Consider the following 144,179-nt stretch of genomic DNA (forward strand, 5'->3'; position numbering starts at 1 on the left):
GAAATGGAACGATAGATTTGGATTTATTAGGTTGTGATTTATGGACTGAGGAGTGATGTTATCTTTTCTGACACTTTGGTAAAAGGTTAACTGTGTTCTTCACGTGTTTGAATGAAGGGTGAAGGTGCTGCTGGGGTGGTGATGCATACCGTTGCTTATGTCAGTCCCATTAATGAAAAACACTTGTGCTCCTTATCTAAAACCACATTGCCATACTGCAAGAATATACAAGCTACAAATGATTTCAGTACATTCATATTTAAGTAAAGACACCCAGTGTGATGTGGGGTGCTTAACGAGATCTGTTACTCTGATTGAATAGTTTGTAATGGAAAAAAAAGTTTCAAAAAAGTTTTCATTAGTGGCCATAAACTTTTGGTCCCTGCAATCCTGTTATTCACAAAGAGAAACAACCTCCTGTTCAGCTTTTATTTACAGCTTTATGTTTGCATCTCTTATTTCTTCTCTTGCCCTATTTTCTGAAAGGTGGTCTGTCAAATGTCTCTGCTTTTTTTCTGTAAATGTAAAATTGGGAAGTAATTTTGAATATTAAAATTATTTTCTAGATTGAATAACCGCTATAGCCTGTTCATACAGAAAACTAAAAATGAAAATGGGTGCCCCTGTGTGTGTGTGTGTGTGTGTGTGTGTGTGTGTGTGTGTGTATGCGTGCTCGCTCTAATGTCAGTATAGCTAGATGTGTGTGTGCACAGATGTTTTTGGTACCAGTCAGAAACATCAAGTTAAAACTTTGTTTTTTTTGAGAGCCGTGTGATTCTGATAATGGCGAATGGACAGAAGAAACCTTTCTCTCTAATGGATCTTTACTTTAAAATACCTCACCAGAACAATCTCACTAAAATAATCATGATCCTCCAGTAACACCAGCTAATAAAAAAATAAGAGGATTTCTCCCTCTTAGAGCAATGCAGCCTGTTGTTTATTAATTCTGAACAGTGTTCTGATTTTAACAATTCGTGTAATAAAATATTCCTACATTGAGTTGAGTGCAAACCCTTGTCTGATGAGTGATGTACAGAGAGATGAGAGGAGAGGATATTAATATTAACACACAGGTGAGGAGTGGATTGACTTTCTAATGCGTCTGATTTCATACCAACCTAACAGCACCTGCAACGCCTTTGTTTTAACAGGTTGTAAATGGAGTTGTTTATTCTTGTACGTTTTTTCTCTCAATATTGTCATTTTCCATTAGGCGGATTATATCAGCCTACCGAAAGGTTATGACCTGTCACTTGCGGTTATGAAAGGTTATGGCCTGTCGTTTGTTTCTGATGGCTGTGCATGTTCTCTGTGACAGGTAGTGTGTGGTTATGATTATGGTGACGTCTCACCTAATATGTTGCCATAAAAACCAACGTGTCTTAGATGTTCAACATGTCAGTTGGACATCCTTTGCACATAATCTTCAATTTCAAAACACAGATTAAGGAATTTAAGCACAAGCTTTCATTTTTGGAAAAACTTCTTTTCATCCCTGAGTGTCTTTCAGTGTGCCAGCCAGTAATTCTCCATTAGGGGCATTTAACCAGAGACCATCTCTTTGCAAGAAGAGCTGTCTGTAAATTTGCTCGGATTAAGGTTTTAATACAGCTTTTAAAAATGCTAATGTATGTTTTATGCCAATTAAATCTCAGTGTGTGTTTTCTTTCATGTAAGCAACAGCTATCAATTAAGCACAGTGGTCTGAAATCGGCATGAGGGAGATTAGTTCGTTTTGCTCACAGACTAAATTTATTCCTCTTCGCAGTTTCTTTAATTCATTTATTTAAATTGTGAAGGGTGTTTTGAAAAAATAACACGCTACTTCTTGTGTATTAGGCAGATCGTTTATTGATTTAATAGACCGCTTATGATAGCTTTGAATGAAGAATACCAAATTTGACTGCGGGATTTTACCAAATAAGCCAGGTCTATTTCAGTCAGTCTGATTTATTGTAAGTTTATTTGGTTTAAAATAGATCAGGTTAACTGAAGTAAGACTGCTTTATTTGGTAAACTCGTTTTAGGAAACAGACCCCAGATGTACAGTAGAGTTGATTTAGTTTAACAAAGTCAGTGAAAATGTGCTAGTTTTTCAATAAATTAAAACAGTCAGCAGTGTCTTAGTTAGACATATTCTTGAGGGGGGAAAAAAACAACAGCTTTTGTTTGACTTCAGAAGACTTGAATATATAGCACAGAATGGACTGCTGCAATAAATTTTATGGTGCTTTTGTAATTTAATTTGTATTTAAGAGAATAAACATTGGGCCTAAGTAAAAAGTAAAGGGGTTTGGCTTTAGAAGACATATTAACTACATTGTGCTTTAGCAATTTCTCAAGAAAGAAAGTTTAAATCAATCCTCTTTAAGAAAAAATCAAGAGTCTACTTTCATTTGATGGAAAAGCATCCCAGACATTTGGTGGGGGGTCTAAATTATACCGGTTTAGCCTTGGTTAAAGTAATGGAAAGCTATGAAATGAGGCAAATGCTGAATCACAGTGTAGTCATGCAGCACAAGAATGATAAGTCTCTAGAGTGATGTTTCCTTATAAGAGTGTGTCGACAAGATCGTCATTCAAGAGCACTTTGAATTTATGATCAGGCGAGCAGCTTTCAAAGGACAGTTGTCCAGACTAAGACAAAAGAAAAGCCGGACGCAAAGTGCTTCCAGACCTACCACACAAACACACTCCCACTCAAACACACTGCTGCATTGTTCACAGTCAGAGTTATTCCCGTAAACTCACATTTTTCATGTGCGGACTGGTTTGAGGTAAAACGTCATGATTTATGGAGGATTTTCATCTCTGTATCTATCCTTTCCTTTTTTCCTCCGCTCTTTCTTTTCTCTCCAGTCATTCTGTTGCTAAAAACAGCCTTGGTTTTCCAGTTCAGAAGACGCACATTTTATTTCGCACACCTTTCCTCTATTAAAACTTCCATCCTTGCAGCATATGTGGAGCATTCATTTGGATCTGTGCTTTATTAATATTGACCTAATTTTGCATGATATATTAAAGCTGTGGCTCGTGGCACATCTGACTTGGCGCGTTAAGTGAGAGGCGTGCGGTGTGAGCACAGATCTGGAAAATGAGGCTATACCGCTCATATTAGCTTATGCTTCCAGACAACTAATGTCCAGGGGATGGGATAGATTAGCTGACAATTCATTATAGCCGGTGTGAGGGGTGGAGGGTCAGGCGTTTTGCACTAATTGGGCTTATTGGAAAACTTCGTCTTTGTAGGCTGGGAAAAAATTAACACGTTATGGCTTTTTTTAAATGTATGAAATACTGTTTTTCTGCTGGAGAGCAACTGGGACATAATGTACAAGAGGCTCTCTCTCTCACACACACACACACACACACACACACACACAGTCTGCAGCTCTTAGCCACAGAAATGTAGTATTTGTGCTGTGTTTAGGTCAAATTTGTTGTACTGCAGGGGAATCTTAGGGACAGTACTACAAAGAGTGATTTGCATTGGCTTAGTGTAATTATGTCATTTGTAGCTGCTGTTCGCAGCACACAGGATGTTCCCAGTTGAAAGTTCTCTTGCGGTGAGAACCAGTCAAGTCTGTCTGCCACACTGGTGAGCTCTGATAGAGAGAGACACATCCAACAGTGCGGTTATCTGATGACTGGCCTCTTTTCTGCTTTTTGTTTCGCTCTTCCCTTCTCATAATTGTCTGTTGGAAATTTTCAATGGTAATTGGCTGATCATTCCGCCAGTGGTTCACCAGAGCTGTTGTGAGGTCCTTCAATGTGTACAGAAAAATACAAACTAGAAAAACCTTTGCTTGTAATGCAGGAAAAAAAAAATATGTTAGGGTTTTAAGTATGCTTAGGATTTAGAATTTTTGACTGCACAACCGGCCAGTGAGCAATAATATATTGATGATTATATAAGCATCCACATCAAGAAATGATAATGTCTTGTGTTATGTCTCACGCTAAATTAAATGCTCGATCTATTTAAAGCCAGGTGGATTCTGATTGTTGTTGTTGTTTTTCTCCTTTCATTATCGATTAAAATTAGAAAATTAAAGAACTATTAGTAAAAGTATAGGTATCGTCATTGTGTGAATAGGCCTTAAGTTTACAAAGATGTTTTGTTTTGTTTTTTATCGCATTTCAGTATGCAAATAGGTACATTTCTAATTTTAGCATGTGACCATTACTGTTTGTTAGATTCTGAATGGTGATTTTATCAGTGTCGGTCAATTTACCAACTTTTAAAAAAGTATTTTTAATATTCAAACTGTTTTTTTATCTTTTTGAAATCATAATCTTAACATTTAATCAATTTGGTTAAAATGAAAAAGAAAAATGATCAAACAAATCAAGCCAAATGCTCTCTCACGCGCACAGGGAAGTCGCTGTTAACCTGAAAACCTTTTGTAAAGCTTAATGAGATTTGAAGTTAATTTGCTTATAAGCACTTTCTGATTTCTTTTTGATTTTCAAATCTAATAATGTTGTGATTCGTCTCAGATCTGGCTTGCTCCTGTGGAGAAAATGAAAAGGGAAACACACCGCAAGCAGCCCAGGACAGCGAGAAAGCGGACGCCCACTGCTGCGCTCTGTTCCAGGAGCCGAAAAAGCTTGGTTCCTTGACAAAAAGCTCTACAGGAGGTTCATCTGCTCCGTGTTCAGTATTCAGGTGCGCGGTGTCCAGGTGTGCATTTCTTTCTGCCCAAGTGTCTGATCTCACTGTAACGAAGGATGCTCTCATTAATATTCTGCGGGAGGCACGACAAGCCATCAGGTGCGATTCTCTATTTGTTTCAGCACATTTGAGACACAGCCACATCAATACAGTACATTTCAACCCTAACAAGAACAACTGTACTCCTTTCATCCCTCTCCTCGGGTTCCCATTGTCTGCTCAATAATGAAAAGCAATTAGGTAGGTATACAAAGCCCATCGGCCATGCTGCCTTTTGTCTCATTTCCGTCCACATAATCCACAGGCAAATTTTTCTGTGTTTATGGAAGACGATGAGATTCTTACAGATCCTCTGGGTCACAATCAGGACAAAGTCCGCCAGCCCCGTATTTCCCATTTTGTCGGTGCTTATTTCCATCTAAATGAACGTGTTAGCGGTAACAGGTTTGTGCGCGGGTGTGCGCGTAGCCGGCAGTCTGAAAGCTGAAGGATATGAGAGAGGGCAGCTCAGATTGTATCTGCGGATAAATTATTCAGAGTTCAGCTTCTCTATCCAATGACCCCACTAACAGAGCACAAATTATTTAGCAAGCTGCCAGAGCGACAGCGATGCTACACACGTGAAGCGCAGGACTCCCTGAGCAAAACCGCGGGTGTGCGAGGCCACCGGGGAAGGAGACGGTGAGAGAAAGAGCCTTATACATATTCATCCCTTGCATCAGCTCGCAGATGCTCTGATTTCCCATTGTCACTAATGTCCTCGTCTCCCCAAGCAGCGGGTTAGAGTTAGGCCTTCGCAATCACACCGATCCAAGAACACTTTCTTTGTTTTTCTTTCGTCGACTGCCTCTCCCTGTCTTTGAAAGATGAGATGTACGGAGAGATTCCCGTAGCAGGTGATGAGATGATAGCAGGAGGACCTGAACTTGTTCAGGGTTGTTTGGGGACACATGCAACACCGCTGATGTCTCGGGTGTCTGTTCTGTACCCAGCATTCAACACCAGCACCTGAAAGCTGAGACATGCTGCGGATGGGTTTGGTGGCAGACCGCCTCATAGTTGCCACTTTAGTCTAATTATATCTTTGAATATAATAAAGTCTGAATTTAATAGACTAGGTAGTGATGAAGTAGACTCTAAAGGCAATTTTTAACAAAGGATGCATACTTTTTTTAATACCGAGATCATTTTAATAATAAAAGTAAAAATATGTGTGGCTATTTCATTAAAGTTTACATTTTTTTAAATGCCACTGACAAAACTTACATTGTATATTTTTATATAATACAGTATCCATTCTTTTGGTTCAGTAAGCTCTCCGATACTACTCCAACAGAAATGTATATGTGTTTTTGATTCACTAAAAAGAGCTGGCTCATAAGAGCCTTTCTCTCAAGAATCAGACTTCACGCCGTATGATGTTGTTTCGCTAGGCCCAGAGAATCATACTTCACTTGACACGCTGTTTTCAAATAACTACCAAAATCAGCTCATAAAAGTCATTTGCTTTACAGTCTGAATTCACTGGTCGCTCTGTATGTTTTTGATTCACTGTAATCAACTGAAAGAGGTGCTGATTCACTAAAACGAACCAGCTCGTAAAAGTCTTTCGCTCAGGAATCAGACTTCCCTAATCGCTCTGCTTTCAATTCGCTAAAAAGAACCAGCTTTAAAGTTTTGTTTTTTTTCACTTAAGAATCTGACTTCACTGTTCGCACTGTATGTTTCTGACTCGCATTAAAGAATCAAACTAGAAAGCGGCACTTGACCGGTCGCGCTGTGCGGTGTTGATCCACCAAAACTAACCAAAAGAGTGAAGCTCGGGAAATGTACTTCACTTATTGTGCTGCGTGTTTTTGATTCACTGAAATAAAAGTCTCTTGGGAGTAATTAACTGGAAATCAAGCTTCATCTGTATTAGATGACATGTGATGTCTGCATAACCTGTCTCATAGCATTTGCTAACCTGAATCAAAATAAAAAGATGTACCATCTGAACTCAGGGTGTAAAGTGGAGAGACTGTTGGTGATAGCCCAACGATAGCGTAACCAGATACATAAGTTTTATATAGACGGCAAATGTAGAGTTAAAAAAGCTCTTTGTTACCCTCAAGTGTGTTAAATAGCAATGAGCTGTTGTTTAAAGCTCAGGCGTGACCAACACACCAGAGGAGTAAAGAAAGAAATGTGGGAGAGAGAGAGAGAGAGAGAGAGGTGTTGGAGGGTGGTATGGCATTAGGTCTTGATCTTATTAGCAGTGATTGGTTCTCTCAGACCTCACACTTGGTTAGGGCTGTAATTGCCTCTGGCAGGATTGGGGCTGTAACCGTGGCGATCGGGGAGGAAAGTGCCATGCCTTTGTTTGCGGCAGCCGCCACATGCTGTTGTGTGTGGCACCAGCTTTTGGGAGATGATGGTTATAACCGTGGTGCTGCCTTTTAAAATCATTTTAATAGGCAGCGCGTTTCACAGGCACAGGCTCCGAGGCTTGGGAAAGCAACATCACAAGAGGGGTTTAGAAGTTCAGCCCAGCAGACGAACGCGGAGGCAATGGTGGAGAAAGGCTGCCACCTGCTGTTTATGTGCTGAATTACCGCTGACCGGAAACACGCCTGTTTCCGCCTGTGATTATGAAACGGCTTTGAATTCGTTAAGAACTTGATTTTGTTTTCTGGTTTGCTAAACTACGCAGGGTTCAAAGACATTTCATCAGTAACTATTTTTGATAGAAAATCACTTCAGTAGCTCGCATTGCCTTGAAGTGCCGTAAATGCTCTGCTGCAAAACGTATTTATACTGATTCATTTAATTTTCGCTAATCCAGTCTCGGATTTTCTTCTTATTAATAACGTGTAGGCTAAATACGCGACTGCGTAACAAAAATAATCGCGCCACCCTCGGACGCATCTTCACTTCATCCCGCTACATGTCAAGCGAACATCTTTGAGATCGATTTAGGCAAAAGCAGTTGAATTCAGATTTCCCTTTGCCTAGATCACACTTAAGTTCAGCTTTAAGTAGACGGGCTCGCCGCGCCTGCGTTAAGTGTCTAGTTTAATTTAATTCAATAATCCCGATAAATGAAATAAATCCCTTCTGGGACACCCATCTTTGGTTAGCGAGATAATGCGAAATGAGGTTCGGAGAGAAAAATTAGGACATTATGGTTGATTGAGCTTTAACAAAAAGAGGAAATATTAATACCGAGATATCCTTTATGTTTATAATTTTAGTTTAATGAATGGGCGCATCCGTGTGGAAAAAATAATCAGAGGGAAAAAATGGAAGAGAGTAGATTGTTAGGGGCTTAGTTTGGGAACGAATTAACATTTAATCCAATCCCAATGCAAATTGTTTCACTTAAACTTTTCATTTCATTTTGTGTTATGACTTATGCTTTTGCTTGTGTTTTAACAGCTTGCGGGTGAAGCTAATAGAAGTAGGCTAAGTACATGTACTTGTTGCAGAGCATCTAACTTTAACTAGAAGTGCTTAACAAAGTAAAAATATAGCCTACCATAATTTAATAACCTAGGCTATATTCGTATATATTCGCATTAGCATACTTAACTGTTTTAGTCTAAATAATCTGTATTTTCTGGCAAAATCTGCTTTTATTTCCCTATCGCCCCGCCCTTTACAAATGTACATAATCCTATGTAGGCTACAGAGCCATTTACCTTGCATATTACGAGCTGAAATAATAATAATGATGATGTTAACATTGATGGGTTATGTCATACTAGAAAATCCACAATAAAACTGCAAGCGAACGAGTCCGAAAAATCTTTAAATGTGCGACTCTGGAAAATCAGCCTTCATCGCATAGGCTATTTGACCACATGAAGAAAAAGCGGTTATTAAAAGAAGCTTATATAATATGGTATGTGCAGATTTATAATAATGTAATGTACAGTAAAGCACATGTAGCCTCCCATCCACGAATGATAATCTTTGAACTGGCCTACCCCAGGAGCCTAACAACATAAAATGATGCATACCGACTACGGCATAGCCCATATGGTTTTAAACAGTTTTTACAATAGCGATGCTTCTCGTGCGGTATCTGACAATCGTGGCCGTGTTCGGAGCCGGAGCCATAACCTCACACGAGGACGAAATATGAAAATGATAAATGCTCTGCAAGCGCCCTCTTGTGTCCAGACGCGTTTCCTTCAAGTCAAACTTGTTCAACATTCGGTTTATACGCAAGATTTCCCTTCTTTAATTCTCTTGCTAGAGTACGTCACTCGCGACATTTAGCTATTGATCCATACCGGCGAATATTAACGACAAATAAATGGAAGTGCTTTGTTGTTTAGGCATCTCATCTCTTGCTCCGCTAAGTGTGGACAGGTGCTCCCGCTAAGTAATATTGAATGAGCTGTCCTTGAGCAGCTGTTGTTCCACCGACTCTCGAAGGTAATCACAGTAATGGACGTCTAAGTTATCTGCATACACACGTAAATAAATATGTTTCCGAAGAGACTCGCTCGCTAATCAATCGTCTGTTGATGGAGGTTTGGGGAGTGCAGCGGAAGATGGACGCGCTGATCGATGCCTGCAGCCAATCAGCGGCAGCCGCGGGACACGCTCATTATACCCGGATCCTCTAGCCTTGTCTGGAAGAAGACAACTGACACCAGTGTACAACCTAATGAAAATGATTGTTCAGAGTCATTGATAGATAGATAGATAGATAGATAGATAGATAGATAGATAGATAGATAGATAGATAGATAGATAGATAGATAGATAGATAGCTATCTATACCAAAAACATACATTATGTACCAAACTCCGTGTAAAATGCAATATTTATCATTAAAATAAACATCATTCCATACATATCAAAATAAATAGGCCTACAATTACAAACCAAACACTGACCTGCAGTTATTGCACTTACATAAAACATAAACCTTTATCATGTCAACATACAGTTAAAATATAAATATCGGATAAACGCAAATAGGCTACATATTTTGTTCGTATAAAAATACATGTATAACTTCAGTTGTGGATTGAGGCCTGTATTTCAGTCGGTAATATAAAAGTAGTAAATGTCGGGAATATAAATAGTGGTGATAGTAAAGTCAGTAATATATCTGGCCATGCATGAGTTGATAAGCACAAAAGATGGATCAACCTACAGCTGAATGCGCGCGTAATAGTAATATAGACTATGATGATTTGTATCATTACATTATCTGGAATATATTTATCAGTATCTTTCTGTTTTTTGTTGTAGTAAAACGCTTTCTGCTAAAGAAATGCGCCGTAGAGTCTGTCGTATACAGACATAAATAAAGCTTAACATGACATATGAAATGATCTATCCACTAGCATACATAGAATTTTGTGAATTTACACAGGGAGCATATGTTCAGATGTCTAATTCAGTCCTGTTTAATATGGTGACTCGGAGACCTCCGATAAGTCACAGTGCTTTCTCTGTTCCTGCTTTTGAAGGTTGTGCCAGAGTGTCTCCCAGTTTCTCCAGAAGCCCGTCTGAACCTCATAAGAACGCATCTGCTTCAAGACTGACAGCTCAAGCCTCCCTTTTTGAGCTAACCCCTGCTGCTGAGCAATATTCATAAATTTAATTTCCAATCTTCTCTGCCTTTTATTAGTTTGGGTGTTATTAAATGAGATTGCTTCATCTTAATATATATCCAGCGCCAGAGAACGTGTCTGGGAGTCGGTACTCAAATCCAATAACATGGCCTGTACTTAGTGCACGGCTCTAATAAATGGTGGCGTGTGTGATGCATATGCGGACATAGAGCCCACATCACTTACTCGCTCATTCACATACTGCAGACAATAATGTGTGCACTGTCTTTCAAAGCAACTCTGCCCGAGTCTAAAAAAAGAACGATCAGAGCATCCAGCCTAAAGAGAATTCTTCATATCATCTGTGAACTGGTTATTAAAAGTGAGTTTGCCTATGTTTTTGATTAAAACTGTCGTGCGGATGCTAGTTTCTTAGTTAAAATTAAGTTCTATTATTCTACGTGCAGATCAGTTAAGATTAGCATGACATACCCAAGCAACAATAGCGAATTATGACACCTATCAGTCATGCTGACTGAACGCAATCTGATTATATTTCATCGGATTATCAGTTAGATAGGGCTGTCATAGATTTCAGTTTATAAACTATGCAATTCTTGACAAAATCCTAATTCTCGAATATTTTCACGGGAGCATCTTATTTTTCTGACGTGATTAAGGCATTATCTGATTGTGGTTATAATGTCACTGTTGTCTTTTTGGAGCTTCTTTATTGCAGAATCTGAATCATCTTCATAGTCGAGTTTCCATAATTGATTCTGTTATTTTCGTTGTTTATCACAGTGAAGCTGCTCTGACACATTCTACATTGTGTAAAGTGCTTTAAAAGCCATCTTTTTGCACTGCCTGCGGTTTACTCAATTTGGCAGTGTCTGAAAGCTGAAAAATGCTGCCTTTGGAGGATGCATTCCAGGATAGGACATTCAAATCCATTGTTAGCTTTACTTCCTGTCTCCAAATATACCTTAATCTTATTTTATGCTGCCCCAATTGCACCAAGCAATTTTGGATAAAAAATTTGGCACCTGAAATTTGTGTAAATGGAGGTTTTTGACTTAACTTTTAACTTTTTCTACTTTTGTTTCACCAAAGCTCTCAATAATTTGTTAAAGTGTCTTTGCACGCACGCACACACACACTGCCTGTGAAGTCATTACCTGATAAGGCAGCGGGGCATCAAGTCAGCTGTCTAAGCTTTCAAACACAGCGAACATAAATATACAAACTATTGACAATGTATTTTTGTACGCCAGTCCGTAAGTTTGCATCACCCTGGTTCCAAAAACCCAATAGTCTTTTTCCATCAGCTTTTCGATTATTGCAGAAAGTACGATCTGGTTAATCCATGTTTGGTCCAACAGAAGCCTTTAGATAATATACTTTTTTAACCATTTCAAACTGTATTTAACAAGCCAGAATAATGCTCATTATCTCAAAATATATCCTCATCCCTTACAGCAGGTTTTAGTTGTGCATAAACACAGCTGATGATCAGTGCATTGTCTCCCCCCTTTGTACAGACTAAGAAACAGCACTCTCGTTCGCTTTCTCTTTTCCTCTCATTCCTCTTTCCTCCTCATCTGCATCACAGGTTGTCTTTTCCTGTAAAGGTTGCAGCTTAGGAAAGCTTAGCCTACTCTGTGAATGACCTTTGCTTTTAATATGAATATTTCTCTTTCATTATTACTATCATATAGTAAAATCTGCGCATACGATCGGGCACAATAGATCTCCTTTTCATTAGTGCAGTAAAATGCCAGCCCGGGCAAGTGTAGGGGACTTCCAGCCCAGCCAGACTATTCGCTCCTCCGTCTGCCCTTGCTCCCTTAACCACCTCTTGACAATGAGAATTAATATGCGTGCAGTTCTGCTCTCTCTTCTCGCTGGAGTTCAATAGGCAACTTTATCAGGGGGAACATTATTGAGAGCTTTGCCGAGAGCTTCTTCATCACACTCACATCTGAGCCGGTCCAACACTTGTCACTGTCAATCACAAGGTGATAATACACTGAAGATTTCCTCATTTGGTTTAATAAAATCTCTGGGCTTATTTGAACTGCAGTCATTATAGCAAATAATTGCTGCATTGAGGTGCTAGCCAGGCCATAGCCTAAGGGATAAGACAAGACTATTGCTGTGTGTGGGACTCAGTTGATGCTTTTTTTCCTCCTCTTTCCTCTCCCCAGTCGTGCATATTCCAACAATGAATATTGCATCTGAATCCGGCTCTGGCTTTTCTTATTCAAACTAACATTGTTATTACTTATTATGTAGACGTGAAGTCATTCGTTCTGCCTGCTTTATGGCTTTTGCTGTCGTGGCATATTTCACTGGGGGGCTGCCAATTGCAATTTTTAACTGTCATTTAAACCAAATTGCAGATCAGAATAAGCAGGCCCTTGGTGTCTCAGAGGAGACACAGAGTGATGGAGAGGATGAGCACAGGATATTTTTCATCTGCGGTTTCAAACACAATGGCCTACTGAGTGTCTGCTTTTTAGAAAGTTTGGTACATTAATCAGTACTAACAAAAAAGGACAAAACAACACCCCAGCCAACCCACATATATTGCTTTTTTCACTTTAAACAATGGACTAAGCAAAGTGAAAAGCTTCTGGAAATCCATTATTTTAAAGTCTTCTCAAAAAAGGCTTTTTAAGTAGACTAAATGAGAGCACAAAAAACACTTCCTCTTAGGTAAGACCTCATTAGGTGAACTCATAGGCTACGTTACAATCCCTATATAAGAGACAGTACCACTGTTGCCTAGAGAAAACTATATACAAATATTGTTACTACTATTTCACAGCAAAACATATACAAGCTTCAGTGCTGACTTGTTCTTACAGAAAGACATTAAAAATATCAGGCTGAAACCAGACTGTGCCACATTATTTTATTTGCTGAACAAAGCAAACATTAATTTTCTTTGCTGGCAACATGCTTAACTCATCCAGCTCAGGTAGGCCAGAGGGTATTTGCATTTCAGGCCGAGTGCAATCACCTTTCTCGTGTCCAACATTTACATTTTGGAAATGCCACTAAAATCCAGTCAAATTCACTTTGTCAGCGAGTCAGTGACCTTGCTTTGTTTACTGGCTGCATCAAGAAACTACAGGCCAATTACTTTTATTAGCAGACTGCGTTGAAAAACAAAATGGAATTAGATAATTAAACAATAATTAAGTCAATAATTAGCTTCCACTTTCAGTTCTGGACAATGTCATTTTCCTCAATTAGGTAAATCAGTGAAGCAGTAAATTAGCTTTTTCTTTTTCTCTCTGTTCCTCATAAATTATTATTAGGCATATCCCTCAAGAAATCAATCAATCAATCAAATGTCAGGTACCAAATTTTACAGTAGGAAGAACACCGATGCTACTGTAGGCCACTATGAAGCTGTCTATATGTAATCTATTATTGTGACTATGTAATGAAATCATCATTGACAGTTTTGATAATGACACTACTGACTTCCGAAGCAAAAGCCTATGTGATTAAATTTAAATTTAAAGATGAAATTAGGCAGTCACTAGAGGAGAGTAACACTGATTCCTAGCATTTGACTCCCTCTGTTGTCCTAAAGGGGACATTGCAAAATCACTCAATGCACTTACCAACAACTGTGTACGCTGAAAATATATTTGCTTCTTAACCTTTTTTTTCTTTTCTAGAAATCCATATCACCAAACATTTCTTATAATGCCTCAAAACGCAGAACTTTTTATTGTTTAATATATGAAGAGAACTGATAGTCCACTCTTTTTATTCTCCAACGGTGTTAATATTTGATGTTTTGGTTTTATAAAGGCTGACATAAAATGTAAGAAATATTTTATAATCAAATTGCTATAGCGAGTGATTTGCCTTAAATTAAAACAATGGTTGACGCTAGGTACACTAAAGCTCGTAATAAATTGACCTCATTATGTATGAATAGCTTCCAATGAATCTGTTTAATGAATTGACACAAAAGCATGATTAAAAAGGCCAATCGGAATTTACTACCTTGGTCTGACATGATTGACAGGGAAATGCACCAATAGAGTGCACCGTGAGTCTCTTTAAGCCAATGACAGAGCGCGAGCACATTCCGTGCCGTCCGTCAGCGGTGAGGGTGGATACTACATGTTTTAAAAGCGCGTGAAATGCCCTGAGTTTAGCACGGTAAGTTTATTAAAGTCCAGTCTGATTTACAAATGTTTATGAACGTTTAAGGTAGATATGCCCGTGTGTATCGTACTGTGAGCTCAAATCCACAACTCACGTCCGTTAAAACGCTCAGCTTCTAATTTGAGATGACAACATAATAAGCAAGTCTTTTATCAGCTGATTTAAATCCATTTTCGCTGTACACTTTGCGGCTGATGTCATTCACGCATTATTTTCCATCTAAAATGATCGGTATGTGCCAAATATTTGCTCTCTAGACGTTAACCTGGAGACATTTAACCTTGCGTATTGCTGTATTGAACGTTTGATAGGGCAAATGACTTGCCACTCACGATCACAGCCAATCACGGACTCTCACTTGTGTTTATGTCCCGCCTTTTCCTGTCAAGTTAGTTAGAGGTGTGTTCGGTATTTGCGTGAGATTATTCGGATAACAGGGTCGAACGGTGGTTTAGTCAACTGTATAGAATAAAAAAATAGCTTCAAACTGTTTCCTATTTAAACAAAGTACCGTATAACATGTCTTCAGCCAGGTGACATTATTTGTCTCAGGTAAGTGGAACCCGTTAGTTACTGAGGTTTTGCTAAATAAATGCTAGCCTAGTCCAATTACAAATACCGTGACAGTAACGCGAACTCTGCTTTAAAAACTGTTTTCACCCAGAGAACACTTCACTAAATGTTATCGGTTACCTTCCTGCAGTGGGTGTCAGGAAGAAATAAAGGCAATATTTTTGTCTTACGGTGAGTCAGAGTTCTGGTTTCTAGTAGATGTGGGTTCGTCCAGTGTCTCAGGCGTTGACATCTGTCACTGTATAATATTACAGCTAGATTTTCCCTCACCCGGTTTATAATTTTATGAGCTACTTGGACAATTCGTGGGCTTGAGGTTAGTGTCTGCTAGATCTGGTCAAAGAAATGCAATACATTTTAATAAATCAATAACGTATGTAACTTCTCGTGAAAATTGGAAATGTGTGTATATACAGATGTATAAGAAAAAAACCCCTGCCTTTTAAAGTTCTAGAGTAGGAGTCTCTTAGGATGATAATGTGCTCTGTAACATAGACTGTAGCTCACTGAAGTTTTCACTAGTGCTGACAACAACATGGTTAGTTGGGATTGGATTGCCACCAGCTGCCATAAAGCATCAGGTTGCCCATTGTGTTCTTCAAATGTCCAAGCTCTCATCAGCACTTTTTTTTTCTCTTTCTCTCTCTGTCTGTCTCTTTCTCTCACAGTGAATTCTTCGGATGCCACCAAACAGTGAGCAAGCATACACCCAACGAGAGCTCAATGAGTAATGAACCCATTTTGGAGCATGTCGACAAACGCTGGTCGTAAGGTGAATTATGAACAAATCAAACTCTTTATCCTATCACTTATTTCTGGCCTATTAAACTAGCTGGTTGATCAGTTTGTGAGGTTAACAAGATTTCTTGTGACAGACAATGTGCTATTAAATCAGTATTTGATTATGATATTGATTATGAAGAATATTTTATTGTTGTTGTTGTTGTTATTAATTTTAAAATTGAGATCTAGTCTGACATTAACGCATAAACAATACCGGTGTACTTTAACTGAAGTCTAAATGACTGTTCTCTGTAAGTTTTACAACTGGTGACTTCCCTGAGAAATCACGTGGAAGGCTCGGGTCTAAAGGTGATTTTGTACAGTGTAGCCTCTCTAAAGTCACAAACTGGAGGAGGACTGCAGAGCAATGGAGGCTAGTCAATTCTGATTTGTTGAGGAATTATTGTTTTTAATTGCTTGCTAAAGTCTGAAAGTCAGGTTGTTTGAAAAAAAAAAAACTACAAAGGTGTAGTCCTGACTTGAGTGTTGCAGGTCATCTCAGCTGTCATAAATGCATTAAAATCAGCTTTTTCTTATTAAATGCTGACTCATGACCCAACTGCTCTTTGTGTGGTTTGAGACACTTGAACTAGCTGTTACTAACTTATTTGAAGGGTGTATTTGACTGTATTTTTGATTTATATTGTTGTCATTGGCGTTATTATAGGCTGTGTGCTGAATAGCTGAATCAGTTTGCTGTATTAGTTTTTCTTTTCAGTAAGCCCTAGGCATGAATTTCTGGGGAATGTTGTTGTTTTTTTTTTTTTTTTTTTTTTTTCTTTTCCCCCCAAGTCTCTTGAATTGTAGTCAGGCCAAGATTCTCTCTCTGCTTATTTATGGAGAAAATGTGGAATTCTGTGTAATGAATTAAAATGTTAAAATGCATTAACAGTGCTAGATATGTATTGGTGGATGAAGGCATAATCAGTAACAAATGTGTAAGAAAGAAGCTTGTAGTTGATTTCCAGTATAACATCACATTTCACTTATGTTCAAAATAAAAGTGAGATTTATGTTTTGCATTTGTAGCATATCACCCTTTTTTTTTTTTTTTTTTTTATTTTATTTTTTTTAATTCCAAGAACTGATTCAAATTAAAACAATTAAAACATCATAAAAAAAAATTAGAACAATAAAATTTAATTTCAAATATAATTTGTTTACCCAGAGATCTGATGGTGAGGAGCAGGGTGGTCCAGGGGAGCAGAAATCCAGTCCAGCTCGTCCACCGTTTGGTAAAAAGCAGCTTCCCTCCATCCCGAAGAATGCCGTCCCCATCACTAAAGCCGCCTCGCCAGCCTCCTCTACACAGTCAGCCAATGGCACACATGCCTCATATGGCCCTTTTTACCTGGAGTACTCGCTGCTTGCTGAGTTGTAAGTTGTGCTGTTTTTATTTTATGAATAACTTAACAAAAAATCAGGGGCCTCATTCATAAAATGTTGTCCAGAAACCATCCTAAATTTGATCTTGTAATAATTTCACCAATATGCATACTTATGATTCATATAATGAACGTATGAACAGAAATCGTGCATCTCTTGCATGTGAAATCTGTGAATCACAAGTAATCTTGAACTTGTGCACAAATTAATGGTTTCAACTCTCTGCTTGTAAACGGCTCCTAATAAATTTAATTAACACAAAATATCCCTAGTCATCATAATTTGGTGCAGCGTGCTGGAAGAGCAGCTTACATTTTCTAAAATCTGCAATACTCTGACAATAAAAATGCGTACATCTGCTCAGACCCTGATGTTAAGCTAAGCACGTTTCCGTGTTTTTATAAAAATGAGCGCTGTTGTGGATTTAAGCGTATGCACTCTACGACCAAATCTGAGTGTATGCATTATAAATGAGGCCCCAGGTTCCACAGACTTTGACTACAGTTTGGATAAAATGTTAAAAAAGTTAAATAAGTAAAGTTGATTTCTAAAACGATAATATATAAATCATTTACTCACCCTGAAATTGTTCCAAATCTGTATGAATTTCTTTGTTTTGCTGAACACAAAGGAAGATATTTGGAGAAAAGTTTTGTTGCCAGGCTGTTTTGGGTCACTATTAAGTTCCATAACAGGAAAAAAAATTAAATGCATAAAAAAAATGCTTTGGAAGTCAGTGGTGACCCAAAACAGCCTGGGTTTTGTGTTCGGCGGAACAAAGAAATTTATAGATCACTATTTCAGGGTGAATAAATGACCACTTTTATTTCTGGGTGAACTATTACTTTAAGTTTGGCAGCATATTTTAAGGTGTATGTTTGAAATGTACAATTATGACCGTGTGTCCGTTGCAGCACGTTGGTGATCAAGCAGAAGCTCCCTGGCATTTACGTACAGCCTTCATACAGATCAGCACTAAGTAAGCACGTCTTTCTCTGTTCTCTCTGAGATACTTTCATACAGAATGTTCTTATGCTGCATTCCATTCAACTCCAAAAGAATTTTCAACTTCCTGCTTGGAAAAGTGCAACAGAATGTGCAGTTGATTTAACTTGCAACCTTGTATAGAGTTCTGTGTCTGTCAAAATGGTGTTGCAGTGTCATGTGACGATGTTGGTGTCCAGGAAGATGTGCATGATTAATGAAATGGAATATAACATGTTCTCACACATGCAAAACATACTAGGATTGGCATTTTATCTCTTTATGCATCTGCCAAACAGAAAGAAATCAGACCACAGAAATCAATAAAGACGTTTAGAAAAGTCCCACAGCTGTTTTTGCAGGGCTCCAGACAAGGTACCTTCGTTTGATGCTTTCAGATGCAAGTCCAGTTTTTTTTGTTTTGCACAGACTGATCATTTTGTGTCTTAACACCTCAGCGTATTGTCACAAGCCGTAGGGTTTAATTTGATTTCATCTGTGGTTTTTTTAATTTATATATATTTTTTTATTTTCTGGAGCCCTGTTTTGAATGGAGCACAGCAGTAGTAAAAGTGTTTTAGTGCTCATTTTGGATGATCAGTTAACTTACCTGTGAAATGATCAATGTTTTAATAACGAAGTTGAAGAGTTAAGTTGATTTGCTAGATTGCTGATTTGCTCCGTTAAGTATCCATCAATGTCTTGTCTTTATTACAGTGTGGTTTGGTGTGATTTTTATTCGACATGGCTTGTACCAAGATGGTGTGTTTAAGTTCACCGTCTACATTCCTGATAACTACCCCGATGGAGACTGCCCTGTAAGTGTACTATACAATTTCCACACATTTTTCCACTGGATTTTCTGCTGAACAATGACTGAGGTTTTGCTACATGTTCATTAATTGAACACCACTGAATCAATGTCCTTGAATAGTATCTGTGCAGTCAAAGACATCTAAGAAAGCAACATCTAAGAAAGCCAAGTTTGATATTGGAGAGGAATGGAGAAAGGCACCTTGGGATAAACCAGGCATATTTAGGAGGCCAGTTCTACTCTCTACCAAAAAATATACAACTATATTATATATATATATATATATATATATATATATATATATATATATATATATATATATATATATATATATATATATATAGAATTTGAAGACTACAATTTTTTTTATTTTTTTTTATCCCTCACTTGCTAATCTCTTGCTTAAATTGGTCATAGTAAAGTGAAACTTTGCGATTAGTCTCTTTTACAAGTACAAATGGAATGTGGAAATACTTCAGTCTGAATTCTGTAACTGTATGATGTAACGACATCAGGGTGTGTTAAGGAACCGATAATTACTGGACACATTATCAAGTCAATAGAGATTTTTATTTACATCTATCAGTTTCTTACATGCATGCTGGTTTTCTTAAGCCATAGAAATTAACAAACAACTGAGAGTAGTTTACCTCAAATTACAATTCTATAATTAATTACTCATTCTTGTGTTTGCAAACCTGTAAAACCTTTGTTCATCTTGGAACACAAATATTTTTAATGAAATTCAAGAGCAGTCCTGCATCGATAGCAGCAAGATCGAAATGGTCCCAGTCCCAAAAAGTAGTGAGGACATCGTTGAAATAGTCCGTGTGACATCAGTGGCTCAACTTTAAATTTTGCGACTCTACGAAAATACTTTTTGTTTACCAAAAAAAATCATTTATTCAACATTTCATCTACTGCCATGAGGGTGAGTGATTAATGGCAGAGTTTCATTTTTGGATGTTTAAGTCATGGTACCGTCTACTGATGATAATGATAATAATAACTGCTTATCTGACAAGCAACAATTTGTTCAAAATCTTCAGGAATATGCTGCCACCAAGGAGCTAATATATTCCTTTGTTACATTTGTGCGTGTTTATTTTCAGAGGGTTGTTTTCGACACCCCGGTTTTCCACCCACTAGTGGACCCAGTCTCTGGGGAGCTGGATGTGAGGAGAGCTTTCACCAAATGGAGGTCTGTTTAGATACAAATTTGCTGTATTGACACTTGTCATAAGGTTTCGTAAATAATCATTTTTTTATGTACTATGTGACTATTGGAAAAGCATTGCATTTTTATTTATGTATATAAATTTTCAGGCGAAACCACAATCACATCTGGCAGGTCCTTATGTACGCCCGCACAATCTTCTATAAGATCAACACCATGGATCCACTCAACCCAGAGGCTGCAGTGCTGTGAGTAATAGTTTGTGTTCTTTATTTTCAGTCTCCACAGTTTGAACATACACCAAACAAGTGTCAGCCACTGAAGTTGCTTCTGTTTTGGTGAAATGAAGTAACCACAATATCTTTCTCATGTGCTTGTCTGTTGCCTGCGTTAGAATACGCTTGTTTTTTGACTTCCTGTGTCTGAAGTCCTGTAGTGCTTACAGGCTTATTCCAACCTCAGGCTTGATTTCACGCATCAAGATGAAAGCTTGTTTAACACACACACACACACACACACACACACACACACACTTCCTCTTAGCTGTGCCTTTCTGTAGTAATATACTGTACTGCTATTGCTTACTAATATTGGTTCTTTCTGTGCAGGTATGACAAAGACATCCAGCTTTTCAAATGCAAGGTGGTAGACAGTGTCAAGCTATGCAATAGTCACCTGTTTGATCAGCCCAAGATAGATGACCCTTATGCAATAAGGCAAGTACTACACTCGGATGTTGTGTTTTGAAGATATTGAAGTTTTCCTCTACAATTACAGTCTTTGGCTTTATTTACACTGGGGCAATAAACTAAATCTTACACGGATTGCATATTGTGACACAAGTAATCACAAATCATTATTTTCTTGGATCTGCTCTGTTTTAAATTATGTGTATATATCTATCTACTATCTGGGTGTCTGATATAGATCCAAGTGTGAACTCCAAGCCACCATAACTCACAGCTTCTTTTAAGATGGAAACCTAAAATATAAATAAGCGTGTGCACATTTGGGAGCACAAAAACCTTTGAGCCACTGCCCTGTGAATATTATCAATAAAATATCTAATGTTATATTTTTCATCAATTATGTGATTTAAAATGTACTACTTTTTAGTAATTAGTAAACTCACAGCTTGGCTATATAGAGATGCTGCACAGATCTCTTAACCAAATCCATCTATATAATTTTGCTGTAGAGTTCTATATTTTACAATTCACAGATTAAATAACTGGCAAAAAAAGCATAGTTAGTTATTTTTATTAGTTTAGTCATATTTTGTGCCGCAAATAAATGAGTGCTTCAGTGTGTCAGTGTTGGCAAGTAAATGTGTTCTAAGCAGGGTTAATCGCAGCTGTTGTGCATTTGTCATGTTATATGAATAATTTTATGTACAGGCATTGAAAAGAATGGTTCAGTGGAATCATTCTAGTTTTGGCAGGCAGAAATGTGTACGCAGCTATTAGTTACAGGCTAGATATAATAAAAATCAGTCAGAAGATCAGATTTGTGCACGAAGCTTTGCGGCGTGAATATAACCTAACTTTCTGAAACTTGGATTTATTTGTGAAAATGAAAGCAGGAGTTTTAGTGCAGTGGGGTTAAAAGTTCAGTGTTGAATCATCCGACTGGACTTTGGCTCATTTGTTTTTCCGCATCTGATGTTTGTTTTCTCTTTGCAGCTTCTCTCCGTGGAATCCAGCGGTGCATGAAGAGGCAAAAGAGAAGATGTTTGCACATAAAGTGAGTGTGTGACGCTCCCCTGACTGCTCCCCGCGACCAAGTAAAAACTGGCTTCTTCCTGCTATCTGATGCATGTCTTGATTTAAAGCATGAGCTCGTGTTTGTGGAACACCGTTTCCTTTTCTATTTCCTGTTGTCTCTTTCTGCTATCTGTACTTGTGGGTTGGTTAGAATGTGAGTTGTGAAAAGGTAATTAAACCCCTGGTGTTTGTGACCGATAGCCTTCTCTTGTTGTAGCGGCGGCCAGAGGATTATAACAAAGGACTGCCGGTGTCTGGGCTGTCTTGGGTGAAGCCTGGTTCCACTCAGCCCTTCAGCAAAGAGGACAACCCACTTCAGACGTGAACATTCAGCGTTTCTGTCTGTCCACCAGAAGGGGCGTTACGCTACTGTGGCTGCGTCAAACCACACATATAGAATTCTGATGCAGTTCTATGAACTTCATCTTCATTCGCAAAACCCTCGCTCAGCTTTAAAAGAAAACGTTTTTAAACTTCTATAATGGCTTATAGACATGTTCCCAGTATAGATCTAAAGACCCCACTCGTTAATTTCAGTGCTGAGGCGTGAACGCACAGACGACATGGTTGTAGTCAGTACTGTTACTTGCACATGTTAATGTTTTCAGGCACAACGAACAACCTCACTTATTTGGTCATGCTCTTCTAATTGATCTTCTAATTCTCTTAATTTGATGGATTTAATACATTTTCCCCATTATTTTCCTTTCCCTGCAAACTTGTTTTTTTTTTTTTTTTTTTTTTTTTCTTATTTTTTAAACATACATTTGCAGACTGGGACAGAATGCTTTGATTTTGTGTCTTGATGTATTTGGGTTGAGGTTGTTGTTTTTGTGTAATATCCTGCGTATGATATAGTTTTAATGTAAAATACAGAGCAAGACAAATACTGTTCATTAAGACACTTAAGTTAATCCTTATTGTTCGGTAATGTTATTCACTTTATTTTATTTTTTTTTGTCCAAACGGTTTGATCTAAATGGGTTTGATGTGTAAATAGTGGAGCGGTTCAATGAAATGAATGGCCTCTGTAGAGTCCATAGCTCTCATTTATTTATCTAGAAATTTACGATGGTTTAAATTTTAGAAATTTTGCTGTTTTACAATGCATTTTTTTTTTTTTGTTTGTTTTAAGTTTATTTTGGACAGCTTCAGTAAGAATACTGATGTGAGCTCAGCTGTGTAAGTAATGTATTTTTTTTTAAACTGTTATAAGCAAATAAATGCATAAACAATAAAACTGGTCTGATTTTTGTATTTACTGGTTGGATATTCACAATAAAATGTTTTTGTTTGTATGCAGTATATGTTGACCCTATTTGGGAATGTGTGGTTTTTTTTTTTTTTTTTTTTTTTCTCCATAAAGTCATTAGGATATAAAGTAAAGCCCATATTCCATGAAGGTAATTCATTTCCTTTCTATCAAAACTTGTAATATGCATTGCCTAGGGACTTAATTTGGACAATTATAAAGGCGATTTTTCTTAATATTAAAGTTTTTGTTTTGCACCCTCAGATTCCAGATGTTCAAATAGTTGTATCTCAGCCAAATATTCTCTTGTCCTAACAAACCATACATCAATGCAAAGGTTGATTATTCAGCTTTCAGATTATGATAAATCTCATTTAAAGCAAAAAAGACCCGTATTACTGGTTTTGTGGTTCAAGGTCCCTTTAATTGTGTCCTCGCATACACACACTTTCAGCACTTCTAATATTGTACTCTTATTGTAAATGGGTGCAAGATAAAACAAGCAATTTTGGTTATATGTATCGATACATTTTCTGTTTGACATGTTCCAATTTCTGTTGGATTTGTCCTGCCAGTGTTTACAAGAAGCAGTTCCCTAAAGGTCCACCAGAGGTGCTCAAATATCAGAGGCGCCGACAGGAACTTTTCCCCATTTCTCTCCTCCCACTGCTTCCACTACCATAGGCTGATTCACCGTCGATGTAAAACCCTCGCCGATTGGCCGACGCCCCGGCGCGGCCATCTTGTTCGCTGAACCCTCTAACTCACGTTTTGCGTTCAGTACGCTCGTGTTGCAGGTTACGACGAACATTTCCGCGACACGATAAGTACATTTGCTGAAACTCGACTCGAAGACTCGAACGCGCGTCTCGGTTGTTCCGAACGCGTCGATTCAACTTCGACCAATCACAGAGGACGTTACACATATGCAAATGTGCTTTTATCATCATCCTACGTCAGCAGCGCTGGAACCGCTGAGGTCGCCCAGCCGCGATATTAACTACGCCAAAAACTTCGCTATATTATCTCTCCCTAAATGATCGCGATTTCACCGCGGGATTTGGCTTCGTTTGGGTAAGTTCTTTTACGTGTTTCCTCTCCTGGGCTAAAGATAATGTAGATGGTTAGAGAGTGCGACAGTGCTGAAACTCAGGTGGCTGTCAGTCCTGATGAGAGAGAGAGGGGGAGAGAGGGAGGGAGAGAGAGAGAGAGAGAGAGAGAGAGAGAGAGAGAGAGGGAGAGGGAGAGAGACTGAAGGGAATCCCAGTCTGGATGAAACAAACACTCGTAGCACCTGAGCTCAGGTAGACTGTCACGATATGAGCTCCACGTGAAAGGCACGACATGGAAAACACCGCGTTTCCAGCAAACGGTGGTTCTGAACTAACAGCGACCGAGCGCACCTCAGAAAGTAGACCAGATTACCGTCTTCGAACGACCGTAACCGGAACACAACAGTGGTATTTCAAGGATTACCGTGTTCCTTCGCCGAATTGGCCAAATATGAGGAGGACGCAGGTTTAAAGTTGGGAATGCTGTGCTCGCGAGGCTGAAGCGCGCGTGCCAGGTGATGTTCTGGAAGGTACAGTGATTCCGTCTGTACTGGTGTGTGCTTCATACAGGTAATCCTTGAAGACAGGTGGGATGACACGCTTGACCACTGGAAGATGGTGTTGAGTAATATTAAGACATAAAGAGGCTGAGGTTTCTGACCCGCTCACAGAGTACTGTGGTAATACCATGGTGCCATGATACTCGGGTGATTCTTCAATTAGGCACTTTTGGGTACTTTGAGAGCCTGTTAACCTTTAAAAATTATATTTTGAAACATTTATCACATTCACTGGACCGCAGATTTGATTATGGCCTTGTTTAACCTTGAAGTGGTATTCTGTATAGTAAGGATTGCTACCATCGGCAGTGTTTTGGAGGTGTAGTGGAATAGTGTATTTTTCAATTAAAAAAAAAAATGTTCATGAATTCAAATGTTGAAATGATCACATGTCGTCAACTTTCATCAGGATGGAACAACTGTAAATTGCTTTCAGCCTGAATGTAAATACAATTTGCTCTCCTTTTATTAAAAAAACACTTTTAATAATATACAAAACAAGTTTTAAAGGAAAACCTACAAAGTAGTTTTTTAAAAGAGAGACTAAAGGGTCTAGATAGGCAACAGGTCCAAAATAAAAAACAAAGGTCCTTGAAGTTTATTATAGAACGTTATTATGTTTAAATTCCAACAATGCATCGTGTAAAATTATTAAACAGAATAAATCCTTGAATTTATTTTTTTCAGAATGAACCCCGGTGACAGAAAACATCTCCTAATTAAAGATTCGCCCTCCTATGTATTTGTGTTAAATGTTACCATATTCACGTACATATACAGAAAACCTGCTAGCACCATTGCACTTGATTGTTTGTAGGACCACCAGAGCTCAGTTTAGATATTCTTCAGTTTAACAGTGTGTTTATTTCTGCCATGTGTATAGTTAAACCTACATATGGCAAACCTACTTATCTTATATGCAACTCACCTTAGTTATATAGACTGCAGGGATCATGTGCTCCAGTGCTCTGCTTTCCTGGGGAACCCAACAGGTTTTCTTTGGAAACGCACGGTATCTATGTTTCACTGGACCACTAGTTTGTAATCTGCAAATATTAATTTTTAGTTACGGCTCTGTATGCAGATCTGTATGTGATAGACTGTACAGTTCTGCACGACTGTGTGTATATTAGTCCTGCCCGTGGTTTCAAACTACAGGTTGAGTATGTAGAGACTGGGAAGATGCTGGGACTTCAGAGAGTGTCGCTTGCGTTTAGCATTCAAAATGTGCAGATAGACCACCTTGAGTTGAAACGGGCCGTTCACACAGACCATGTACAACAACTTTCCTACTCGTCAAATGCAGTGCCTGTGACGTCTGTGTGCTGCTGTTTACATAAAAACAAGTAAAAAAACAGATGGACACAAGAAAGCATCCTGTGTGAATGACCCCTAAGTCACTTTGGATAAAATCGCTCACATAAAGAAAACATTCAACACTGAATCAATATATATTACCAGTCAAAAGTTTGGAAACAGTACGATTGTTAAATAGTTTGTTTTTAAAGATGTCTCTTATGTTTGTCAAAGCGGCATTAATTTTATCAAACATACAGGGAAAATCTTTCTATTACATTGTGATGTAAAAAAAATATACATTTTCTGTTTTAATATACATTAAAATGTAATTTATTCAGAGCTTAATTTTCAGCAGTCATTACAGTCTTCGGTGTCAAATGATCTTTCAGAAATCATTGTTCAGAAATCATCAACAAGAGCAGTTATTTTCAGTAAAAAAAATCCTTTCTAACAATATACACTACCATTCAAACGTTTGTGGTCAGTTAATTTTTATTTTATTTTATTTTTTGAAAGATTAAAGCTTTTATTGAGCTAGGATGCATTAAATTGATAATAAATGATGGTAAAGACTTATATTTTTAATATATACTGTTCTTTTTAACTTTTTTTATTTATTAAGTATCCTGAAAAGAAGTATTGTAGTTTCCAAAGAAATATTCACCATCACAACATTGATAATTCTAATAATAAATCAGCATATTAGAATGATTTCTGAAGGATCATGTGACATTTAGACTGGAATAAAATGAAATATATTAAAATAGAAACCCATTATTTTAAATGGTAAAAATATTTCACAATATTACTTTTTTCCTATTTTTTTGTTTAAATAAATGCAGCCTTGATGAAACATCTTTAAAAAAATATTTGTTGGCACCATTTTGTTTCCAAACGTTTGACTGGTTCAATTGAATGAACTGCTGTGAGCAGGAAGTGTTGGAATTTAGAGATGCACTTCAGCTCCAAAAACAATAAATACCTCAGCGCCCATCTCCATCTGAAGTGCTGCTGTACTTATATCAGGACGCAAAATGTCGTTCAGTGATGAGTCAATGGAAGCTCCAGCAGGGACAAGATAATTTGAGCCCACATACATTTTCCTCTGCTTGAAAAAAAAAAAAAATCATCTATGAGCAACATGAGTCATGATGAGATAGAAGATAATTGAGGTTCTTTTCCATTAGATCAAGAGAAAATCTTGTTCAGCCAGCTTTACATTAATTCATTTGTACATTATCTTAGAACTGAAACTGGTACATTGTCAGTGTCTGCTACAGAATGTGTTTGTGTAGGCCTAATGTATTTTCTGACTCTTTTTATTATTGTGGTGTGCCATGTGCCTTTTTGTGCACCAGCAAGCAGCTGTTTTTTCGGCTTCTCTTTGTAAGGAGTGGCTTTCGTCATTTCTCAATGGAAGCAGGTTCATTATTTGTCCGCTGTTATGTAATATCTTATGTACGATCCACCTTTATGTTTAGAAGTATGCTAAGAATAGATAAAGGTTTGTTGAACAGGACCGTGCTCAACTTAAATTGCATCTACAAGACCTGAATAGCTATGAACTTTTAATTACCAGTATGAAATTGTTGTGCATGCAGATAATGGTTAATTCTTTTTATAAAAGTTATTCTAACGCTTGTTCTTATATACGAGTGCAGTCTTATTGTTGGGGGATGGGCTGTTTCTGTCACTAGGGATACACCGTAAACATGTCAGTTATCAGGCAACATTTAACAAACATTATTAACCAACATAACCAATAATATCAGTGTACTCCTTTCACGGACTGTGATGTTGCAATTCATATATTATCGTATCATTTTTGTAATTTTAAGGATTTAATGTATATATTTTTGCACTATAGTTTATGTTATTCTGCAATTAAACAAAAAAGGCATTAGAAACACCTGAGAGTTATTATTCTTAAATTTACTTAATATTGCAATTTATTGTTTGTCAGCCGAAGGGGAAAAAAAGCAGCTTAATCACACCAGTCAACAATTTTAATGAATGTACTGTTCTTAAAGGGCTCGTTAAAGCTTGCAAAAAAAAGACAAGAAAGCCATATCTTCCTTCTGTTGTTCCACTTTTGATGTGGAAGTCGTTGAAACTTCACTCGCCACCTGTTGTGTTGGTTAAAGCATGGCTGTGCTGTGGGAAAAAGAATCACTAAAAAAAGAGGTTACTTGATAGGGGTGGTCCAAGATCAGCTTCACTCGTCCAGAAAAAAACCCTGACCGTAGTCAAATACAGCTGCGAGATGGTCTCGGGTCTCTGGCACCTGGCAGCCTCTACCTGCTCTTTAGATGAGTCACATTCTAGCATATATGACTTGGCTTCTGTCACAGGGCAGTTTCACAACGGAAATAAGTTGACGTGTGCAGTCCAAGACCAGTAGCACTGACACCCATCTATGCCTCATCTTGTTGAAGTCATGCACTCTCTCGCTGGGTTGAAAAAAGCCAGTGGATTAGATTCGTGAAACTTATTGAATCATACCATTGACTCATATCAGTGACTCTTTCATTAACCAGGGATGTAAGACGTGTTGTGGAAATGCAGATCGAATTGGATGTTGTAGGTTCTCTGCGAAAGAGACTTGTGTAAGATAGGATCTGCGAAGAGCGTGTGTTGGGGGAGGGGTTGCAGTGTTTTTCAGTAGTAGGAAGTTGCACGTGTTTTTGCTTGTATAGATAGTGCACGGCTAATGGCCTGAGACGGCAGGGCTCTTATCGGTGTTTCTTTCAGATGTGGACTGATGCAGTTTCTGGAAGACACCTCTGGCCTCTCTTCTCAAGAGAAATGTTTCTGGCCTGATGCTTATCCTTGGAAGCCAGTCGATATAAATCAGTCCTCACAGCCAAACAGGCTGATCAAAACTGGTAGGCTATCTGGGCTAGGAACGTTGGCAATGAGTGTTTACATAAATCTGTTTTGGGTCTGCTGTTTCATAAGAGCCACCGGTAATCCATCGCTACAGCAGTAGGGCTGCCTTATTTTATTATTTCATATTTTTTAAAATAACTTTATTTTGAATTAATATTATAATCACAAATATGAATCTCAGTTTTATTTGCCATTGCATGCAGTTTTCCTAATACATTGTATGCAGCGAAAATGAAATGATAACGATTTGCAATTTTATACAGTACACTATTCAGAAGTTTTGGGCTTTTTAATCTGCAATATCTACGCTGCATTATTTGATAAAATGCTTAATAGTAAGATTTAGAATTATTACTACTGTAACAAAAGTAAGTTCTCTTTAAATATTTAAAAATGTAGGCTAATTTATTGCTGTGAGTCACATGATAATTCAGTAATCAGTTTGATTTTGAAAAATTCTTTATCGATGCTTAATATTTTTCTGGAAACCTTTGTACATTAGGCCTATGTCAAGGTCCTTTTGATCAATACAAAGGTTCAAAAGAAAAGGTTTAATTTGAAATACAAGTCATTTGGAACATAATGTCTTTACTGCCAACTGTAATGTGTTGTTGATGAATAAAAGTATTAATTATCTTTAAGAAATATATGAAAAAATATGACTCCAAAGTTTTCAACAGTGGGTTACATCCATAAATCGTAAAGCGAGTAAATGGTGAAACAAAATGGTACGATTTTGAATAAATGTACACGAGGCAAGCAATGTGGCAATACTTGAAATCCCATTATAATAACTGAGGGTTATGTTTACACAGTCTCATTGTTTGAGCCCTGCAGTTCAGCTCAAGTCAACTCCGCACGCATTGTACGTCGGCCTTCACTATGTGTACGTTACAGTGTGGAGAATTCACTATAACTCTAAATTACCACTCATCATTTTCACTTTGGTTTTAAACACATTATACATTTAAAACCCCAGTCGAATGCAGACAGTGAAATCAACACTATTCTGAAATGCTCAAAGCAACTGAAATTATACTGTCATTTTTTTTTTTTTTTTTCAATTAATGTAGCAGCCCTATACTTAAGACTTCAAAAATCTCTAAGGAATAGTGAAACGCAGAAAGCTCATCTCACTTGTAGCCTGATATCATATAAGTTTCATCCAGATGACTTTACATGACAGTAATCCTTAATTACACTGTGCCCCAAATGCTTCCTGGTTTGAGACAGGTGTACTACTTGCAAAACAGCACACTAAAGCCAGCCCTAGATAATGGGAGGTGCCCTGTAATTTTGAACACTGGTGACAGACGCAGTTATGGCTGCATATGATTCAAAATCCCCAAAGAGCTGTTAGTTTGCTGTTGATATGAGATAAGGCTCATGTTTGAGCTGTTTTTTATTTTCTTTGAATGCTGGACTGACCCCCTCCTTTATGTATTTTCTTTACTGTTGTTATTATTATTGAAGTTAAAATATAAAACGGCTGTTACGGTGTATTTCAAACGATCTTGTAGTCTATATGTGGAAGAACACTGACGACTTGTGCTTCCTTCTCTAGAGACTGAATATAGTCTATGTTGGTGTTAGTTGAATTATTATAGGTTTAATGGAAGTAGAAAAGGCTGAAAGCACAGACTGGTATTGTAGTAACGGACCGTGTCTAGGTTTCTGTTCACTGCCATTTTGTTTATCTGTGTGTGTTGTGAGTCATCAGGTCGTGACTGACCTCCTCCACAGCCGGTGTTGGTCAGGACAGCCTGTTTCTCTCTCACCCTTTCTGTCCGTGTGCGTGTGCGTGCATGCGTGCGTGAAATGGAATGAGCTGTATGTGTGTCCCACACAGCTCGAGCCGCTCCTGACCGGGGCTTTTTCAAAGACACAGTTCGCACTGACTCTCTCTTATCCATAGCTGAGGGAAGTCTGAGGGGAGTGTGAAGCACCTGGTTTTTGTCTGGTGCTGAAAGCTCTTCAGCTGCTGTGCTTGCTGTAATGCCTGTTTCTGAGCTCCACTAATGGTGCCAAATGTTCCCCAGACATTCCTTCCCCTTTCACCTCTCTCAAGCCTCAGGGTGTTCTGGAATAGTTTATTGCCAGAGTCTGACTTAAGGAGATGGGCATGTTAGAAGAGCATCAATGCGGTATTGTCTTGTAACGGAGTGATGTAACATTGGGTTTGTGTATAAAGTATGACATCACGTGCATTATATTATGTGTGGATAATCGGACCTGCCAAAACAAACGCTAGCATTGCCATCTTGTTTCTGCATACATCCCCTAACGAAATCTGTTGTTTGATTCTTCTTCGACATCTGACAGCTATAGTTTGATTTTGCTTGTAGTTGCTGTATTTCAAGCTTTAAAATTATATTGACATATATGTACATAGTTGAGCTACCTAACAGGAATTAGCCTACTCAGTATTAAGAAGGGGGAAAGACTTGTTTGAAGTTGTATAGGCCTTTTATGTAGAGATGCAGACTTATTGACAAGGGTGGAAGAACGCTCAATTTCTCAAAATGTGGGTGTGGCCAATTTAGTGTAAATTCCCACTTGAAATTGATTTAAAGATGTTCCTCAAATACTGCATTGTGCCAGTCCTGCTTATAAACGGAAATCTGTATTCCATTATTAAAGGGATAGTTCACTCAAAAATGTTAATTCTGTCAATAATTACTCACTTTCATGTCGTTCCAAACCCTTAAGACCTTCATTCATGTTCAGAACACAAATTAAGATATTTTTTGATAAAGTCTAAGAGCTTTCTGAACCTACATAGACAGCAACACAACTACCACATTCAAGGCCCAAAAACGGGTAGTAAGGACATAAAGTTATCCACGCGAAAGCATGCATCATGGTACTCTAGTGAATGTATATAGAAGACTGACACGAAAGAAAATAAATTGTGGAATAAATTGCACAAAAAGTGTTCTTATAACTTGCAACATTACAGTTGAACCACTGATGCGACTATTTTAACTGTGTTTTTACTACCTTTCTGGGCTTTGAACATATCTGTTGCATTGCTGTCTATAGCAAAGTTCAGAAAGCTCTCGGATTTCATTAAAACTATCTTAATTTGTATTTCGAAGTGTACAGGTTTGAGGGTGAGTAACTAATAAATTTTTAATTTTGGGGTGAACTCTTTAAAAGCAGTATACCTACAGACTTTATACCTAAATACCTGAAGACACTATGGACGCTGCGAGTCAAATTTGGTTAATAGCTATTAGGAAAGCTCAATGATGAAATGTTGTTTTAAGATTCAAACATTATTTTAAAATAAGTTTTAATTAATTATTTAATCAGTAAAGTATGCAGAATGTTTTTAAAATAGTTCAATAACCTAGGTGTTTTGCATATCTAAAGTAATGTGTTATTTTCTTTTTCTTTTTCTAGACTGTAGCCCTTCTTGGTGATGGACACACAGCGGTTCAACAAACTCTGACAGTCTTTAGCTCCCTATTGCATTCAGCAGTCCTGTCATAGGGGCCGCTGAGGGGGCAGACACTTAATGCACTGAACTCAAACAATGACCGACCCCATCATGGACTTCTTTGATGATCCTAGCATATTTGGGGGAGGGCTTGACAGCCTAGTCCAGGATGATCCAGGGTTTACCCCTGGTTCAGTGTCCTTGGATGATGAACTTCACCTGGGTCCTAGTTTGGAGCCTCTTCAGGTGGATGCAGGGTCAAGATCTTCTACTATCCAGCACGGGATACCCTACAACCAACCTGTGGGGCATTTTGACACTATGAAGTCACAGACCTCAATGGAACAGTCCTTTCCTGGTTCAGAAGGAGGTGGCAACAATGGAAGAGCATTTTTGCCACAGCAGCAATCATTTCAAGGGCATATGAACCAAGTGCCCCAGACTAATGGACTGTTTCTTCACAACAGCCCCATGTGGGGAAACCATGATCAAAAAGGGAATAACTACAATCAACACCATCAACAAATTCATCATCAACAACTTCAACATAAACAATTTCAGCAACAACAACAGTTTCAGCAGCATCAAGCTCAACATCAGCAGTACAGTCACCAACACCAACATCTTCAGCATAGACAGCACAGCCTCAATCAACACTCAATTTCAAACCAGTTGCAGATCCCTCACCAACAAATAGCCCATCAAGGCTTGCATCATATTGGCAAGACCTATCAAGAACATTTTTACTATGAGAGCAACGTCCCACAAAATCATTCCCAGCATGGCCACCATAACTCGCTTAGCGTGGAGGGTAGCCCCTTTCATTCTACGGTTGAGGCCTCAATAATGCCTGTGTCTTCTCAACAGCACAGTGGCTTTCAAATAGCCCAAGGGGTCCAAGGTTTTACTACAGGTCCAAGGTTGGAAGACAATGACCTGGCCTTCCCAGTTCAGTCTTCCCCTGCAACCCATTCTTTCCCAAGTGATTCGGTTAGCCACGCTTCATCTTATCCCACTGCTCATTATACTCTGACTGGTCAGCCTCCCCCTACAGCAAATGCAACCCAGTCTTACTCCTCTGGCCCAGTCTCTATGACAACCTCTTCTACGGCTATGCCTTCATCAGCTTCAAACCTTTTGGATTCTGGTTGTCCTTTCCTGTCTAATTCTGGAATGGAACATCAGCAGCAACAAGTCCAAATACCAAGAAGTCCGGCACAACGGTGCCCAATAAATACCTCCAAATCAAATCAGAATCCCTACAGCTCTTCAAAGGTATTCCCAGATGGTCTGAATTCGTTCGCTGCAGACTGTCCATTCTCTACGGCAGAGCGAAGGAACCATGATGTGGTTGGACCTTTGATTACAAGCCAGAGCAGCAGCAATGGGTTTCAAGCACTGGAAGAGGTCTTGCTTGGAGAGCAGCACGGTCACAGACTTGACCTGGGTGATGCTCCTGACCTTTTAGGGGATGAGCTGTTGCCTCAGTTGGAGGCACTAGACCAGGAAGAGAACTCCAGTCACTCTTGGGTAAATGCAGGACTAGAAAATGACCAGGAAGAGGATGTGAAGAATGAGGAAGGCATGGAGGACGTGCTAATGGTTTACAATGCACAGGTGAGAGAAGCTGTTCTCAGGTCTTTTCCAAATGTCTTATATTGTTTAATGGCTTTAAAAGTTCAGTGCTGGGTTGTTGGAGTGAGTCAGAGATTACAGCTTTGAGTTCTTAGTTTGGGTTATCAGCTCTGCAGAGCTTATTTGGAAGGGAAGTGAATGATTTGCAACCAAGTTTTTGTGGTTGTTGGTTTATCTCCACCGGGAAATATACAAGTTAATGACATGGATGAGAGATAAATGAAATGATCGATGGAATGTTGCCAAGCAGACAACAGGCTACTTTGTAGCAGGCTGCATTGTAGTGTTCAACTGTACTGAAAGAGAAAGGACAAGACAGACAGGCTCCATTAAATAATTCACAGCTCTTTCTGTCCAGGGCCTGCAGACAGGTACTGTAGCAGCCGATTAGGAGTTGCAATAGTGTTTAGGACTTACTGGGGCTAAGCGTACTTAAGGCTATAACAAGATGTGGGTCAGGCCAACCGTAGGATAGCAGGAGGTGCACTCTGGCTGGCTAGAGTGGGTCTGGCTTGTGGTTTTTCTGTCTGCGTGTGTTGATGTGAGATTAGTGTTTGTGTGTGAGTGCAGGCAGAAGGGAGATGTTGATAATAAGGTTTCCTGAGGGAAATGGAGAATGAGGAGAGAGAGAGAGAGAGAGAGAGAGAAAGAGCAGGAGTGCTGTCTAGTCTATGATTGCAAGCAGCAGGCAGTGCTTTCAGCAGTACTGCCTGACAGTGTCCTCTCTCTCTCTCTCTCTCTCTCTCTCTCTCTCTCTCTCTCTCTCTCTCTCTCTCTCTCTCTCTCTCTCTCTCTCTCTCTCTCTCTCTCTCTCGTGATGCAGGAGCATCAGTCTTTCCCCTCAGCTCTTTGCTGCTGACACAGGGAGTTGAGGCTCAGTGATTCAGCTGCCACACACACACACACACACACACACACACACACACATACGCTTGTATCGTGAACTCTTTCCACTAGTTCTGCTGGGCACATGGAGTGCTCTCGTTGTCAGACATGTGTGCACATATACACCTACCCAAATGCAGATTCTGATTTGCCAGTGCTCTTGTTTTTCCACAAGGAAAAATGCAAACGAGAGTCCCTTTGTTTGTCAATTGAGAGTTTTGTATAAAATTTTTACCATATTCATTATTGGCCGATAGGAGAATTTTAACTGTATTGTCAATGTTGGATATAGTTGCAATATACTTTGTTTTCATTTTTGTTTATTTAGACAAAATGTTGACTTTTAAAATTGTCCATTTATTGGTTAATGCTCATGAGCCTCTGAGTTTTAGTAGCCTATTGATTGATAAGTCTATTGGTATAGATTATAAAGTCAACTAGGATTTGATCACACAAAATGGATTTCTATGTTCTCCTTCAGCCAATTTGTCTGTCCTCACAGATCCTTAATTAAAGCAGAGGCAGGATGTGGATCAGAGTTCATATTGTGTGACTTACTGTAGTGAGTGTGTTTGTGTTGCAGTGTCTGTCTGCATTTATGTGTGTGTGTGTGTGTGTCTGAGAGAGAGAGAGAGAGAGAGAGAGAGAGAGACGAGCCATTCATGTGCACTGGGCTGTGGAAAGCCAACAGATGTATAATGTGAGGCAGTCCCAGGGTAAAAGGGAGAGATGCACTCGACCTTCTCTCTCCCTGAGGGTCTCGTGGGCGAGTTTGCGCTTTAATGTTTTGAGTCTTTCTAAGCCTCTGGACCACGAGGGGTTGGTGTTTCAATACCGAAACTTGACTTCACCTATATGTCACTTCTGCTGCAGTAGAGGGGAATGGCTGTTTTTGTGTGTGGTTTACTTGGGTTAAATGTTTGTACAAAGTACAAGATCACGGTTGAACATGTTCAGACAGAAATTTCAGAAGTATGTAACTTGATTTCAATCACGCTACTGCAAAGATACCGCTTCATCGTAATGGTCGTAATGGTAAAGGCCAAATCAGTCAGGGTTTATGAGGTGGGTGGAACCCCCAAATACAGAATAAAATCCCATTAGACTCATAAATGACAACAAACGCTGTACACGTGTCTGTACTTTTACACAGGTTAAATCTGTTTATATTAAAAAGGGGCATTTTCACATCAGTCTATGGGAAACGTTATATTCCATCACATTCTGATAAATGCCTCTTGTGATATGAATCAATATGAAATTATGTTTCGTAAACTGCTCTGTTGATCGAGATTTAAATTGTCCAAGACAATTAAAAAATAAACCGACATTAGAGATTACAGAGTCTGTCTAGTTAAAATGTGAAAAACGGTTTGGAATGAGTGACATGGCAGAGCAGCGGTGGTCACAGTGTTACAGGGTGGTGTGATAGCGTGAGGGCCCGAGAGAGTGAGCGAGACCGGCTGACGGCATGAACAGAGCCCCTTTGTGCTGCTGCTTTGTGCAGAATGAACATTCAGCAACATAGATGCAAATACCAATCCACATCACTCCACATTCACACACAAACCCCCTAACCTACTGTCTGAATGGGATCCAGATAGGAGTCATATCATGTTAAACATTTTTAAAACACATTTTCCATCTTTCAGATGCTTGGAATTAAAGGGGCTGTTTTATAATGTGCTTTTGTGACTTCTATCTAAATGACTTCTTCACGCGTGAAATGAGTAGTAACTTGTAACTTTGAATCGTTGGTTTGTTGTTGTCCAGTCAAGGTTAACCAGGTTAGCATAGACTATTTATCTCCTGCTGGTAGATGCTGCAACTACACAGTGTGGCTGCGTGGAGTATCTTTCTCTACTGATGGGAAAACAAAAAACCTACAGTTCAAAAATCAAAAAATTCAGCCGAAGTTGCCATCACAGGAATAAATAGTATTTTAAAATATATACAAATGGAATACAACAATTTTAAAATGTAATGAAATTGTTATTACAGTATTATTGTGTTTACAGTATCTTTTAATTGAATGGCTTGCAGTGTTTTTGGTTTCTGGCTTTCTAATTTATATCATTTTTTTTACCCTCTTTAAAAAGATACAGAAGCTGTCACTGGATCTGTACTATTTTAAAAGGTATTGGTACGTAAAATAAAAAAAAATAATAATAATTTTAAAAGGTACTGCATCCTTGACAGCTTTTGTACCTTTTTTATTTTCCTGTGAGTGTATATGTAAGTAATTCTAATAATTTAGATTTACATTTTAGATAATTACTTATAATTATAATTAATTATTATTTTCATAACAATGAATTTCCATTGCAAGTACAGTATAACTATCTTTGCAGCATATTTGGTTTCAGTTTTGTTGTCAACATTTTATTTTATGCATATTGATTCTATGATTATACATACATTTTTGACATTTCCAGTGCCGAATAATTTAAACCATTATGCTGCTTAATTAAAAAAAAAAAATTCAGCAGTTTTCACTGTTTGTGTCTGTGTTTGGAGGAACAAGGGAGAAAGATGCAATGTCTTAATGCAAGAATGAAAATGGAAAAAGTTTTCTAACCCCTCCCCAATAGCCAATGTGGTGTGAAGAAAGGTGTGTGTGTGTGTGCTTTTTGCTTGCAGGCCTCCTACCATGTGCCGCGTGAATGCGCTGTGTGAGTGAAACCGGTCTGTCTGTCTGTGTGTGTGTGTGTGTGTGTGCATCCGCCTCTTTGTGTGAGTGTGTGTGCCTGTGTGTGGCCAACTTGCTTTGTTGCTTCCTGACCCTGCGTCTGTGAGGTTTATATAACTGGGCCGGTCTGTCAGGCAGAGCCTCCAACCAGCACTGCAACCTGACACCTGATCACCTCCCACTGTATGTCTGCGTCTGCGTGCTTGTGCCCCCCATCTGTGTGTGAAAGTGTCTCGTACCCATTTTCCTTCAGCTAGTTCAGTTCGGTATGCATGCGCATTCGTTTCTCTTGTCTGCCACCAGCCGACCGCCACAGACGGATATTCCCTCATTCAACCAGTCTGACAGCTCTGTTTCTCCCTAGAGCACTGATCTAAGGTCAGCATCGAATGACGGCTGACGTCAGGTTCGCTGATCTGGGGAGGGACATGAGGGGTTAAAGGTAAACAGGAAGGGTTTCTGGTAGCCTTTCTATAGATAGGCGGTCTTTGCTGTGCAGCGGAAGGGGAGGGAGGACAGGAAAGCAAAAGAGAGGACGTAGAGAAAGAGAGAGAGAGAGAGAGGGAGGGAGGGGTTAGTCGAGTCACAAGAAAAAAAAAAAAAGCATGTGGGAAGTTTGCCAGGCCAAACTACACAGTAGGTCTCAATCTCAAGCCCTCTTTTGCTTTTTTTTCCTCTCTTTGCATGTGTTTGTAAGTGTGTGGTGTATGTGCGGAGTTCACTTGAGTCTGGAGATTAACACGCTTAGACTTTGGGATCAGAAACTGTGTGAGTGTGTGTGAGCTAGCCGGCCATTTTCTCAGCTCACGCGAGGGGGGGTTAGAGGAATGTCAGGAGTTCAGGGCGATGACACTGTCTGATCTCCTGCTGGATCTTTTTAACCCTTTACACACACATACAGGACACACCGGGAAAGTAACAGGTGTGGGGTGTCGTCCATGAGCTGGAAAATGCTCGTTTCAGCTTTTCTAGATCTTTAGTGTTTGCAGTTTGGCGGTGAAGTGTTTGATTTGGTTACTGTGTTTTAAATAGTTTTTGGCCTGGAGATTGGTCATTGGTTTCTGATTGGCTGGAGGTTATAGCTGCTAGTTTCCAATTGGTCAGTACATAAACAGGAGCCTCAGGTAAACATCACAGCAGTTCATCAGTTGAGTGACCGTTGCTTGGCTTTGTTTACAGAAAGAGAAACGCTTTTTTTCACAACTGTGTTCTCCTTAAAAATCTAAAGTGCTAATATATCTGATTTACACATTTAGACATTTTTTGCTCACTTACATTAAATTGTCAAAATATTTTACAGTATAAGCAGTATGTCATTGAATTTGTTATAATAGAAGTAGAAGTAGAATTTACTTAATAATAATAATAATTTACGTAACAATAATCATGATAATATGAAATAGTCATAATACTACTATTTATTAATACAATAATACTGCTGCTAATAATATCATTATTATTATTATTATTTATTAATAATAATAATAATGTAATTACAATTATTGAAACTATATATTTTATTAATCATTTTATGTATGTTGTGCTATCAGAAGGGATTATTACATTTTCATTTGATTACATTTTAAAAGATTAATAAAAAAAAAATGTATCTAGTTTTATGCCTTCATGTGGTCACCGCTGTTTCAGAAAAAAAAAAAAACTTTTTTTTTTTTTTTTTTTTTTGTTTTACTTATTACTAACATTTATTTTAAACTTCAAAAAGCTAAAAAGTGCAGAACACAGGATTCATTTATAGCTCTCCCAACTGTTTTTTTTGATCACATGCAGTTTTCTCCTCTGTATTTGTGTGTGTGTATGTGTGTACTTTTGATTTAAAAAACAATTAGCGTTTTTGTGAATGACGTTCAGTGTGTTTGAGCGATGTTTGCATGTGTGTCTGACGGCATGTTTTGTGTTCCCCGTCACCCCTGTCTTTCCCTTTTGCTCTAAATAATGAAAGAAGTGTAAAGGTCTAGTGGAGGTTTCCCGCTGTGTGCCTGTTTTCTCTTTCCCCTGCATATATCTCTTTTCCTGGGTTCCTCATGGACCCATCTAGCAGTCTGTCTGCCTGGTGTTCTATCTGTCGTTCTGTTTATAATCATCCATCATTTTGAACACATATTGAAGGAAATCATCTGTAACCAGCAGATACCGATCTTAAAATAGTTAAACACCATGCGATAAATCGATGTGGCCTAATTCATACTTGCAGGGTGTTTTTGGGGTATAACCCATTAGTGACTGAGACTGTGGGTTGATGGTAATCCTCCGAGGCAGATTAGGTCACCAAACTCTGAAACTGTGCTACCCACGCACACGAGCACTGGCTTCCAGTATACATGATGTTAGGGGGAAGTCACAGCAGCAGACTTTGTGATTAATCATACAAAGGTGATGTAATGGCGTAGCTTTGTTCAACCAAAAGTAAAAATCCCATCATTTACTCACCCATATGTCATTATGAGTGAAACATACAGTAGATATACATACAGTATGTGTTTCAGCATGCCTGCATCATTGTACTACATTGTCCTCAGTGTATATGCTCGTTTGTGTGTGTGTGTGTGTGTGTGTGTGTGTGTGTGTGTTTTAGAGGGTTTTGGTGTGTTCGGTATGGGTCATTAATAGCCGTCGTGTTTAATGGGTTCAGGAAACCAATGCTACTACACATTAGGCCTTCCCTCATTAATCCTCTCTCTCTCCCTCCATCCCTCAAGCTCTATCTGCTGTACTCCACATTAGTCTGCAGTCTAGTCCTAATTATGGACTCTAAACTCTCTCTCTGGTCCTGACAGTGTAATTCATTTTCACCTAAGCAGGACACAGATTTTAGGTTGTGGGCAGGGATATCATTACAGTGTTAGACTGTAAGAGCTCTAGATGAAAGTGAGAAAACTTGTGTGTGTATGAACGTGTGATATTTAATAAGGTTTCAAAGAAAGTGCTTTAGTTGAGAAACTGTTAAACACACAGAGGGTGTTCATTATCAATAGCAAAAGAAACCAGCTGTTTAGTATATCTGTAGATTTTTTTGAATAAGTGAAAGTTGGCTCCATGATGCCAGGGTTTTTGGGTGTTTGTTAGACTGCTGCTATGTAAATACCAAGGTGTTCTGAGGTTTTTTTAAAGCATGTTGCTACCTGGGTTTGAGATGATGATGATGATGATGATGATAGGTACTGAAACCCCATATTAATGGATCAATTGGATGAAGTCACTTCCATTCCAATGTACAACCATTTAAAAGTTTGGTGTGAGGTAGGATTGAAGAAAAAAAAATCTAAATTAAATCATTTTATTCATCAGGGAAGCATTAAACCATCTAAACTATATAACATTGAAAACTGTTGATTGGATTTAAAATGTTCTCAAGATTTTATTATTAATATTTTTTTTTTATTTTATCACAAAATTGTATCACAAATTGTAATTCTTTATATTTAAGATATGTTGGCCTATAAATTTAAATCTTACGTTTTTGTTGTTGTTTTTTTTTATATTTTTTCAGAGCCTGATTAGAAAAAGATATCATTAAAAGCCACATCCCAAATACTTCAAGATAAGCAGCCTAGTTTGAACAGTGTGTTTAAAAATAATATTACTCTCCTGTTAATTTAATTTCCTTAAAAAATCTTTCAAATAAATACTATAAATAATGAAAACAAGTCAATATTTATATAACATAACAACATTACAAATAATATATAAAAATAACTTATTGATAACAAGGTTTTTTTTTTCTTTACAATCAAATGAGCATTTTAAAATAAAACAAATACATTTCTGAAGGATAATGTGCAAATGTGTCCGGAATAAATAAAAATGCAAAACTTGTTGAAATAGAAAACGGTTATTGTAAAAGTTATTTTTTTTGTACCAAATAAATAAATAAATAAATAATCATAAACCATTCTATTTGGTATTGTTTTTTTTTTTCAGGAAAAATATACAAAATGTTTAATAATAACAGAAATCTGTCGAGCTGTTCGCACCTTTCTGCATGCACTGATAAGATGACGACATTTTAGTCTTCATGTGACAGTTTGGATATCTGGAAGGGTTGCAGGCACTAAGACAAAGGGATTGGTCATATTCCAAGATGCTGTAGCTCCTATTTGTCAAGATTGCACTGTACAGATCAAGAAGTACAGTTCACATTCATTTTAATGTGTTTCTTCCATGGAGGCTTAAGGCTTATTTGCCACACACAGGCTTGAAATATCCTTGAAAATATCCACCTAATATAGGAGGTCTGAAAGTGGGCGGGTTTGTAAATAAGTTGCGCAGATGGAGAACTGAAGGAATAGAGCCCTTGCTCTCTCTCTCTCTCTCTCGCTCTCTCTCTCTCTCTCTCTCTTTCGCGCTCGCCCTCTCTCTCTCTCTCTCTCCTTCGCTCTCGCCCTCTCTCTCTCTCGCTCTCTCTTATGCAGAGCTGAACTCCTCCCAATATCTTGGTGCTGCTATTTCATCTTATTTACATATTAACCGTTTGTTTGCCATAGTGTAAGAGGTGGTTTGTGCTATGTTTTCCTCCTTACAGTATACAAGCACACTCTTTTCTTTGCGTTCTCCGTCGCTCATATGTTCTTCGTCTTCTAGGTTATTCTCTTGTGAAGGCATGTTCACATACAAGTACGAGTTACACAGAAAAATGAGTAATTAGTAACAAATGAAAAAATAATTCTATATAACCTTGTCAAAAAAGCTTTTAGTAATGAAGAAATACGACAGTACCAAATCCTCTTAAATTACCATCACTTCTAAGCATATTTAAAGTGGGTGTATTTGGTATTCCTTACATCTTGGGGTCCCCTCAAGTCTAATAGCAGTACATTTTGACCTTGAGGGGACATTTTTTGGTCCCCATGAGGAAGCAAGCCTCAACAAATCATACAGAGCGAAGGTGTTTTTGTTTTGTTTTTTTAATCTAAATCTCTAAAATAGCAGAACGCTTTGTGCAAGTGGGCAGATTTAGGAGTAGGGGTAGGATAAGGAAATAGAAAATACAGATTGTACAGTAAAAAAACAACTGCACCTATGAAATGTCACTAAAAACGTTGACATGTTTTATAATTTAATGATAGAATTTAGGTTGGCATATGTTAATTTGTATTATTTTTATATTTTAGTATTTCTGTATTTGTATGCCATTTTATGGAGGTTTCTGAGCTGTTTCCACCAGTCCAAACTTCAAGGCCTTGTTATCTCTCTGTCTTTTTTTTTTTTTTTTTCCTGTCTCTGTTTTGTTATCTCTCTTTCTCTGTCACATAAAATGTAAAAAAAAAATAGCATACTGCCGGATGAGAAACATTCACAAGAACTAACAGAGACACGGATATACTTATGTGCCACCTACTGAGAAGGAGTGTTTCAGATTGCTTTTAGTTCGCATGTATTGTCCTGCCTTAATTTAACCTTGCAGAAGTTGATCTTACTCCAGTCTCAAGGCTCGGCTTAACCACAGCTAATCTCTTTGCTACTCCGCAAGATTCTTAAGCTAAGATGACCCAATTTTAATGTGTGTTTTTTTTTTTTTGTTTTTTTTTAGTAAATAGTCATAACACCGATGTGGTTGTATGCCTGACATATTATTTGGGGTGTCATAAACGCACGTTTTTCCTCCTATTTTTTTTTTTTTTTTTTTTCTTAGTGCTTACACTTGTTTTCACTTTTGCTGCATGTGTGTGTGCATGGGCTCAAGTGGTTTGTTGCAGTGCACGTGCACAGTTGCACATGGCCAATCTGTCACACTTTGGGAAAGTCAGGGCATGACCTCATTTCCCCTTGTTGTCACTGTTGTATCTTTTGTCACTTCCTGTGAGCGTATCCAGGCAGCAGCAAATGAACTAATGCCACCTGCCCCCTCTTCTGTATGTGTGTGTATGTGCTTGAATCGCTGGCATAAGTATGACGCGTTTCAAATTATAATTGTGATTTGTATTACTTGTTTAGGTCAAAACAATGCTTTGATGCAAATTAGCTGTTGAATATATGTGTATGTGTATTCATTTCCTTAAACGCTTGCTGTAGTGCATTTTGTGCCTGGCAAGTAGAGAAATTCAGTATTTTTGGGGTTAAGTTGTGAAAGTTAATGTAATAACAGCTAGCACCCTCTGCTGGACCTCCTGTTTCACAATGAGCTAAAGAGAGAGAGAGAGAGTGAGCAAGGCAGAGAGAGAGAGTGAGAGAGAGAGGGAGAGAGAGAGAGAGAGAGAGAGAGAAAAACGAGTCCGGATTTTAACGACATCTCTAATATTCATGCTGATGCGTTTTGCTGCTTTGTGCTTTCATTTCTCTCCGCTTCGTCCGCGTCTCCTGCTCGCCGCACACACCCCAGCCTGAGAGAGGGGAGGGGAATGAGTGAAAAGGAAGGAAAAAAAAACAAGTGGAAATAAGGAAAACAAGCTACAGAGCGTCCAACTGAGCCAGTACAAAAAACCTTTTGTGTTAGCAATCCTACCTTCGTCTGGGATGTGAAAGAAGGAAGAGGAACGAGAAGTCTTGACGGTCTATGTGCGTTCGCGTGTGTGTGTGTGTGTACACAGGAGAGGACCAGAAAACGACGGCCGGGAGAGATCAAGCGCAGTTGTTCTCGGACGGGCGAACGGTTGGAGGGAATCGATGAGAAAGAGTCAGCGAGAGAGGGAGGGAAAAGAATAGACCAAGCTCAGCTGAGCGCAGCAGAATGAGAGAATCCCGGACCAGCGTGGCTGCTTCGTCTGTCTCTTCCTCATTCCCTCGTTTTCCGTGAAGTGCGGCTCCATGCAGCCCGGCCAGGGGAGGAGGAGGAGGTGAACAGGGCTTCTTCAGCCACGGACCTGCCGGGGGAGGGAGGGAGAGAGGGAAAGTGAGCGAGAGAGAGAGAGAGAGAGAAGGGAGGAGGGAGTGAGCGAGCGAGCAAGAGCAAGAGAGGGGAGCAAAAAAAAAAAAAAAAAAAAAAACGGCGAAAGGGCAAGGCTTTTGTTGGCGGTTGGAGAGAGGGAAGAGGGGGGAAGAAGAAAAGAAAAAACATGTCTACGGTGAACAGGCCGAGAGGACGGGTGAGTGAGTGAGCGAGCGAGCGCGTGTGTGTTTGTGTGTGGGGGGTGGAGGGAGGTGGAGGAGGAGGAGGAGGAGGAGGAGGAGGAGGGAAGGGTGGGGGAGGGGGCCGGCAGGAACTGAACAGCTACAGGCTCATGCGGCAGGCTACACAATCGCCGCCATCTTGTGCTAACTGCTTGTCTCCATTTCTTATTCTTTCATTGTGTGCTAACAGGGATTGCTGCGCTATCTAGCTCTTGACTCGCTGTTCACTGGCTCTGTCCGTTCGTCTTCCTGTTTAGTTGCTTTCATTCGCGAGGCGCAGTAGGATGTGCCACATGTGGCTTTGTCTGGCAGCGCAGCGTTCACGTTTCTGCTTCAACATAGTTTCATTCTAAGATGAGACGGTGATGACCTGAGCGTGGAGAGGGATTGAAATTGCTGTGGCGCTGGCAGCCTGTAATTTTAGTTATTTATAGATGTGTTACATAGCTGCAGTGCTCACAGCTTGCTGCATTTTCCTCTCTCTCTCTCTCTCTCTCTCTCTCTCTTTCTCTCTCTCTTGCTCACGTCATATTCCCTCTATTACTCATTTTCTCACATATGCTCTCCCGCCTTCCCCCTATAGCTTTTCTCCCTTTCCCTATTCCTGCTGATTTACCCCTTTCACGCCTCGAATGGATTAGTGTGAATATTTCAGGAGAGCTCGCTCTGCTCTCCGGCTCATGTTTAGCCACCAAATGAGTTAGTGTTTATAACCCACCCCCTCTCTCTTTTCTTTTGTTTCACTCTTTCCAGATAATTCCCTTTATTTAGCCGCCAGGAAAGCGCAGGCCGGGTGATCCGATTTTTATTTCTGTCTTTTTTTTTTTTTTTTTTTTTTGAGTCAACAAAGCTTTATTGGCATGACTGGAACATTGCTCTGGCCGCGTGTCATATTTATAAAGAGCGAGCGTGCAACATAAAACCTAATAAAGTAAAAGATAAGATCTCTTTCTCCTTTACGGGTTCAAACTCACTTTAGCCGCTTTCCGAGTGAAGAAATGGTGAAAAAAGGGAGATTGCATGTCAGCGAAACAGGCATGAATAATAAAAGTTGGCATGTCTCGGCCTGCTATATGATCGTGCCGTGAATTATACATGACTGTCTTTTTATTTCATGGGGTGAGGGGTGGATAATGTGAATAGACGGGCTCTCAGGTTGAAGATTTTGTCTCTTGACCTTTGCTCAGGGTTTGATGTTATTTTGAGGAACTGTGACTTATTAACGCCCCTTTACCTTATGCTTACTAATGATATCTCACATGTTTTGATGACTAAACCAGTAATAAATTTGCAGCCCCAAGTGGTGTGCTGCATTTGCCTGTGCAGTCAGCAAAACCATTCCTTTATCTTCCCCTATAGCTGGTTGGCCACGTGAATGGATAGCAGTGGATATTATGAAACCCAGGCATTAGGAACATTGATGATGCAGCAGCTCAAAGATGGAGGATTTCCCATGTTGTCATCCAGTATGTGTGGGTGGACTCGGGCATACCATGCTGCACTGCTTGAGAAACAATCAGACGAGATGGGATCTCAGAGGAATTTTGTCTTGGACATCCTCTTGCTTTTAGTCTGCTAGAGAGGTCATGAAGTAACTAGTGTGCTTATTAAATTTTCAACCAGTATTGAGCTGGGTAAAGAATGGCCCCAAACACTTGAACGGTATTTGAGTTGATGTAAGCACAAGTATCTCTACAACTTGACAGGCTTCTTTGAAATAGGTGTCGTGAGAAATCACACCTGTCTCAGTATCAGCCCTGCAAAAAAGAATCAGGGGAGTGAGAGCCAATCGGTAAGCTAGCCAATTAGAAATGCTCTTTGTCTGTCAACAAAGTATGCAATTAATTTTTTGCCCATCGGGCAAAATGGTTGGCAAAATTCCCAATTCAACCTGCCACTCAGATTTCTTTTCCCCATTTTAAATATATGATATAACTGACTGTGATTTGGGAAAAAATAAAGCACAAAGTCTAATTTATCCAGAGCCAAAAAGCATTTGCTTGAACAAAATCTCTTGTTTCTTTTGTTCCACTTTAATTAAAATCAGCATGAAATGAAAATCTATTTTCTGAATGAACGTAGTGATCTTATTATATTAGCCATTCATCTCTGCATACTTTTTTTTTTAATTAACTTGATCTTCCGGTGAAAAGGCAGACCTCTTCCTATTGATGCACGATGGACTTCTGTGACCATTTAGTGAGCCTATTCCCTTTAGTCCCTTTTCTTACAATCGATTGCAAACTCACATTTCTGCATTGAAGCATCAAAACTAAGTCTATATATAGGCAAGTGTGTGCGTGTATGTGTTTATATATATGATGAATATCACTTGAATGTGCATCACAAAACAGAAAGAAATATACGATTGTTTTATATTTACAAAAAATGTAAAAGAAATAAATCTGTCTCTACTTGCATTGCATGATAAGTTAATCATCTGTTAACTTTCCATTTACACAGTTATCTTCAATTTTTTGACCCCAATTTGGATTCGACTCTGATAGCATCAGCTTTGCTTTTGCAATGCACATTATAAGCGAACCACCATAGATGAGCAAAATAAGCAGCCACTGTGTGTAAAACTACCCAAATGTGGCTTCTGGTGGCTGTTAACTTCATACTCCGCCTGGGAATGATTTTGCACATTCTGGTTTGTTGGCATCTCTTCGGAGGTCTGTGTTTTGTAAGTTAGCTTACAGAAACTTTCTAATTGTATGTGCAGTAACTGTTTCACTGTACTGAATTTGTCCCCTTTTATAAGAAACCTATTAAAGTATTTACATCAGCTTGAGTCCAAGTTTTCTAGGTCATGACTAGAGGAGTGATGTTATGGCTGTTGAATTCAGCTTGTCATTCTGTTTCTTGTCTAATAGCGCTCTTACATTGACAGTCAGACTAGTCTATATGGCGTCATGGCATCTTAAATAGTGTATTGTTCATCATGGGTTTAGCATATGGAATTACCAAATCCTGAAATAGAAGCTTCCTGTACAGTCCTGCCTACACAACAATTCTAGATTAAGCTGATCCTATAGAGAACATTCATATCTTGTTTGAATGCTAATATCTTTCTTTTTCTCTTTTCTCACAGCCTCCTAAGAACACTAATGGTCCCAGCAGCCAGCCGCGGGTACTCAGCCCACCAGTGAAGAGCAGCTCCTCTTCTTCCTCTTCGTCATCCTCGTTCATATCCGTGTCAGAAAAGCGGGCACAGAAGCGACAGCAGCAGCAACAGCAGATGGAGTCGTCCCTTTCGGACGATAAACAACAGAAGGCCAATCGAATCATCTCAGAGGCCATCGCCAAAGCACGAGAGAGGGGAGAGAAAAATATTCCACGTGTTATGAGTCCAGAAAGCTTCCCGTCGTCTTCGTCGCAGCACCGCAGTCACAGGGCCGGTTCTTCCAAGTCCAGGGGCAAGGATAAGAGTTCCAAGAAGGCCCGGATTGTGACGTCATCCAAGTCCAAACAAAAGGCTCAGATTGGGTAAGGCCGCTGCAAAATTCTCCCCAAGCTGAAGGATGAGTGACATTTTGTCTTTTTGGTGTTTTGGTAAAGAAGTGGGAGGAAAAGTGTTGACGACTTCTATTTATCCAAAAGCATCTCTGTGACTTCACCTGCACATTGTTATTCACAAAGCTAATCAGTGCAAGTTAAAGACATCTTCCTGTTTGCAGATGCGGTCTTAATGCGTGTCTAAATCTAAAAGTCTAAATCTGATGAGAGTTCAGTTCTCAGATTGTGAGGAGCATTATCTGCTACTTTAAGCTAACAGCATTAATGAAGCAATAAGGTCGAAGAGGCTGCACAATATAGTCAAGAGTAAAAGCCATTGTTAGCCATTCAACTAAAGCAGATATGCCTCGACTTTTAATTATGAAGAACATTATAGAGAATACATTTCAGTGCAAAAATTGTATCTCAGCCATTTCTTTTTCCTTAATGCACATTTTGACTTGTGTGAAAGTAGAGCAGATTCACCCCAGGCTAGCGCATAAACTTGTATGCAAATGTAGAGAGTTTATGCGCATATCAAGCGTTTCCTGTCAGATTTTTTTGCCAGCAATAGTCTCTGACAAGTAAAAAATATATATATTTTTTTAAATATAAAATTGTAGCACTGCAAATATGGCAACCACAGCAAAATGCTCTGTAGTTCCGTTCAGGAAGTATTAAGGTGTCAGCATTTCTTTTGATATTTACAGATACATTTTCGTTCAGTCACATTCAGATTCTGTCCTCAGCTGTAAGGAAGTCTTTGGGTCTAGAAATGTGCTCAGAATATGCAGGAAGTGATTACATTTGAACCAGAAACAAAGCATTTTTGAACCAAGGACTACTTTAATAACCCCTAAGCTGTTTGCGGTTATGAAAAACACTGCCCTAGCAGTTCTCTCCAGAAATGTTGGAGATTGGAGTCCTGAAGAATAATATGTGGACATTTTTTTATTCATAATTTTTATTCATATTTGTTTATGTGAAATCCTCTCAATATTATACAAAGTTGTATATATTTATATAAAAAAACTATCTTTCTGAAATATAAAGATTAGGCTACGCTAGGATATCAGAAAGTTATATTATTGTAATGTTTTTTTTTAAATGTTTTTTTTAATTGTCTAAAATATTATTTTCAAGTTATTTTTATAACAAATTCTGATTTCTTTTCTTTTTTCTCTGAAAACTCAAATACATCTCGTTACCCCCTTGAGGCCTTTTGGGAGTCCCTGGAATTTAGTTTAAAAATCCCTAATCTGAAAAAAAATCTGCCTTTTTTCATAATTCACAAAAATGGCAAAGGGACAGACACTAAACTGTAATCTGGTGTTCTCTCATATTTGTCGCGGTTAATGATTCCTTTATGTACCTCACATGTAACAGCAGTGCTCGAACAGAGAGCCTATTCTGGTAAAAAATGATTAGATCATAAGTCTGAATCAAAAATGCAGAGCTTTATGACAAAATGATGTCACCTGATCTGCATTAATGCAGGACTGAATAGGAGAACGTTACATGAGATTTCTAGGTCATGTGCATTATGTGTAGGCCTCTGCAAACTTTATTCCCCCAAATAACGTCTCAAGCTCTACGATTCAGTCTAGATGCTGCTTTGTTCTTAGAAAGGCTGTGTGCTCTCTTACGGTCCATTGGTGAGATTACGAAGCTAGCATGAAAATGTTTAACATTCCCGCTGTGCTTGTAAAAGCAGTGTGTTGAATTTCTTCTGTGACTTGTTCGTCGTGCTTAATGGATTAGCAGTCTGACTGACCCAAATACTTGGGCAGTAAAGGCAAGACAAACAAGTCATGTGTACGTTCAGACTCAACTCCTCGCTGGGTGATTTCTTTTCTTCAGTCTCAAATTGTATAGATTGCAAAAGCAGATGTCGGTGGCTTTTAAAGGCTGGTTTGCAGATACTACAGAATGAGATGTTTGCATATTCACGTGATAATAGGCTAAGTGGTCACCTTCTCCCTGTAAAGTACAAAAAGTTACCTGTCTGGTTTGGCAAGCTTTTATCAAGCGCGTCTTGCTGTTTGAGTATTGTGAACAGGATCTTGTCACCTAGCATTACTGTGCTGACGTTCTAATGTACGTTGTTGCCGCTCTGCTATAAGTGGCTGGTATTTATTAATGGTTGAGTGTTATGTTGTAGCTAGTGCTGTCATAACCAAATGCAAAGACCACAGTTAAATGAATCCGTGTCGGGAATAACAAATGTTTGTTATCAGTTGGTTTTGACTCTCAGAAAGACGTATAGACCCTGTCCTAAATGCTGGATGTTTGGCAGCATAAGCCAGGACAGATTTTTCTTACCGCAGTCAGCAAGGTTGGTCGCACTTTATTTTAAGGTCTAATTTGTGCTCAATGAACTCCTATTTTGCTGCTTATTAATAAGTTTAGGTATTTATTAGTGATGTAGAATGTGGTCAAGCTTATTATGTGCTTTTTTTTTGTTCTGAATAGCCAGTATAGGCATGATAATAGTGTAATGGTTGTAATAATAATTAATAGTGAGAATTGGTATAATAAAGTCTTACTGCAAGGCCATAGCGTGCGAAATTATTTCTACGCTTAATGCTTCTGTGTTGTAAGACTAAACATTGCTCACAACGGCATTGTATAGTTAAGTGTTCTGTCCTTTTCTTCTTTTTGTTTTAACATTTTATTATAGAAAATTACTCTATATATCATTCAGCATCTATCTTTTAATGATGATAAAACCTTTTCAAAGAGAGAGAGAGAGAGACAACCTTGTGAAATCATAAAATGGGAATGAGACATCCTACTGTCTCTTGCACTTCTTGGACAAGCCGCAAGTCCACATAAAGCGTGCAATTTGGTACATGGCAATTGAAAATTGGCTCATCTGTAGTGAGTTGTTTGCTTAACTGCTGTCTCACAAATCTCAAATGTCAGTTTGAGGTTGCACTCAAGAAGTCTATGGGAATACTATTCTTGACAGTCTGTAGATAGTTCCGACTAGTATTATCGATAATATCGATAAGTGCTCGTTTTTTCCAGACGCGTCCGTGCAACAACGAAATAAAAGCATTTAAACTTTTCGCATCGCCGCATGTGACAAGGATCAACCAATCATCTTTGTTCTTTCCCCTAACAACATTGAAAGCTCAACCAAAACAAAGCAATAGGTGGGCAAAGCTGTACAGGGGTAACTATTTTATTTGTGAATCAGTCGTTAAAATCTGTTCATCAAGTAATGTTAATGTATCAACCAGCATTTATGAATAGTGAGCGAAGAATTTGTTGCAGAATATTTTAATCTGTGATTACAGTAATAAAAATACAAAGAAAGAATGTTGAAGACCTATATATATATATATATATATATATATATATATATATATAATGACCCTCTTAATATTGTGGCACTTTTTGTTTTTCTCTCTGGTATCGAATATAGTATCGAATATCAATATTTTTCAAGGGAACGTATCAAACTTAGAAATTCCAATATCGCGACAACACTAGTTGCAACAAACCCCCTTACGTCAGGAAATTCCTTATCGAGAATAACCATACCTGTTACTACTATGGGGTTTTTAAAAAATGTTCTTTCTTATCTGAAGAGATTTGTTGTAACAGGGGGCTGGATATTGATTTTCAAATCGCTGTGGAGACATGGAGGCAGAGTTGGCCTTTAGATCTTGCTTTCATAAATAGCAGGGTTGGTGTCTTTGAGTCTGCGTTGGAGAGCAAAGCCAGAAACCTACTGACCCGCTTTGAAACCAAACTGCACACTACAGCCAACAGCTGCCATTAAAGCACACCATGTGATCTTAGAGATAGAGACTGCAGCCAGTCTCACACACACACACCCATATTTATAACAGTACAGTCTGCCAGGCACGTTATGGCTGTGTTGATATAGTCATTTGTCCGATTTTTTCCTCATGCTATTGCATCAGTACTTCTATTGATATTTTTATGTATTCTTGTGCTCTTCATTTCGATTATAGATGAATCGGGTTGTTGAAAGTGCAAACTTGCTTTATTTAATGCGGTCACAGATGCAGTACTGGGCAAAAGTGAAGCAGACCTTCAGAGACCGATTAAGACTGACAACAAAAAATTCATTCTCTGCCCGACACACTGAGTTTGTCTCTCACATGTTTAGCACTGTTTTAAATCAATTATGATACGTGTACAAGTGTTGTTTTGTAAGGTGCTGAGCACGTGATGGAGATGGCTACTTGATGTTTATTTAGAAATTATATAGAATCAAAAGATGAAAATGATTTATACATATGATGGGTTTCTCATTGCAGGGCTGATTTTAAACACATTTTATGTGTGTGTTGGTTCAACCATGTGTTTGTGGGAGCTTTTAGGGAAAAGACGTAGAAACTGAGTGTGTGCGCGTATATGTAGCCTAGGTTACAACCCTGAAATATTAATGCAGCCTTCTGCGTCTCCAAAGACCTTCCACTCTCATCTATCGAGCATGTGTGCATGCATTTAAATGTGTTTGGCTCTGATTCATATAGCCTTTAAATACTGGTGCATCGCAAAAAAAGAGAAACACACACACTCTGAAATCTCCATGTTTTTTGTGACTTACCAAACCACACAGCTGTCAAACATACAGTGGCGAATGAGGTCAATAAGAAAAAAAAAAAGATTGTTTTTACTTTTTTGTTATGCGTTATATGATGTTTATGTTTGTTGGTGAGTTGACTTTGAGCTGTTATAAAGATATCATCAGAGCACTTAAATTTATGTGACAAAGTACAACCATTATAGGGCTCTATGATTTACTTATGTCTATCCAGTCATAAAAATAGTTTTTGGAATTTTGGAATTTGGATGGATAGATCAAGAGTAGGTTAGTACAGTCAAAACACAATGTGATCTAGTGTGAATAATCGGCCGCTAAAATACCATTTAAATATGAATCCTTCTTGTATTGTGTGCCTCTTTATGAATGAAGACGTGCGTTACTACACACATACTTTGAGGGAAAAAAAATTCTTAGGGCTTCAAAAAACTAATTTTTAACAAAGTTGTAAAACACTGCTGTAAAATTGTGCAAGAAATTAATTTTCATTTTTGACAAAACATTTTTATTTTAGCAATTAAAACAGTTTCTACAAAATTAAATGGCAAAATGGAGAAATTAAAACCGAATTAAAAAAAATTAATTTGGAAGAAAAAATAGCACAGAATTTTAGGAAAAGATTCTTAAATAAAATGCATTTCTTAGAGCATTTAAAACATAAAAAAAATTCCTTTACATAAATTTAAGTTAATTTACATTTTTGTTGGCCAGGTCAGGTTTGTGACTTTCGTTTTAAAGCATTTTTTATACGTTACAGATTAAATAATGTGCAACGATAACTAACATCATTAGGGCTGTTGGATGAATGTTGGCCATTTTTGCCTGTTGGCTGGTGCCTTTTTCAGCAATTCTAACACGGTGCATGGCGTAAATCTAAGAATGCTAAGAATGCAGTGTAAGAATGACAGTCTGACTCCGGCTGCTGTTTGTGAATCTGCACAAATGGTCTGCTGAAGAAAGGATCAGTGGCACTGGCGTATCTTTTTTTTACCTTAGCATTCAGATAATTGGCATTATCTTTTTTTAAATTCTATATGCTTTAAAACTGTATATAATCTATCATACAAGATGAAAACTGCAAAATAAGTGTTACCTGCCTGTCTTTCTTTTTATAAAATTACAAAAAGTTTATGGTTGATTCTGGACCCGTGTGTGTATGTATTTGTTAGGTCCCTTGACAGAGGAGTGCAAAAGAAAGAGGTTTAGGGTGTTAAACTAGCTTACCTCATATGCTTTCACAGGTTAGCTCAGTCCAGCTCTGTACACACACACACACACACACACACACACACAGAGCACAGTAAAGACCTGCTCTCAGTCCCATTTCGCAGCTGCTGAGTGGAGCTCGTGTGTCACTCACAGGATACAACATTACTGCTTCCACCCACGCCGCCAGCTTCACTCTGATCAGGTTGCTAGGCAACCAGGAAGTCACGTTGTCCCGGAGACTAGTGAAGTGTAACATCATCCACAGAGCAGGACCCAGAATGAGAACGAGAGTGAAAGAACGAGTGATGCACACAGCTGATGTCCTGACAATCATTTCCTGTTCATGTGTGCCTGGCACAGAGAGGAGAGATTGCTAGTGTTTTTAGTGTCCAGCCTCAAAGAGGGATTTCTGTGAAATCATTTCACTGTTTATTGTTTGCACTGAAAATTTTCATGTGTGCTGAAGGTTTGGCTTTATTACATGACATTTACAATGGAGTTAAGTTAAGAAACCTGTGTTTAGTATTATAATTCACATGCTACTATTAATATTCTATATTATTATTTCGTTTTAAATGTAAACATTAAACTTTATGTTTTTAAGGTTTATTTCAGCTTTCATATAATTCTCATAATTTTAGCTTTAGATTTATGTTTTTATGTGTGGTGTCTGTTTTCTTTGACCAAATGAAAAACACGGTTTTAGTTGTACAGCCTCTTAAAAACATATTGTGGATTCAAATTGAATGCAGAGGTGTTACAGAATCATATGAAATAATAGAATCATATGGAAGACGTCCTTTGTGAAGCAGAATCATGTAATATAACATAGTAACTCACTATTTAATCAGTGCATTTGCCAGGATTGCTGCTTCACCAAAATTTCACCAAAGTGGTCATTTGGTGTGTTTCCATAAAATGTTTTGAGTAATACTGGTTTCTTGTGATTGAATTCCGGTGGGCATTGGTGTTAAAATAAGTCTCTGTACGTTCTTCTTTTCTACAGTAAAATCGTTATAAAGCTTGGAAAGAAGAAGCGAAAGAAGACAGATTCCTCTGAAGAGCTGTCTGATGATGACAGACCAACTCGACGATCCTCTAAAGATGATGATTCGGTGAGTTTTTTTATCTATTCTTGATATACCTGTATACTTTCCTTGCTAAATGTTTACACAAGACAGCAGAAATGTATTTCTAAGTAGTCATTTCTGGGGCAGGTGGCACAAATGGCCATTCTTTAAACTGGATAATGCAGTGGTGCTTCCTGTAAGCTGAGTGCAAGAGTGAGAGAGACTGAGATGACTGCCGTACTCTCAAAAGAATTCTCTTTCTCCTGAAATGACTAACCTCTCATTCCTCTATCCATGATATACCCCCTCTACCCTTGCAGATATAATTATCCTCTTTAAATACCCCTGTGTTAATTAAAGCAGTATTCTTTTGATGACTCAGTTAGGCTGTCGGAGTTAACCCACAGCCATGTGCATTTTGGGAAACACTGGGGTCTCGAGGCAGGGCGGGTGGGTCTTTATTTGGTCATCCTGGATATTCTCATCCTCTCCATTTACTTTAACTCATACACATTTAGGTCATGTTATATTTGGGAGGACAGACACACTCTCTCTCTCTCTCTCTCTCTCTCTCTCTCTCTCTCTCTCCCTCTCTCTCTGCTGTACTAATTTATTAAAGGCCCCCTGATGGGTATCTCTGATTTGCTGAGTGAAAAATAAAATTGTGCATGCGCAGGGGTTCTACCCCTCTCTTGGTCATCTAAAGTGACATTTACATGGCTCAAGAAGTTCCTGGGATAAATTTATGCCAACTGTAAAATGATTTTTGCTAAATATTTAAAATTCAGTCGATAATTTGGAAATGCTGTCATTGTGTATGTAATGTATGCATTTATATTTACATTTTCTGAATGCATACATGTGATACACAGTATTCAAAAGAGGCAAATGGCTTAAAAAATGCATATTCAGCATTAAATGTATTAATAATCAGACATAAAGGCAAATAAATGAGGTTGTTTTCAAGTTTCTATTCATCGAAGAAAATATTTATAATATATTAAGTAGCAAAACGGAAATGTTTCTTGAGCACAACATCGGCATATTAGAATGATTCCCGGAGAATCTCTGAAAACTAGAGTAATGACAGAAAATTTAGCTTAGCAATCACAGAAATAAATTATGCTACATTTAAAAAAGCTTAAAACGGTTATTTTAAATTGTATGTGTTTACAGAAGAGACGTTCGAACCGGAAGGTCAAGAGGAAGAAGTATGAGGATGACGGCGAGGCTCGTTTGTCCGATGAAGAAATGAAGGTCATTGTAAAAGCCAAGAAGAGCAACTCCAACACTCACAAACAGCCTGCAGTGCAACTGTTTGTGGTGAGTATAAAATCTCGCTGCAGCTAGCAGCACGCAGAATATGTCCCAGCATGCTCAAACAGTTCTCTGATCTTGAATATAATATGCTATGTTTAGGATGAGTAAAGCCAACGCATCCTTTTATGTGTGCGTGAGAGAGAGGGAAGTTGTGTGTGTTCAAGTGTATGTTGTGGTATGAAGAGTTTCTGATCTTGTTTATGTTGGTTTATAGGAGAATCCCACTGAGGAAGATGCTGCTGTGGTTGATAAAATCATGGCATCTCGTGTGGTGAAAAAAGAGGTTTCACAATATCTTTGTTTTATTAAGTGTGTTTTTCTCATTCAGATTTATTCTGAAAATTATAACCTTGCTTGCATGTGTTATTACACACAACACTTCCACTTCCTGTGACCAGTTGTGTTTAGATTTTCAGGGGAGGGACTCTAATTTTCAGGGGAGGGACTGTGTGCATCACACTGTATGTTGATAAAGATGAACAAAGGGCATTTTAGTGCATAGTTGTTCTGAAATATGCTGGAATTTTAATTTTGTAACAAATGTGACATTTCTAGCAGAACGCTCATCATTTTAATCTGTATTAAACTTAAATATGTGTGCTAATCTGTTTATTAATTTGGCATATGCATCTATCCCATGTGAGTTATCTGTGTAAATATGATTTAGAAAAAGAGACTTTAATTTAATATGAATTATATTACTTAAAATATAATTTCTTTATTCAAAAACTACCTATTATTCATATTTTCATTTTAAGAATGTTGTATATTTTATTTAATATGTTGATATGTTATATTTATTTAATTTATTTTTTTGTTCATTCAACAGGTTTCTCCTGGGGTGATGGTAGAAACCGAAGAGTACTATGTCAAGTACAAAAACTAGTAAGTCAATTAGACACTGCCTTTATCGGCTTTAACAGTTTATTCTGTTAGCTTTCAAGCTGTAAAAGAATCTGTTTTTCATATTGCTAATATGTTGATGAGCACGCAGAATTTAGCGTGTGTGTAAGGAGCATTCGGTAATTATGTAAACGTGTGTGTGTGTGTGTGTATTGTAGCTCGTATCTTCACTGTGAGTGGGCGACGGAGCAGCAGTTAGAGAAAGACAAGAGGATCCAGCAGAAAATCAAGCGCTTTAAGATCAAACAGGCGCAGAGAGCACACTTCTTTGCTGATGTAAGAAAACCTGCGTTTGTTTGGAAGTGCAGTGAACACTGTCTTCTCATAAAAAAGAAAACAAAAAAGACCACAGGATTTATTTGTAAGCATTAATGGCATGTATGTCTGTGTTTAAGATGGAGGAGGAACCATTCAATCCCGACTATGTAGAAGTGGACAGAGTTCTCGAGGTCTCATACTGTGAGGACAAGGATACCGGAGAGGTAGTCATTGCTCTGTGAATCGTGTGTTTGTGTGTGCATTCATGAAGGGATGCCTCTTTCGGGTTATTATTTTATATAAAGTCTCAAATTCCAATTTTTGTGTACGTGTGTAGCCCGTGGTGTATTACCTGGTGAAATGGTGTTCATTGCCGTATGAGGACAGCACATGGGAGCTGAAGGAAGATGTTGACCAGACTAAAATTGAAGAGTTCAAAAAGCTGCAGGCAGCAAAAGCAAACGCCAACAGAATGGTGAGACCATCTCTCTCTTGCTCCCACATGTTTTATTTTACTTTATTTTATGTTTCAAATATATTCTTTTTAATGAGTCAAAATTTGAAAGAAATTATGAAATTATTTCAAAAGAGTACAATTATTACTGTGCTTTTGCTCAAGTAAGTGTAGCCTTGGTGAGCATAAGATATTATTAGAATTTAAATTATGTATTCACCATATATTCCTCTTTCTCAACGTAAGTGCCTCTGAGCTTCAGGGACCTAAAACAGCTCTTTAACATGCCTAAACTGTGCTTAACTGGATATGTAATACTCACTTCTCCATCATTTGATGAATTCCTGTGTTGCAATAATCACTAGAAATTGTACACACGCTTCCCTTTTAGGAAGTGTCAATCATTTATATAGAAAGGAGACGTTTGCGCTGGAAAAGTATTTAAATTTGCATGCTGAATTGGTGTAAGAAAGGAAAATAGTGCTTTGTTAAGCTCTAATGCAGGTAGTTAGTGTGTGTAATGAAATGTTTGGTGCATGAATTATCTTTTGCTGAATTTTGCGTGCTCTCTCTCAGGAGCGTCCACCGGCAGGTCACTGGAAGAAGCGGGAGCAATCACGAGAGTATTGTAATGGAAACTGTCTCAGGGATTACCAGCTGGAGGGGGTCAACTGGCTTCTCTTCAACTGGTATAACAGGTAAGCTCAACACATGAGACGCATGGATACTTCCTCTTTAACCTTCCTTTATATATATTCACTTGATGTGGAACATCATTAAATGGTGTACGATTCATCCGTGAGCTAATGTCTACTTGGCTTTTCTTATATACGTCGCGCCCTTGTTCTTTTGCTTTTATGTATAGATAGATAACTGAATGGCAGATAGACGAGAGAGAGAGCTGTGTGTGTTGAGTGTGGTGGAAATCTAGTTTTCCATTCAGACTTCAGACAGCATTGAGACCATCAATGAGATAATGAATTACTTAACTTTAAATTCCAGCGGCTCATCTGGCTCGTGATTTTTGTACAAAGGCAATTTAAAAACCTAATTTGAATGTCCTTTAAGTGTAACTAATATATTAGCTGAATTTCCAGGCTTTTCTGTGTTTTGTCCTTGCTCTGGATATGCAGTCGCTCACTGTTGTGTTTGTTATTGTGTGGCTTTGAGTGCCGCAGCATTATATTTCAACAGGCATTATGTCAAGAAGGTCTAACTTTTTTTTCTTTCCATTTAGAATTTTTATTTAGTTTTTGAATACCTTTTACACCTACTCTTGTCATTTAGTGATGTCTTTAGTTAATGTCTTGTGTGTAGGATTATTAAAAAGGCAAAAGCTTTGACGCCCCTCTGTCTCAATTTGCAGGCGTAACTGTATTCTGGCGGATGAGATGGGTCTAGGAAAGACCATCCAGTCCATCACGTTTCTGGATGAGATCTATCGCACAGGGATCAAGGGGCCTTTCCTCATCATCGCCCCTCTCTCTACCATCGCTAACTGGGAGAGAGAGTTCAGAACTTGGACGTACCTCAACGTCATTGTGTACCATGGCAGTGTGGTCAGCAGACAGATGCTACAGCAGTATGAGATGTACTTTAGAGATGCTCAGGTGAGATTTCACACCCACACACAGCAGAGGAAGGTCAACCTCACATTGATCTAGACCTCTTAACTGTAATTCGAGGCTTTTGAATTGCTTACCTTCTAGTATCATGTTTTGTAAAGGAGAAAGACAGAGGAGAAAAAAGCAAGCCACAACTCAATTATGGTTATTTTATTCCTTTTCAAACTAAATGTAACTGAAGTTGGCGGAGTGTATCTCTGAGAAAGTCTATAAAGCAATGCTTGATATGCAAAGAATAAAACAGCACTGTTATCGCTGGGTTGTATTTCAGCATATACAGTACCACGTAATGATGGAAATGTGTCAGCTGGTTTGAAATTTGATATATAATACCACAGTGGATATTTGCATAACTACCAGTGAAAAATAAATAATAGTTGGAATATATAGAGAACAAAGCATTGCTAACTGTTGCAATAATAGAGAATTGAACACAGAATTCAATTACTGTAATTAATTTTAAGTTAATTTGTAAGGCTTAATCATATATTTTAGTTTGCATCATTCCATTTTATAAAAACTGTTTTACCAAGTGGTTTGCATCCTACAAAAAAAAAAGAGCAAAAAATTACCCTCAATTTATGAAGTTTTTAATTCACTGTATCATCAAAAATAGACAAATCCACAATTAATATATAATGTTATAATGTATATAATTTATTTGTGTAATGTGTATAATATGATTTACACACTACGTTTGTGTGTGTCATTTCCTGCAACAATACCCATATCGTTATATAATATAATGTTATAATGGAAAAAAATACTATTATATATCATTTTTGTCATATCACTTACACCTAACCACTGTATAATTGTGTATCATGCAAAACCTCACAAAAAAACTGCAAAATGTTTGCAGGCACTTATTATCTCTCTTTCTCTCCTACAGGGTCGTGTGATAAGAGGTGCTTACCGGTTTCAGGCGGTCATCACAACATTTGAGATGATATTGGGTGGCTGTCCAGAACTTAACGCAATAGACTGGCGCTGTGTCATCATTGATGAAGCCCATCGGCTCAAAAATAAGAACTGCAAGCTACTGGAGGGCTTCAAACTTATGAGTCTGGTATAAACAATACATTGTTATAGCTATATTTAAAAATCACAGTTGTCTGTTCTTTTCCTACATTTTTTTAACTTGATATCTGCTGACCTCCTAGGAACATAAGGTTTTATTGACGGGCACTCCGCTGCAAAATACTGTGGAGGAGCTCTTCAGTCTGCTGCACTTCCTGGAGCCGACCCGCTTCCCTTCTGAAAGTACCTTCATGCAGGAATTTGGAGACCTCAAGACTGAGGAGCAGGTGCTGTACTTGTGTATATATATTATATATTAATGTGTTCAAATTCATATATTTTCTGTATATTTTAACTCTTCTTTGATTGTATATGTTTGTGCATGTAGGTCCAGAAACTCCAGGCCATCCTGAAACCGATGATGCTGCGTCGTCTTAAGGAAGACGTGGAGAAGAAGTTGGCTCCTAAAGAGGAGACCATCATTGAAGTGGAGCTCACCAACATCCAGAAGAAATACTACCGCGCCATCCTGGAGAAGAACTTCTCATTCCTGGCTAAGGGAGCTGGCCAAGCCAACGTCCCGAATCTGCTCAACACCATGATGGAACTGCGGAAATGCTGCAACCATCCCTACCTCATCAAAGGTACAACCATTTAAACCCCAACTGCTGCCAAAACCAACGAGCCTACATTAGGCAAGGTCCTTAGAAGTCTGTGGCTCTCACTTCTCTTCTAGGGGCTGAGGAGAAGATCCTAGAGGACTTCAAAGAGGTGTACAGCCCCGCAGCGATAGATTTCCACCTGCAGGCTATGATTCAGTCAGCAGGTAAACTCGTTCTCATTGACAAGCTGCTCCCCAAGATGAAGGCCGGTGGACACAAAGTGCTCATCTTTTCTCAGATGGTGCGCTGCCTGGACATCCTGGAAGACTACCTCATCCAGAGAAGGTAAGAATCAAAAAGAACAACATCCTAAAGATGTATTTGTTTGCTGTATTTGCTGTATTTGGCTCTGTGTTCCTGTAGAGTTCATTGGGTTTAACTACAAACTGTGACGTTGTGCTCTACTATATTTGTTTTAGATACATTGCAGTGTATATATGCCATTTTAGCAAGCAATCTAATCAGCAGGAGTTCAATGCCACATTTTGCTTGCCCTATATGTTCCTTATCTCTCTGGCTCTTTATACAGAGATCTCTGCTGTTGAACTCCTTTGCATCACTGATATCACATGACCATTTTATGCAGTGGCTAGGATGGCAATGGCAGTCTGATTATTTTTTCTCTTGCCTCAGCTTGTCTGCGATAGTCTAGTGTGTACAGAGTACTGTGCTGTGTATGTTGGCTGATGCAGTTAGGGTGCTGCAGGACACAGACACTCCAGGGATCTCACATCAGGCACACAGTCCCAGAGGCACAGCTCTGCCCTAAGTGGGTCAGAGAAAGCAGGAAGTAACATGGAAAAATATGTGACTAAAAAGAGAGGGAGAGACAAAGTATGAAAAAAATGAGTGAAAAGAGGATGAAAAGAGTTTTAAGAGTGAGAAAGGGACGTACTAATGCAACGTTTCTCTTGGGTAATGACAATAAAACTACTGTTATGTCAGTTTGTATAGATTAAAGAACTACTGTAACATTTAGAAGCCAGTGTTTTTTTTTTTTTTTTTTTTTTGTTTTGTTTCTTTTTAAGAAAGAAAGAAAAAAAGAAATTGATATTTCACCAAGGGTGCATTAAATTGATCCAAAGTTGCAGTAAATATATTTATGGTTATGTTACAAAACATTTCTGTTTCAAATAAATGCTCATTTGAACCATCTATTAAACAAAGAACCCACAAAACAGCACATTCTTTTTAAAACATTGATAGAGTACGAACAGTAAGAATCTGAAAGACTCTATATAACTGTCCTTATTTTTTTTCTTAATATTTGAAGTGCATGTATATTTTTGTATATTTACGCTTGTTTGTTTTTTTATAACTATATATTTTAGAAATAGTCATGTATTTGTTTTGAATGGAATTGTGGAATTGAGATGTCTTAACTTGCCATGAATATAGCCAATGATGCTGGTATGGCATTAAATCATAAATAAAATTGATAACAGTAGGAAATAATTTTTTTTTTTACTGTATTGTTGATCAATTTAATGCAGCCTTGTTGACCATAGACATTTCTTTCAAAGAAATTACAAACCGACCGCAAACAGTTGACTAGTAGTGTATGTATGAAGTCGAGCACTTCAACCGAATATGGAAGTGCTCGAAAAAGTAAATCGATCTGTAATTTCTAAGTCAAACTGACCTTTTTCAGATACCTCTATGAGCGGATAGACGGCCGTGTACGTGGGAACCTCCGTCAAGCAGCAATAGACCGTTTCAGTAAACCAGACTCCGATCGATTCGTCTTCCTGCTGTGTACTCGAGCAGGTGGCCTCGGTATTAACCTCACAGCTGCCGACACCTGTATCATCTTTGACTCTGACTGGAATCCTCAGAATGACCTGCAGGTACATTTATACGCAGCACACATAAACTTGATTGTAGAAAGTTCCTGTTGGCTTAGTTTCCTTTTTCCTTCTTGTTTTATCCACAGGCTCAGGCTCGCTGCCACAGGATTGGTCAGAATAAAGCAGTAAAAGTATATCGACTAATCACACGTAACTCTTATGAGAGAGAGATGTTCGATAGAGCCAGTTTGAAGCTGGGATTGGATAAAGCTGTGCTTCAGAGCATGAGCGGACGAGACAACAGTCTAGGAGGAGGAGGGGTACGTCATATTTTACCTATGTACCAAGGTTTTGGTTTTTTTTTTCATCTCCAGCCCTCGTTACATATTGTCTGGTTTCATTCACTCTATATATCTCTCAATCTTTTATAGCAGATGCAGCAGCAGCTCTCTAAGAAGGAGATTGAAGATCTTCTGCGGCGTGGAGCTTATGGTGCCATCATGGATGAGGAAGATGAGGGCGCTAAATTTTGTGAAGAGGACATTGACCAAATCTTGCAACGCAGAACGAAGACCATCACTATTGAATCTGAGGGTCGAGGCTCCACGTTTGCCAAGGTCAGCTTCTCTCTTTCTTTCATTTTTTTATTTGTTTAAAAGTATTTATCATAATGTTTTCTTACAGTTTCCTTTATTAAAGCTATTCTCAGATAACATTCTTGTAAAGGTTGCCAATACACTGAAAAAAAAAATCAAACAACAAGGAGTAGCTTTAAGGGATCCCTGCGATTTCCATGCATCCTTCAACAGCCATTCTTGAACTCTTATGCCTTCCATATCTGACCTGCGAAAGAGATTTTAGAGATATTATTTCACGTGTTCTCATTTGTTTTTTTTTTCTGTGTTCACAGGCCAGTTTTGTAGCTTCAGGGAACAGAACAGACATCTCTCTGGATGACCCCAACTTCTGGGACAAGTGGGCCAAGAAAGCAGAGATTGACATGGATACAGTCAATGGCAGAGTAAGTTATAAACAAACTCTGCCATAATCAATGTTTAAAAGTAGACTAGAGAAGACCGCATCCTTCTAGTTGACTCTTCAGTGCCAGGATTACTTTGAGAACTGCCTAGACATCTGTGTTAATAAAAAATAAAGTTACAGAAAGCTCCTTTGATTGTCAGTGGCTGATAGGAAAACCCCCAGAAATGAGATTTTGAGCAGAGAGGAATTGCTGTAAGAGATGACAGGATCCTGGCTAACACGATTGGTATTTAATGTAATGTACTCTCTAAAATAACTCGATCATTGTTTTCTGTGGGCTCTTCTGTATTTTAGTTGTAAGTGCTGCACTCGAGAGCAAAGAGCGATTGAAAGCAAATGTCAGTTTTAGTGAATGCGGTTGGCCTTATTTAAATGCACAGCACTGCTCTCAGTGAAGGTAGGTCAGTGGTTCTGTTTTGACTGTTGTTGTTTGATGTGGTTTTGCTACAGAACAGTCTGGTGATCGACACCCCTCGTGTGAGGAAACAGACCCGGCCGTTCAGCGCTACTAAGGACGAGCTAGCCGAGCTCTCTGAAGGGGAGAGTAGCGGAGATGACAAACCCAAACTCCGCCGGCCACACGACCGCCTCAACAGCTATGGCCGCACTGAGTGCTTCCGGGTGGAGAAAAATTTGTTGGTGTACGGGTGAGTGATGGCTAGTGCTCTACCAATACGGGTTTTGTTATAAGCCAGTAGAATAATCGTATATACACAACTGTTTAAAACGCTGTGCGACTTTTTGGAAAGATGCTTCTTGACCAAACTGTTGAGCTGCTTAATATTTTTGTGGAAACCGTGATGCAATTTTTTTCAGGATTAATGGAAAGTTCAAAATAACACAGTTTATTTGAAATAGTAACATTTTAAATGACTTTACTATCACTTTTGATCAATTAAACATGCTATATGCATATAATACACTACATAAACTTCATACCAAATATGCAAATATTGGAAGTGAAACTCTTCTCAGGCAGAGTTCTTGAAACTGATATCTATTGAATTTGTTTTTGTGATTGTAGGTGGGGTCGCTGGAAGGATATCCTGGCTCACGGACGCTTTAAACGTCAGCTGAGCGAGCGCGACGTGGAGTGGATATGCAGAGCACTCCTGGCATACTGTCTTGTTCATTACCGTGGAGATGATAAAATCAAGAGTTTCATGTGGGATCTGATCGCTCCCACAGAGGACGGCAGGACCAAGGAACTCCAGAACCATTTGGGTATGAGGACTGAAATTGAGTTACCTTTTGCGTTTTGATCTAGTCAGAATTAATGTCTGTATATAAAGCCTGTGACAAGATTCAGGTTTTTATTTTATGTGACTTGTGCAGGTTTGTCGACTCCAGTGCCACGAGGCAGGAAAGGAAAGAAGATGAAGACTCAGTCTAGCTCATTTGATATCCAGAAGGCAGAGTGGATCCGAAAACACAACCCAGAACACATGTTGTCTGATGACGGGTACAAGAAACATCTGAAACACCACTGCAACAAGTGAGTATTGCATCGCAAACACAATATACACTACTATTCGAAAAATATGGGGTCAATAAAAAGGTGTTTTTGAAAGAAGGCTGCATTCATTTGACTAATGATACAGTAAAAACTGTAATATTGTGAAAGCTTGGTATAATTGAAAGAGTTTTTTATTTAAAATATATATATTTTAATTACTCCTGTGATGGCAAAACTACATTTTCAGTAGCCATTAGTCCAGTCTTCAATGTCACATGATACTGCAGAAAACATTTCAATGTGATGACTCGGTGCTCAATAAATTAACCGTTACCGTATCATTATTATTCATGTATTTCATACATATAAGCATTATCTGATGTAAAAATGCACAGCCATATGGCTGATGTTAATGAGTGTTAACACATTACAACAGTGTGTAATGGCAGAGTGACCAGAAGTCATTCATTGCTGTTTTGACAAAGTTGAAGAAAAGTAACCATGGGCAAATGAGCAGTGATGTTCAGCGATAGCACTTCTAAAAAAAATAGACATGAAGACACTGAAGCTCACAGATCCATCTCTGCTCAGATACTATAGTCAAGTCTTGGCAAGCCAGTATTACTATTGCTTTGAGCAATTTCACAGTTCTATAGGATTTGTTTCTACCCACATGCAGAGCTAAATAAAAAAAAAACTGTGTGTGTATAAGAGATACTGAGAGAGAGAGAGAGAGAGAGAGAGAGAGAGAGAATAGCTGTATGGAAAACAAAAATGTCTTTTTAGTGAGTATATCCCACTTATGATCTGATTTTTAAAAAATGTAACCCACCAATAATATTAGGTCCAGGGCAATTTGTAGGGAGGAATGGGGGGGATTTCCTCCCTCCGGTCTATGCATCCCTGCCTCTGCTGAATTATGTTTATGATTCCTGAAAAGCGCTTTGAAATCCAGTTCTGAATCAAATGATTCGCTCTACGTGATCTGATTTGAGAGCTTCTAATCATTTTGCAACGCAATGGTTTAACTAGCTCTGAGTTTCAAAAGGCTGTAAAAACATTTCATGACATGACATTTACTTCCCTAAAAAGACGGATTCATCATGTGCATTGTTTACAGATCACACTAACATTAGGTTAGGCTATAATTAACCTTATTCTAGAAAGAGGGAAAAAAAGCTTTCAAAAGTATCCCCCCTCTGCTTTTTTTTGGTCACAAATCGCACCCTTATTAGGCCAATAAGCAGCAGTAACCCCCACTTTCAACCTCACAGCCACCACCTGTGAGCGTCTGAGATGGATATCTGCCACTCTAGAGGAAGTGTGTGATGCAGTGATAAAGGGGGAATCTCCCATTTTAGCCCTGTAATCTTTCTTTGGTACCACACATTGTCACACACTTGTTTAGGGTTTTTTTTAAATGAAAGATGAGTGGTGCTTTCAGGTCACCCTCTACAGTTCTTGACACTTACGTTGTCACTTTGAATCTGGCTGGCCGTTCCCACACTTTGTCTGTTTGTTTGTCACAAACACTTAACAATTCTTGCATTAGTAAGGAGCATGATGTGGTGTGATTGTGCTTTGATAAATGAACTGTTCTGGACCAGGGCATGTGTGTTATCACTGTAAGGCTGGCTGCATCCAGGGCTCTCTGCCATTGGAGAAAGTTCCCGATTGTTTAGAAAGCTGTCCGCTTTAACACATACATAAGCGGTGACCTGGGGACACAGCTGTCAGCTTTGTATGCGTCTGCAATTTTTTTCTCAGGGCTGAAATGCCACAGACGATTGGGTAACAGTGCGAGTTTTAGTATGAAAAACTGTAAATTCTATGTCATTTCACATGAAGATCATAACTTGGACATGTGTGAATAAGCTCCTTAAAAAAAAAAAAACTTTGCCTATATTTACTTTCATGCATGCTCTCTGAAGAAACTTTCATTTAAAAAAAAATATTTAGAGTCCTGTTCAAAAGTTTGGGGATGATACTTTTTTTTTGTCATTGAAAGAGGTCTCATGCTAAGCAAGGCTGCATTTGATCAAAAATAAGTACTTTTGTTAGATATTATTCCAATTTAAAATGTTCATGAATATTCTAAAACATAATGTACATTCATAATGACAAAGCTGTATCTGTATATCTGTAAGCTGTATATTTCAGCAGCTACTGTATTACTGCAGTGTTTAGTGTTGCACTGTACTTCAGATTAATCAGAAATCATTCTAATATGCTGATTTGGTGTTTAAGAAACATTTCTTCTTATTATTTTTATTTTCGTATATATATACACACACACACACACACACACACAATTGTCTATTTTATATAAACACACACACGCATACATTGATCTCGATCTGTCTGTCTGGCAGGGTGCTGCTGAGGGTTAGAATGCTGTACTATCTGAAACAAGAGGTGATTGGAGTACAGTGCCAAAAAGTGCTGGATGGGGCAGATGTCAGGTAAGCATTATCATGGACCCTCACCATAATACTTTTACTATTCTGGAAAAACCAAAACATCTGAGCGTGTTCTGCATTTATTGTACTGCATGTAGAGTTCTTAGAATTGTAACTATAAAGCGTGTAAAAAAAAGATCTATATTTAATTGTAAGCCATATAAAACTGATCAAAACCTAATAATATAAAGACAGTCACTTATACATCATAGAACTGTTTGCATATTAGGATTATAAATAGGCCCTCCTTGAACTCCTCTGGTATTAGTCAGTTTAAGCCAGTTTGTTTAGTAAGAGGAACAGTAAAGCGCCATCTGCTGTTCTGCTGAGGCAACTTCAGGAACATACACATGTAATATCAATACCTGCATTTAAAGGAATAATTCACCAAATAAAAAAAATGGCTGAAATGTTTGTTCTGCTGTCTCACAGTGAGATAGAGATCTGGGTTCCTGAGCCGGATCATTCAGAGATGCCTGCACTGTGGTGGGACATGAACTCGGACAAATGTCTGCTGTTAGGGGTCTTTAAGCACGGTGAGTCCGATCAGCTCTATTGCGCTTGAGTCTTTCTGTGTGGGTACACGCTTTTATCTGATGGTTGTTTGTATGTGTTGTAGGTTATGAGAAGTACAACACTATTCGTGCAGATCCAGCCCTGTGTTTCTTAGAAAGGGTTGGGCGCCCGGACGAGAAGGCCATCGCTGCTGAACAGAGAGGAAATGACTTTATGGATGGGTAAGAGACACAAACATGTGCTCCATTCACTCAGATAGAGGAAGTCTTTTATCAGTTTCTGCCTGCAGTAACTCTCTGAGGTGTTTGTAACAGTGTTTTGTTTGTGTGTGTGTGTGTGTTATCTGTGCGTGCAGAGATGTGGACGACCCTGAGTATAAGCCTGCTCCAGCTTTGCTGAAGGATGATATGGAGGTATGCAAGTGGAGAAGGGAGAACTGGGCCTGATAAGAGTGTTACACAAACAAGCTCAAAGAATATCAGTTAGACTGACTTCAGGGATGGGCAAATTGTAGAATTGGTTGCCTTTTTAATTCACGGGCTGTGGTCTATTTAATTCAAATTCCAACTCGTGTTATGTTCGATTGGAATGACATAAAAAGGAATGTAGTTTGAATAAACACTGAAAAAAATAGAGGTGTTTGTTAGTTCAACACATTTCGTGACTAAATAGCTGACTGTTTGTTCCCTGGTATTTAGAATACTTGGCATTCTTTACAATACTATGCATGTGTGTATTTACAGTAGTTATAATAATTTATATATCAACTATTTTCAATACATATAATGTCCCTGGTAGTACCTCACATACACAATAACTCATAATAAGGTCTGCATGTGCTCTTACCTTCAGGATGATGCTTCCTCCCCAGGAGACTTGGTCATCACTGATACGGTCGGAGGTATTGACAAACTGTAGTATTATGTAGTGCTTCTCATTTTCTTTTGTGAATAAACCCTTTTGAGTTGATATTAAGTTGTTGTTAGTCTTTAGCAGTGTGTTTGTGTGTTGGTGCAGAAGGAGGGTCTGTATTAGATGGTGGTGGTGGTGGGACTTTGGGTGCTGGATCAGGGATGTACTGGCCCTCACCCTCCACGTTGACGGCCCGACTGCGGCGTCTGATCACTGCTTCTCAGCGCTTCACCAAGAGCAGACAGATCCTTCAGATCCACCAAACACAGCAGGCCTTGACCCCTGCCCTCTACCCTCTGCCCCCCACAATCAGCGACACACTCAATCCCAAAATTGCTGCTAAGATTGAAAGACAACAACGGTGAGAGACTTAGCGATACTCTAAACTAACTACTGCCATCTGTAAATTTTTAGGTGTTGGAGTTGACAGATTTAATTGAAAACCATACAGCGTGTGATTGTTACAGTCTCTCTTTTTTTTTAGGCTTTACGCTATGATTCCATCCAGACATGCTTGATATTTTGAGCTTATTTTTTTTGTTTTTTCATTGTCATGTGTCTCCTAGCAATTTCTGTGAGTTTGCTGTTGTTTTTTTAGAAAAGCTTTAAAGTCTGGCGCTGTGTGTTCCCCAGTTGATGCCCAGCTTTATCTGTAACCATTTAAAATGTCAGCAAGTGTAATAGTCCTAGTGTGGTATTGTTTTAGTAATGAAGGGTATTCTAACTTGAGAATGCACAAGTATGTTGTTAAAAAAAAAAAAAAAAACGAACGAACGAAATCGAAAAATTTTAACGAAAAATAAATGAACAACACTTGACAAACGGTGAGATGTGGCCTAGAAAAAGCTGTTTTGTTTGACATAAAATAGGCAGCTTTCCCCAAGATTATCCATTTAACACCGTTAATAAACTGAAATGTCTTGAATTCACTACTTGGATTTAAAATAACAAAGAGGCAAATATAAACCACAGAATAACTAGCTTTAAAGAACTTCATCAAATGAATCTTTGTGTGAGTGTGGTTCACTTTTTTTTGTCTAGAAGTTCTCTGTGTAGGCCAGTAGCTTTATGAATTGATCTTTTCTTTTCAAATCTATAGGTGGACACGAAGAGAGGAGGCAGATTTCTATCGTGTGGTTTCAACATTTGGGGTAGTGTTTGATCCGGATCTGGGCCGCTTTGACTGGACCAAGTTCAGAGCTATGGCTCGACTGAACAAAAAAACTGACGAGAGTCTACACAAGTACCTGTGTGCCTTTATTGCCATGTGCAGGAGGGTCTGCCGCCTGCCCGCTATAGAGGGAGGTCAGTGCCACAAACATCTATCGATGCACAAAATGCGCTCTACTTGGTTTTCCTCCAGTCTGTCAATACATTATCATGTACTCATTCATCATTAGTTTTTTTTTTCTGCTCTTCCCTCAGATATGATGGACTCCTCTCTTGCTATACAACCAATCACAGAGGAGCGTGCCTCCCGTACCTTATACAGAGTGGAGCTGCTGCGGAAGATAAGAGAACAGGTGTTGCGTCACCCGCAGCTTTATGAACGTCTCTCACTGTGCCAGCCAGGACCGGATCTTCCAGTATGGTGGGAAACAGGATCCCACGATCGGGATCTTCTACTTGGAGCGGCCAAACACGGAGTCAGCCGAACAGACTACCATATCCTCCGTGACCCGGAGCTTTGCTTCATAGCGGCACAGAGAAACTACAGCCAGAACAAGGGAACTGCAGCACAAGTCCAAGCCCAGAATCAGACACCTTCGCTGGGACAGTGTCACATCCCAACCCCCCTTCAGCACATTCAAGCTAAAGAGGCTTCTGCTTCACCTCTCTCAAACCAAACTGAACTGAAGGAAGAGCCACTGTCAGACAGAGAGGAAGAGAGCGGAGAGCAGAATTCCAAGATGGAGACGCCCTCCATCAGACCACCCACACCTTCGGGAGTGGATGAGAAAGATGACATGCACAAAGTGGGAGAGAACGAGAGCCGGATGGTGGCAGCCAGAACAAAACCACTCACACCGAACTCTGTAACTCGAAAACAGAAGAAGCTGAGTAAGCGGAGCCGCAGAGAAGCCAGGAGAGGGTCAGGATCTGACTCGGACTCGGATGGCTCGTCATCCAGCTCTTCGTCAAGTTCTTCATCGAGATCTTCTTCCTCATCCTCGTCTTCGTCTCGGTCTGGATCCAGTTCATCGTCTTCGTCTTCCTCCTGTTCTTCAGGCTCTTCATCTTCGTCATCTTCGTCATCCTCTTCTTCAGAAGACAGTGACAGCGAGGAGGTACCAAAGAACGGTGAGTAATTATCTCATTAACTTAAATAGTTAGTTGTAGCCTTTCTACAATAACTATACCACGCTAGTAAGTTAAGTATGTTTGATTGTGTCTTTCAGCTGTGCTACACTACCATTCAGTAGTTTGGGATCAGTAAGATTTTTTTTTTTTTTTTTAATGAAAATAAATACTTCTATTTAGGGCCTGTTGATTAAAAGTCACAGTAAAGAGCTGTTTAATGTTATAAAAGATTTCAGTTTGAAGTAAATGCAGTATTTTTTTCTGTTGATTAGCTATTTTAGAAGCCAAATCTTTTTCAGCTATAACTGTAACAAAAGTTTGAATGAGCACCAAATCAGCTCATTTGAATGATTTCTGAAGGGTCATGTGACTCTGAAGACTGTGTAACGGCTGCTGACAATTTACAGGAATAAATCATTTGAAAATATCCAAACAGAAATGGTTGAGTTGTAATTTCTTTTTACTTTACTTTTGATCAAATAAATGCAACCTTGACGAGCCCTTCTTTCAAAAAAAAAATCTAAATCTTATGAACCCCAAACTTTTTAGTGATCGTGTACGATGTACAGTATATTTATATGTTCATGTGACTGCATGTGTGTGCCAGTGCTAAAGTGATTTTAACCAAGTTTTCCTTGGGTAGAGGGCAGCCCCAGTAACAGCATTCAGGTGTCCATTCACTTGGCTCACTCATGCATTAGTCAGTTACGAGGGTCATGAGTTTTAAGGCATGCCCAGAGACCATTTTAAGAGAGAGAAATGCTTCGTTCAATATGTATATCTTCAGTGTGGTTTAAAATGGGAACAACTTGTGAAGCTTTTGTGACATGCTGCAAAGTTGCAATAGGTCCTCATTATATTAGATATAGTTACATTCAGCAAGAGTCGTTCTGTTTTCATCTCAGAAAATAAAAGTTGTTTGAATAGTTTTATGAAAAAAAAAAAATGTCTTGTCAGTCATTTAAATGAGCCAAGAAAGAGATTGATAATGCCTCTGGTTCATTTCATCACACTGGTAATGGAAGGTGAAGTTGAGCTTTAAGTACATTTTGACAAATGAGTTTTGTAAAATGTGAAATGGATAATGTTTAAAGTGTGTTTGATCAGTATAACATTGTTGGCTCTGTCTGTATTCTGGTAGCGTCAGCAGTGCCTGGTGTTAAAGGCTTTGACGAAGACAGCGTTGCCTCTCTCAACACTACACAAGATGACATGCAGGACAGTCATGTGACCAACGGCATCTCTAACCCTCCCCACCCTTTCCAGGGAGGTTATATGCTCGCTGCCTCCTACTGGCCAAAGGTGAGCAGCTCAGGCCAACATCTCTTCTCTTTTCTCACTGTGTCAGTGTATCTTAGTCACTGTAAGAACAGTATTGTTTCATTCATTAAAAAGTTATAAAGGTCATAGTTTTTCTCTACCCCACCACAATCATAAAGTTCGGTAATTGCTTTCCTTTCATTAATACTGTCCTTTCATTAATATTGTCCACGCACTGCAGGACCGTGTCATGATAAACCGGTTGGACAGTATATGTCAGGCAGTGCTGAAGGGGAAATGGCCAGGGGTTCGTCGGGCATACGAAGGCAACGCAGTGGCTTCTTTCTACACCACCAAACTCCTGGACAACACGACCACGCTCACAGAAGACCCTTCAGCCTCCCCTCAGGGTTCAAAGGTGAAGAAGCATGTTGCAGACAGAGAAAAGGAGTTCTCAGTCAAAATCAATGACGTATGTTATTTTACGTTCTCCCCCACAAATGCCGATCTGCAGTGTCATTGCAGCGCTTGGCATGTTTTGTTTGTTTTTATTGTTTGGTCTTCCCCCTTTTCCTCCAGTATTTGTTTCTTCCTTTCGTTTGATTTTTTTTTGCTTTGAAAATTTTGCAGCTTCAGTTCAATTTTTAGTTGACATTCTTTGCCTTTTTTGCTTTCTATATCTGTCTGGAGACCAACGGTATATTCCTGTGACTCTCGCTGGGAACGAATCAGATCTGCTACACTGAAGTTGCAACATTCACACATTTAAACTAAACTACAAAATCAGTCTTAGCCTCTGTCCCTTGATTTAAAAGGTGAAGTGTGTAATAATAATACTACATTAATTACATTTATTATATTTAATTTAAATATTTATTTCAATATTTTACAATATAGCTGTTTTACTATATTTCCAACCTAATAATATTCTGTGTGGGTGAGCATTAGAGACATGAATACATGTCTCCTTTTGATAAACAAGTAGTCCTGGTTGAAATATTTCTTATTAGCTGTCTCAAACAGGCAGAGCAATGTTTTGATTTACTTATTATTTGACTTATTTTTAGATTTTTTATAATAAACTGAGAATGGAACCATTATTTGTGCACCAAAACATTACACACATCACCTTAAGCCCTATGACGTTACTGTGTTTCTGTGTTACCTCAACCCACTAGAGGCAATTTGCTTAAAACTTCTCTGTACAACCTGATGCCATTTATGAACCTCTTTCTGTGGAAAAACAGTTTTTCTAGTTATTCACTGGTCTCAAACCAGTATCTTAGGCTTCACAGGGGCCTGCCCTATAAGCAATGTGTCTTTTAACCTCTGACCCTTGGCCTGTGTCATGCAGCAGGAAGGCAGCCTTAAACTGACCTTCCAGAAGCAAGGTTTGCCTCTGAAGCGCCCCCTGGAGGGTGAGGAGGGACCTCTCGCTCAGCAGCAGTACTTAGCTCGGCTACAAGAGTTACAGAATGCATCCGATACCAGCCTCGCAGACTACACCAAAACACAGAACAGCTATCCACAAGGTAGTGTTCGAGTATAGATATCGGCTTTACCCACAAACCACACTGCACTCTGTGCAATACAGAGTACTGGATGATGACACTAAAAGAGCATGTTCCTCTGTGTTACTGCAGTACTGCCAGAACAAATGCGACTGAATGGGGTTATGGACGGACAGCCCGTAATGAAAAAGAGGAGAGGACGGCGGAAGAATGTGGAGGGGATGGACCTGCTGTTCATGAACAGAAACAGGCCTCCTATGATGGCAGAGCAGGTTTGACTTGCTTATGATCTGTTGTTGTTGTTTGTTTCTTAGAAACCTAGAACGTTGTCATGTTTCAGTATAAGTAAGGCGAATGCATGACTTATATTTAAGAATCCTGCTGGCTGGAGTAGCAGTGTCCCCAGTACATCCGCTGCCCCTGGCTTGAGCACACCTCAGGGGCCCAACACCCTTGATACCGAAAGCCGCGTTCCTGTCATCAGCCTCAAAGATGGGACTCGACTAGCCGGAGAGGACGCTCCAAAACGAAAAGACCTTGACCATTGGCTAAAAGAGCACCCAGGCTTCGTGGCAGATGTGGGAGCCTTTATTCCTGTAAATAGCAGATTTTCGATTATTCTCTGGATTTGTTCTCTTCCAGATGGCTGGCTGTAAAAACATGCATCTAAGTTTCTGATTATACCTCTTTTGCAGAGCGCAAACAAGATGCAGTTTCAAGATGGGAGACCAAAACAAAAGAGACACCGCTGCAGGAACCCCAACAAAATTGACATCAACAGCCTGACTGGAGAAGAGCGAGTACAGATCATCAACAGGAGAAATGCTCGCAAGGTGAGTATGTGAGGGTAATGGATTTCTATTTTTTTTTTGTTTGCTGTACTGATGACGAGTGTTGTTTGTAATACTTGTTTTATATTTATTTGTTCCAGATTGGTGGTGCATTTGCTCCTCCTCTGAAAGATTTAAGCCGGTTCCTGCAGGAGAATCCAGAGTACGGTGTACCACCAGAGTGGGCGGACGTTGTTAAACAGTCTGTAAGTAAAATGAAAAATATTATTTGTTCCAAATATATAGCATGAACAGACATTACAGGTGACGCACCATACCGACATGATGATAACCGTGGTATTTAAAAAAAAAACTATAATAACATACGATAATATTGTAAACAGTCCAGCATTGGGTAATGCTGGCTGCCACCTGTCAGAAAGAAGACAGCTGCACAGTGTGTAACTACTGCTGCCACACTAAATCATGTTGAAGGAGACATTCTACCCACACCCACATAAGGGAGCTTGTCAGTGTGGGAGTTTTTTGGATTTCATAAAAAAGAAGTGGTGTTAGACAATCCAGTCTGCAGGAAGTGCCGATCAACAGTAGTTTTTTTTTTTTTGCACAGCTATGGTTACAACCTCTCTGTCCGCCTCCATACACTCATATTTTAAGTGATTCTTTGTCCAAAAAAAGAGAGAGCACAAAATGAACAAAGTTCAAGATGTATTCAACTGATAGAAATAATAACTAGCAATAGTTGGTATAGTTTGGAATAATAGGAGTTATCATGAATTCTTTTGACCACCATAATTGTAATGAAAATGATGACAGCCCTAAAATACAAGCAAACTATAAAGCCCCATGTATTAACTAAAATGTAACGGATGTGTTTTCCTACTTGTATAACAGATGTGTTTGTGTTTGCAGGGTTACCTTCCTGAAAGTATGTTTGACCGCATCCTGACCGGCCCCATCGTTCCTGAAGAAGTGAGCCGACGAGGACGACGTCCCAAAAACGCTCTGGCTAAAGCAGCCACCGTGGCCAGTGCCAGTGCCAACGCCGCCCTGGGGCTCAGCCCACTCCTAACCAACGGCCTCCTCACCGGGCTGGACCTGCCTAGTCTTCAAGCTCTTCAGCATAACCTCCAGAGCCTCCAGTCTCTCCAACTCACCACCGGCCTCATGGGACTGTCTCACGACCCCACCAACATGGCCACCATGTTTCCGATGATGCTGTCCGGAATGACCGGGCTGCCGAACCTCCTCGGAATGAGCGGCATCCTCGGAAAACAGGACGCGGCGGGTGTGGCTTTGACAAGCGACGAGGACGGGAAAAAGAAGAGCGGTGCGGAGTTCGCCACACCCAAAGGGTCGGCTGAGACTTTGAGTCCGGATGGCAAAGCTGATAGGACAGAGAGTCAAAGCTCCAAAGCCACCACCTCGACGGCCGCCAACTCGAATCAAACAAGTGCTTCTGCTTCAGGCCACTCACTGGCCCTCAACCCCCTTCTCCTCTCTAGTATGCTCTACCCAGGGATGCTTCTTACGCCAGGCCTTAACCTGCCTGTGGCCAATCAGCCGCAAGCTGCAAACACTCAGCCAACCCCACCGCTGCAACCTGCTGCCTCCGAAGCCACGGCGCAGCTGGCCGGCCGCTCGGAGGACAAAGACAGCGATGAGGGGGAGGAGCCCGACGAAAAGAAGGATAACAGTGGTCCAGAGGGCTCTGCGAAGGCGGAGTCTTCCTCCTCCGAGTCCGACAGCTCCTCCTCGTCATCCGAGGATTCCGATTCCAGCGACGAAGACTGAGTCTTTATACATGTATAAATAAATATTATATATTTATATACATCTCTTAGAAATGTATACATATAAACACATATAGGAATTATCCTGCATTTACTACATCATGTTTTTTTTTCGTTTTTTTTTCGTTTCCATGTAAATATATTAACTAAAGTGTTGTGTAATGAAGAGGAAAAAACGGAAAACGGAGATCCTAGAGAAACTGAAATAAGATTTCAGTGTTTGTTTAGGTACAATGTCGTTTCGAAGAGACGTTTTGCATGTCGAAAAACAACAAACAACAAAAAAAAAACTTTGTGAAATTGTATTACACCATGATGTACAATTGCAACAGACAACAGAAGCAAAAACTAAAAGGCATTATTGTTATAGCTATGTCGGAATTTAATTTTATTAAAGAGATGAGGATGCTGTTGCTCATTGCAGAGCTGTATAATTAATATATTTTGTTTTGGGAGAAAGAACACATCGACTGTTTGGGTTTCATTTGTAAATACTTGAGCAGGATCCTGAACACATAGACTTCACAGAGCATACCTACAGATCCACAGCAATAACACACAGGCAGCTTATGAATGTCACTGAAGCTGTAGAGACCCTGCTTTCGTTCGTTCGTTCGTTCGTTCATTCGTTCATCCATCACACGCAGTTGTTCATTCACTCCACTTGTGATTTGTGCATCTGTTTACTGGCCCGGACTCTCTGCCCAAGGTCTGTTGTTCCTTTACTTTTTTTTTTTTTTTTTGTTTATCCCTTTCTTTCTTTCAAATTATTTTCAGTTCTCTTCATACAGCTATTTTACCCAAAGATTTGAGTTTTCATGGGAACATGTAATCCATCTCACCAATGCATCTACAGTGAAGCAGACATTCTGTAAGGGACACATTCCTCACGACGCCCCAATCAATGTGCGCGTGTATGTTTGCAACAAACATAAGCGTTCAGTTTCAGACCACTTCCTTCACATCCACATGTTCGTGTTTCTTTAACCGTTCAGACAGCACTGTGTGTGTGTGTGTGTGTGTGTGTGTGTGTGAGTGTGTGCATGAGAGAGAGTGATGTTCTGTGCATACGAACACTGTTGCCTCAATTTGCATGAAAATCTATGTGTCCAAGGTCCTGTCGTGATAAACAGCAGTGCACATATGCTCTCTTTTCCACAGACTGCTACAGTATTGTCATATTAGCGCATCACGGTTGTAATCCGCGTGAGAGTATTGAGAGGAATTCAAGTATTTGCAGTAGTATTTCAGTTACTCTGTCAGTGCAGATGAGTTGACGGTAGGGTTGTTAAATGTTACAAAGGTCAAAAGTCACACGTTCCTTTAGTCTGTCAAAATGCAGATCCACATAGTCGCCTCGCTGCTGTTAGAAGTAAATGACTGATCTAGAAGTGTCCTTATGCCATACTTCAGTGTGTCTGTCCCTCATAATATGATTCGTCACAATCCAGCACCTCGGCCAACACGATGAACCTCATTGGCGTTTTGAATCAGGACGTGTATGTGCTTCGTTTTCTGTTACGTGTGCTGATGTGCTTGTTCTAGACTGTTAGGCTCCTTCGCGTCACGTTTGTTCATATTCAGGTTCGGCTACTGAAGTTTTCCATTTGTGATGCAAATTTCTTCGGGATGCACTGCACAATGCAACTCTTTGCCTGTCTCACTAGTGAACACAATTATATTAATGGGTCTTTCCAAGCATGTTTGATTTCATTCACCACGGTTTCACACGGATGCCCTCTCTCTTATCTCTCTCAGTGTAACTTTGCCTCGTTAGATGTTCTGAATGCCGTCTCCTCTCCACTTTGGCATCAGATCTTCCTCTTTCCAGTTAGTTCGTGCTGAGCCACGCACTTTGAAACTGTGTACAGGTATTGCTGCTTTCCACTTCTTCCCAAAACCGCACACGAAACCTATCTAGTTCCTCTTTTTAACGACACCCGCAGCGTTAGCATCTCATTTAACCGAGTGATGTTCTGAGAAGAATTGCAGCTTTGACTGAGAATTGGACATTTATGTTGATTTTTTTTTTTTTTCATATGTACATTGAATCAATATTTTGGTTGTATTTCATGAACCGCTGGACTACTGACCAGAATCAGGGCAAGACTTGCCGTTGTGGCACAAAGACAATGACATCCACCATGCAACAGCAAATGAAATAGAAATACACTACTGCAAATAAACGTTTGTTTTCAATTATGTGAATGATTGAATTGACAGACAGACTCATTTTTTTTTTCATGGCTTATTCTGTTTAATATTTTTAAATTAAAGCCCCTCCTTTTTTCTTTTTCTTTTTCTTTTTGGCTAAAATGTGTTTTTGGACAGTTGCAATACTTGCAAGTTGTGGCCTGTGTAGTCAATTAATGCTTCTTGTAGTGCAGGATTCATGTCTTAAAAAGTTTGTAATTTATTGAATTACTTTCTATGAAGTTCTATAGAAGAAATTGAGGTTTAATTATTTTTATTAAACATATTCTGACTCTACAGAAAAATCTTGTCTCATGTGAAATTTGTCAAATGTATTTGTTTGTTTTGAGCTGAAGCACCAGTTATTAAAATCTAAAACTGTCTAAAATCTAAAAATGTTTTTATTAATCTGTGACGATAAACTGAGCTTGTTTGACTGCGGAGGGAATGTAAAAATATTTTCAGGTACTGACGGCGCAGAGCACAGATGACACTTGTCGGCAACAACATGCAGCTCAGCATGTGACGATATAATCTGTGTGCTTACAGTGATGGACTAATAATGTTACGCAATGATTGAGAAGTAGAGTTCTTATGTAACATTAAATTCATCCAGTTCAGAAATGTGACATAATCAGAAGTAAGATTTTGACTAGCTGTACAGTAATAATGCACTAATAACTAGGCCTGTCCGCAAAAACAACTTTGTGTTGTGCTATATATTGCCCCAGACGTCTTATTGTCAGTTTAAAACCATTTTATGCCACTGAACGTATAATCATAATATAACAGCATAAAAACGCACTTTTAATTGACAACAAACATTTCATTCTTAAAAATATTTAGGTCATGGAAGCTAAGTATCAAAAAAAAAAATTTAATAAATAGTAAATACACATTCTTGCAAGTAAAAAAAGACAAATGCACAAAGAATTTTTATGGAGATTTTCCACCATTTTCTTGGAAAGTAAGGGTGCACACTATTTCTAAAAATTTTAGCAGTTAGATCTCTGTATGCACAAAAGATCCCTAAACATGACCACATCTGCAGATTCAATTTTTTTGCAAAATGTTTTAAAAAAAAACAAAACTATCAAAATAATACACATCATTACATGTCTTGGAGAAAATCTGGTTAATTGTTATAGGGGTTAATACAAACATTTAAAAACTAGCATTGCAAATATCACATGTTTTTATATTGTCAGTATTCTCTGTCTAGTATATGATATACATTATATATAGTATACATTTTCATTTACATTTAGTCATTTAGCAGACGCTTTTATCCAAAGCGACGTACAAATGAGGTAGGCAATAGAAGCAATTTATAGCAACAAAAGGGCAGCAGTGCATAACTGCTCTGAGTGGGGTCTTGGCTTACCTAACGCAGACACAAGGCTTTTTTTTTTTTTTTTTTTCGAGCCATATGTCACACTAGTCAAACTTATCATGGCAGCCCATTTACCAGGAGCATCTGTGACCTCAACATCCCAATGGTCAAATGTTTTGAGAACAATAGTCGTAACAGTTTTGGCTGTGTACACAAAGCTTGTCTTAGAATTCATCAGAGAAGAAGATCAGTGCGTGAAACGTGAAAGTAATGATGGAGACACTAAGAAGGATTGTGTCCAAACAACAACAAAGTACTACAGCAAAAGTGACAACAAACCTCAGTATTAACCGGGAAGATCCTAAAGAAAAAAAAAGTGAAAAAGATCACGATCAAAAATCTGGACATTTGGCCAGATAAGTTACCTCACTAGAACCACTATGAATAGTTGTTTTGATAGACAACATTTAACTGAAGGCTACTCAACAACTGTACAAGTCTCCTCTAAGTAGGTTGGAGAATGTATTAAAGGGTTAGTTCACCCCAAAATGAAAATTCTGTCATTAATTACTCACTCTCATGACGTTTCAAACCCGTAAGCCCTTCACTTATCTTCAGAATACAAATTAAGATATTTTTGATGAAATCTGAGAGCCATCCGACCTTCCAAAGACAGCAGTACAACTGAAATGATCCCAGCTCCACAAACATAGAAAATACATCAGTAAAACAGGATGGCTCAACTTCAACTTTTTTTTTTTTTTTTTTTTTTGGATCCTCAAAGTTTCAAAAAACAATTTCTCTGGCAAAATCTCACTTCCGGTTTTGTTCAAGCCTTGGGGAGTTTTTTTTTTTATCATTGATCTTGATGTATATGGTCGAATTCCTTATATGGGCATTTCCTCCGGAAAAACGCGCCCGCGCAGGCATAGATCTGGCCCATTAACCCTTCATCTTGCTGCACTTTCGCTCGGGAAGCACGTGCTTTTGGTTGTTTTCCCGGTGCAGTAACGAGTTTCTTGTCGTCAGCGTGTTGTTTTTTGACAGACATTTTCGACGCAGTTCGACGCTGTATTTGTACATCGTCTGATACTGAAAAACCGAGCGGTCCCAGCTCTCAAAGATCCCGGTCATGATCCAGAACTGCTGACGGTGAGTGAAACTGCGTCGTGTCTGATCGAGCTCTTTAGCTCCGCCCACAGAGCGCGCCTCCAGCAGTTCTGCTTTTTCTGGAAAGAACCGTAAAGCTGAATCTTTCTTTTAGAAATATGATAAAAACTAAAGACTTTTTAGAGATATGGAGGTTGCACTACTACGTAGGTCAGGGGTGTCAAACTCAATTCCTGGAGGGCCGGAGCCCTGCAGAGTTTAGATTCAACCCTGCTAAATCACATGTACTATACATGTCTGAAGTACTTGATTAGCTGGATCAGGTGTGTTTAATTAGGGTTGCATCTAAACTCTGCAGGGCTCCGGCCCGCCAGGAACTGAGTTTGACACCCCTGACCTAGGTAGAAAATACATTAAAAGGATAAACGATATAACTGCAGAAGACTGTGATGTGTGTTGAGAGATGTAAGCATGGAGACGTTTGGCTACTTCCATGTTTATGAAACATGATGCAAAGAAAATGAATTAGTGAACAATCTGAGTGGTCCTGATGTCAGCCCAGTAGTTTCTGTCCCACGGGACGTTTGTAATCTGGAGAGAGATCTCTACAGCTGCAGCTCTGCCAATCTCGTGAGAAGATAAACAGCCCTGCCTGATGTTACACACCTGTATTCACACGACGATGACACACACTCATCTATTCAGTGTGTTGTACAGCAACCATAAGGGAAATCATCAAGTTGTTGATTAGACTGCTACAGACAAATGAGGCATTAGACGCATTGTCATACTTACGCACTTATTTCATTTTTCCCCTTCTTGCTTCATATATTAAGTAAATCTGATATATCTGACAATACAGTGTAAATGTATATATTTATGCATTTATTGGTTGCATGTTGCTGATGTTTGTTAACATTACTCTGATTGTCGACAGGAAAAACCCTGCATTTTCCAGATACATCACATATCATATCCTTCCAGATATAACATTTTAATTATTTGCTTTGACTTCAACACAGTAACAGTATCAAACACCTAATTTTGTGTTGCACCACACCTTTTCAAACAATACAACTAGGTCTTATACATACTATCATACGTTATTTATAATATGTATATGACATGCTCACCAAAATATTACAATAAAATTAATTCTATTTTAATATATTTTAAAATGTCATTCATTCAGCAGCCATCACATTAGTAATCCGTGTCACGTGATCCTTCAGACGTTATTCTAATATGCTGATTTGGAGCACAATACATCTTGCTTGTTATTATCAGTGTTGTTAACAGTTGTGATGATAGTTGCATTATGAAGTTAATTGTATTTAAACTTAGTATATTTAATGTCACTTTTGGTCAATTTAATGCAAATAATAAAAAAAAAACAACAGCAACGCTAACAAACCTTTGAACAGCAGTGTATATAAAACTTTATATTTTAAGAAGTGTCCCCGTGGTTCTTGACAGATAACATTTGAAAGCCCCTGACTCGATGAGTCGATCTAACAAGTCTATGTAGACTGATTATAAAACAGCGATTAATAAATCAAACCGTCTGACAGGAAGTGCTACGACCTGTAAAATGAAACGGTGGGTCAGTGCTGTCATGTGCAGCATAGATAATGCTTTGACCCTGTGGACAGAGATGAATGGAAGAGGCTTTTTCTGCACGTTCAACCTGTCATTTGTTACCACAGACAGACTCTGACTGACAGAGAGGCCTGCTCTGTTTATCTGTAACCATGTGTTGACACGCCATCAGGTTAAATGTCAACTCGCGTTGCCTGGCAGGTGAAGCACACAAAGTCTGCAACAATCCCAATGAACAAACCTTGCTAACTGTGACCGTGCTGAAGTATGTTTGCAGTACCTGCACCAATGCCAACAGGAAGTTCAGTGTGTTGTCATAGAAATCAGAGCCCTGACTTCCACAACAGTGTCATAGGAAACGTACTTAGGCAGGAGTTCTTTCTGATGCGTTTCTAAAGAGCACCTTACCGCCTTTGGACGACATCTGCTCATCCTTTGCTAACTTTTTTTAAGACTTCATTCGGGAATCTCTGTATTGCATTATGGGGTGCAGTACAAGTAAAGGTACTCAAGTCACAGATCCATCCAAAAAACCTAAAGACAGATCCAACTCTGCCGACTCAACGGACAAAGAAGAAGAAGACGATGTCCAGGAAATCTCACACACGGAGAATAATGAAGCGGAGACAGAAGACAGCTGACAACGTTCATTTTCTGGTTACCTTCCTCAAGCTTCTATGGTAAGATTCACATAGTTTTGACGCATCAGGAAACTCTTATATCAGATTATATGATAATGTTGTAATGTTTAATTATCTGCTCTAGTAAGAGACATGCATCAGAAACTGGTGATGATGTTGTGTATTTGATATTATATTTTTATCTGCTAGTTGCCGTTTCTATTCGGTCCAGCTGTGACCGGCTGAAGTTGCCAGAAGAGCGTGAGGAGATCTGCACCAGCCCGTTCATTTTACATGATGTCTATGTATATGTTCTCACCTCATCGCTTCATCTTTGCCCATCATAACTTCATTCAATAACTTCTTACTGTATGTATTTTTGGTTCCTTGTATAACCAGACCGTTGAAGAAAGTGTCAGTTGTTACTGTGATATTAGAAGATATTTCCTTATATTGTATTAGCCCATTCTATTCTTTAAGAATGTAAATAAATAATCTTAAGAAATTAAAAATGCATTATTTATTTTATTTTAAAAAACACACGCTTTAATTAATTACCTTTATGATAAAAACAGGAGTGCTGGAATGATCCTGTAATATCTTCCAAGGCCAGCAGATGCCTCTCTCTTTCTATTTACGCACACAATCTTTACTTTCACGCAATTTCTGAAACTAGACACTCAAACACTAGAACCACACCAAATCTGCAGAATCATGCACTAATTCTAAGCCTTCGACTCAATTTTCCATTTCATAAAACACTTTTTGCAAAACGCAACAGGAATTATCATTACAAAGGTGTTTGTGCAAATGTTTGCTTTTGAGATGTTTAATATTTTGAATGCAGTGCTTTCATTTTGCATTTTTCGCGTGCAGGTCTTGGATTTGTGTGTAAGGTTTTGAAAAAAGTGGCAACGTTTTGACAGTGTAAGCAGTTGAAAACTTTAAACACTGTTCATTGATACGGTTGATTAAAAAGGGAACCTTTGTGAAGTTATTAACAAAAACAAATGTATTAAAACAGCTAGATAAATTAATTAAGAAATAATGCTGTGTTCAGTCATGTCACAGCTCTTATGTATTGATGCCCTTTTGTTGGTTATATTGCTTTTATTGTCCTCATTTTTCACTTTCGAATAACAAATAATGCTAAATGATTAAGTGCGAACCTAAAATAACAAGCAAGTAATATTAACAAAATCAACAAATAACAAAAGTAAATTATAAGTTAAATTATAAAACACATACACGCTTCACAGGACAATAATGTGTTATAATACGCCTTAAAAATAATACATGCTAAAAAAAAATGATACTGTACAAGTTGTTTAAAAGTCATGTGTCAGAGACATTCCACTGATGTTTATTTTTTATTTTTTTTATACCAATTTAATTATATTTTCAATCCCTGGCTGCCACTAAACCAAACATGTTTTTTTTTCTATTTTAGATTTTTTTATTAAAACTGTATTTAAGATGATTTCCTCGTGGGGACTGTTCTGCTTCTCATAATGCAGGCTAAGTGATTTTAGGTTTCACTGCAGTATTGCGTTCTGATGCTAAAATGCAGGCACGACCCGGACACCAAAATACGTTTACAGCCGGGCAACACTAGGGGGCAAAAGTGCTCTATAACGGAATGAGCCTTTTCCGCAGCTTCCACCCCTCGCTGAGAGCATTCAATGCGAAATGTATGTTTTAGGATTATTAGCACAGAGTGGGTTGAGCTCACAGAAAAGCTATTCTATAAAGCCCAGTTTCACACTCTCATCAGAAAGACAGCAGGAAATTGCTGCAAAACATTATTATTACGCAAATGGATACTGTGAATGAATAAAATGTTTGAGAAGATAAATGAAAAGCATTTTTAAAGAAAATGTAGTACCTAATAGCTTTTTAATTTCACACGATGCATGAAAAGAAGGTCTTGGAGTATTGCTCCTGCCGTTTCCTCTTAGTATTGATGAGAGCAAACACACCTGCAGCGAGCCGGTGCCTTATCTTCTCTTTATCAGTTAATTAATATGAATGCTTCAAATAGCCATTATCTCTGTGGTTACATTAAACCAAATGATCCATTGATGTTAACGAAATGTTATGCTAATACGCGCGCTCCTCTGTGGGAGCGTAGTCTAGTGCAGCCATTGATTGACATTAATTTAATTTAATTGTTGTCACAGACAATTGGCTGGAGAAATATCGCTTCACTTGGTAATTCTGTATGCAGTGTGACCAACATCTGGATCCGAGATGATTCAATTTACACCTCCAAAAAATGAAATTCATTTTCCTAAAATATCACATTTTTCATATCGGTTTAATAAGGCAAGATGGTCTTGGAGGAATGAGGATAGTGGGATATTTTAGGAAGTTAGAGACATACTGTTCCCTCTGATAGGTTTTGTCTTTATTTCAAATGTTTCATATACACCCAGTAGCCACTTGATTAGACTTATATGTCGGCTTGTTGATATCTAACCGTATTAAATGAGGCAGCGTGCATAAACAGCACGCAGATGATACATGCAGATGGACGGGAGATTCACTTGTTGTTCAAATCAAACATGAGAATGATGGAAGAGTATCTGCAGATGGGATTTTCACACCCAAAAGTCATATGTGATGGAAAAAGATTCCAAAAGCAAAAGTATCACCATTTTTGAAGCAGAAAGCATTCATGAGAAAGGCATGAGACAAGTGAGCATGATCGACAAAGCTGGACAGGAAAAGATCTGTTTTGATAAATCTCAATTTTGGATTTCATGGTTATTCCAGCCTGGAAGTTAGCGTCATCCTGGTTCCCTCAACACGAACCCAATAAGATTTTTCCATTGGCTTCTGCATTATTACAGACAATAAGCTCTGTGGTCAACAAACGTTACAATTCTTACATGTTTTGTTCATTATAATAATCTTTATGCATTTTGGAGCTTAAATACGATAACCAGAAGTAAATAGCTGAACACAGGCTATAAAAAAAACGGCATCACAGTCACATTCTACTTCAACATCACTATAATCACCAACACACGTTTCCAACAAATCTTTCAGTCTTCATTTATAAAAAAGTGTTCTCCCTGAAAGTTTAAGAATAGTGAGTCAGGGCTGTCCAAACTCGGTCCTGGAGGGCCACTGTCCGGCAGAGTTTAGCTTGATAAGCTGCTTCAGGTGTGTTTAATTAACTCTGCAGGACACCGGCCCTCCAGGACCGAATTTAGACAGCCCTGTGCTAAGTGCTAAAATGCTAGCCTACAAAGTGCTAAAATGCTGAGTCATTTCTGGGTTTTAGCCTACAAAAATACCTCATCGGTGGTGGCGTTATGATGTGTTTTTTTACATTTTTCCTTTCAAACCTTTAAATGCCACAGCCTGTGCTAGCACTAGCTTCCTTCGCGCGCCCGTTTCACACACAGTCATCCTCGAACGGCCATTCATACGAGGACAACTCGCCCTATCGCAACGCACACGTCACTCCAAGCTCGTCGCACAACTAATCAGTTCAGTGTACTCAAATGGCCTCCACAGTCACCCGGGTTTCAATCCAGCAGGAAGATGCAGCTGAATGACAGAATCTCTTCATTTCTAGCACCGTGTTGAATCTGTAACAATAACAACTGAAGCTGTAATGTGCGACTATAAAGTAGCCGGCGAGTGCATACACGTACATTTACTTAGCTGATTAAGGCTGTGACGTTAGATTGAGCTACTCATTAATAATAATTATTGGATTAAGTCCACACATACTGTACGTTTATTGTAGAGCTAGTTGTGTATGACTGATCTGTGTCTTGCTTCAAGGTGAGTGAGACAAAGCAGCCGGTTCCCTGCATGTACATCATGTGTGTGTTGACTGTACATGTGGAGTGTGTGCTGTGCGATCTGCTCTGTCTCAAGGTGAATGAGAGTGAAAGCAGCTCTCTGGCAGCTGCAGTGTAATTATGTGAAAGCTGCTGGTGTGTGTATATAAAATGCCTGCCTGGCAGGTGTAGCCATTCATCTCCCAGATGAGTTTTTTTCTTATTCTTTTTTTTTTTCGGAGCTGAGGCAGAGAGAAGTCTTTTCAGCGAAAATGGAGAAAAATGGGAAAACATATTCTAAATGTCATTCATTCAGCCACCGTGTCACTCTGACCTTAAAATATCATCTATCCCTTGTTGTAAATGTGGACAAGAGAATCCTGTAAAATACCAAATTTCGATAAGAGATGAAGCCCACATAAAGGGTGTGTGTGTGCCGGGCCATCAGTGATGGGGTGAAAGGGTGGCGCTGATTCTGGAGGCTCGCAGCTCAGGAGGCCACATCGGTCCCAGCATTACTGATGTACTGACAATGCATTCTGCGTCGCAGTAGAACTGAATGAATTCACAAATCACGCGCTTTCTGAAACACTCATCAGTTAATGAAATATGACACCATACGGAAAAAAACTGATATTTGAAACCTAATAAGTTTTCTGGTAAAATATTTTCAAACTTATTTCAGCTTTTTCATTTTTCTTTAGTTTAACTAGATGTTTTTAAAAATGTTAAATTAAAACAGAAATGAAAATGTATAGTATATATCAAAAACTGACTAAATGACATGAAGAAACAAAACAGCGACACATCTCCAAGATGCTTCAGGAAACCTACCTGCAAGGCTATCTGCAAAAGTATGCACCTATAGGGATTTTATGTAATTAATATATAATCCTCATTTTACAGCACTTTTACACAAGTTCCTAAAACTTTAAACAGTATCGTCGCTTCGCAGGCAGGTTTCTTAAAGCATCTTCTGATGACAGATGTCAGACTTGCACAAACAAAAATCTCACTGGATTACAAAACAATCAAATAATAAGAACATGAACAAAGACATTGGAGAGATAATATAGAGCCCTTAAGGGACAGCTTCAGATTCCAACAAACTAAATACAATCCATAGGCACGGTCTTTGTTATGGTCTTCCCATTAGTCAAGTTTGTTTGTTGATTCTTTTATAGAATTAATGAATGAACAAATTAATGAAAGCTTATATTCCTTTGTCTGTCTTCTGTGTACTTGTCTGTTAAGCAGATGTTACGCAAGTAGTAACATTGTTTTACGGCAACAACAAATGCACATGTACAGCTAGGCCTATTTTTGTATTTTACTATTATGTACTTATTCATCCTAAACAATTCCCTGGATAACACATTGTCAAGGCTTCAAATGCCAGACCTACCTGTACTCTGGAGTATGGGTTTCGCTAAGTCAGTTTAGGAGGGCTAAATTTCATATGAAATGGCGAAACAGAGGAGCAGTTGTGTCTTTATTGATAGGTTATTGTAATATCTGCATCTTTGCATTTCTTTATCATAAATACAGTTAACAAAATATTATGGATGCACCGAAAATCATTGGCCGATATGTTTGCGCATTTCATCAGTAAAGCCGGTTCTGTAATCAGTGGTAAATGCCATCAGATGTGTAATTTCACATTGAGACAGATCGGTTGTTCTCTGACGAGCTGCGCAAAACCACGCTGATAATGAAGGTAAGCGAGTTTCGGTTTGCTACAAAATATCACAAGGTAACAAAGTAACGTCAGCAATCTGTAGCAAATGTTGTTGTACAGACCTATAGAGGCCCAGCTCAAAAGAAGTAGGCCTACACTTGCCCCATCATTACTATTTGTACGTGGTGTGACTCGCCATGTTTACATAGAATGATTCATTTAAAGAATCAAAGGCATTTCTGTTTAAAACAGCTTCTCGTCATGAAAACAAATGAGCACACACTCCGTGATTTCTCCACATAACTGTTACGTGCGAGCTTTATTTTGTTATTTTTAAAGTCGAGTTTAATCTATTTGCTTTTACGAATACGCAGTTAATCAGCTGAGTTGATGCATGCAAAGATGTGCTGTGAAGATGCTGAAGAAAGTGAAATCTTGTAATAGTATTTTGAGTTTTGTTTATGAAATGAGTTAACGCAAAATGTAGCTAATTTATCCTCAGACTCCCCCAGATCAGCTTCGATCGATTGCAGTGCATTGAGGTAATTGTTTTGTAAAAGAAGCATACATTTAATTGACATACATTTCAGTTACAGTAATCTGAACATTGGATGAAGCCAGGTCCAACATTTGTATAATTTAGTTGACATAGGAATAAAATCCTACAAAAATCAAGCAAATGATACATAAACTTAATATAAAAATATTAATATTAATATTGATATGTATTTAAAAATAAATGTACAGATGTAAATAGATATTGTGTCATGAAATAAACAAACTTAGGCCATATTTTGAATGTTTTCTTTCCGCTAGTCTGAAAGAAAACATGTTAAACAAGCAAAATCTCAAATTTAGCTAGTGCACGAATAAAATTACAACTTTCATAGCAGATTATTGATCAGATACAGTATTAGTTATGCATGTTTTTTCCAAATCAAGGCTGCTTCTGTTTTCAAATTCTTAAGAAAAAAACAAACAAAAAAAACTAGTTTTCCACTTTCATGTATAAATACAGTACACTGTTATAAAAACGGCAACCCATTACACTGTGTCAGCAGCTCGTCTGCAAATTTGCCAACACTGATCTTAGCCTTAATGCAATTTCTGAGTTTGCTGACAAATGAAACACTTTTAACTTGTTTGGTGCGGTATTGTGGTGCTGTGTTGTTATTGTGCTGAGCTCGAGATGTGGAATGTATAAAAAAATATGACCAAGCGAGTGAAAACGATTAAGCATATGTAGTCATCCAGGGTATTGATTCACAAAACATAATTAGATTTTTTTTAAACAATGAGGGGTCGGTCGAAAATTACAATGGAGGCCCTGAGTTATTAGCTCCAGTTGTGTGTGAAAGTTTGTGTATGTTTAGCGTGTGCGTGTGTGTGTGTGTGTGTGTGTGTGTGTGTGTATAGCAGTTGTGCCAGTTTTGGTACACTGAAGGCCACAGCATGTCACTGTGTCTCCCTTGCGTAAGCCTCCCAGAGCTCATATAACAGTATCAAATCACTCTCTCTCACTCTCTCATCTTTCTCTCAGTTGTAATTTCAGTACAATAGTTAGATGAGTCATGGAAACAGCATGCATTTCCTAGAACAAGTAATTTTGTAATTATAGGGTGAATATGCAGTTGTCAGGGATACGTTGTTGCACCTCATCAACACAAAAACAGATGGATCGCTGTTTGATTGGTTTATTGAGCCATAAACTCTACTGATGTTGTTCGTTTACATTGTTACGCCATCAGAGCTAATTTATGTATTCACCACATGCACTATCCCAACCATACTAGCCATTAGCCAAACCGTTCTAAAAACTTAAAGAATTGTACAAGTTATATTTCCATTTGAGCCTGATTTGGCACACAATAAATACAAACTTTTCTTGGCCCCAAATTCTTATCAGGCTGGTAGAAGGCATGTAGTTGTCTGCTTGCCTGTTTGTTGTAACTGGGGAAGTCAGTGAAGTAAATGAAAATATCTGATCTTCCTCCATGACATGGTCACTATTTACATCATACTGTATGTAAACACTTGTGTTACCAAAGCAATGACTGACTCGTTCGTATTACGAGATCTGTTATCAGCCCCACAGTGGAAAATGAAACTGTAACTGTACCGGCCTGGCCAGATCAGCACAGAGTCGAATGGTTAAGCTACGAGAACGGTTCGGACAGTTTGGAAAAAGTGCTTATTTTTTTCATAGCATTTTCATTTACATGTGCATTTATCGACTTGAATTACATTCAAGATACATATTTTATGAGTACTTCAGTTCTTGCTTTGCATGAGAATTGAACCTATGACCCTGGTGTCGCACCATGCTCTACTGCTGGAGCTCAACTAAATTAAATTCATTCTCATTCAAAGAGATACTGTATTTTACCTGAAAATGAAAAATTACACTCACTGTCATTTTGTTCAGAATCTGTATGACTTACTATCTACTGTGAAAGATATTTTGAAACACACCATAACTCTTTTTTTGTGCCCATGCAATGAAAATCTACAGGTTTTGTGTAAGCAAAGACAGTCAAAATATCATTGTTAACACTTTAGTACAGGGACAGATTCTCAATAGTTCCTTATTGGCATGCATATTTATAACATACTGGTACTGCGTATACTAGAAAGCACATACAGTCAAACCAAAACTTATTTAGGCACCAGATATAATTGTGTGTACAGGGCACTATAGTTAATTTGTGAATGTGAGGATAGCAACATAATGTAAACTGTGTAACATAATATACCCATCAATACCAGTAAAATCTGAGACCAATATCATTTGAGACACTTTGATCTGACCTTGTTTTGCTCCAAGTATTTTTTATTTAATTGCTAATTCAACCTTATTTACACCACGGACTGAACAAATTAAGCATTACTTGTTAATTGGTTGACCTGAATTGGTATTATCTAATTGTGTGCTTAAATTTTAACAGCTAAGAGCTGACAGTTATTCAACCTGATTAATTTGTGAGGCAGTCTAACAGAAGAATGAAATTACAAAGATAGACTTGTTCTGATAATAGTTCTTGTCATATTTTATTACCATTTTCTAAACGACCACAAATAAACTGATAATGTTGACGATGTCTGAATACATTTTGGTTCGACTTTGTTCCTCCTGATCATATTCTACATCCCTAATCCTACGTAAACCCTAAACTTAAACTACTTTACTGTACTGACTATTAAGCAGCAAATCGGTAATTCATTGAGGTAAATGGAGAAAATCTGACCCTAAATAATGTGCCCATATAATCTTCTGTGTTGAGCAGCAGAAAGGATGTGATGCAAAGTTTGCAATGTTAAGTGGGTGAAAAAACAAATTATGATAGAATGTTCATTTTGGGTGAGTTTTCCCTTTCACTGTACTGTTTCTACATATAATTTCCGGGCTGTCTACTTGTCAATGTGCATGATACTGTATGCACTTGAATACAAAAGCTCATACAAAAGTTCATTTTGCATTGGCAGAGCCTCATCCGAGAGGAATGTCATTAATGTGTGGGTTGATGACTAGGTGGGTGAGCATCAACATGTAGACGTAATATAGACCTCTCTGCTCTACTGGAGAGGACAGAGACAGAGCGAGCGAGCGAGAGAGATGGAGAGAGCACTCCACACCATCATTAGTGCTCTTTCATATTTACATTTTTAATGTAGAGGAACAACATTCATGTTCTCGTCTCAAAGAAATCAAGTACTTGTCCTGCAGGCCAGTTAGTCACAAGCAATTACGCTAAATGATGCAAAAGCCAGAATATTGTGGGGTTAAATTGCTTGTGGAGAGGCTTTTGACGTGTGACTGTCTCTCTTGTCTCTTTGAGAATAGGTGCATTTCGGGGGAGAGAGAGCCATTAGAGTCCAATCATAAATAACTCTCTCTGTCCTCTGTTTGAGACGAGAGAGGAAGAGAGCAGAGGCCAAACTACCTGTGATTGAATTTGAGGGCATTTTAGTTTGGACTCGAGTCAGATTTCCATTATGTGAACAGCCCCAGTGTATCATATAGCCACGCAATAACACACCCACCTGTTAGATATCAGATTACCCCTAAACAAATGGCATCAGTTAGCACGAGGCATTTAAGATCCTTTCAGTGCTGCAGCTGAAACACTGCCCAAAATTACTCATATTGTACCATTGCAACCTTACAATAGGATTACATCCTTTAAAACCCTTTACTTCGCTATAACAGCTTCACGGAGATGGAGGTGGGTTAGAAATTGTTAATCCAGAAGACCAGTTTGCTGGAGAATGATGACTGGACTGTGTTTTATTAACCAGAGCTGTCAAAGAGCCGAGATATTGTAACAAGGCAAAATCAACCCAGATGATCTCTCTCTCTCTCTCTCTATCTCTCTCTCTTTCTCTCTCAGTCCCTATCTCTCCTTCTCTCTTTCTTAGTGAGGCTTTGGCTGTCATTGCTGTCATAATATAGCCTTGTCAAAGCAATACAGACCAAGCAGGAAAGATATACCCAACAAAACATTTATGCTTGCATAAATACATTTATTTGATCAAAAATATTCATATTATGAAATACTATTAGAATTTGAATTATAATTAGAGAATTAGAATGTTTCCCGAGAACCTTTCTAATATACTGATTTGGTGATTAAGAAACATTTTATTCTCAATAACAATTTTTGGGTAATTCTGATACTTTTATTCAGGATTCTCTGATGGTTTAAGATCTGATTCAAGTTTCTTTGAGGCACAAGTATTTTCTAATTTTAAATCATAATAAGAAATGACATAAATGATCATTCTCTCTATCTTGTTCTTGTCCGTCTCATTGTGTTTAATTTAATTTATTTATTTTTTGCAGCAGCAGCAAGAGGATGCTTTTGTATTTTTATCTCACCATTGATTAGCTCTTCAATTTCTTCTATAGGGAAAAGCGAGGTGTGTTGTAACATGGGGTGAGTTGCAACGGCATCAGTTTAACCAATTAGAAATGAGCTGCAGGGTGCAGTCACTATCAAACATGACCACCATCCTCTTGAGATGAACGTAGAAGTTGTAGATGAAAAGCTAATGGGAGACTTAAGTGTTAAAAAAAAGATCTAGAAATATCTCTGAGCAGATGGTGAGGATTATAACACATTTTGAGAATGGTGAGAATGACTAACATGTCTCCTGTTGTTTTAAACATGTTTTTAATTAAAATATTTAAGACAAGGCAATTGCATAACCATTCATTAGAACAATCATTCATTATTTAGATTTTTACCATAAACAAATGTGCAAAAAATTAAATATATCCATATTTGTATTGTAGAGTATAGTAGAGTATAGTAGTATTGTTTGTATTTAGGGAGTTTAGAAATGTTGAGCAACCTAAATTTGAAGCAGATACGTATGTGAAGATATTAAACTGACAGACTTATAATGTAGTGAAAATTAAAACCGAGTTACTAAATAATTCCAACACTCTTCAGTCTTCTCACAGATATTAAATAAAAAAGGCAAGAGAAAGTTTTAGAGACAGGCAGTGGGAACAATCTGTTGTATTACATTCTTTTGTACTTCACAGCCCCAATTAAATTTAGTTTATACAGGCAGTTCATATACAGCAACTACATACTGATAAATATATATATATATATATATATATATTTAATTTCCATATATATAATTTAATTGTGCCTGGAGGATTTTACATTTTTACCTTTTTATTCATTCCACAGTTATTGAAAGTACAATGAAATGTTTGTAATAAAATTAAAACTTCCTTTAAGATCTTGTCCTGAGATTTAGGGTAAACCATGTGTTTGTTTCAATATGTGTTTGTTCGGGGTTCAGTCTTTGTCAGATCTCATAAGATGCTATCACACAGCTTCCAATGTTGAGCCCAAATTGTTTACCATTAGAATGTTGACACTGATAGCTTAATAAATATTGAGATTAATGAGCAACAGCACAGATCTAAAGACAGGATGAGTGAGATAGCAAAGAACGGTCAAATGCAATCAGTAGGCATAACCATGTGGTAACAGCTAACATCAGACAATTTTTTCATTTTTTTGATACACTATATATATAACATATATCAAGCATGGAAAATGTACACAAAATGGTATATAAAATCTGTATTTGTATATTAGCTTATGGGTATAGGTGAATATAAATAGTTTTTATTGGAGGTGGTACTTTAACTGTATTTTTAAACAGATCAGGTATTGCTGTAGCTAAAACATACTTAATGAGAACATGTTTCTCTGACAGTACTGGAGTTTTATAGTATGTAGTTCATCTGATTTCCCTCTGGATGCGAGAACTGACAGCTGAGAACATCTGCTCATTACACACACACACACACACACACACACACACTCACACAGAGTTCAATGCAACACTGTAGTGCAGATGAAGTGTGTGTCTGTGTGTGTGTGTGCGCGTGTGTGTGTTTGTGTGTGCGTGTGTGTGTGTGTGTGTGTGTGAGAGAGAGAGAAAGAGTGAACAAGCTCCATTCAGATATCTTGCTCATTCTGTGGAGTGTTGACCCTGAGGCCTTGACAGTTCAAAAACCCATTAAATGTGTAGCGGTTGCCAGAGCTAAAATGAGAAGCCAGAGGCTATTCTGGATAAGGTGAAGTGAGAAAGAAAACACAGTTAGGAATATGTCATAATACAACACTAGAGGTGATGCTGCATCAGCTGCTGTTTAATACATCACAACGCACGCGAATGTAATGAAGGCAGCGCTTTGTATTAATCAGCCACAGCAACGATATCCGTCAAGCACATTGTGTCCTTAAAACCAAGGAGAAAAAAAAATGCTTTTCTTTGAGCTTGTTTTGATGAAATGTGATTGCGTCGTTTGCCTGCTGGCCATGAGCACAGACAAAACATTAAAGAGAGACTGGAGAAATCTATTCACCACTCATTATTCACAGTAATACATATTTCCCCCATCTGTGGCACAATTGCATTTGCAGTGTTTATTATCTTTTTGATTGTGTTCATTGATAGCTCTATCTCCACAGCTTCATTTGTTATCTGTGTTTTGTTTGGAGCTGTGAGAGTTCTGTGCGTTCTGCTCGGGAGCGGAGCACAAGTCATTTGGAGCATCCTGTCAGTTCTGCTGTGCTTTAAATGAGATGGAGAGACTGCGTGAGTTAGTAGTAATGGAAGTGGGAGGCAATAGACTGTGAAATAAAAACCAATGCATTTCAATACCGGGCTCATTGTGACCTTTTCCACAAAATCACCAAACAAACTCTGTCTGGAGAACTGTTCAGGTGGAATCGCCCACTTACAGACACACAGCTCTTTTGTTTCTCAGACAGTCTGCAATATCTGTTCTGTTTTTGTTTTGTTTAGTTGTTTAGGGCTGATTTCTTCAAATCATATAGTTACCTTAAGTAAATTGTAAAAGAAACATCAGTGCTAGTTGAGTTTATGATGTTTTTGTGACACAGCGCTGTTTGATGGTTCTGCTCTGTTCTGTTTTGTTCCATTTTAATAGCCCTTGAACTCTACAGCACCGGACTGTTCATGGAATAGTGTTCCTTATGAGCTAAGCTCTGGGTCTCAGTGGATGCAGTGTGTCCTAAACCGGAGACACACTGCACAATTTTCAGCTGTATGGGATGAAAGATGGGCATCGTGGAGCGGTCGTGGGGATTGCCCTGATCATGGCTCCTAATCGGTGGTTCCATGTAATAAGTGAGTGAGATCGTTGCCACGGTCTTGTGACCAAAGATATAGCCTACGACGGTAATTTTCTAACAGTGTCAGAAATTGAGCGTGATCGTCATACAGTATGTTTGCTGCTACAACCCGCGTTTACTGACCAGACAAAAATGCGGCATTGGCACTAAAACTTAAAACTGCTTACCCCAAGCTCTTCCGCTTCTACTTTTTTTTCAGCGCACATAAAAAGTACACATGCCAAAATGTGATTCATCACGCTTTTTGTATACCGCTAGAGCATTCTGATGACATTTTATTTTTCTATAGAAACTTACTTTATAACGTATGAGTTAATAGGTGTCATCATTGTATGGTCTGCCTTTCGTAACCGAGTTTATTACATCCATGTTGCACAGTGTGATCTGTAATGACCTTTGTTACAACTGTGTGCTTTACAGACACAATACTGTTAAAATGTTTAAGGTTAGCGATTACTACTGCTTTTAGGGAAAATATTGCATATTTTGGACAAGTATTTGAGAAACCTGTTTGGAAACAGGTGCTCTTGTGTCACAGAACATATTTACTTCTGTTTAAAAAAGAGCCGTATCAATGGTCGGATCGTATTCAAAGTCTCACACTAGAACTCAGTGGCTTGCTTAGACAGTCTGTGAGCTGAAAAGACAAACCAACAGCTCTTTCTAATCAGGCCCATGTGAGTCCTAACGGGTCAGTAATTAATAGATTAGCCTGTGTAGGCAGACACATTGTAGCTAGTCTACTCTAGCAGGAGCGCTCTGGGGAAACATATAGAGCCCTTTCAGAGGTCTAAATATGAAATAAGGATATACTCGTATTATGACCACCTCAGTCTCCTTATTTCTCAATGCAGTACTTAAAGACATAAAATACAAGATGCAAAGACTGTGTTAAACAATTCATAGTTATTAATCACATCCAAAATAAAAGTTTTTATTTACATTACACGTGGGTGCACTGCGTGTATATATTTAGATTTATATAAACTATATAAATATATTTAATGTAAACTTTCTTAAATATGGAGATGTATGTGTGTACATTTATATCCCTAATAAATGTACACTGTACACTCACATATATTATGTGAACAATTGTTTTTGTTTGTGGGGTGCGATTATTCACTGGTAATCGTTTGACAGCACTAGTTTTTATATGGTTTCCTTAGTAGTAATGAGTCAAAACTCAAGACTAATGCTTTAAAAGTTATTTTTATTTCATTTCAAATCAAATAATATTATTTGCTTCTGAGCATACTACATCATGAGCTGTCATTTGCTATTAGTTGGATGTTGTGTCTCTGGGGCACCGGGGATCTTTCGACGAGCCCTGATGTCAGATGTGGTTTTGAGGGTTGGACAAACATTGGGCAGACATCCACTCTCTGCTTGCGATCTTCTGATATGGTGGTCCTGTCCGGAGCGTTTTGATCACAGTGACCTGATTAGTGCCCTTGACCAGAAGGACACTTGTCATCAAGACTCTCATAGATCGAGTGGGTCTGTATGTGTACAGAAGTCAGTCTGTGGCCCCCCGGGCTCAGAGACAACATTACCCCCGTCTTCTCAGATAAACTCACAGAGCATGAACCATGTGTTGCTGCTCAGGAGAAACAAGGACAACGGCACATGAGCATAATGCAAACAGATATAACAGAATACATACAGCGGTGCGACATGAGCAAACAACACACCTGTTTTTGTCTGTTACAGTATGTGCAGTCTCTGTCTTTCAGTCTCTGTCCCTGATGACTCCATGGCAACAAGCTGGACTAAATCCAGTGTGTGTGTGTGTGTGTGTGTGTGTGTGTGTGTGTGTGTGTTTGTGTTGAAGTCAGAATGTCTGAGGTCTGTAATGAGAGATAATGTGTTTATATTTGTGTAATGTTGTACTGATTGCAGTCTCACTGGACCCCGGCTAAATGAGAGCATCTCTTCTGCTCTGCTCACTGGCTCAAAATAATTACACAGTGAATTATTGCATTACGACTCACTTTGTTACGACTGAAATTATTCCCATCCAGATATGCAGAGCAATTTGATGGACTTGTAATGACCCTTGATGGCTTTTCGTTATGTTTAATTCCCTAATTCAGATCATTATTATCTCAGCGTTTGACTTCTGCCTGCTCCTTGTTTGTGAGTTATATATGTTTGTTTGTGCATTTGTTATTTATATCTGTATTTATTTTTAAATATGCGATTCAGTGATTGTTCATGTAGCCCGTGCGCGTCTTTGTCTGCTTCCATCAGAATGACAGTGGATTCGTATAGTATCGTTTTTCGCTATTGTCTCGTTGTATACAGTAGCTCTGAGAACAAGTTTGTTGTGATACTAAGTTTGCCGTTGCTAAAGGTGAGCTAGGGCGTACGACGACAGCCAGATTGAGAAAGTGAACAATATCTGGAACGTCGTGTTCTGTTTCGTTTCATTATTAGTGTACTGTTCAAGATTTCATGCTTTTAGAAAAGTCTCTCATACTCACTAAGGCTGCCTTTATTTGATCAAAATTACAGTAAAACTGTAAGATTAAAATTTGAAGATTTGCAATACCTATTCTCTATTTAACATATTTTAAAAAATGTAATGTATTGTAGCAACTAAGATATAAAAAAAAAAATAGCAGATTGGCATGCCTTGTAAAATGCCTCGGATGTCAATATACAGTTTTTGCAACGAGAAAGAAGTATTGCAGATGAGCAAATGACATCCATCATACAGACTAAAATGAGCTTATCACATAGATGTCTTGTTGAAGTTATTGTGGTATCGGAACATTTTACCTTCAATGTATGGCAAGAAAATTGTGAACTGTAGGGAACACAAATCATGCTGTCAAAATAAAATATTATAGTAAACAGAGGAGAGGTTTTTCAATAATCAGTTGTCAGTGTGTAAACTTCTTTGGCATGTATTCCCCTAGCATTATTATATAATTCACTACTATTTGCTGTTTTAAAAATATCTTCGGGCCTCATAATTCACCTGAAACGTTCCTCCTTAAGGTCTTTATATGGGCATAGGTTAACATGCTTATTCATCAGTTATCTAGAGGGGAAAATCAGCCTGTGTCCATTATTAGAGCTGTCAGGGAGCTTTGTGATTGAAGCATGGCTACATGCTGTGGTAGCTAGTGTAGAATGCTAATGCTAGCTGTCAGCTAGAGCTGAATTGGTTGGGATAGATGGAAGCAATCTGGCCATGAAGAATGACTGTGTGCACTGAAAAGGTACACAGAGAGACTACAATCAACTCTTTTCTGTAACAACGTCTTCTGAAAGGATCTTCAGAGGCTGAGAAATTTTGTAGGGATGTTCTGATAGTGAATTTTGATGTATGAATTTGAACTTAAAGCTTTTCTCATAATGCAGTTTGTTTACTTGAAAATGTTGAGCATGAGGAATTGCCTCAGATACAGAAGATTGCCTCTTCACGCTGAAGAATTATTATCCGTAATATGCATCCTTATTTTTCAAAGGCTGTATGAACTACCGTATTCATCACATTCCCTTGCTGCAGGGGATTTTAAACCATTTAATGTCAAGGACCTCCAAATATTATGCTCCCCTTGTGATGGACCGTCTTTCTAAAATATATAAAGACGGTCGTATATTCATGTTTTGTATAAGGTCTTATTTATACTGTCAGAAAAGACGTAAGAAGAAAACAAAAGAAGCGTGATATTATAAAAAGACAATGTGTATATTAAATAGTTAGATTTTTAATTGTTTGTTGTGTTAAAGCCAAAGCAAATTATCTTTTTTTCTCTCCACCACTACTAGAGTAGAGCATTTTATATGTTTAAGGTTGAAGGGAAACATTAATTTTATTTAACATTAAAATTCTTATCGATCCCCAAAAGGTGGCTGATGGGGAAAAACTCCCTAAAATCATCAACAAAAAGCTTAGAAAAATATGTTTTTGACAAACAAGATTTGTCTTTAACGCGTTACTGCTGTCGACACAAATAACCTAAATGTGATAAATCTAGGGCATTGACCCATATTTAAAATTTGATTATAAATGTTTAAATCCATGAATACGTCTAATTGATATCCTAATCTAACTTTGTCTAGCATAAAAAATATTTGAAGTCATTTACATTTTTTGCGGACCACTCCCTTTTTTGCGGGTCCCTGAAATCACCTGCCTTGGTGAAGCATGTACACATTTGTCAGGGCTGAGGATTGCACGCACTGATCTTTGGACATCCCGCTTTGTGGCAACATTTGGGAGAAAATGATTATAAGGTGGAAATATTAGGTAGTAATGTTTGATAATGTTGATCCTGCTCGCTGAGAGGGTGCAGAGGAGGATCCATTGCATTTTCTACTGGAAATCATCTCAGTTTAGACAAACTGGGTAAAAAGCGAGAGAGGAAAGCAGGGGGGCAGTGGTCTGGGGAAAGAAAAAGGTACATTCTGCTGTGCGCGATAATGAATGCTTTGTCAGGAAGAATCCATCAATGGTCACCAGGGGGAGGGAAACGTCAGGAAAAGTTATGGTTTGTTGGTTTTTTAACTCACGTGGTCTGCTATAGCAAAGTAATTCAGGAACAAAAACTGTCATGTTGTTGTACTTCATCTATTTGTAAAGCTGTCTGGCGGAATAGAGAGAAATATGGTGCTTGCGACACAATGCACAATAAATTTAGGCCATTTTAAAGACAAGTACCGCAACATTGCAGAGCTCGAAATGCATAAATCCGGACACACGCCTACGCTCTGGCTACGATCCGTTCGATTCATCACACAGACGTGTTTTTGCACAACACTTTCGGTTTTCTCTAAAGCAGAGCGTTTAGACGCGAACGTTGCCGCAATTTCCAAGCCTGCGCTGATCTTTTGCCTCTCTTCGTTGTCTTCGGCATCTCTTACCGTTTCTTGTATTAACCTCTTTAGCTGTTGAAGCATGGCAACTCCTGACACTCCTCATCTTTACTACAGACAAAGCTGTAACTGTCAGTCCTTCTCTCTCTCATTCTCTTCCTCTCTCGTACCCCTAGGCTATAATTCTTTATGTGTGTAGTAGTGTTAGCATTTGGAGAGCTCTCATCCCTTTAGCTGTTCTCTTGTTTAGCTAGCCTACTTTCTCCCGCTATGTAAACCCAAGAAATTCTTCATGAAGTTCACAGGGGTCATTGGTGCTGTTTAGCCTGGGGAAGAAAAAAGACGAAAGAAATAACAGAGTGAAAATTTTCACTGCAGCTTTTCAGATTAGAGGACAAATACATGGAGAGGAAAAGAAATCAAACCCTGGCAGGCTGAGTCTGACCTGTCATGCCATAAGAATGTTCTGTTGACTTGTCTGTGTAGGTCTGGGCAACGACGCGGCGCTAACAAGAGAAAAGACTGAGCTCACTGCGAGAGGAGAGGGGAAAGAGAGAGAAATGTGGAGTAATTGTTCCCAGGAATGAAACTGATTCACACTCAGCGATGTGTGAAATGACACTGGCAGATGACACGGCCTGTAGTGTTGTTTCACAACATAAGAACACAGCACTATTTTAAAAGCGCTCATCAACACTATAACTGAGAGAAACAGCTTCTTTTATGTTATCAGTCAGAAGCAAATTAGACTGCCAGCTGCATCTGTTATTGTAGTACAGAATTGATTTATAGCTGGAGATAAAGCGGAGAAGTAACAGTGGGTCTGTGTGAAAGTGTGTAACCCTCGTGTTTGGGGTCTGAGAGACCCTGAGGCCATTTTAGTAGCTGAGAAACATACTTAACATTCCGGTTGGTACTTGATGGTGTGTCTTCATCTTAACTGTTTAAAAACAAAACTTCATCTTGCCGACACTTTTTCAACCTCTCTTTGTGAACCGTCTAACATTATGTTTGGGGGTCTAAAAGAGTGTATTGATTTTCACTTGATAATGTTCTCTGCTAATATACACAATGTAGAGATGTACTCTGTAGATAAACTGAAAAGGTGCAGGCAATTTTCTGCAAGGACATTATGTATCAAGTGCTCCTTTAACACTAAAACTCAACACAATACAAAGCTTAATTTAAAATAGCCTTTTCGATCCAGGAAATATTGCTTCAAATTAACACTGTACATTGTGTCCTACTTCTACTCACTTTTCTTATTGTGTCTTCTTTTTATTACTTATTTTGATTTCTTTTGACCTCTGAATGAAAATGTTAATCGAATATAAATAACACAATAACGCGTCTACTTTTTGGTAAATAGATTTTTGTGAAAGGTCAGTTTGAAATTACCCATGCATCACTGCAGTCTCAGGGACTATATAGGAGGAAATATAGGAGCATAACAGAACATGAGAGTTTTTGCGTAGTAGCCTTTATTTACACATTTTATAAAATTGTATTTATGATTGTATTTATGTTCACGTATTTGCATGTATGCTATGTGGTATGGTTTGTGCGTTGTTAGTAACTGATTGTTGCTGATTGATGCCCTATGAGGAGCAAGCTATGAGTTATAACTATTGTGCTTTGAGCAAGTCACTTGCTCATCAGTGCACAAGAGAGGAGAGAGTTATGCATTTATGTCATTAACACGATGTAAACAAATCTGGAAGAGAGATTGTGTAAATGTGTGTCCATGTGTAAGTGGGGAATGTGTGCTGTCAAACACATCTGTTGTGTGAAATTAAATTTAATTCCTAATCTAAGGAATCTAAATTTATTTGAGACAAAATAGCAACTCAAGTGGCCCCGATTTACTAAACAGCAGTTTAGCGTTAGAGCACAGTTCCATAAAAGTGCCGATGGCAGCAGAAAAAGTCTGTGGGTGATTTACTAACAATGCGCACGTTAAAAAACACAGATCATTTCCATAATGACCAGCACAATCTACCTTAAGTAGTGCAAATTACCATTCGCTTTTTTTGGGGGGCGTTTAAAAAAATGCCGCAAATACCAGTAATTTGGCGAGCGCAAGCGGTGTGTTATAAAAGCGGTAGGTTTTAATACTCTCCCCCCATAAATTTTGTGTCTGGAAAGGGAAGCTTCTACAAATGCATATTCAATTAGGTCAGGCGCAAAAATAACGTTATGTCCACTCCTTTTCACTGCTAATTCTTCACTGTGCATCAGTAAATCCTGACAGTACAATTTTAACGCCAAAAGATGTTAAATCTGTCCCCTCAGGGGTATAAATAATAACAATATGGTCAGATATGAGACTCTTTAAAACACTATTTTGTGTAAAGGGTAAAAAGGAATGCAATATATATATATATATATATATATATATATATATATATATATATATATCTCCCTCCATAATTATTGGCACCCTGGTTAAAATGTGTTCTTTAGCTTCTAAAAATTCAGTTTTGTTCTAAATAACATAGGACCACAATGGAAAAAAAGTATTCCATCCTTTAATTCAGGTCAGTAGCATTTATTCATGTCCACTCCTTTTCACTGCTAATTCTTTTACTGTGCATCAGTAAATCCTGAACAGTACAATTTTCTCCTATAATGTTTCCAAATTAGATGTTAAAAATCTGTCCAGACTGACTCCTCTGCACTTCTTCAGGGTCACAAAGAGCGTTAGCAAAATTTGGCTGAGCAACAAAATATCATCCACCAGATTTTGCTTTAAAATGTCCTGGTATTTCAAAGCATTCATGATGCCATGCACCCTAACAAGGTTCCCAGGGCCTCTGGAAGAGAAACAGCCCCACAGCATCACCGATCCTCCCCATATTTCACAGTGGGCATAAGGTGCTTTTCTGCATACTCAACTTTGCTCAGCAGTGGAAAACAGACTGTTTATTTGATTAATGACTGAAAAAGGTTAGAGAGAGGTGAAAAATGACTGGTTTGGCAAAAACAACGTTATATATAAACCTCAGTGGTATAAATAATAACAATATGTAAGATATGAACTCTTTAAAATAACACTATTTTGTGTAAATATTCAGTAAACTTTGGAATGCACATATATATATATATATATATATATATATATATATATATATATATATATATATATTTTCTATATATATATATATATATATATATATAACCAGGGGTGCCATTATGACACTTATATATATATTAGACATTAATGCGTTTTGATTTATATACTATTTGTATTATGTTTTTGTATTAAGTCTGCCTTCCATACTGTAGAATAGTATTAGCAGAGTCTGCCCATAAAAAGAGAGACATAAAACGGCAGATTATAAACAGAGTGATCTGATTTTCAGGCCTCAGCTCTCAAATGACTGATGAAGAAAACATATCAGTTTGTGGTAGACTCCTGGGTGGGTTTATAACTGGTAACTTCTAATAATCTAAATGTAATCCAAAACATACTTTTTCAGTGTTGATCACACCTACCAATACATGCTTAATTCTGCAAAAGAGAGTGTACTGTGCACAAGGCACTAAAAGTCGTCATGTGTCATGTTGTACGCAGAGCATAGCTGTGGTTTGCTTTCATCAGTGAAGCACCAGATGAATTTCACTCTCCTCTGGAGGTCCTTGCTGATTCATCTGACTCATCTGAACGATCTTAACTCTAACTTTAAGAGACTAGTTTGCTCAAATCTCTTGCTTTTGTCTGCGGAACACAAAGTAGGTTATTTTGACGATTTTTCGGGTGATATATCCCTTAAGCACTTCCGATTGTTAATGAAAGTGATTGTTGCCGAACTTTAAGTTTTTGCAAACAGCTGTGCAAACAAACCGCCGATCCAGATAAAAGTCCAGTCCAGATTTCACTTCTCACAAAGCCTTTTCCTCGCACATAGTCATATAAACTAAACAAAGACAGCTGTTCGTCTACAGGTATCCCATGAGGCTTTGCTACAGTTTTATTTCTGTTGAGAATGAGTTGCGTAAGGAATTAAAAACGGGGGTTAATTAAGAGAAACCTTCTAATCACGATCACTAATCTGAGTGCCTTGAATGCAGCTCTATCTTGAGAGCGAGAGAGGATGCGGAAGGGAAGAAGTGTACAGCTTGATAGGAACGCAGCTAAAGTTTGCAAGGCTTATCAAATCGCTGACAGAGCTTTTAATTTATTCGGTACAGCCTAAATTACGAAATGAAAGTCACAGGAACAATACTATTTGAAAGTGACTTTATTAATGCAAACTCAAGCTGAACAGTCATTGTGTGATAAAAGTCTAAATTAAATAACTCATTAATGGAGACATTACTATGCTGACCCTCAGTGTCTAAAGTTTGTGGGTAATTTTATTAAAAGATCAAATGCACGTATTGCATGACCAGTTTGTTAGATCTTAATTGCTGTGTTGTATAATTACTTTAAATTATCTGTTAAACTGGTATATGTTTGATTATTAATGCATGTATCTCCAAAGTTTGATTTTTTTTTTACATATAGCACCTGTGCTGTATGTAAACAGCTTTGACTATTGCTGATTGAACATGTAAGAAGATTTGAAGCTCAAGGCTTTCAGATGATGGATTACTTTTAATATAATTGAGTTTGTGTGAGGATAAGTTTCAGATGTTGGAGTTTAAAATATAGGGACACGTACTTGTTGATCATGGAAAATTATACTTGTACTGTCGCCTGGGAACATGCATGTATTTTATGTAGCTTCTGGAGGGCAGTGCTAAATTAAAACATGATCCTTAAACAAAAGTCATTTGTGCATCACAGGAATAAATTGCATAAATTACATAATTATACAGTTATTGTTAGAAAGACGTTATTGTTTTTTTGTTGTTGTTGTTGTTTTTTATTTGTTTTGGAATTATTAACACATTGCATATTCCAAGGCTGAATTTATTTAATAAAAGTAACAAAAATATTGTGAAATATTATGATGATTTTAAAATAGTTATGTATAGTTATAAAATGTTATGTATTCCTGTGATGGCAAAGCTGAATATTATTATTAAAGTCGCCCGTGTCACATGCTCTTTCTGAAATGTTTATATGCTGATTCGGTGCTCAAGACAAATTTATTATCATAATCAATATCAAACTGTTTTGGTGCTTAATATTTTTTGTAGAAAAAGCAATTGTTTCTTCTTTAATCTTTACTGCCAGCAAAAAGTGCATCAGTTTCTTCGGTCTATGAAATGTCTCCTTTTAAGTGTGTGCATGTGTGTGTGTATCAGGGTGCATCGTTGTTTATATTCAAGCACGCATCAGGCCTCAGGATACGCTTCTCTCTGGGTGTTAGTGCTCATCTCTTTTAGATCGGGACTGAAATACACTGATATCGGTGGCTCGAGTGTGTGTGTGTGTGTGTGTGTGTTTGAAAGGTGCAGTGATTTTCATCAGTGTGTTAGCTTTGTCCCTCGTATGCCGTAAAAAAAACCTTCATCAGATCGGATTCATTCCCTGCATCGATGCGTGAGAACACAACAGGAACATTGTCATTTAGGGGGAAAGATGATTCAAATGCTCAAATCAATGATGTGAGGATTGTGTGAATATGTGTTTTATAGATTGAGTTTGTGGGGAAGTTTTGTGCCAAGGCTGACTGCCTCACTCTTGCTTCAGTGGATAATGGGCTTGAATTTACATTTTACTCCTGTTCTGCCGTCCCTGGTTTCTCTCCGGTTGCTTTCCCAGTGTCCTTCTTCGGCGTGTTAACCGTGAAATATTGTTTTATCTTGTATTATATCTCTGTGTTTCTTTCAGTCCCCTAATTGACCCATAATCCTAGTTTAATTAAGATCCGGGATTACAGTGGCAGCCTCGGAGCACTTTTGTATCTTAACGCTTGGCTGATATGAAACCAGACTCTGGGGGACGACGATGCTGTGAGAACATCTTTACATTGACTGTATATTAATAAAGCAATTATTTCAGACAAAGATCTTAGGTCGCTGTTGAAAACTCGCATGCAACTTCTGTGTTGTGTTCAAGGTGATATGAACGATTCCTGAATGTCGCTGATGAACAAGACAGTTAAAAAGAATTTCATGGGGCAACAGAATGAAATCATAAATCTGGAGGCCTGTTTTGATCTACTCTGTTCTCCCCGAGCGCCACGTGCTCAGAATAGCTAATGTTTGTTCTTCTGACGTGCGCCTGTAGGGGGCACTAGAGTGTTTTGTGAATGAGGCTGTAGTTCAGCTGCTGAGCCAATTTATTAAGACAAGGAGAGAGAGAACGAGAGAGAGGGAGTAAATAAATGGAACTGCCCCCGTTGCTCCAAGCCAAACATCAAAGTAATCAAGGAAAACAAGCTTTTTTTAATGGGATGGATCCAATTAGAATATTACTGCTCCATCGGATCCGACCACAAGCAGAGATGGTGCTTCTCACCGGCCTTCTCCATTAATGCTAATAACCTCTTCTTCATGTACACGGCATACTGTACATGTGATGTGCAGGCGACTTCAATTTAAGCCAATTTGTTAAGTCAGAGCCAACCTTTGATGTGTACCTGCGGTGACCAATGACGTTCAGGCCGAAGAGCTTTATATTTTAAAAAGAGAGACCATAAGAGATATGCACTAGTTATTAATATTAATTTACGTCATTTGCAATCATTTACATTTGGTCTGTTTGTCATCGCATGATGCTTTTCTATTTAATTTGGCATAAGGCTAACGTACGTTCAGTGGATGTTGCGTGTAAACACGGTGACATTAAACACGTAGCAGATAGAAATGATTCAGCCTTTTTCAGGTGTGCTGCTTTAACTCCCTTTATGACTCTCTCGCTCTTTCATTACCGCATTTCCTCTCTGTTACTCATTTATTTGTTCTTTCTCTTGCCGTAGTGTTATTATTCTCGTTCTATTGCTCTCTTCCTCATAGGTATGTGGTGAATGTCACAGTATAACTCGAATGATCCCAGTGGGACTATACCGCTCTCTACAGTCTTTAGGAAGCCAAAGATGCTTGCTTTATTTCTAATTCACAGTTGTAGATTTTTATATTTAGCTTTTCTTCTTTGTCTTTGGTGGAAATTAAGTCTTACTTGAGAAATCCCTCTAAAGCCATTTCTAAACTGAACTGCCAGTCAGACAAATTGGTGAACTAGAGTATTTTAGGATCTCTGAGGAAGTTCATTTGACGTGGAGATAAGTGAGTGATTGAGCTGAGAGTCTATTGTTCTTCACTTCAGTTCTTCTACTAACACAGACAGATACATTTATATTTTCATCAGAAGAATCGCCACACAATCACAGTCATCAATCTGTTTTGTTTTTTTTCCTGTCTTCTGCCATAGCCCTTCATTATTCTTCTAATGAACTACTCGCTCTAGATTAGCAGCATCATTTCAGCAAGCAGCCGTTACATAAATCTAGAGCTCAGCAAGGCACGAACACATAATGTCATGTGTTTGGCCATATGTGGTGATTGTATGTTATTGCCTCCTGAGTTTTAACATCCACTGAAATACACAGCAACTAAATGAATGTCTAAAACAGACATGTTGTAGCTGTTTAATATCTAATACTGAATCTGTGAAAAATTCATAACATGAGGTTTTTCTGTGCAAAACTGGAAGGTTAAAATTTCCAAATGGTGTAACCTGGCAACAGAGTGCTTCTATCGGACTGAATTATAGGCCATTTGATTGTGTCTCATCAGCACACTCTTTTTTTGCCCTGTTTTAATTCAGCATCTGCCATTTTACTATAATTTACTGAATCACCGCTATTGACCTATTTAAGACCTGGATAGGGGACTGAAGGAGGTTACTGCAAAAATATATGTTGTCAGTCACAGTTTGTGGAAATCAGATACCTCACAGGCTGTGTGGCTGGGATATAGTCCACAGATGTGTTTCCAAAAATGTAATATATCAATTTTAAAATAATGTTTGGCTTTGAGTGTAATTTTAGTATCAGTCAAAGTAACATTATGATATATCACATGCACTATTTATAACATGTCAGTATTGATTTCTATATTTTTTCATCATTCAATCATTATATCAGTATATGATAACGGATATTCAAGTGTGCATGCATATTTTCACCTATTTTCATCTGACATCTTACAAAGCTAATCTACTGTACTTGCATATACTGCACATTTTAATGATGCCTAAATTCAGCCGATTTAAATCTTTAGTATGTTTGCTGTTGTTTTTAAAATGTGGTATACGTCCACATTTTAATATTGGTGCAGTCACACCATAAAATGTTGTGTAATCTAAATGTTAAACCTCATATAGGCGACTCTTTGAGGAGCAAATCATTTATTTGTTCCAAAATAATTACACCAGTTTTAGGCATACATTTCACACCAAGCCAGTACACCCCCTCTTTTTTTTTTTTTTTTTTTGATAATGAAAAATACTCACTTCGCGTTATACCTTTAAATGTCTCGGCAGTTGAACTGTGATGTTCTTTGAAAAGCGATTCTCCACTGAAACAGTTCCTCAGTCGTATTGATAACTATGTCTGCAAAACCGGCAACAGAGAAAATTTGTCATAACTACCGCTGAAGGTGATTCATATCACAGGGGTCTTTCAAACATTGTGTCTGACACTGGGGAAATTACACCTCTTTCATCATCACGTTAAGAACTCTTCACAGCTGAGAAGGTGGGCTGATGTGACTTAACATAATTTGAATAATGCCATTCATAGAAATACTCAGATCGATGAATTATTAATGAGGTCTGGAACAACAGCATATCCAAACACTGTCTATTTTCTCTCTCTTCTACCCTTTCTTTTTTTCTCGGTCTTTTTTGTCTTTCAGTTTTTCTCTCTGCTGGGAACGCTTGTAAATCTCGGTACCAGTATTGCTGCTTTTATTCATTTGAATTTAAAGCCTTCGATACTGAAACTGTAAATAATCTGAACACGTAAGCCTTATTTAGTCTCTTTACTTTTTAGACGGAGTATTGAGATTAGTTGGTGTTCAGGAAAGTTTCAGACTGAAGTTTTTAAAAGACTAAATCAATAATTTAGCTGTGTAAAACAGATTTGCCTGGTTGCATTTTGCATGTGATCTGTGTTGTTAATAATTTATGTCATCATGAAGGGTACAATCTGTTAAAGTAAATACAAGATACGGCGGTACTAGTGTGATCGAAGAAGGCATATTTTTCTTGTAGGAACATCAGTGTATTTCTGGCTCGGTAGCAGCAGGGGTGAAACCATCACAGCTTTCACACTGATCCCAAAATCCGCACCAGTGTGGAGGTTAAATATCCATATCAGAGGGGAAACGCAATCAAAATATTTGTCCCGTTCGGTTACTCTGACCAGCCACATTTCACAAACACCGTGAAATATCACTCTCGGCTGAACTATGAAAAAATTCCCAATGATGTACATTTCTCAACTTATGACAGCCTGTTTAGGCAGGAGTGGATTTAGTGATTTTTGGGGCCCTGGGCAAGGACAGGAGCGCGGTCTGTCCTTCTCAAATCAATTTATTTACCTGGGGTTTCTCTCTTTATTGTACAGCTTGCACTGAAGTGTTCTTGTTCTCTGTTGTTAATTTTGTTGGAGACAGCGAACAGTTCTATTATTGTGGCTGGTACAGGCCTGATTGTCTTCAGGGGTCCCTAGGCTGCTCTCTACCTTTGTCTGCTGTTAAATCTGCCCTTGTGTTTCGGATATCTTGAAGAAAAATCTATTATCCTGTAGAACTATACTTGCTGCATAACTAAGCACACTCACAAAAGCACTGAATGTAGGTTTTTGGGATGAATGATACATTGGTACCATATTAGTTATTGGCCATTATTAGATTTTTAAAAGATTTAGTGGTGTTGCTAATTACTGAAATTTAATTCATACACGCTCAAACATTTAAATGATCTTTCTTGCCATCTAGCAACTTTCTTAAAGCTAATCTTAAGGGATAGTGCACCTAACACTGATCATCATTCCAAAGCTTTATGATTTTTATTCATGGAAATTCACTGGAAAAATGTCTTTGTTTTTACCCTTAAACCGCTTGGTCAATGTAAGTATCTTCAAAGTATCTTCTGTGTTCTATGTCATCTGACATTAAAGTAATTTTATGTAATTTAAGAATTCATTAATATTACCTATTCGATTGACTGCTATGCAGTATCGACCATAAATGAAAGCAAATTTGATGATGATCCATGAGAAACACTAAAGATGGAAGTGCAGTCTGTGCTTTGCTCACGTTTGAGTCTGATGCACCTATAGGTAGTTTACGAAGGGTGCTTGGCCGTCTGCTCTCATGTAACGGGGGGTAAGCAGTCTCTTCACTAGCCCAGTATCCTCTGAGATAACACTACCAATTAGTCTGCGGTTTCCTGACATTCAGCCTTCAAAGCTGAGAGGCAGGAGCTTTTATTCCTAAACATCAAAGACTATTATTCTTTCTTTTCTCTCTTCAAATCAACATCTAGCCCCAGGATCTAGCACCATCCCCCTCTGCACCCCTCCCTTACGCTGAAAGGAGCGGGGCATTGACTCCGATCACAACACAAGCAGCAATGGAAGCCTAAGAAAACAAGAGGAGCTGTTGCTCATACAGCAGAGATGTCAAATTGTTTATTGTCTTTCCTTTAACTCTCCCTCCCTCTTCATTCTCACAGCCCTAGTCAATCTCGCTGCCTTCACTGAAGCTGATTATTGTGAAATAGCTGCAGAAGTGCGCATATCTAAAAAAGCAACACAGCGCTCTCTCTCTTTCTCTGGGTGGAGGATACAGGAAGCAGTGCGCTATGAGATTTAAAAATGTATGACCCACGTGCACAATTGTGAAAAATATTTTAAATATAAGAGCTCCTGTTCCCAATTGAGATGGAGAGCTGTGCCTGCCATATGAAAGAGAGAGAAATATGTAATAAAATGGGCAAGGAGGACTCTTTACTCGGAGCACAGCAAAGCAATATTTCTTTCACATTATTGATTACATGCACACGACACATCATAAGATCATTTCCTTGCTTCTCCCTTTTGAATATTTCTGATATATATTTCTTCTGTAGTGCGCACAATGTAGACAGCAAAACAACTTTGCATAAATATGGCCTTAATACTACTACTAGTAATAATGATAATAACTGATATTTTTTATCATTTCTTTTAATTATTATTATTTATTATTAAAGGAAAGTCAGATGCAAAATTCACTTCAAAATAGTTTTAACATGCACGTGTGTTGTGTGTGTCTAGATCTATCCTATAATGATAAAAATCCACCAAAATCCCCTTTTTCAAATGAGGCTGTTCTGAGATTTTTGGCAGAATGCGATTGAAGTGTTTAGATGTTGCATGTAATAATGAACATAGCAATCGTTATTTACTCCCGACATCTGAGCCACAGAGACACAGAGGATTAATGTTACTTTCATTTTGAAAGGAATGCGCTGATCCCCGATCTACAAAAATGCGTCTATTTTCATGCAAATCATTCGTGATCCAGCCTTATCTACAAAGGGAGTAAATATAAGAGTTTTTATGAATCTTAGCAAATCGTCTTTCCTTTTCATGGCTGAAACTCTCGTGACTCCATGGAATAGAAGGGGCGGGGTTAGCAGAGAGCATTAGCATTTAAAGCAACATGGACTAGAATGTAGCTGTTTTTTGTACTATTAAGACATTTTAACCAAAGTATGATATAGACTTGTCATTTAGACCCCTAAGAATCATATCAACTAGAAATGGGTATCCGATGACCTAAAATAATTTTTTTTTTAAATTTTAAAATTAATATTGGCTGTAAATAAATATCCACGTTTCACATTCTTTTTTTTTTTGTTTATAATTAATTCATCCATTAATTATTTTCTCTTTGTATGTGTGGTTGTTCTGGTGTGCATCTTACATTGTTGGTTGCGTCCTGTCTTTTATTATATTGCAATAAAGTAGTAATTAAAATTATTTCTATAAAAGTAGATCTGTCGTTGTGCACCATAATACGGTCATAGAAACGGAAACCGCAAATTTGGCCCAACAACAAAGCCTGTGAATTTCTCCTAGAGTTTCTGTTTGATCTAAGGCTGAATTGGATTGCATTTGTTTAAGGCTCGCATGGCTTATTAAAGCATTGTACAGACAGAATTAGAGATGTTACAGGCTTTGTGTTGTAGCTGGGCTACAAGATGATGTCGATACAGCGTCCTTCATCGGTTTGCTTCAAAACCTCATCTCACAGCATTTTAAGCTGAGCTGGCAGGCTTATCAAAGACAGGCTACGGGGTTGGTACAGTAGGGAGGGGAAGTCAATAGATCAACAGCTTAACTTGCTCTTGTTGGAGTTACACTGAACTCTGTTTCCTCTTTGGCTGTTGGGATTTTTGGAAGTTTATTCCAAACACTTGATAGAGTGCAGGCCCGTATGCTGATACACTGATCACAGGGCTGATACTGTCACACCAAGCAGATGTTGACTGCGAACGCCTGTGCAAACCTCTCTAAACTCTGATGTTCCACAGACCTGGGGGACCGACTGATGAGATTGAGCATGATTACCGAAAGACGAAACCTGCATATTGCCACAAATCTGAAGGTCAACTATTGATAATCTCGCTCGCAACCTTTCAGATGCGCATCATCAGAGTCACACAAAGAACGTTGACCTATGACATGAGGCAAAAAGGAAAGGCCTTGGGCGATCGTTCAGCTTTGAGATCCATAATGCATAAAACTGTCATGGAAATACAGAAAATGCGTACAAACCGTCTTTGCTAACCAAAATGAGTTTTTGCATTCAATTAAATTTTTTTTAGGTAGGTTGGAATTGATGGATTAACAAAGGAACACATTCATGGGCTGATTTTAAATAAATTCACACCAAGAACGATAACTATAACACTATATTAGCATCCTTCTCTTTAGAAGCACGCATTGCTGTTTTGTCATCTTCTACTTTAAATGTTCTTCAAAGCTGGGTGGATTCCGATTGGCACTCTGTGAAAGTGAAATATATATTATATTATTGTATAAAAATGTAATATGAAGAGTTGACATTTCAAATGCAACTGTAACAACTCTGTTTTGGACACAATTTTACTATCTATTCAACATTTTGTATTCCAACCAATAACCCCTTATAAGCATCAAAGGGCAAAATCGCAGTCCTATACGTTCTGATTAAATCTGATGACAAACTACTCTAAGTCATATTCAATACTAGTGGATGTTTGACATTTTTGGCTAAGGTCAAGATTTGCTCTTTCTCTCTTATAACACAGAGATTCTTTCTTGTTAGGCAAATTTTTCTGTGCCCAGGTTTCTACCGGCTAATGGTGGGGGTCACCCAAAGAACATCATGTTGTACTCTGTTTGAATACAAATGCACTTCTATTGTGCTCTTAAAGGGGCAGGGCACTTATTCTCTGGCAGAGGGGCTAATTAAAGGAATGGTCATTAACCTAGTCCAGCACTGAAATTTGATTAGAGAAACACACACACATACACCCTCAAATGTAGGCACAGCTTTTCCCTTATTCGTGTCCAATAAACTGAATTGTGATGCAAAGCTTGAGACTGTTTATGTGTGTGTGTGTGTGTGTGTGCGTGTGAGCAATGGGAGTTGTCTATGAAGACAGATGACGTGATTGTGGTATCGCTGCTCTTTTGTATGATCTCTCCGGGGCATTTATAACCCTGGATAGCCCGTCTAAACATGTTTATTAAACAAATAATATACACAGTAAATCATAATCATGTATGGATTCAAGTGTATATATAGGTGTATATAACGCAGGTGCTCATGATACATACAACATATTTTTCCATTCTCATTTTCGAACACATTAATACTGTGCTACTGAATTGTCTTCATTCTTTACAAGAGATTCACCCAGAAATATTTTATTTATAGTTTACTCACCTTCATATTGTTACAAACCTGTGTGTCTTCCTTTCCTCTGTTAGGGCACAAAAGAACACAGTTTTAGGTCCAGTTGTACTTTCTTTCTCTTCGTTATATGGAAGTCGGTGGGGACCAGCAACCGTTCAAATGAATTTTCCTGTTTGGGTGAACTATCCCTTTAATAGTTAATGAAAAATCATGTAAACCCCATGCTGCTGTACATAAATGCCATAAGATTGCGTGACAACTGCAATTAGCACTATAAATAGGAGTGCTGTGTATGTGGAAGGTTTTCAATGATAGCCTTGTAGTTTATAAAGAACAATTAGCCTCTTTTGACTTAATTACAGATGATTGATGCAAATAGAAAAGATGTAGAGAAGAGAGATAGGTGTAATCTCTTGTGAGTGGAGAAAAGACAGAGAAAGGAGAAAAGACATTTCGGTGCCTGACTATCACCATGACTACAAACTCATGTTCCCTGCAGTCTTTCTGCAGTCAGTCATTAAATAAATGTCATTTAGCTCATAGGGTATGTCATTTCCAGCCTTAATTTCATCTTCATGCAGTCATTCAAACATGATGAAACTAAGCATGCTAATTAAACGTGATTGCAATTACCTTCCGGACAAAATATTACCAGTTAATTCAAATATTGTTTTTCACCTGCTATAGGGAAATGTGCATATTCAGATGCAACTCCTGAATAAATAAGTTGAATGACTGATTCAATGACTCTTAAATGCTGTCGGCGCTCAACGACAAAATAAACCTCTCTACTATTGACAGTCTGCTTTGTCACAGTCCAAGTGTTTAAACATGTAAGTACATTTTTTTTAACAATCACCTCCGGCTTCCCTTTAAAGACCATCAACTTCTTAGGAACACAAACCCTTAATCAGACAAGCGTACCCTCAGGTTGCTTCAACCTGCTTCCTTCTGTCAGAGAGCAGCTTCCTACACAGCACGTAATACAATGAAATGTGTTTAATATTGTTTGTACACATCTCTAAGATGGCAAGGGGCCTTTCCACTGCGGCTGTATCCAGAAGAATTCACGGCTCAGCTTCTACTGACAGTAATATTAAGTGCGGCAGCTGTGGCAATATGGAATATAAATGAGCTTATTTTACACTGCAGAGTCGTAGAAAGCGACGCACAGACTTCTTACTCTGCAATAAATCATTCGTATTCAGACAGCTGTGTGCTCTTAGGGCATTGTTTAATACTATCTGCATTGGTGGAAGGAGAGTAAATTGGTTTACAATGCACAAAAAAAATGTGCTGTAGCTGAACACAGCAATGTGATGGAGAGAGATGCAATACATTTGACTTATTAACAATAATGAACTTGAGAATTGGAAAACACGTGTGCTGACAAGGGACTTGTGATAAAGAAAATACAGTGAAAGGGATTGAAGGAGAAAGAGTTGGGGAGGTTGAGGGGGAGGGGGTAGAAAAAGAATGGAAAAAGGGGGTGTAATGGAAGAGGGGAGAAATCCCAAGCAAGCAGTAAATGGTCAAGTGTGATTTTTCTGGAATGGCATTCTAGTCCCTTCTTGGTACCTCAATAAAATAACACTGAAATACAATCTACATGCCAGAGGTTCTTGGGGCTACAAGAGAATAATTTCTTTAAGCAACAGAAGGCAGAGGATGAAAAGTCAATTTTGGGGGGCTTTTCTTTCCTCCCTGATGTCGCACGAAGAGGAAAAATGCAACTCTGTTATCACACGCTGTATATGTAAGCAGTGTTGGGGGTAACACATTACAAGTAACACAAGTTACGCAATCTGATTACTTTTTTTAAGTAACTAGTAAAATAACACATTACTTTTTTTTACCAGAAAACGTACAAGCAAATATTTCAGTTACTTTTTCAAAAAAAGTAACACTTGTTACTTTGTTTTCCCATTTATTGATTGATAGGTTTCTTCTCCCCATGCTAGGAGAAATCAGAAGGTGAGAGGCATCGTGTGTGAATACAAAAATACAGATTTAGCATTCATCAAAAATAATTAAAACAGTGGAATGCAAAAAATAACTCAAGCCTGCAATAATTAAATATGTTAATACAAATGTATCTAATCCCATTTTATTCAGCAATGTCTTTGCTGCTGACCTTTGATGATCCAGTATAACCATACTAATAAGCAAAAACGATTTTAGATAAACTAACAACTGTGCTTCATTGGTTTTTAATTGCTGGGGAGTATTGAACCTTCTTCTTATGTATTTTACTGTACAGACATGAATTTATTTTTCCTTCAGCCTAAGGTTTATTCATTACATTTTTTGGTGTGTAAGGCCTTTTGCATTTGCTATAAATAGAAGTTCTTATATTAAAAACAAACAATCGAACCCTGCTCATATTTAAAAAGTAATGTGAAAGTAACACATTGCTTTCCATAAAAAGTAACTAAGTTACAAAATTAGTTACTTTTTAAGGGAGTAACGCAATATTGTAATGCATTACTTTTAAAAGCACTTTTCCCCAAGCTTGTAATTGTGTTTTTAGATTAAATACACTTGCATTGAACTAACAGTCATTTTTACAGCATTTACTTCCCTAGGTTAATGTTCATTTATAATATAGGACATTCATTAATGTTTGTTTGTAATACAAATTTATGCTTCTTGAATGTTAACAGTTTTTAATTAACTTTATTAATAAAAGCTGTACAATAGTTTGTTATAGTTTAAATAATGCATTAAACTTGTGAATCGTTACTAGTTTTTTGGCTGTTTATTCAACCCACAAGATGAGCAGCATGTTACATTAATGATGCTAGCAGCACCAAGGTCATGGGTTTGATTTGTGAAGATTGGCTGTATAAAACATATTTCTTGAATGGATTGCAGAAACGTATCTCACTATTTATTCACCTTCATGTCTTTCCAAACCTGTACGACTGACTTCTGTGGAACAGAAATGAAGATATACTCAAGAGTGTTGGTAACCGAAGTGTTTTCATTATACAGGTTTGGAACAACCTTCAGGTAAGTGAATAATGACAGATTTTTTTTTTTTTTTTTGGTGAAATCTGTTTAGCTGAACAGTTAAAATGTTGTTCTTCTGAAAGATCATTTGGTCCCATCAATTATTTCTTTATTTCCACCATTTTTGTGTATTTGAACCCTTTAAAACATTGACTATGATTTTGAGATCTGTCTTTTCACACCGAGGACAACTGAGGGACAAAAAAAAGGTTCAAACACCCACCGAGGCTCCAGAAGGGGAAAAAAAGCTTTAAGAGCAGGGGGAAAACTTTTTAACAATACAGAAATATGTACAGTTTTCTTTTGTTTAATTTAGTACTGCCCTTCAAAAAGGCTAACAGAAAACAATCTTAGATGTTTGTCAGAAGACAAAATAAGTTAAATGTACCGTGATGTTCAAATCCCAAAATTCTCAGCCCAGACCCATAATGCACTGTTTTTCCTGCTGAAGCCTCAGTGAGTGTTTGAATCGTCTGTAATAGTTGCATATGAGTCCCTCAGTAGTCCTCAATGTGAAAAGATGAATCTCAAAGTCATTGTTGGAAAATGCTGGGAAAACCAAAGAATTTGTGGGATCTGACAGATTTTTCTGAAGAACAGGAGGCAGCTTAACTGTTCGGGACAAACAAGAGACTAATGAGAAATTATCACTAAAACAACAAAAACAGTGTCATTTTTATAAACTCAACTATATGTAAACATCTTTTATATGAAATATTTTGAGCAGTCCAGATCTAAATAAACACTCTTTTTTTGCTAAAATAATGAACATTTTGCAGATTTTGAAAGAGGACATCAACTGTATCTCCTTAAGAGATGGGTACTGATTTGTTAAACGTTTTATTTAATTAACTTATTATATGGTCCAAATGGATAACCCAAATGAAGACCCACTTACTTCCCTCGCCTGTACGTCCTGTCCTTGTTTCGCTCTGCTCTTACCTGCTGCAGCTATTTAAACAGCAACATCTTAAAAAATAGTACAGACAAAATATTTTGTAAAGAGAACAATATTCGGCCAATTAAACTACACAGGACAAATGTTGAGTAATGAATAAACAGACGCTATCATATTTCATCACTTAGTTCTGTTGGTCCTGCTCTCAAACACACAGTTAATACTGCAGGCATACCAAGTAAGCTACATCAGTTTATTGCAAGACAATGGTTTTTTTATTTATTTCAGTTGGGTTTTTTTTCTTTTGTAAGTATTGTGATTAAAAGTTTAGAGTCTAATCTTTTTATATCATAGATTAAAACATACTGTAAATACCACTGTAACACTCAATAAAAAGAAAGAGATGGAGAAAGAAAGAGAGAAAGAGAGAGAGAAAAAAATCACATATCTCAGAAGTGTGAGATTAAATTTGCACCATCAGACATGTGTGATATAGAAGTTGGCATAAAAGTAACTGTCTCCCCGAGGAGAGGGAGCCAATATCATTAAGATTTACGCAGCAGGGTGCTGTGGCTCACCTCTCTTCTCCCTAAGAGCACGCTGCTGTAAATAAGATCTGTTTAAAAAAGCAGCAAAAACACATTTAGAGGAGACAGGAATGAATTGTATTAAAAGTAGAAATGTGCTAATTTTTGAAGAAGCCGCAAGAAGAATGTTAAACAGGAATGACATTTTATTCAGACATGAAAGATTTCATTTCAGATCGGTCCTTATAAAAGTGCCTTTAGCCTTGCATGTCAACAAAGACATGTAGACAGTGAGTTTATATGAACTATTAAGGGGACAGAGAGACATTTCGGTCATCCAAACCTGTATGACTTTTGCCTTTGCAGAACACAAAAAAGGGCATTTTGAAGATTGTTGTCCAATACGGTGAAGGTCAATAATAAAAAACAAAACAAAAAAAACACTGGATCACTGGTTTGGGAGAACACATGATCTTTCATGTTCACAGAGATTTTGAATGACATAAAGATGAGAAAATTACGAGAATTGTCATCTTTTGATTAACTGTACATTTAACCGTTTATATTGCGTATAATAAACTGAGCAAGGATTCAAAAGTAGGATAATGATATTATGAAAAAAAAATAATAATGGGGAGATAATGGAAAAATACAAATAATGCCTTGTGAAAAGAATGACATTTGGTTGAAAAACTTTATCCTGTACTGTTGGATTCACAGAGGCAATACTAATTAAATCTTCATATAAGGGCAGATTTCTATGAAAGATCAATATAAAAATTGTTTAATCTCTCAAACAAAGGAAACCGTCAGTGCAGCTGGAAGCTATAACTCGTTGCAAAGAAATAAGACTGTTAATTTAGCCAGCAATAAAAACCAAAGGGCTTAGAGAAACGGATTTTTTCCAGGACATTAATCATGAAAATTTAATGGATATCAAATATTTAATACAGTGGAATGTACAACTTGTATTACTATGGCTCTCCTCAAATCGATCATGTCGGGAAAATCCATAATTAAAATTATGCTAGCGGGAGCAAATCATTAACATTCGGCTTTTCTCTTTCCTCTGGAAGAATGAAATGTACCAGCGCCTGCTGATGTATAGCCTATTACAGAAAAGGATAAATGATTACTCTCCTTATAAAAATGACTACTTAATTATATTGGAGTTATTGAAAGTGTGTAATATATCTTGAGATACTGAGTGCAGCATTTGCTATTAAAAAAAAAAAGTTAATTATGGTTTGGAGCTTGTAATAATGTTCTTACCTACCAAATTCAATTTGGTTGTACTAAAAGGAGTAGCCACAGCATTTCCTTTTTTATTTTAGCGAAACCCCTCTTGTTTGAGTCCAGTTGCCTTGTTTTGACATTTTAAACTTGTTAATTCTCTTGTGCTATATGCAAGAAAATTTCTAAGAGTGATTAATTTGTCAAATTTGAAAGGGCTGATAAATTAGAAAGCTTTTGAAATGATCTGGCCTGCGCTTAGTTTTAATATCGCATGCAACCACTTCATCTTCCTATCTGCAGTGGTTTAGCCTCTTCACAAAAAGGACGTTTCAGCATTTCGCTGCTGTGTATATTTATTGCAGGTGGGAAGGAGCACAAGAGCATGAAAGGAAAAGCAAGGTTTGGTTCCCCTGGGGAGTTTCTTCCGTTCTCTGCTCTTATGGCCTAACACAAGGGGCACCAGATGCTCCAGGTGTACCCTGTGAAAGTATATTAGCAGCTGACATGCTGATACCCGCGTACTGCTTGAAGAACCAAGATTTATTCATGTATTGGTAGGCCTACATACGATTGTAGGCAGATGATTGTAGCGTGAGATTTTAGGTGATTCTAGCCGTTTTAACAAGTAGAACCGAACACGTCAATACAGCCAAGAAGCAGAGATGGCTGAGACGATACAGCTCTTAAATCACTGCAAGCAGTTCTGACAGCTCATCATACAAAGAAAAGAGTAAACTAGACTCTCAATCCTGGGTAAGGAATAGCCTGTATCAATTTTTGTGTTTTTTAGAGGAACGCTCCGATTTGATATTAGTATCGGGTATCGATGTCGATATCGAATACGTTTCTATATCGGATATTGGTGATAGTTGGCCCCATCGGACTTATTTTCTGGACTTAATTTAAAAGTTTGCGCTTTCGCACTGTGGCTTTGCAACGTGTGACATCATGCGCTATGACATGCTCTGTACTTGATTACTCTGTAATCAAGCTAACAGCAGGGAGCGAGCCAACATCCGCCGCAGATACCGTAATTCAGTGCGACTGGCACTACTACACATTTCTTTTAAAATACATGTTTTAAAAAGAAAACCCTTATACTTACAGAGGTTGCATTTATTTGATCAAAATACAATACTGCACTAACATTGTGAAATATTACAATTTATAACAACTGTTTTCTTTTTGAATATAGGCTATATTAATAAAAAACGTAAAAATAAAAATTGCAAAGCTGTCGCATGTTTCCTGAAAAAATATTTTTAGGTGCTTTTTTGCTGCCTAAAAATAGGGCTAATCGATTTCATCTAATGATTATTGCTACGATTAATCAACTAATTGCCAATTATTTTACAGATTGATCCGTATGCTTTTTTCTTTTATTAAAATATTTGTGAACAATTTTTTGCTGTCAATATTTTTTTAGCAATAATATTTTTTTGGTATAATAAATCGTTTGTTATACTATTAAATTCTTTAAGGTTGAATAAACGTGTTTAAATAAGAAAAAAAAAATCATTAAAAGAAAGGCCTTTTATGTTGTTTCGAAAATATGGCGCTGGAACTGCCTTCTGGATATTTTGATATATTGAGTATTTAGCTAAGAAAAGGACAAGCACCAAGTAGGCGCAGAGCCAGTTACAGCTCTTCTTTTGCACAAATATACACAGTACATGCCCCAACCAACCTTCCCATTAATAGTTTATCAAAATAAGATTTTTTTTAAACAACCGCTAGAACCCATTTCTTAACACTTGTCAGTTTTCTCAAAGCTTCACTAACACGGTGAACACAACAGCAAACTGTGTGGGCTAAACTGTGGATCCTTTATCTATGCTTTGGCACAAAATGCATATATTAATTGTTATGAATATGAATTCTGTTCTCACTCGGGCACAACCACCAAACATTCTATGTACCTACAGGCCCGTTTTGTTATTTAAATTATTTTTCTACAGTAATATCATACAGAACTATATGAAATATAATGTTAGACAATCAGATTTGTCTAAACTGTACTGTAATGTAAACATGGTCCATGGAACCAGTTATATTGTTTTGAAAGTACATTTTACAGAAGAAAACCCTGTAATGCTGCCTGTTGTTAGTGTTTTTTAGGTCATGGTTTCAAGAGTGTCAGGATATGTTAGATCTTCTTTTGCGAGCGTTATGGAAGAATGACTTGATTAGAGACATAAATTGTTTCTGTAGTTTTTGTGCACTTTGGATGTGCAATTTACTGCTGTGCCAAGCGGCAAGATAACTCTACAATATATCTACAAATAAATCTATGAGAGAGATCAGTCAGTCGCTGTGTGCATGTTAGTACGCATGCTGACATCATCCATAGCAACAAGGTCAACCCCGCCCCCTTACTCTTAGCTTAAGATGTCACTGAGAGCCGTTTCTAAGTAAAAGTGTGTTTTAGGAGCTTTGTGTCCAAACATTTCTTTAGAAGAACTCTCAGTGGTAAGATAAAATGTTTCATGAATACGGGCTCAGATCTATTCATCTTTTTCCTGACCTTTTTCTGCCATTTGTAAATTATGCGGGTATAGCTTCCGGTCTCATCTGTGTCCAGCTGTTTTTAGCTGTAGAAAACAGTTTGTTTTGCTTGATATTTAAACTTGGTGCGTGTTATTTCAATGCTTTATTTTAATTAACACTGGTTTGTAGTGCAAACAGTTTTAGCGTCTACTGCACATTGTTATTTGTTATAGCCTCACCCATAGGCGTTTAGGAAAAAAGTGGATAAATCATAGATGTTCTTGTTTTGAAGTTTTGTAAAGATCTTATTTCATGCCAATCGGTTTCAGCGCTGTAAAGGTAGATGTTAATCTTTGAGAGCGTTATTATTTGAGTACGAATAAAGTTTTACTGACTTTCAAGAAAAGTAGCATAAGAAGGAGAATGGGGGATGCTGCCACGTTTAAACACCAGCAGTGCCTATGTGTACCTATGTGTCGTCTCAATATAGAGGTGACTTACCTTAAAAATTCCCATTCAGCATTCTTCTTGCTTTTGATGCAGTTCAGCTCTGATAGGAACCGCAACACTTCAAACAAAGCGTTGACTCCAGGGGAGAAGCATTGCAGGGCCATCTATGCTTTGTCCTTATGTGACTGATTTCAAAAAGGGATATCGGTATTTGAAACTAATAGCTTTTAAAGCGATGCAACAGCTTCTGTTGTTTTCAAGGAATTATTACAGTACTAGTGGACTTGCACTTCAAGGCTTCATGCAGATCCACTTTCGCACATCCTATTAACTATTTATGAATTGATTAAATGATTGTCCTTTGCATTACTATCACACAATGTTAAATATCACAATTTAGATCTAGTCCTGAATTTTAACATGGTGGCCACACCAGAAACTTTGCATCGTGTACTCTGTACTCTGTTAGACAATCGTGCTAGCAATGGTGATTCTGCAAATTATGATTGTTGTACTTTATTCTCAAATTATTAAATGTTAACAACATCAGTATTGCGTGACTATGAGTATAGTATTAGTGTTTAGATTTACATTTCTGTACAGTCTAATCACTAATTGTCACATTATTCGAATTTCATATTAGAAAAAACGAAATTTTGTATTTCTCTAAAATTTCATTTTATAGAAAAACGCCATTGTTTTTCCGTATTCCACTATGCTCTTCCCTCAACTTGCCAACTTCCCACCACTATGTTAGTGTTTATCTTTTCTTCATTCATTCCTTACGATAAATTTAGAAACCACCAAACACTTCCATGTTTTCCCTATTTAAAGAATAGATAAAACACAGCGATTTTTAAAGCAGGTGAAAAATTTGGATTGAAATACAGAAAGGATTATATGAAACACACGTATATTAAATTAAATTTACACTTTCAGTGTGGTAACATGACTGGTTACATGAGTAAGTATGGTGACACAAAATAAAACGTAGCGATTTTTTAAGTAGATAAAAAAAGATATATGGTGGAAGAGCATGTATGGCGACCACGGCACAGTAATATCATCACTCCTGAAAACTCATTTTAGTTGTATTGATGGAAGGGAGAAGAAGAGGGAGAGTTTTCAGGAGTTTCATTTTAGTTATCCTTTATTATCTGCTCAAAAAGGGAAAACTAAAAGTGTGAATTTAATTTCATTTACATGTGTTTCATAAAATCCTTTCTGTATTACAATCTGCCATTAAAATGACTTTTTGACATTTAATTATACCAGCTGCTGTTTGTAATGTAACGTGGTTGTAGTAATTTCGCACAACAAAGGAGTAAACAAAAGTTCCTTTTTTCTTTTTCTTTTTTTTTTTTTAATTCAAGGGCATCAACTGCCTATAACATTTAACAACATTAATCCTCGACAAAGACAAGGGAGAAAATTAATGCTTAAAAAGACAAGGAAACAATCAAGTAGAACTAAAACAGGTGGGAGCTAATTAACAAATAATCACAAAACTGGGACAGGAAGAGGAAGAGGAAGGGCCAAATAAGGGCAAGGAAGACACAAGGGGGGAGAAAACACAGAACAGTCCATGAGCGTGACAGTACTCCCTGCTCCCGGAAGGCTTGTCCCAAGCTGTAACAACACCGGAGAGGGAGGGTGGGCCTACAGGGTGGATCAGGAGTCTCGGGGAACCATTTCAGATCAGGAGTCTCGGTCAACCATAGCGGTTCAGAGAGCTAGGGCTGCCATTGTGGAGTACAGAGTTTGAGGAGCCCCCCTTCCTTTGGGAAGTTCTGGATCTAAGAGATCCAGGGCTCTGGCTGGCTCTGGCAGGGACCGGCAGAGGCTCAGGAGACGAAGTAGAGCTAGACAGAACCAGCGGAGGCTCAGGAGACGAGGGAGAGTCTGGATTTAGGGAGTTCTTTCACTTACTCTACCTGGAATTTAGAACAGTTTAACCATAGGATGAGATTAAGACGATCAGATAATCATTTGTGGGAAGATAGAAGTGTATAGTGTCCTTGTCCAGCCCCAGCAGAAAATATGTGCCCAGGAATGAGTAGGACCAAATAAGGGCAAGAAGGATACAAGGGGGAAGAAAACAATACAGAACAGTCCATGAATTTGACACTGTGAGAGTAAGCTATAATTAAACAATATACCTCCTGCAGAGTCGAATGAGGCCATAGCCTGTACTTGCTGGGACAGCTTCTTTATGTTTACAGATGTGACGTAATGACGCAGTGCATGCTAACCGTTGTGAATCGGGATAATAACACTGACTGACTGACTGACTGACTGACTGTAAAAAATTGATTTTGATCTAAAAAAAAACTTGAAGGTTAAGGTTAGTACAAGTTTGTGAGTGAATATGCGTCAACATATCGATTTTAATAGCAAAGGGCTGCTTCTCTTGCTGCTTGCTGAATAAGATGCCTGAACGTATCAAAACTGAAAAATTGGTTCTATTAAGATGTAAAGTAATTAACATCATCCAAAAGTACATTATTTATTTCGTTATTGGCTTAATGGTCTGTTTATTTAGCTTACAGATTACATTATAAACCAAAGACATGAAAGTATTGGTGATGGTAAGATTAGCCAGACAAACCGAGCGTCTGTTTTGAGGTGTTTGTGTATGTTTGGGAACGCCAAAGTTAAGACAAATAGCAAAGAATTTTGGCCTATTTATCAGGATTCCAGAACCAGTATTATATTAAACGATTACATAAAATAACATTACATTATCCTAAGGTCTTTTCCAAGACCATAACTTTTGTTTTATTTAATGAGGGAGTTTTCCAAACCAGATGTAAAACATTAATTATGACACGACATCATAGCAACATCATAATATATTAAAACATGAGAGGATCTGTCACTTCTCATGCAGCCAGTTAAGTTCATTCAGTCCTGAGGAATCTGGTTTCCCAGAATACCGGCTAAATTAACAGACTTATTTCTTTGAGTATAGTTATAGTTTCCAGCTGTACCGATGTTTGCCTTTTATAGTGATTATTCAAAGAACTCAACGATCGTGTGAAGTTTAGTTTACATTAGTAATATAAGTATCATTTGCATCACATTATTAATTATGTAATAGTTAACAATTATTTTGTTTATAGATTTATTGTATGTGTTGTATAATCTTTATGTCAGTGAAATCGTTAACAAAAAGAGGTAAAATGTCATGAAAACATGTCAAGAAATAAGTTGTTTAAGTTGGGGTTGTTTTTTATAACTTAAGTGGCATGTTTGGACCTTAGGCCGAAATCGCATGTCTCTTATCTTAACTGTACCTAATGTCTTGAACGGACCCCGCTGCTCATGTCTGCAGATGGATGTTGTGCTCAACACTCTGACATCTCTCATACTGCAGTTTGCTGGCTAAATATTTTATATGTTTACCTTATGCTCCGCATGCAGTGAGAGTAAGCGTATGGCTGGCCTGTGCGAGCTGAGAGAAGAGAGTATTCTGGTAAGCCAAACACGAATCCCTCCACCCTTATATCAGTAATGAACTGATACTAAATGCCCTTTAGACAAAGCTAAAGTTAGGTGTCATACAGAGCGTGTTTGCTTGTTGTCTATGCTGTGTCCTGTGGAGAATCACTCCATGACAAAGATCCGTAGGTCCGTGTTCCCCTCTCTCTCTGTACAGCTCATGCAGTAACGCACAGCTGTGTGTAATTGATGACATATTTTGGCTAGCTCTCATGATCTAATTATGCTTGTAATCTTCCATACAGTGTGTGCATGAATCATATAAACGGTATATTTATGATGGTGATTAGAGCTCAAGAAAGTGGCATTATTTTCTCTTCTATAGAACACTTGGCTCTTTCTAAGCGTCAGTGGGTAAATTTCATTGTTATTTACTCCAAAACACATCAATCATTGTTGACAGCTTTGTGTTGAGCAAAGCGTCTCATTGTGTCTTCGGGTGGCACATCGTGTCATCAGCGAATGATGCAAAATGCTCATTTCTAAGCGTTCGTGCTAGACCTGCGAGCTCACTCACTCAGTGTAGGCCACAGAGCAGTAATTGCTCTATAAAACAAAAGTAATACTCAATAAAGCAGAAAACACTACAGCCATTCACTGCATAAAACTGAAGGATTACTGTCAGGATAGCAGGTAAACATGCCGTTACTTTCTAGTGTACAGTCCCAGTGGCAGAGTAACAGCTCTGGGCTCATAAGATAAAAGCTCTCGGCTATTTATTAACGTGAACAGATAAATGAAAGTGCAAAGATGTTGTTCGGTAAAACATAATTACGCGTTAGCTGTTCACGATGAAGGCACCTGTAGGCTAATGTGAGGACTTGAAGTTGATGCCACGCTGTTCTTTGGTTTGTTTGGTGTTTTTCACACACACACGCACACACATGTATGTAATGGCTGTGTACTCCTGACATCTATCTACATTGAACTTCTGGCATGATGCAGAGAACTGAGAGGTAATTAAGTTTGAGATGTTGTTTTCTCTCGGCACAGCTGACTCTGTGAGAGAATAACAAGTCAGCACAACAGCCGGTCGCCTCTAACTTATGGTCTGTCTTCTCACATTCAGGGAGAACCATGATTCAGCCTGTCAGGACAACCGACACTGAGATTGGGTTTTATGTTTCTTTGAACGCTTCAGGTTTTGTTGTGAAAAAAAGATTTTTTAAGAAATGTCCTAGTTGTAATTGTTAATGATTTAGAGCTTCGAGTCTTTATCTAGATTTTGTAAAAGCATTTTATTTTAGTCAGGCATTTTTAGCCACTTTTTAGCAGTTATCAGCAACTTCCCCATCAGCAGTTTAAACCCAGCTGGAGCAGAGCATTGCCACATAATTACACAGCTCTGTTCACAAGCCCTTTGCTTCTTTTGTTAATGTATATTGTTGTTAGTCAAGTGTGCCTTTGCAAAAATCTGATTTGCTATTGGGTCATTACAAAAGGCTTGAAAATGACTTTCAACTGCATCTCAAATCCTTTTTTTTCCCCCAAATGCTTTGAATACATTTACTGATATTAATAATGTCATGCTGAAATACTTAAAATTAAATGAGACAGACAAAGACAGTGTTAAATGGATAGAAACAAAGATGTTATAGTATTTTTTTTACAGTCTGTATAAAATTGTTTCACCATACAAGATGTGCTGTTTTATATTCTAATAAATACTATTCCTTCTTAAATTAATTAAAATGAAAATTATCCTGTAGAGAATGATTCATCCATGCAACTGTACATTTAACAGATCAATGTTTAAACATTTCACTCATCATCTTCTTGAACTTAACTGAACTTTAACTGTGCACCCAAGTTATAATGTATTAGCGCAACTATTTGAAAACACACTTCACCATATAGGGTACATTTATTCAACAGAAAGTAAATTGGGCCGTTTTAACAGTGATCGCAATGTCAAAATGTTAATCTGTATGCTATAAATTACTTATTACTAAATAAACTTTGGACATGTGTTTTTGTTGTAGAGGTTTTCTCCAATCCACGTGTTTGTTCCTTTTTGTTGTAGAGGTTATTTAAGGTGACTTACTGCCATTGTTTGTTGTTTTACTTTGCACACAAAAAAAAAAAAAAAAAAACAATTTTACAATGTATGTTGTAGAAAAAAAGCAATATTCAGTGATGTAACACACAACTGTAACATAAATAAATAAATTGCTGCTAAATATATTCATGGGATTTGTTCTGTTTCCTCTACAATACTGAACATAGCCTGCATTTGAAGGCTTCAATTTGTAAGTGCACTGGTTGAAATGGAATAGCAATGTGTTTGGCTGTTTCATGAGAGATGTAGTATTAGAGCTGAGGCCCCAATCTATTGAAGGGCCAGTGCTGCTATATCTCAACAATTGAGTTAGCTCAGTGCAATTGCTGTCCATTCAAAGGCTGAGAAATTGAGTTTCAAGCTTGAAGCACTACCATTGCCCTGGAGGAGGGGGTGGAAGGAACGTAGAGTGAGACAGAAATGAAGAAAAGACAAACATAAAACCATACAAACTATTGACCAGAGACAATGAGACAAAGAGTGCATGCACTTGCTCTCCAAAAAACAGCAGCACTGGTATCACATCTTACACATGGGCTTTCTAATAAAAAATCCTGAGGCCTGAAGTTTACTTTAAGAAAAAAAAAAAAAACTTGGGTGTTGTTAAAGTTTAATTTCTTCTGACCGGCGCTGATTCAAACATAGTCCATATGGCATTCATATTTTCCCGTTCCCATGTACCCAGGTTATATAGACTCTCAGTTTTCAGGAATTTATATCAGAGAGTACAAGACAACCCACTTTAGCCTTCTGGGAGGTTATTAATTCAGGCACAAGGTTCAGGTTTGGCGTGATATTGAAATAGCCATTGTCTCTGCAAAAACAAGTTTTAAATGTTTAATTAATGATTCGTTTTTTAACTTTAAAGTGGTGAAACCTAAGTGTGATGTTTTCTGTTCATTGCACCATTAACTATATGACCCTATTAAATTCGATCTTGTATTGTATAGTGTTATTGCATTTAGGCAACTGAGAGAAGAGTCAGGAAGAGAAAGACAGAGTGAGAGAATATTTGTAAACTTCAATATACCAGTACAGTAAGATTTATGCATTTTGAATGTCATTTGGTTGTGAAGCAGAAATTGTTCGTTTCAGACTTTTCAGGCACGGTTCTTTTCAGTATTTGTCATCTCGTGGGATCAATACAAACACACATGGCCGGTTTGGTCAGACACATTAATTGTCTAATATTAATTGTGCAACATGTTCACACTCTGTGTGCTGCAGGCCAGCAGGCGTAGGAAAATTCATTTAACCAGAGATATTATTAGGATGAAGAAATTCACCACTCGTAGAAAAATGAATCAGAGAAGTAGCAAAGCATGATATGAATATGTATTCCTGTAGCTCAAAGCATAGCGCATGGCACTACCAGTGCCAAGGTCATGGGTTCGATTCACAGAGAATGCCTGAGCAGATAAAACGCATTCCAGCAATGCAAGGCAAAAGTGTCTTGCAAAATCAATGTGTGTGTAAATGAAATCTTACTTTTGTGTTAATAGCTTATAAATGAATCATTTTTTGAGTGTATTTACTGTTGAATGTGCATTAGCTGGACTGTACCGAACATGCTTTACTTTCCACATTATTTGATCTGCAGAAGCACAACCTATGATATTTTTGTCATGTTTTATTGCTGATTTTAACAGTGCTTTGTTTCAGCTTACTATTCATTTAATGTGTCATTAAACACAAAAAACAAAAATAAAGGTTCTTTATTGGGGTTGATGGTTCAATGAAGAACCTTAAATATCCATGTAACCTCGTGATCGATTAAGTTAAATGGCTTACTCTTAGAAAAAAACATTTTAAGATCTGAAAGGTTCGCTGAAAATGGTTCTTCAGTGGCATCACTGCCTTTAACCTTTTTATGTGTAAATGTATTTATAGTACTTGTGAGATTTGTGAAGAAGAAGGGATGTTCATTAAACTATTCACATTTAAAAGTGTCAGAAATGTTTCCTATATTCCTGTTGTATCCATTATACACTGCTAAATCATGTTCTGTATTATGAACGGCCCATATTTTGTAACAGTTTAGATTTGATCTTGGTTAGAAAATATAAAAGCATGATGCCATTGATACTTAGAGAAGCTATTAAGAGTCTATACATCCAATATTATTTATAACAGTAGGAGAACATCTCAATAAATAAATACATGACATTCAAGCGCTGTCACAGACTTCGGTAAAGTTGACTGTACAACCTATAAGTAAGCATTATGATATGTGCAGATAATAACACACTGTTTTTACTAATACTACTACTATACACACACACACACACACAATAGCAAATTCCAAGGGAAAAAAAGAGAAAGAAAGTTCAGTGACAGAGAGAGAGAGAGAGAGAGAGAGAGAGAGAGAATGAAAAAGAGATTTTGAGGATTATGCCTGTCTTTCTGTGAGCTGCCGTGACCTTACCACTGATATTTCATGCAAATGCATTGAGTCAAAGACTCAAATTGTGTATGTGTGTCAGAATAATGCAGCTGTGTTTGTGTGTTGTGCATAATGTGAAAGAGTTGTTGTGTGTGTATATACAGTGTGAGAACAAAAGATATGAGGAGGATGTTGGAACAGCACTTTTCAAGGTTTTGTTCTTTTAGAGGAGAGGCACTTATAAGTCTCCAAAATAGATACATTTAAAATACGTAGCAGTCAGTAGCAATGGGAATAACAAGGAATAAGAGACTTCTGCCTGGGTTATTCTGCAACCACTGTGCAAAATGAACAAAAAGGAGTTTTCATGCAATGCTGAACTCTTTACTTTCTTCCATTGTTCGGCCCATTATTATATTGTTTACATCAGCTTGAGTGTAACAGAGAGATATAAGCAGATGATTGTTATGACTCAAGAATTTAAAAAATTGTTTCCAATAAAAATGTATATTTATTTTGTCCCTCTTCTGTGGATGCTTGGCTACAAATAACAGAACAAATAAAAAGAAGATCTGAATAATTTTGTTCCCAACTTCCGAGCTTTTAACCATGGATATTTAACTTAAAATAAAGTAGGTATAACTGCTGTTGTAATGTATGTAAAGCATGTTCCTGTTCATGCACGTAGTGAGTAAATAACAAAAAACATTAAACGCAGTTCTACACTGAAACCAAACTTTATATAACATACTTTACTTTCAGTAAAGTGTCATACTCTGTCCTTTGTTCACTTAATTTAACCGTGCATTCTTTTGCAAACAAAGCACAATCAATGATTTTTTTATAGGATTTTCAGAAAGTTAGAAACTAAAAGATGATGCTTTGCTGGCTGTATTGTTTCCAACAGTAATGTCGCACCACATGAGACTTAAAAAACTGTTTTCATTATGTGATGACTATTGCTTTGTCTATTATTACAGATTTGATGTACTGAGTATTTATATTTTTTTCCCTAAATCACAGCAGTGTCCATCTATGAGGACTGTGCGCTATCAAACATACTCAACAATTAGCAAGTCATAGCAGTGGGTGTTTACTTCCAAGTCTACAATCTGCCAAGCCTATTTAAACAGAGTGTTCTGTTGACGGGGTTAAAAACAGGACAAAAAATAACCTATTACTTTTTTGTATTTTTTAAATATCTTGCTAACATTATTACAAAGGGACCTCAGGAACAGAACAAAATAATAAAAGGCAGTTTAATGTTAACAAACTGAGCCCCATAAAGTGTGTCAAAAAAAGAAAGAAAAAGAAATGTGCAAAAGATTTCACAGTAACAGTAACCATATTATCTGTGCTGTTTTGGAAACCGTGGTTACCATGGTAAATATGTGTGGGGGTTCTTGTAGGAAGTGACATTATGTCAGAAAGAAATAGGATTGGATCTAAACAAGGTTTAATTAAACCCAAGACTACTATTTAGATAAATTATGTGACTGTTTGTCCATAATAGAGAAGTCGAGTTGAACCGAGTGCTGTTAAGGTAACAGTAGCTGAGTAATACATAAGTACATGAAGACAGGTGTGTTGGTGAGATAAAGGAGTGCATGGTATCTAGGTCTGTTAGCAGCTGTGTTTGTCTTATGTACCAAACAAAAAAAGGCTGTCATAGTCATGGTGATTGATGCTTATTCTCTGAAATAGTTAGCAGCATTTACATGGCTCCCTGGTGCAGACGTGTGCTAACTGCACAAACAGACCTGCTTTTTTTTTTTTTTTTTTGCTCTCTCTCTCTGATTAAGCTGTTGTTTTATGAAATGCTGTTAACACACAAAACCACTTAAAGGACGGATGATCAGCATTGCACTTATTCGGAGTGCTTGTTTCAGGATTACACTGATTGCACGATGTGGACGCTAAGAGCTAAAAAGAGGCGTTTTAGTGCACAGGTATACACAAGAATAGCTTTGACACTGAGTATGTGAAGTGGCTGTTCATACAGATAAGAGCATGTTCAGTGTTCATATGCAACGTATTTTCATCGCAGCTACTCCTAACTTCAACTATAATGTTTGTTAAAGCAATAGCACGGATCTCTGTCAAGCAACAATAGTTATTTGTTCTCCTGATTCCGAGGCTGGCAAACGTAAGGCAAGCAATTTGGTGTTAATGAGCAAAAAGAAAACTGCACAGAATGACAATAATATAGAATATGACAATAAATGAAAATACAGGCATTAACAAAGAGCATTTTATATATATATTATAAAACTCAAGGGAGAATCTTTATCAGTTTTCCTTTTTCCTTCATGAATATAAGCTATGTTTGTTTTTTATTGAATAATGGTGCTAATAACGGCATATATGTATACATGCGAGTATTTATGCGCATGCTGACAGCTCTGCGAGGTGCTGGACAGCCCCAGCACTTCTCGCAGCAAGAGTTAATCAGTGTGTGTGTTGATTTGAGAAGCAATGAAGTGCCTATTCTATTCAAACACTGAATAATGGGGTTGCCAGGTTCATGTCTTTGGGTTCAGAAAACAAATTCTCCCCCCACCTCCTCTTCTGTCCTCTATTCCCTTTCCCTCCCTCATTCTGTCCCATCCCCCAGTCTATTCTATGCTCTTTTCATCAGCCATTTCCATTCCAAGCACAAGCAGCATTTTTATGCACTGACGAACAGAAGAAGTGCCATTCATTTCATTTCCGTCGTCCTTTACTTGAAATGGAGGGAAAGAGATGAAAAATGGGGCTCGCTATCTGTAAACACACAATTAATAATCACAACATAATGACAAGCACTGAAAGGCAAATAGGATACATTAGTGATTTGAATGGTAGTAATCCTCAGTACTGTGTGATTAGTAATGTCTAAGCTGTGTAATAGTGGATTGTAGTGCTTCTCAAATCTACTCCTGGAGGGCCACTGTTCTGTTTTGCTCCAAACCTAATCAAACACAACTGAACAAGCTAATCAAGGAGGTCTGTAATACCTGCAGAAAGTAATCCTTTAGTATTGCCATTCATCTCAATGGAAGTTGCTCGGATGCTGCAGGACGTTTGCCATTTGAAATCTGACAATTTTGTTAGAGAGACCACTTTTTTACCCAATCACACGAGCCGTAAAATACTAGGGAGCAATGGCGCTGCACAATGATGCCATGGTCTGGTGGACTTTCAATTGTTTGCAGGCCACGGGCTAAAAATAAATGTTGTTAAATGACATCCAAACATGTTGAATTTATATTTTTTCTTGAAATTTTAAACTGAACTATATTTTCTACATTTTAACAAGAAACATAAAAAAAAAAATCAAGATTAATTAGAGATGTGTGGCATAGATATAGTTGGTTAAATTTTGCATTATGTGACAGATTCTCTGCAGTGAATGGGTGCCATCAGAAAAGAGTCCAAACAGCTGATTAAAACATATAATCCAATAATCCACATGTTATCATTTAATGTCCTGTGAAGTAAAAAGCTGTGTTTTTATCTATCCATTATTAAAATGTTTTAACAGTTTATTTTTAAAAAGTTGTTTCTGGCCAAAAAAAACAAGTCCATAGTGATGTAATGCCAAATTTCTTTAAATCTGAAAGGGAATTAATTTTTGTATAAAAGTATAATTGTAATTGTGAACTGACAACCTGTAGGGGAGAAATATAACTTAACAGTTTTTCCTGTATTTTCTGGCAAATTGTTTACAGAGACTTCTGTTCAGTTACTTAAATGTTTTTTTTTTCATTTATTTTTTTCTGTGGTATAAGGTATTTCAGATGAACCTGTCCCTAATGACACAAACAAAACACAAACTGCAGTTAGTCGCTGACATATGTCATCTTATATAGTTCCTGTATAAGTGGGCGGCTTTTGGCACCTTGAGGTATTGAGCACAATCATACACTCCTAGATTGTGGTAAATATGTGAAATGAATGTACATGACTATTTCTCTCAGCTCTCTGTAAACGCTGCTTCTTGCTCCAGGCTGTAAAATAACACAATAAGCCACAAGAGGCCATACATTACAGTGATTTTACCACGGTCACAACATGAAACAAAGTCTCATCCAATCAGATTTAAGGGCTGGAACTATGCATTATATAAGAACATTTATAGTCCTGATGTTCACCAGCATACTCAGGGAATATGAGTCATGCTAAATAAGGCACAGTTAGTAACAGAAATGCCTTCTATTTCTCTTCCTGTTGTTGTAGGTCTTACAGAATAAAGAACATTATTCAGTGTTGATATTAGAATTACAGTTTTTCAACAAATTAGAAACCTGTTAATATTTAATGTCCTATGAGGCCTTTAATTTATAATGCAAACAATAAACACCATTGAATATATTAGAATGTTAAAATATGCTTAATGTGTTGTACAGTTGTATTTGTGATGCATCAATGGACACAAAAAAAGGAAGTTATGTCCACTGAACTTGTTGAAAAGATATAGAATCTGATGGTTCAGAACATTTCACTGGTCCAGTAATGTACAGTATAGGCGAGAGAGGGGATGGTTGTGATTATCATTTATTTTAAGACATTTTCATTTATATTGAATTCAGACTTTAAGCGCTGCCGTGTCTTTCTGACTCCAGGTGTCTGCCTCAGGAGTAATCAGTATGCATTAAATCTCATCTGCTTTTTGCAATGTTATTGATGTGAGAGGAATAAAAAGACACACGTATTCTTTAATAATCGCTCTGATTTAAAATTGAAAAGAGCAGATACAAAAGCCGTTTTAATTTTAATCAGCGCACATTTATCTGTTCTATTCTTTCTGTCTCCACTTTGTGAAATGACTCGAGTCTAAAAGATAAATAGCATCTTCATACTCCATGATTGAAACACAAGCTTGTCTGACGCGACTCAACCTGTGTGACGGACTGTTTGGAGTCCAGCATCAGTGAAACATGGCAGATGGGCCCACCACCTCAGTGTCCTTTATGGGAAGGAATTCTGTGTGAACTTCTGTCAAAAAGCACAGGAGGGAACAGTTCTGTGATTAATAAAGCAGTTGAATTGAATTGTAAAAGAAATTAGGTTTTGAAGACACATAATCTGCTGCAGTTTCTTTTGTGTGACACATGGGCTTTTGGCTCCTGTTTCTTTCTCTGTCTTTGCAGTATTGAAGTGCATTTGAAGCGTTTGATGTTTACAGGCTGCATGATTAGAAAACTAAAGTGGTTTTTCAGTAACCATATGTTTCTTTTTTTCTCCTTAACGTTACTGTTTTATAATTCATACATGGAAAGGGATTTTTCATGGATTTCTTCAGAAATATACAGCAAATGGCTGTCTATTTCTGCCTCAGAATAAAATAGAAGCAGCATAAATCTCAAATAGCAACTATCATGTTCAAGGCGGTGATGTCACATGGACTATTTTAACAATGTCCTTATTACCTTTCTGATCCTTGAACATGTCTGTTTTGTTGCTGTCTATGCAGAGTTAGAAAGCTCTCGGATGAATATGAATGAAGCTCTTATGGACTTTCTTATGGACATTTCTTACTGTCTCTTTAATTTCTTTTGTTAAACTACCCCATATTCGGCTGTTTTTCTCTCTACCCTGAGGCGGAAACAGGCTTTTCTTAAATGTTTCGGGTAATTTTACCACATTTAAATTCATTGCCCTAAGACTTTTGCTTTAAAATATGCACATAAAATGTTTATTCTGGGCCTCCTAACATTATAAATGAAAAGACGCTGCGCAAGCGTAATGTACATATTTTTGTGTTTTCGTATTTGAACCATGCTAAAGATTATGCATTCATAGATTTGACATTTGGATGAACCTTTCATGTTATGAATTCAGCATTAAAATGACCCTTGAATGGACAAAGCCCTGTTCTCATGTTTTTTATGCCCCCAATAGAGTCACAAATGTACAGAAAAGGCCATTATGCAACACAATTACACATTTTCTCTTTATGTAGGATAACTAACACTCCACTGTGCATAGATTAAATTCTACAAACAAGTCATTTGAAAAATAAGACATGGACAATGTTTAATTTTTTTGAAAGTATCTGATATATTTATACTGACAAGTTCCCCCCATAATCAGGCAGTTGAACCTCTGAATCATTACAAGTGTGATTGATTTTTTGCAAAAACGTGTTTTAGACGGCAAACAAATAGAACAAATCTCAGAGAGCCAGGGTGGTTTGATGCTGTTGGAACTGTATAAAATGCAGCCAGAGTTGCGGTTTGGTTTACTGGCAGTGCCAATGACTAAATGAGTTGCCATTCACAAAAGCTGAATTGATCCCAACCTAAGCAGCCATTGGGCTTGTTGTTTCTCATTCATGTTAAAAACCACAAGAGTGGTGCATAACCGAAAAGCTTTCTCCATCTGCTCACACAAACGCAACCAACACCTCACCTCTCATAGCTGGCATCGGCATGTCAGTGTATAGTATGTAAAAGTGAGAAAGTCAAATTTTTATGAAATACATAATTGCTGAAGTGCAGAAACGGAGCAGGCAAATGATTTAATTCTCTTAATGCAGAGTGTTGGCCAGGTTCCAGTGGCTGTATACTGTATAAGAGGCCTTCTCAAGCAATTTCTTGGTTGCCAAGAGCTGCTACAGCAAACAGATAGCTACTAAGAGAAGATAGCTGACAGACCGGCAGGCAGTCAAACATAGCTGTAGAACCCGAACCGGAACATTCTATGTTTCTTTGCAGTCAGCAGATTATAAACACTGAAAATGCCAAAGTCAGTCAGTCAGCCTGGAAATGAGGTTTGGTGTGAACTTTCTCACATTTCTCCATGTTAAGGAGGGTATTTGAGGTACAGTGGCCAAGTTATATGTTTATAATAGTCCTGCTTCAATTATTCATTACAATGACTCAATTGAGAAAGTTTGAGATAGCTTGAGAGGGGTTTTAGTGTGCTCCGGTCATTAATAAATAATGTTTCATTACTTTGCAGATGTTCATTTGCTTTCCTTTTATTTCTTCTCTCTCAGGCCACCATAGAGTCAAATTTAAAAGTGGGATATACGTCAGTACGGAAAGTTGGTGGTGTAAAACTATAAGCCTCTTACATTAGCTTTCTTTTTTTCCTGATAATAACATCTCACAGCTAACATGATTACTTACAGTAAAAATGAGGATGTTTTTGTGTTTGCCCTGGAAAAGGGCAAGAAACGTATTTGTCTTTCTTTCTTTTTCTCTCTCTCTCTCTCTCTCTCTTTCTCTTTCTCTCCACCTTTTACCCACAACCCCTATAATTGAATTCACTTCTTGCACATTTAAATGAAGAAAGAAATGGAGAGGAAATGGTGTCAGAGGCACAAAGAGGGAAGCAGTGTTGCTCTTGTAGAGACTGTAAATGTAGAGCGGTAGGAATGAATCACTCTAATGGCTCAGCTGACATCTCCTCTCAATATTATGACTTTTGAAAACTTCTCTAGAAGATTGATTATATAACACTCACTCTATTTACTGCCTGGAACAGAGCGCCTCTTTCCTCAAGTCTTTTAGAAACAGAAAAAGTCTACAAGACAAAAAAAAAAAAAAAAAAAAAAAAAAAAGGCCAAAGAGAGGGAGTAAGAGATGGAGAATTCATCCTTAAGTGGCTGGATGCTTAAAAGCATGACATATGTTTTAAAATACTGAAAACAGTCATGAGTTCACTCGTGTTAATGGAAGAATATGTGACTCATGCTATTGTTGAATGTGTGTGTGTGTGTGTGCGTGTGTGTGTGTGTTGCCTGAAATCAAACACCTGTCTGGAATTGTTGAATGTGTGATTAAGAGAGTGATGTCAAACAACAGATGTTTATCAGTTTCTACTCAAACAACCTAAGGAAAATGAATGAGTCTCATAGTGCTGTGAATGTAGGTGGAGGAGGTAATGCAGAACTGCCATTAACACAGCGGCTTTCTTTCTTTTTTTCTTTTTTTTAATTTGGTTTTATTATTGCACATTAAAGATAGGATCCACAGCAGCTGCAAGTGTTTAGAATCAGTTCACAGGGACCCTAATAAACACTAACGACCAGCTCTCATCACATTTTTATTTAATAACTATAATAGAGAATTGAACATTTTCAAAGTGCATGTTTTTTTGGTAAAGAGAATACTTTCTAACTGCATCAGTCAACACATATGCACAAATAAATGTGTTTTAAAATCTTTAAATTGTACATTTGAGAAAGATGTCTGTTTTGTTAAAAGGAATGCATTGTATATTAAAAAACTAAACATTTTAGTTGTGGATGTTATTCTTATTTTGCAATATTACAGTTTTTACTAGATTTTTGCTGCAGTTTAAACCAGTGCATGTATTGTATTTTTCCAAACAATTGTTAGTTATATATGCTTCAATCCACAATGTGTCACTTAATGTTAGCATTCCATTCAGAACCTAGTCGCTCACTAATCATGATTTGTATTTGTCAGTATTTATAAGAGTAATATTGAGAGGGTATGTTTTCATAGCTGCAATATAACCTGCATGGAAATTTGGTTTAAGGAATTTCATTCTAAACAAGTGATCTTCAGATAAACAGGAAGATTATGCTGCCTGACTGTTGTTATGCTAACGCTAATATAAGTCTGTGTATGTAATGTTTCTGTTTACAATAAGCCAGTGGCTAACTGCCATTGTTTACGTAAAGAACTTCATTTCAACGTTATTTTAAGGGTCTACTACTAAAAAATACATGTGACCATAATATTAGTGCTCTTTAACCTCTGTGAAAGTGCTAGCCATTATGTAGCAGGGCGAAATCAATAACATAAAGGTTAGTTTAAAGACTATTCAAAGGTCAGAGAAAGAAAACATACCCAGCGAGTATAGTTTCTCACATTTGCCACAGCTTTTTGGGGTTGTGCTACATTATGCTAATTATAGCCTGGAAGCATCTGTAGATGAGTCGCACGTGTGAAGCCAGATAAAAATGCATGCTTAAATCTGGGGCGCTGTGCTTTTTAAAGCACACATTGTTTCTTACCTGACAGCTCATTGTTATTTTTGCTACAGAAAGCTATGTGAATAATTTATTATACATATATTTGAAAAGATAGCGCTGGAATGTGTTCTGCATATTAGTGCCTTTAAGTGTGTATGAAAAATAGTCGGCTTATGATTAATGCATATTTTGCATTTGCAATCATTTAACAAAACATTTTAATCCAGTAGATGACGTTGGTGTTACAGACGGATTGGCCTCATTTGTTCGCTTTGTAAGTACGTGAAGCAGTTTGATACGTGATACGTTGTTTACAATGCCTATTCCAACATACCCGGGGTGAATTAAAGATGTGAACTTTGACCTTGGGGCTGTGACCTGCTGTCTGGGTTATTGAGCAGAACTAGTACTCAAATTGTTCGCCTAAGCAGTGATATAAATGCACAGTCACACAGACAATAGTCACTGGAACAGAGCCGTTTTTCAGAGGTCTTAGAAGCCCCATGACTCTGTATTTATCCGCACACAAGTCCGGGCCGGGAATCCACTAGAATAATACATGTGATTCTAATGATAATTGGTTCGAAGAGAGAAAGAAAATGTAATTCAAACAGATCTCTGCTATAATTTCATGCGGGGGGGAGATCAAAGCCCCTTCCCGTGCTGAAGTTATTCAGATACAGTTGTCTCAGACAGCTGCCTGATAATCACATTTCAGCAGTTGTCAAAGGAAGGGCTCTGATGGGGCTCAGCCTAGAGTCAGGTCATTATTAGATCCCCATTGTGCTAAATGTTATTTATTGCTGTCAGAGAGCATTAATGTTTAATGTTTAATTCAGCAGTGGAAAATGGGCAGCTCAAACAGTCACAGTCTGATAGGACAAAAGAGCTGACTGAACCAATGCCAAACTGTAGGGAGGGAGGGAGAAGAAAAGGGAATGGTAGAGATTCAAACATATGGCAAGGGAGTGAAAGAGAGAGAGAGAGAGAGAGTGGTAGAGGTGAAGATGAATGGATAATCGCTTAGATAATGGTTTTAATTTACATGTGTTGTAAAGGGTAATGATGTAATATAATGTTTATCTTGTCTGAAGAGTTTAATTTCCATCGGCCTGACCCAATACTCCATGACACAATGCATTATAAGACATCTCAAACGGGCCTTATAAACAACACAGCAGCTGTGCGCATGCATTAGTGCATGTGTGTGTGTGTGTGTGTGCGTGTTTAATTGTAAAAGGTGGAGAGAGTCCATGATGCATGATTAATTCATTAAGATGGGTTTTGGCCAACAACGCTCTCCATGATTGAAGGAGATTTGATGTTTCAACTCCTCATTCTTCATTCCCACCTCCAGCGTGTTTGTTTTTGACCGCTTAATCTGTTTCTTTCCCAAATTCCTCTCATTATTGTCTAAGAATAAAACGAAAACGGGTTTAAAAGGAGCTTTTGTGTGGCAGTTTGAGAGAGGAAGACAGCATCCTGCTCCTGAAATACACTGCTGATGTAAAAAGGCTCTGATGTTTGTCTTTTAGCCTGTGTAAAGCTCATTCATTATGTAAGAACACATTTATATTCAAGCCGTAGACCTTGAGACCTGAAACCCTCAAACACACACACACAGTAAGATGTGCTTATAAACGCAGCCGTTTATTTTTGCTTGTTCACCTCACGCTCCCTCCTCACCTCATCCTTTAGCTCTTCTGATGAAACACAAATCAGCAGACTTTAAAGGATGCGCATTACACCTTTCATGTCCCGAGCTCAAAGAAAGCTGCAGAAAAGACTATTCTAAATGTGCTGAATTAATATTATAACCGCTTTAGTCCTGCGATCCCTCCCACGGTTTGCTTTGATAATGAAATCGATCCTTTTGGTGAGCGGTAAGCTCGTGACCTTACTCTTACAATGAAAGGAATTTCAATGCGGAATCCGGTGTGTGGCGTAATATCGTCACAACGAGCGAGTACTTTGCCTGTATGCGCTTAAAATGTTTCAACAGTCCTCTCAGTGCTGTTTTTATACTTTCACAGAGGCCGTGCTGCTAAAACATGTCAAAGTAGTCAAGCTGTCATCCACTCAACAACATCATCAAGTCTAAATCTTTCATACACTTGATTTCAAAAGCATGTGTGCAGTACTACAGCGGTAGCCATTACTGTGAGTAATAATTGTAGAGAGAGAGACAGAGAGGAAAGCACAAGGAGTCGGAGCGGCCAACACATATCAGCCTGTGATAAAAGTGCTTGACATCATCTAAGCAGCGCTGCCCATTTGTAACCAGGTTACCATCTATCTTTCATCAGTAATTGAGAACATGTAGCCACAGCCTAGAGTGTATCAACAATATAAAATGTTGTTAGCCTTCCATCAAGTCAGTGCAGACAAGAATTAATAGCTGTCATCAGAAAGGGAGAGAGAGACCCTGTGCTGGGTTTTACTGTGTGTGAGAGATTGAGTGGCTCAGTTCATTATCACTACTGTCACACTCCTGTGTGTGTGTGTGTGTGTGTGTGAGAGAGAGAGAGAGAGAGAGATAGAGAGTTTGAGCACACATTCACTTTCATATATTTATCGTGCAAAAACAACCAAAAGGTCATAGGTATGACAGACAAATCCCATAAATATATTGGTTAAACTGATATTTGACATTGAAACGACAGTAGATATACAGAACACCAAGGAATTTCTACTGGATTAACAAATACGTTTACTGTACAGTATTTGTGTTTAAACATGCATTTATACATCCTGCATTCCTTTTGCTGGGTAGCACATGTTTATTCTTGGTGCTTTAAAATGTTCACATCAGCATTTTCGATTTGTCTTGGGGCTAAAGGGTTAGGTTACCTAAAAATGAAAATTCTGTCATTAATTTGTACCCTCATG

At 38.0% G+C, this 144,179-nt stretch overlaps 2 protein-coding genes and 1 long non-coding RNA gene across 14 annotated transcripts; 2 read left to right on the top strand and 1 right to left on the bottom strand.

Moving 5' to 3' along the window:
* The first annotated feature begins 14,312 nt into the window (after window positions 1–14,312).
* LOC122349606 (akt interacting protein) lies at window positions 14,313–23,147 on the top strand. Of its 5 annotated transcripts, none has more exons than XM_043245714.1 (11): window positions 14,819–14,979; window positions 15,092–15,171; window positions 15,669–15,772; window positions 16,952–17,160; window positions 18,084–18,148; window positions 18,871–18,971; window positions 20,080–20,168; window positions 20,294–20,392; window positions 20,753–20,860; window positions 21,827–21,887; window positions 22,125–23,147. In XM_043245714.1, the coding sequence occupies exons 3-11, from the start codon at window positions 15,731–15,733 to the stop codon at window positions 22,230–22,232; spliced, it is 882 nt and encodes a 293-aa protein (XP_043101649.1). In that variant the 5' UTR covers window positions 14,819–14,979; window positions 15,092–15,171; window positions 15,669–15,730; the 3' UTR covers window positions 22,233–23,147. The 5 variants fall into 5 exon arrangements, with proteins under 5 accessions (XP_043101647.1, XP_043101651.1, XP_043101649.1 ...); XM_043245715.1 differs by having other exon boundaries at window positions 14,820–14,979; window positions 15,131–15,171; XM_043245712.1 differs by lacking the exons at window positions 14,819–14,979; window positions 15,092–15,171 and adding an exon at window positions 14,313–14,421.
* Window positions 23,148–23,947: 800 nt separating this feature from the next.
* On the top strand, window positions 23,948–79,604 carry chd9 (chromodomain helicase DNA binding protein 9). Of its 8 annotated transcripts, none has more exons than XM_043245580.1 (39): window positions 23,948–24,233; window positions 32,365–34,018; window positions 47,770–48,164; window positions 54,974–55,082; window positions 56,214–56,360; window positions 56,572–56,640; window positions 57,187–57,242; window positions 57,419–57,536; window positions 57,656–57,742; window positions 57,856–57,993; window positions 58,549–58,670; window positions 59,339–59,582; window positions 60,490–60,666; window positions 60,761–60,904; window positions 61,006–61,261; window positions 61,354–61,564; window positions 62,931–63,126; window positions 63,213–63,386; window positions 63,498–63,683; window positions 63,977–64,087; window positions 64,558–64,754; window positions 65,132–65,331; window positions 65,443–65,602; window positions 67,936–68,025; window positions 68,455–68,558; window positions 68,642–68,759; window positions 68,894–68,951; window positions 69,391–69,439; window positions 69,556–69,811; window positions 70,550–70,755; window positions 70,876–71,751; window positions 72,893–73,053; window positions 73,253–73,483; window positions 74,369–74,543; window positions 74,655–74,794; window positions 74,897–75,118; window positions 75,218–75,355; window positions 75,454–75,558; window positions 76,226–79,604. In XM_043245580.1, the coding sequence occupies exons 2-39, from the start codon at window positions 32,498–32,500 to the stop codon at window positions 77,105–77,107; spliced, it is 8,829 nt and encodes a 2,942-aa protein (XP_043101515.1). In that variant the 5' UTR covers window positions 23,948–24,233; window positions 32,365–32,497; the 3' UTR covers window positions 77,108–79,604. The 8 variants fall into 8 exon arrangements, with proteins under 8 accessions (XP_043101515.1, XP_043101518.1, XP_043101516.1 ...); XM_043245583.1 differs by having other exon boundaries at window positions 73,253–73,429; XM_043245581.1 differs by having other exon boundaries at window positions 63,501–63,683; window positions 74,366–74,543.
* LOC122349513 lies at window positions 42,522–44,364 on the bottom strand. Its single transcript, XR_006251461.1, has 2 exons — window positions 44,071–44,364; window positions 42,522–43,948 (listed from the first exon to the last, which is right to left on the bottom strand). It is a non-coding gene; the product is annotated as an uncharacterized LOC122349513 (long non-coding RNA).
* Window positions 79,605–144,179: the final 64,575 nt, after the last annotated feature.

Source organism: Puntigrus tetrazona, chromosome 7 (genome assembly GCF_018831695.1).
Source record: "Puntigrus tetrazona isolate hp1 chromosome 7, ASM1883169v1, whole genome shotgun sequence".
Lineage (NCBI taxonomy): Eukaryota > Metazoa > Chordata > Actinopteri > Cypriniformes > Cyprinidae > Puntigrus > Puntigrus tetrazona.

Bases quoted from the DNA above. Each gene is read 5' to 3' on its own strand.
- LOC122349606 (XM_043245712.1), top strand. From the start codon at position 15,731: ATGAACCCATTTTGGAGCATGTCGACAAACGCTGGTCGTAAG. The intron at 20,861-21,826 runs GCAAGTACTACA...TTCTCTTTGCAG, and splicing joins GATGACCCTTATGCAATAAG to CTTCTCTCCGTGGAATCCAG. The intron at 21,888-22,124 runs GTGAGTGTGTGA...CTCTTGTTGTAG, and splicing joins AGAAGATGTTTGCACATAAA to CGGCGGCCAGAGGATTATAA.
- chd9 (XM_043245576.1), top strand. From the start codon at position 32,498: ATGACCGACCCCATCATGGACTTCTTTGATGATCCTAGCATATTTGGG. The intron at 57,537-57,655 runs GTAAGAAAACCT...TCTGTGTTTAAG, and splicing joins GAGCACACTTCTTTGCTGAT to ATGGAGGAGGAACCATTCAA. The intron at 69,812-70,549 runs GTGAGAGACTTA...TCAAATCTATAG, and splicing joins AAGATTGAAAGACAACAACG to GTGGACACGAAGAGAGGAGG.